General features: G+C 39.0%; 4 protein-coding genes across 9 annotated transcripts; all 4 read right to left on the reverse strand.

Annotated features, from left to right (window-relative positions):
* Positions 1–27,234: 27,234 nt before the first annotated feature.
* Positions 27,235–47,186, reverse strand: LOC104453207 (cyclin-dependent kinase inhibitor 7). 4 transcript variants are annotated; one of them, XR_005552789.1, is made up of 5 exons: positions 46,643–47,186; positions 46,452–46,498; positions 46,170–46,322; positions 28,872–29,513; positions 27,235–27,713 (listed from the first exon to the last, which is right to left on the reverse strand). XR_005552789.1 is itself a non-coding variant. In XM_010067731.3 (4 exons), the coding sequence occupies exons 1-4, from the start codon at positions 30,421–30,423 to the stop codon at positions 29,444–29,446; spliced, it is 591 nt and encodes a 196-aa protein (XP_010066033.2). In that variant the 5' UTR covers positions 30,424–30,532; the 3' UTR covers positions 27,235–29,443. The 4 variants fall into 4 exon arrangements, 3 of the variants coding, with proteins under 3 accessions (XP_010066033.2, XP_039172485.1, XP_018715404.2); XM_010067731.3 differs by lacking the exons at positions 46,170–46,322; positions 46,452–46,498; positions 46,643–47,186 and adding exons at positions 29,655–29,786; positions 29,896–29,948; positions 30,088–30,532 and having other exon boundaries at positions 27,235–29,513; XM_039316551.1 differs by lacking the exons at positions 27,235–27,713; positions 28,872–29,513 and adding an exon at positions 45,687–46,004 and having other exon boundaries at positions 46,170–46,319.
* On the reverse strand, positions 45,687–75,926 carry LOC104455372 (cyclin-dependent kinase inhibitor 7). 3 transcript variants are annotated; one of them, XR_005552790.1, is made up of 5 exons: positions 75,483–75,926; positions 75,286–75,338; positions 75,053–75,169; positions 74,759–74,882; positions 45,687–45,893 (listed from the first exon to the last, which is right to left on the reverse strand). XR_005552790.1 is itself a non-coding variant. In XM_039316553.1 (4 exons), exons 1-4 carry the CDS (start codon positions 75,831–75,833, stop codon positions 74,813–74,815), a joined length of 591 nt encoding a protein of 196 aa, XP_039172487.1. In that variant the 5' UTR covers positions 75,834–75,926; the 3' UTR covers positions 74,496–74,812. The 3 variants fall into 3 exon arrangements, 2 of the variants coding, with proteins under 2 accessions (XP_039172487.1, XP_010068474.2); XM_039316553.1 differs by lacking the exon at positions 45,687–45,893 and having other exon boundaries at positions 74,496–74,882; XM_010070172.3 differs by lacking the exon at positions 45,687–45,893 and having other exon boundaries at positions 74,496–74,882; positions 75,286–75,332; positions 75,483–75,925.
* Positions 75,927–81,024: 5,098 nt separating this feature from the next.
* Positions 81,025–92,020, reverse strand: LOC104453208 (presequence protease 2, chloroplastic/mitochondrial). The gene is given in 20 exon segments (XM_010067732.3): positions 81,025–81,402; positions 81,829–81,900; positions 82,266–82,446; positions 82,528–82,690; positions 82,771–83,035; positions 83,945–84,042; positions 84,128–84,211; positions 85,625–85,814; positions 86,113–86,240; positions 86,325–86,543; positions 86,618–86,782; positions 86,890–87,410; positions 87,825–87,915; positions 88,177–88,260; positions 89,321–89,391; positions 89,504–89,636; positions 89,718–89,892; positions 91,237–91,420; positions 91,607–91,709; positions 91,711–92,020. Coding segments are annotated over 20 exon segments (3,261 nt in total). The 5' UTR covers positions 91,903–92,020; the 3' UTR covers positions 81,025–81,260.
* Positions 92,021–112,426: 20,406 nt separating this feature from the next.
* On the reverse strand, positions 112,427–114,149 carry LOC104455373 (inorganic phosphate transporter 1-4). The gene is made up of 2 exons (XM_010070173.2): positions 113,738–114,149; positions 112,427–113,616 (listed from the first exon to the last, which is right to left on the reverse strand). Exons 1-2 carry the CDS (start codon positions 114,147–114,149, stop codon positions 112,427–112,429), a joined length of 1,602 nt encoding a protein of 533 aa, XP_010068475.2.
* Positions 114,150–118,143: the final 3,994 nt, after the last annotated feature.

Consider the following 118,143-nt stretch of genomic DNA (forward strand, 5'->3'; position numbering starts at 1 on the left):
GAGAGAGAGAGAGGGAGGGAGGGAGGCGACAATGGTCATGGCTTGGTGACTGGGTTGTGCGCGGCCGTAGAGGCAAGGTTGAGTGATGGCTTGTGGATGATGGATTTGAGGGTTGGCTCTTTGATTCTTGGAGTGGGTTCGCTCTGTGAGTCTCTGGAAACTCATTCGCTCGTACGATTTGAACCTAGGATAATCTGCACTTGTAGCATTTTTATTGTGGTGATTTGGTCGAATTTGCTGTTCCGTTGTCGCATGTGGACCTAGAAGTGAACAATATCAATCTAACATTGTTTATTGCTTGCATACTTGACCCTTGACGTAAATGGGAGTATGTGAAATGGATGATTAATTAAGTTTATGAAAGCAAATACGTGGAAACCTTATGAGATAGAGTGACAACATCTTTGATGTTATTATTCAAGTAATATTGCATCGGTATATGCCTCCAAAGCAACTTGACATTATTGGGTATAAGAACAATGAGCGTGTTAGTGTCTCCTGTGGTGGGTGTGGACATCATGACTGCGATGTATTTTAGCTTAACGGAACAAGAATATTTAGAAAAAAAATCTGAATTAGATAAGCATTTGGAAAAAGGATGTAAATGGTATAGCTTCAACTTTGATATCTTAAATCAATGGAAAGTCAATTCTACGAGATATCTTATCTTCTCTTCCATTGATTGAAATATTTTGGCAGTGGCCATCTCAACTATATCATCATAGGTTGCATTTAGCATAGGAGATCGTGTACTTAATGTGTTTCGTAGGTCCTTGACACTAAGCATGGTGGAGGCTCTTATATGTGCTCAAGATGGCTACGATTTGCACCACTTTCATGGTTGATCAAGGAGGAGTTAGAAGAACTTGAAAATTTTGAGTCAGGTGAGAAAACCTTATCGTGAAATATTTCAATATTACAATAGATATTTCAAAACTCATGTTCATTGTGAATTTAATGTAGAGTTATCAACTGCGAGAATGGAGCTGAACTCAATATTAATTTCTCTTGATGATTGACCAACTTAGAGTTAGGTAGAATGTTTTTTGAAAGGGGTTTGGTGTTTGCCGAGTGAAATTTATAAAGAACATATATGGGTTTTAGTTTTATTTGGAACAAGGTTATAAGTATTGAAGGAAAAGTTGGTGTCAAATATGTTGTGCTAATCAAGTCCTAAAATATGTTTCCCTAAGAACGATGTTGTCATGATCATGTTTTGACATGAGAACTTGGTTAATTTGATAAGAACAATATTATTATTGAACATCAAAGTAAGTTGTCTTACACCTTTGAGCAGCAGTAGTTTCACTACTATATACTTTCTATGTGCACCATACTGTCCCATAATAGTAATTGCACTCTAGTTTGACATCATGACAAGTTCGAGTGGCAGTGCATGCCCTAAGACTACTTAACAAAGTAACTTAGTACAAAGTTCTATTGATTTGAATTGGCTTCTATACGTCTTGAATTTCGGTGACGGTGTCCTTATCAGTTAGAGAAGAGAAAAATTTGTCCAAACTATGAGTCTTTTTCTTTTTTCCTTTTTCTTTCTTACTTTCTAGTCTGGTTATGTAACGTGATGGTTACTCCAAAATAAATATCTGTTGTGTTTCTTTAAATTCTCAAATATTTTACATGGTTTTGGATGCATTTTTATTGAAGTAGTACTTGATGTTCGGTCGTTGGGATTAGGCATTCTTGAGAGAAAGAAAATGATGCTGGTGGAATTGGGGAGGAGTAACAAACGATACTTTCTTGTCTTCTTGGTAGTTAGTTAGCTGAAATTGCAATGATGTCTTATTTTGTCCGGTGCCTTTTGTTGGGGGTAATTTTAGAGTTTTAGGGTGCGATTGGTAACGATTTTATTTTTGAAAATAATTTTTTATTAGAAATAATTTTTTTATTCTATTCCTGGAATCAATTTTTAAGAAAAAGGTCGTCTTGATAATTGTCCAAAATTTATATTTCCAATTATAAATAGCCGAATAGAAGTCATTGTAAAAGGACGGAACAATTTGACAAGAACCCAATCCACTCATTTTCTATGGCTATCATTCTTCAGTTATTATCATCTTGCATTTATTTTAAGCTGCGTTAGATTTGTCTTGTATTGTAGAATTCGTAGTTCCCTTCCGTAATAACACAAGACCCGATAAATAAAAAGTCAAAGAGCCAACCGAAAGATAATTTGATCAAGAATATCTCGGCGAAGCCGATTGGTTGAAAGCGGAGTTTTGGCCATCGTTTGAAAACAAATTGTTCGAATTTGTGCCGATCTAAGCTCGTCTGCTCGCATGTGCAGGAGGGAGGGAGGGCCCTTGTTAGGGAAAGGAAAGCTTGTGTAAGTTTCCGGCGATGTTCCCATGGGAAACATCATGCCGGATATGAAATTTTGGAGTTCAATTCATTAGGCGATCTTCTTCGTTTTTGTGCTATGTTCTCATATTTATACGTGGGTGTTTCGCCATAATCTATAATGTTACGAAATATCTTTCATCGAGAGTAGTTCTTTGGCTTTTATTTAAAGAAAACCGGGGTCCTACATTGATTGCGGACATGAGATATCTAGGGGAATGAGGAAATCAAGGACTTTATATTGAATAGGACTGTACGGACGCAAATTATGCCGAAATTCGATTGACACAACCCGGAGAATATAGACTCAATAAAGCAACCGAATCTAAATAAGCTATATTGGAATTTAATCACGACATCATTTGAGAACATGAAATACACTATATCAAAATTTAATTGATAGCCCGACATTAAAGATAGAGATTACACGCCATAATTTAATTGATGACGTAAAGTAGCAAGCTAAACTATGAAAAGTAAAGTGCAACATATAGGAAAGTAAAAGTATTGAAAGATAGTAAATTTATTTGATTTGTGTTAACACTTGAATTTTATCTTTTTATTCACGAGTTAATTGTATGGAAAATCAGGATTAGTTTCTTAAAAAAAGTAAAATAAATAATTTTCATTAAAATGCATGGTGTATGTTTTTGTTAAAATGCATTGCACATATATACTAGGAGCATTTACGTGACTATCACTACTTATATAAATCTTAAAAAAGCAATAAAAAATCAAAAAAAAAAAAAAAAAAAAAAAAAAAGGAGGAAAGGATCGGGCTAGGCCTAGTTCTTTTCTGTCCTCCTGTCCTCTCTCTCTTTTCGCCTGGGCCTTATTTCCCTTTCTCTAGGCCTAGCCCACGTGCTAGTCTCCTTCCTCCTCACGCTGGTCACGCCTCCGCAAGAAAAGAGGGGTACAAGTCAGAGAGAGGAAGAGGATCGGGAGTGGTAGATTGCAACGTGATCTGCAGGTCGGGGCCAGGCCGGCCAGCAATCTGGCGTTAGTTGGTGGCCCTCAAAAGGGAGAGAGGGTGAACGAGAGAGAGCCGGAGAGGGAGACCGAGAAAGAGGGACAAGAGAGAGCTTGGGTGGGCTCGTTCTTGAAGAGAGAGAGAGAGAGAGAGAGAGAGAGAGAGAGAGGTGTCTATGTTCTCAAGATATCTGGCGGTGGTAGCGTTTCAGCGGTGAAGGAGGAGACGCTCGAGGTTCTGGGAAGAGATTGGCTCAAAAGTTTTTGGGGGTTCTCTACAAGCTCTCCTCAGACAGAGAGGTGAGGGGGTCTTCAACGAGAGACAGAAAGGGAGAGACACAGCGTGAAGAGAAGGCCGTTGGCCATAGAGAGGAAGGCGGGAAACAAAGACGACTCCTCCCGTTCTCCGTGAGTAACGGAGAACCCAGTCGCCGAAAGCTCGCCGGATTCCAAAACTCCGGTCAAGGGCTGACCTTTGCTCATTCGGAGGACTTCCCACAGCCGAGGAAGAGCCCAGCTCGTTGCGTTCTATCCTCGACCGATCGAGGCCTCGACTCGCATGACAAACCAAGTACGATCCTCCTCGAGACTCCTGCTTCGCCCACGTTTTTTCTCGGCCAGAGGGCAACTCGCCTAGGTGGATGAATTTTCTTTTTTATTTGATGAAATCTTGTCAAACCAAAGTAAGTTCAAGTCGATTCATAATGTTTTGAAAGTAATGCATCATGTGTAGGCTGAGGAACGCTTTCGATTTGAATCCAGGACCCGAGTTCATAAACGCATACCAATTGTTTGATGTTTTGCCTGATTGAAATATGTGTAAAATTACTAAAGAGGAGGAGAGATGAGGTTGAAACTTCATATTTCGTTTAGAATCTCAAGTTTTTTTACAAACAGAAATATATAACGTAAAAACACCATTAAAATAAGACCCATAACTACTCATATTCTACATAAAACACTTACTCCACTAACACCTAACACCTAAAAACTAGGACAACTAACATACAAATTGGCTAAACGTGACTCCACTAACTCCTAAAGACTAGAATAACTGAAAAATCAAATCAGCAAAACGTGCAGAAAGAAACAATTATTATTTCAACAATTCCTCCCTTAAACTGATGTTTACTAACATTCAGTTTAAAGATTTAATTGTTTTCAACGTGCAAACACTTAGGCACTGTTTGGTAACCATCCAAACAGTGCCTGATTTTGATTTTTTATTCTTGGGATCAGTTTTGGAACATAATTGCGTTAGGTAAAATTTTTGTTTCTAAGAACAGATTTAGAATAGAATCAAGAAAAAAAAAAAATTTGATTCTTGTTTCGAGAACAAAAAAAAGAATAAAAAAAGTAGAACCCTTCTCTCCCCTCATCTATTGCTTTTTTGCCACTGTCCGTCACTCCTTGTTGTCGCCGTTTGCTGCCATCCACCGTCATCTGCCATCGCCATCTAACCGGTCAGAGCTTGCCGGAGGCAAGTCCAGCCACTAGTGAGGCTTGGTGGTGGCTAGGCGGGCCTCGCCCAGCCTCGCCGGTGGCCAGGCAGGCCTCGCCCAGCCTCGGCGAGGCCCGCCTGACCATCGGCGAGGCTCGGCCTTGCTAGATCTAGCGAGGCCGAGCCTCGGCGGGGCTGGGTGAAGGCTGGGCGAGCCTCGCCCAACTGTTGGCGAGGGCCGGCGACACTCCGGTGAGGTTGTTGGCCCTCGTCCGCGCAATATTGCGACCGGCCCAAGAAGAAGAAGAATAAGAGAAAAAAAAAAAAAAAAAAAAAGGAAAAAAAAGAACAAAGTATAAAAATTATTTAAAAATTAAAAGAAATTGATTTGGAACAAAATCAATGAATATGGTACCAAACACAATTTTTATTCTAGAATAAGAAATTTTGGACAGTTAGGCCTTATTTGGTAACCATCCAAACATAGCCAAATTCTGATTTTTTGTTTCCAAAATTAGTTTGGGCCCATAATCGCGTTTGGTAAAATTTTGTTCTCGGGAACAAATTTGTTCTGGAAACAGATTGGGAGTAGAATAAAAAAAAAAAAAAAATGATTCTTGTTCCGTCAGAATTGAGAATCAAAACACTTATTATTCTCTCTTTTCTTATTTATTGACTCGCCATCCCGTGATCACCGCTTGCCGCCGCTTGCTGCTGCCCGTCATCGCCGGTCGCCGCCCGCCGCCGCCGGTCCATTTGCTATCCGGCGAGCTTGCTCCAAGCAAGCCCATCCGATGAGGCTCGCCTAGCCTTGGTGAGGCTCACCCAGCCTTGTCGGTGGCCAAGCGGGCCTCACCCAACCTCGGCGAGGCTTGCCTAGCCATCGGTGAGGCTCGCCCAACCCCGGCGAGGTTGGCCTAGTCACCGGCGAGGCTTGGCCTCGCCAAGCTGCCGTTGAGGCTCGGCCGATGAGAGCTGGTCTCGCCGAGAGCTAGCAACGCTCTGGTGAGGTCGCCGGCTTGAAGAAGAAGAAGAATATGAGAAAAAAGAAAAAAAGAAAAGAAAAAAAGGAAAAAAGGAAAAAAAAAAAAAAAAGGAAAAAACTATAAAAATTATTCAAAAATTAAAAGAAATTGATTTAGAACATAATCAATGAACACGGTACTAAATGCAACTCTATTCTAAAATCAGAAATTTTGTATAGTTAACAAAAGCGTTCTTTTACTCAGAATCAGTTTCTGGGAACAAAATAAAAAATAATCATTTCTGATCAGAATTTGTTTCTGTGAACATAATTGTTACCAAACGCGCTCTTACTAAACGGTTTAAAATGCTTAGAATCTGTTCTTAGGAATAGAATAAAAAAGAATCATTTTTTGATCAGATTATACTCTTGGAAACAGAATCTTACCAAACGCACCTTAGTAACCTTCTAAGCTTCACAAATGACTCCATCTTGAGGGCCTTGGTGAATATATTAGCAAGTTGATCTTCGCTCATACAATAGATTAGATCAATTGTTCCATCATTGCTAGGATCTCTCAAGAAATAAAACTTCACATCAATGTGCTTGTTTCTTCTATGTAGCATAGGATTCTTGGAGAGTTTGATTACTGAGTTGTGATAAAGCTAGTATGAACACCTAGAGGGGAGTGAATATGTGTTAAAGAAGTTTTTGTAAGACTTAACAACTTAATTTGATTTTTATGAAAACAGTAGACTAAAGATGTAAAAGACTATAAATAGTTATATAAGACTGCGAATTAAAGTAAAGAGTTTAGGGAAAGAGAATTGAAACACAAGGTTTATAGTGGTTCGACTTAGACCAAGCCTACGTCTACTCTCCCGCACTGACAGTCCACTGGTTAGATTCCACTAAGAATCAAAAGAGATTTTACAATCTCACGTCCTTGATTCCACAGTGTAGAGATTCTACTACACTTCCTTAAGGTCTCACAAGTATTTGATCTCTCTTTTGAATACAGTTTAAGCTCGACAAATTGAAACAACAAAGAATTAAGAGCTTCAGACTTTGGAAATTTTCTTTTACACACACACTCGAATAACTTGAGCGTCCTCCTTATATCTTCCTCTATGCCATTATAACCGTTGGCACTTTTTAAAGGAGTTCTTCCAATCTACCCGTTGGACATAATTAATTAGGAATGTCTCTAGTTATTTAAGAAATGTGATGATAGCTCACCAATCTTGCTTGCCCATACAATCGGGATCTAGGTTTCCATAAGTAGAATCTTCCTAGTATACTTCGCTAATCAACGGATTTAATTATTTAAATTGGTTTCAATAAGAATAATTGATCACGAAATGCTATCTCTAGCCATGAGATCTTTTTCAACCGTACGAACCAAATCCTTAAAGATATACTGGCATCTGGATAAGTCTTCTTCATTGGATAATCTTTTCTTCGTCGGTCTGGAAACTATCAGTGAGGGTAGACTTTAAATCTTGAATCTAGAAGTCTTCAGACTTTGACAATAGAGTCTGCAAGTCTTCAGACTAGATTGATGGAAATGTTTTGTCAGCTTCAAAACAGATAAATAAGTTTTCTCCAACAAGTTGTTGTCACCAAAATTTTTAGTAGCTCTTAGTTGCTTGAGTTGCAACTTTTCAAGTATTCTCCTTAGCTAAATAACTTGACAAGCACTAGCTATTGTAGCAACAAATTTAGCTTTTGTATTTGACAATGTGACAATTGGTTGCTTCTTGGATAACCACAAAATAACACATGTCCCAAACATAAAAGCATAACCCGAAGTGCCCCTCCTATCATCTTGATCTCCTGCGTAGTCACTATCAGTAAATCCCAACAAATTGGACTTTTCACACTTCTTGTAAAATAGCCCAAAGTCTCTAGTTCATTGCAAGTAACGGAGGATTTTCTTGGCAGCTAACAAATGCATTTTTGTTGGATTCTCCATATATTTACTAATTAAACTCACAGAATACATTATGTCTGGTCTTGTTGTAGTTAGATACATCAAACTGCCTACAATTTGTTTGTAAAGTGTGCTGTCAAACTTCCTCCCTTCATGATCTTTGTATAGCTTTAAGCAAAACTCAACTGTAGTATTTACATGATTACAATGCTTCATCTGAAGTCTATCCAAAATTTCTCCCACATATTTCTTTTAAAAATAAAGATCCCATCACTTGATTGTACCATTTTTATGCCAAGAAAGTAATGCATCATACCAAGATCAGACATATCAAACTCATCTATCATGGATTACTTAAATTTTTCAAACATGGCATCACAATTTCTAATAAATATAAGATCGTCAACATACAAGTAGACAATAAGCATTTTCCTTTTATCTCTAATCTTGACAAAAAGTGTATGCTCATAAGGATATTTTGACAAACCAACTTTAAGAAAATAAGTTTCAATACGACTATACCAAGCTTGAGGGGCTTGTTTTAGCCCATAAAGAGCTTTCTTCAATCTATAAACTTTATGTTTATTTCCAATCTTGACATAACCAGGGGGTTGCTCAACAAATACCTGTTCCTCCAAGTACCCATGCAAGAATGCCGATTTGACATCTAGCTAGAAAATAAGCCAAGAATTCTATGCTGCCAATGCAACCACTAATTTGATTGTGTCATGTCTTGCAACTGGAGAAAAAAACTTATATATAGTCGATCCCATATTGGTACTTGTATCCCTTGGCTACCAAATGTGCTTTGTATTTGTCAACTTCACCATTTTCTTTCAATTTTGTTTTAAAGACCTACTTTACACCAATGGTTTTTTGTTCATTCGAAAGACCGAATAGCTCTCGAGTATCATTTCTTTCAATGGCATTAATTTCATTATCCATCGCTTTTCACTATTTTTCTTCTTTGATAGCCTCTCAAAAGTTGTAGGGTTATAGTATGAAAATAAGGTAAAGTGAGTAATTGAATCCCCAATTCTAGTTACCTCATAATCTTCCATCCAAGCAGGCATTTTTCTAACGCGGCGAAGAGATTGAGCTTCTTCTTCATTGACTTCAGTGATTGTTGGTGCAATTCTAGTAGCTATAGTGATAATGCTAGTATGAACACCTAGAAGGGGGAGTGAATAGGTGTTAAAGAAGTTTTTTAAAGACTTAACAACTTAATTCGACTTATATGAAAATAATAGATTGAAGATATAAAAGACTGTAAACTGATATATAAGACTGTGAATTAAGTAAAGAGATTAGGGAAAGAGAATTGAAACACAAGGTTTATAGTGGTTTGGCTTAGACCAAGCCTACGTTCACTCTCCCGTACTAATAGCCCACTAGTTGGATTCCACTAAGAATCAAAAGAGATTTTACAGTGTCACGTCATTGATTCCACAGTGTAGAGATTTTGCTACACTTCCTCAAGGTCTCACAAGAATTTGATCTCTCTTTTGAGTACATTTTAAGTTCGACAAATTGTAACAGCAAAGAACTAAAAGATTCAGACTTTGGAATTTTTTTTTTCACGCACACACTCGAATAACTTGAGTGTCCTCTTTATATACTCCTCGATGCCATCATAATCGTTGGCACCTTCCAAAAGAGTTCTTTTAATTTATCCGTTGGACAGAATCAATTAGAAAGATCTCGAGTTATTTAAGGAATGTGATGATAGCCCACCAATCCTGCTCGCCCATACAATCAGGATCTAGGTTTCCATAAGTAGAATCTTCAAAGTATACTTCGCCAATCAACAAATCTAATTATTCTAGTTGATTTCAATAAGAATAATTGATCATGAGATGCTATCTCCAATCGTGAGATCTCCTTCAACTGTATGAACCAAATCCTTTAAAATATATTTGCATCTGGATAAGTCTTCTTCATCGGATGAAATTTTTCTTCGTCGGTTTGGAAACTATCGGTGAGGGCAGACTTTAAATTTTGAGTTTGGAGGTCTTCAAACTTTGACAATAGAGTCTGCAAGTCTTCAGACTAGACTGATGGAAATGTTTTGTCAACTTCAAAACAAATAAGGAAGTTTTTCCCAACATGTAGAAGTTGTATTTGATGAATTTTTGGACATACAAGATGCTGAAATCTGCTTCTGTTTAGCATCATTGTCATAAAGGACTTGGGTAGGTTGCTGCCTATTCCAATCTCAAGTGTTCTCTTCATAAAAAAAACATCCTTTTTAGTCACAATCTTCTTTGTGAGTAGATTGAATAATTTATATGATTTAGATGTTTCACTTACGCCAAGAAAGACACATTTTTCAGCATTGGCATCATGTTTCTTCATTTTCTCATCCGGGACATGGGTATATACAATGCATCCAAAGATTCTGAAGTGATCTACAGCCGGTCTTCTCCCACTCCAAGCCTTCTTCTGGTGTCATATTTTGAACAACAAAAATTGGATTTCTGTTCAAAACATGAATACTCCAATTTATTGCTTTTGGCCATAAAGTCTTTGGAACTCCTCCTATTGCCAATAAGCTTCTCACCATGTTGAGAATAGTTCTATTTTTCTTCTCAGATACACCATTTTATTGTGGTGTATATGAGGCTGTAAGCTCTCTTTGAATGCCATGCTTTGCACAAAAATCTTCAAATTCTTTTGAATAATATTCACCACCACAATTTGTTCAAGGATCTTAATGGTTTTTGTTGCTTCATTTTCCACATGAGCTTTGAAGCTTTTAAATGTGGAGAAAGCTTCTGATTTTTCTTGTAAAAAACAAACCCAGGTTTTTTTTTTTTTTTTTTTTTTTGAAAAATCATCAATGAAGGCAATTAAGTATCTTTTACCTCCATTAGAAGATAGGTTTGTAGGACCACAAATGTCCGAATGTACTAGCTGCAAAACATCCTTTGCTCTCCATGACTTTTCTTTTGAAAATTAAGAACGATGTTGTTTGCTAACAACATATTCTTCGTAGACTTGGAAATGAGTAGTAATTTGAGGAAGACTTGTCACCATGCTTTTTTGTTGGAAGGTCTTCAATCCACAAAAACTCAAATAACCATAGCGAAAATGCCACAACCATGAGGGATCTTTCTTTTCAGCCATCAAACGAGATTGAATATTTTCAATCTTTAATGGAAACAATTTATTTGAACTCATAGGAACAATTACAATAGCACCTCTAACAGAATCATAAATTTCATAAGCGCCCCTCTTAATGGTGATAACATAACCATTTCCTTGTAATTGACTAGCATTCAATGGGTTACTTTTTAGGTCAGGAACATACAACACATTAGAGATCGTTTCCACAAAACCATTCTTGGTTCTTATCTTAATATCACATTTTCCCATCACTTTCACAGTAGAATGATCCTCAAAACTCATAGTGAAATGAAAATCTTCATTTAGATAAGAAAAAGAAGACTTCTACTCATGTGATTATTGCAGCCTATATCCACACACCAAATATCTGACTCGGGTTTCTTTCATCTTGAATAGCCATCAACAACGTTTTTGCTATCTCTTACTTTCACAAAAAAAAAAAAAAAACAATGTTTTTGCTTTCTTTTGTTCAACAAATTTGAACTCTTTGCATTTTCTTTATTATTAGGCAGCCTAGTATAACATTTAAATGTATAATGACCAAATTTATGACATCTAAAACATTATATCTTGGATTTGTTAGAATCCCATCCTCTGCTTTTGCCTTGAAATTGGTTATTATTGGTTTTGAAATTTCTGTTAACATCTCTATTTCCTTGATCTCTCATTTCTTTACCTCTACCTCTACCCATTCCTTTGAAATTGTTGGAATGAGTATTGGTAGAAGCTTTCAACACTTGCTCCTCTACTGTTGAACTTCTGTTTATCTTCTGTTTATAGACCAATAAGGAGCTTTGCAATTCATCAAGAGAGAGCGCATCTATGTCTTTCGACTCTTCGATTGAGCAGACAACATAATTAAACTTTGGTGTCAGGAAATGTAAAATCTTCTCCAACATGGTGACGTCGTCTATCTTCTCGCCATGGAATCGCATCTTGTTGCTAATCTCCATCGTTCTGGCACAATAGCTGGTAACAGATTCTCCATCCTTCATCGCCAATGTCTCAAAATCTATTCTCAAGGCTTGAAGCTGTGCACGCTTCACCCTAATAAAGCCTTGATATTTCTTCTTCATAGAATCCCAAATATCCTTGGAAGTTTCTTTGCAAAGAAGATTCTCCAAGATGGGACGATCAATAGCCTCAAAGAGATAATTTTTTGCCTTTAGGTCTATAACTTTCTAGCTTCCAATTATGCTTTCTGAGGATCTATCAAAGCCATGCTTGCTAGTGGCTCTTGAATTCCATATTCGACGACTGACCAATACTTCTTTGTTCATAAAAAATTCTCCATCAGCATGCTCCAATTGATCATAGTGACCATCAAAGCGTGGAATTGCAGATACCACTGTAAAATTGTTGGTAAAACAAAATTGTCAGTGGCCATTGGAAATATTGCTGCTGCAATTATCTCACGGAAGTATCTCACACTTCTAAACCTTCTTAATCTTTTTAAAAAACTCTCTCACTCTTCTCACAGGAAATTGCTAAAGGGGAAGACAGATGAGGTTGAAACTTCATCTTTCGTTTAGAACCTTGAAGTCTTTTACAAAGACAAATACATAATGTAAAAATACCACTAAAATATGATCCATAACTACCCATATTCTTCATAAAGCACTTACTCTACTAACACCTAAAACTAGGACAACCAACACAAAATTAACTAAACATGACTCCACTAACACATAAGGACTAGAATAACTGAAAAAGCAAATTGGCAAAACATACAGAAAGAAACAACTATTATTTCAACAATATGGAACACTTAAGAGCACCGAACTTGAGTGCGAGATTTCGAATGAATCGCCACAAACTGAGACAATTTGGCACAAAATATGTTGATTCGGACTTCCATACATCATTTTGCTTCTAAAATCACTCTAAATCTTGCTTTGGAACGCATCATTTAATCTACATATTATGTGCTTGATAGAATGCCGGAGAGAAGGCCAAAATGTCTATGCATGTTAGAGCTCAAGATCAATTCATATTTTGTCCTGTGTTGGTTGGATTTGGTCTAATGTGAGTACTTTCTCTATGTTTCCACACACTTGATGGAAAAATCTCGCTTGAGGCAGTCGCATATGCATTTTCTGTGCTAGAAAGCTCCCAGTCGGAAACCCATCCTTCACGGTGTGCTTGCGGTGCGAGGCCGCGCGTTAGTTAGGCCGTTCTTCCCTATTATGATGTCTTCATGCATGTTGTACATTGGATTGCTCATTTTAAAATTTTGTTTTGGTCTAGGTTGTTGTGAAATTTTGAGGCCATCATAGTAGGTGGCTAGCGGTGGTCGGCGATGGTTGAAATGGGCGACCGGCAGGAGGTTGTGCTTCTGTGGCTGTGATGGACGGTGGCCGGAGATATGTTATCTTGAGGTTTCCTTAGTTGCAAGTGAGGTTAAAGTTCGTATGGGAAGAAGGCGCAAGGAAGAAGGTGCAAGGGAAGAAGACAAACCCGGTCCGAGCCCATTCCCCAAATATAATAATTAATAAATAAATTTTAAAATTTTAAAAATTCGAAAAAATACTTTAAAAATTATTAAAAATTTAGAAAATGGAAAAAATATTGGGAAATAATAAAAAAATTAGAAAATTCGAAAATCAATGAAAAATTATAAACTTTAATCATTAAAAAATTAGAAAATTCGAAAAAACATTAAAAATTTTAAAAATGGAAAGTCCATAAATTTTTTATTTTAGAAAATTCAGAAAAATATAAAAATTCTTAAAAATTCAATAAAATTTTCAAAAATCTTAATTTCTTGGAAATAGCTTAAAAAGTCTTTTTAGGGAATGTTCTCATTAAATGTATGAAAATTCTTGGTAAAAATCGTGTTCAAAATTAAACAAACCTTTAAGGCTTTACCGTAGGATTTTGATTATCCTTAAAAATGAATGTCCTTGATTGTGCACTTTCATTATATTGACTATGGTGTTCCTTTAGCTTAGTTAGAGTTGGCATGCTCCCTATTTGATAATGTTAAATCTTTGTTTTTCCATGCAATTTATATAATGTTTTTCTTGACCGCGATTGTTATTTTAATGGTTGCACATCCACATAATTACTTCACGTATTAGTAGATTGGTGTAAACTTAATCTAAACTACTTGACAAAAATCTTTTTTTTAAATGAATAAAATTAGGTACTGAAAAGACACTAATTGGTTAATTAATGTAATCAAGTCTTTAACCCTACATTCTTTGGTTGTGTAGGAAGGGAGGTACACCCACATGTCTCACTTGATTTCTAGCCGACCCCAATATGCTAGTGACAACTCCTTATTATAGAATTCTTGTGAACACCTTAATATTGCACGAGGTATGAGTTTAGGAGAGCTCATGCTTGATCATGAGTCGTAGGTCATTTTTTTAGGCGATACCTCTAAACCTATATTCCTCCCCGAGAGAGAGGTCAAGACAATTTGTGTAGGGGGGTTTTGCTAGTAAACGATTGGTGGTATTTATAATGATTTAGTGGTAACTTCTTTTAGGCGGTTGCCAATGGGTTTTTTTTTTGCACCTCTTAGCTTAGAAAATCTAGTGCTTGATACCATTCTTTAATGGTTATTTTTGCACTGACTATTTCATGATCCTATAATTGTCCCATGCACTTGTTCTTGAGTGATGATTGGTAACTGCTAATTAGTAACTATCCCACAATCTTGCCACTCCATGTTCTCGTCTTCCATGTCATGACATGTCCTGTGATCTTATATTCAAATGGTAATTGTTACCTCCGAACATGCACGCCCATTCCTTTTCAAATCCAACTGCTCTGTTTCATGGTTGTGTGTTTATGCTCTTTAAGTGAATCCTTGCCAATTATTCAAATGTTTCCCAATTACTTCATCTTTGTTGATTGTTGTCGGTGGATTGTCATCATGTATTGATAAATGAATACGTGCCACTAACGTGTATCAATACCGATCAAACTATCAACCTTTATGGTCGTCGACAATGTGTGCATGGGTAGTACTCACATGTTACTCATTTGGCTACCTATGCTCACGTGTCAAGCACATGCTTGCTCATGTTGACGACTAGATGATTTTTTTAATGTAAACAGTGAGAAAAATTAAGTCTATATAAAAATTAGCTTCTAATTTTGTAGTTGTAACATATGTTTTCCAGAATTGCCATTTGCATATTGCAACAAAATTATGACGACTTAAAGGGGAGAGAGATAGAGTGAGCAAGAGAGACTAAAGTGCAATCAATCTAATCCAAGCAAATAAATCACAACTCAGAAGCCAAGCCAACATATCAAGCTCAGTATTGATATATGTTTGGGAAAATTCCAAAATCTCGATGGAGGAGGATTTCTTCTCAAAGTACATATGACTTTGTCTTAAGTAGCTATGAACTTGAGACCTTTGTATCGATGGTTCCCTTGAGCTAAACATCAGTGAAGAAAATTGCGATCAATGATCATGTACTTGTCACAAACTATTATATTTCGATGGTACGTCTATGATGGGGTGCGATTAAGACTCACCGATTCATCTTGATATGATATAATGGAGACATTTTTTGAAAGGGTGTGAGGAAAGTTATATAAATAATTTCTAGAGATAACCACAATAATTTATTGGCTGAAGGAACGTTCTAATAAACGGTTCTCTCTTTTTCTCCTCTCTTCCTCAATGAACAAGGGTAATTCCATTACTACTTTGATAAGACAATCGACATTAACTCTGTGGAATGTGAATACTATTTTTGTGATTGTATTTGGACCATCATGAAATTGTTCAGTTCATTGTTTGCTGGTGATTCGATGTACATTCTTGGGTAATTTGTTTGTTATGCATCGGAGAGGTTAGTCATTTTTTTTTGCCGACACTCTTCCAACATCAGAGCCTGTGTTATGATCTCTGCCTTGTTTTTTTTGTCGAATTTTCTCGCTTGCTGTTTGATATGGGGATCACAAGGTTGAACTTCATATCATCTGGATGTTCATTGCTCGGAAACTGTAACATTAATTGTCAAAAACAAACCAAAGTGAAGAATGGGTTTGAAGGTTGCAGACGATCATTCTGTTTTGGCCATTTTTTAGCAAATTTTTTTGGTCAAAATCAATTTTTGAATATACAAGGTCAAAGTACTCATCAAGATGATCAAAATGGCGGGTGACATGCTGCTGGATGCGCCCACACTCATGGCCAGAAGCCATGGTGCATGAACGCCACACGCCTAACACTCGCATCGATGAACCGATGCGTACTGACATTAGCAAACAGTCAGTAACTGACCAGCTGACGTCATTCGTCGATCATTCACCTATTGGCGAGTTGACTTGACGACTCAACCCGGTTGCTTGGTCAACTGATTGGATCGAGTTGATCGAGCCGTCGGTTGGATCGGTCAGATTGGCCAAGTAAAGCCTTTTTGGCTTGGCGTGTCAAGCAATGCGAGTGGGCACATGCGGGCTCTAATCGGAGCGTAGTTGGTAGCATTTAGTTTGTATAGATGTGCTATACATCGTTGTGTAGTTATCTTATATGTTTGAGTCTAGAGGTGTTAAATGGGTCATTGACCCATTTATGGACCCATTTATATTTAAATGGGTCGTTAATGGGTCAAGCCTTATTTTCTAAAGTACCCATAATGGGTTTTAAAATTAAAGAGAGTGAGATATAAGGGTTTTAAATGGGTCATCTTTGCACCCATTTAAGAACCATTTATCAACCCATTCATTTCACCCAAAGCCAAAACCTCACAATCTCTCTATTATCTTTTTAACTTTACAATTTTTTTAAAAATCGAAATTTTATTTTTTTTTTTTTTTTAATTTTTTTCTTTTCTTTTTCCTCCGGTCACTAGCACAGTGATGGCCAGCGACCGGCCAGGTGAGCCTCGAGCTTGCGTCGGAGCTGGCGATGCCGCCGATGCCCGGCGAGCTCATGAGCTTGTTGGTGTCGAGCCTCGAGCTCGCCGATCTGGGGGCGGAGGCCTAGCCCAGGCCGGCCAGCTCGAGCTCGCCGGATCCGGCGAGGCGGAGGCCTTGTTGATGTTCGGGAGGCTCGAGCCTCGCCGATTGCGCGAGACTCGAGCTTGCCGGTGTTGGGTGAGGCTCGAGCCTCGCCGTCGGGCGAGCTCAAGCTCGCCGGATCCGCGAGCCTCAAGAGCGAACTTGAGCTCGGCGTTGGTGAGCCGGGCGAGCTCGAGGCTTGCTTGTGGCCGGCCGTCGATCGTCGTCGTGGCCGGCGGCCGGCCAAAGAAGAAGAAGAAGAAAAAAGAAAAAGAAAAATTATATTTAAAAATAAAAATAAAAATAATTAAAAATTTATTTTTAAAAAATAAAAGATAATTAAAATTTTTTTTTAAAATAATTATTTCAAAAATTATAAAAATTATCCATTAAATTTTTGTTGTATAAAATTATTTTAGTAATACCATTTTTTTTAAATGTATATAATAATAAATTAAGTTTAGTTAAATGGATCGGGTATGGGTTGGGTATGGGTCAAAATTTTTGCATTGCAATAAACGGGTTAAATGGGTCGATTTTGGTTGGACCATTTATGACCCGATCCAAACCCGACCCGACCCACCCGTTTAACGGGTCTACTAAATACACATATTTTTGGGGTATAAATGTGTTGTTTATTCCCTCTAACTTATATTTCACTAATGTTTTGGAAATACAGAAGTTACCCTATATGTAAATGACCACGTGTTGTGTAGAGATTGATTCAATGATAGCATGTATATTGTTAACATGCTTGCAATTTCCTTGTTTCGAAAAATTCAAACAATGGTTGGAGATCCTTGATATTTTAATTACGTCTTGAATTTTGCTTTCGATTATAGTTGTTGCATGAATGTTCTATACTTTAGTTCACGTCATGCTATGCCTTTTTGGTATTAATAGAATTATTTGGAAATTACATGAGGTGATGTAATTATTTTTCTAGTAGGAGTTTGTAGGTTAATAGAATTTGAAGGGGTTCTCATCTAAAATTAAAAATTTACGCAAATTAAACTAGTTAATGATAGTAAAACAATTATACATAAAAGCTGATTGGAACATAGTGAACTTTTGTTTCGGTATCTTTTGTTAAATTATCATTAATTTAGTTTGTCTTTACTGCAAAAATGTGTTTTAATGTGTTTTAATGTGATAATATTGATTTTGATTTATTATGTCAATGTGGCTGTAGCAATTGATTATGACTTTGGCATCCAAGATCATTGTAGCTGATCTCAATAAGGGTGAGAAGCTAAAGGATGGCAATTATGATATTTTGCATCCAAAGGTTTAATACATTATTTAGGAGTAAGAGCTTTTGGAAACCTTCAACCATACCATGAATGAACTTGAGCATGAAGACTCAGCTCAGCACATAATAAATCAAGAAGCTTATCAAGCTTGGAAAAATTAAAATAGCATTGCTTGCATATATGCAAGATGATATCACATGTGAGTTTGAAGGTTAATGATAAAGCTCAAGCAATTTAAGCTACCTTAAAAGATAAGTTTGGGAGTTCGTCTACTACTAAGTTGAGGAGACTCATCATTAAATTTGACATATACTGAAAATGCCCAAATCTGACGATGAAGTAGCATCTTTGAGAGATGTCAAAAATGATATGTGAGCTGAAATCGGTAGGTTACAACCCTTATTGATGAACAATAAGTTCAGACTGTTATAATGTATATTTCTGATAATTAAGAGCATGTGAAAATGAACATGACATATAATGAGAATATCATCACTTTTGACAATGTAGCACATAATTTGAAATTAGAGGATGAGCACCTAGAGGTTGTGAGATCATCTACCCATGCTTATGTTATTAAAATGAGTTTGTATTAAGTTTTTGGCTGCAAGCACACGGGGAACCATAAATTCAACAATAAAAGAAAGGAGATTGATTAGACACTCAATAGAGCTGAGACCTTTTGACATAAGAAGCATGGTGGGAAGAAAGACAAGGCTAACATGAAATGTTATGATTGTGTTAAGTTGAGTCGCTTAGCTTGTGAATGCATTAATATGAAGAAAGTATCCTATTACTCTATTACTTAATGTAATGGTTTTATTTCTAGTATTGTAATGTTTGTTGAATCTCATTTTATGTGGACTGTAAACTTTGGAGCAACATACCACATAACTAGAGGTCGAGAGTATTTGTGAAGTATTGTTGAATACAGTTTGTAACAAGATGAATGTAAGTTGGAAATAACTCAATAGTTGAAGTAAAGGGTATCGGTACATGTAAATTGATTTTATGTGGTGGTCAAAATCTATTTTTACATAATGTCCACCATGCTCTAAATATTTGACGAGACTTGGTCTTTACATTTGTTCTTTTAACTTTACGTTATGTATGAAATTTTATGATTGTGTTGACATTTTGTTTAGAATAATTTATTATGTTTCTGGTTATATATAGATGGTTTTATTGTGTTAAACATTGATTATAATGTGTAAATTGTTAATGTTGATGGTTGTTTTTCTTTAATTACATATTCTAGTAATATGGGTATTGATGTAAGTACTTGACATGCTAGATTACATCATATTGTGATACAAAGAATACAAAGATTGGCTAGAGAAAACCTCTTAGGGTTGCTCGCTAAAATTAATTTACCCATTTATAAATATTGTCTAGTAGGAAAAACAATTAGAAAACCATTTGGTAAATGAACCAGCTGAGCTTCCATTATAGTTAATATATTTTGACATTTATGGTTCATTGAATGTGAGAGCGAGGCATGTAGTCTCATATTTTATCACTTTTATAAATGACTTCACATGTTTTGATTATGTTTTTCTAATCTCCTATAAGTTTGAAGCATTAAATTGCTTTAGACGATATATAACTTTGGTAGAGAATTAGTTAAATAAAACAATAAAGACATTAAAAAATGATTGTGAACGTGAATATCTATCTTAGCAATTCAAGACTCTTTGTGATGAAAAGAGAATTGTAAATGAAAAGGGAATTATAAGATAATTGACTATTTCTAGTATTTCACAACAAAATGAGATTCCTGAGATAAGAAATAGAACCCTTTTGGAAATGATTAGGTTTATGATAGCACAAACAAATCTATTTATCTCGTATTGGGAAGATGTGTTATTGATTGCTGTCTATATACTTAACCATGTACTTTCTAAGTCAATCACTTCCACCCTTTATGAATTGTGCATTGGTAGAAAACAAGACTTAAGTAACTTACCACTTTGAAGGTGTGTAGCTTATGCCTATGATTTTTTTCTATGAATATAGCAAATTAGGTAATGTGGACATCGAGCCATATCGAGGAGGAGGTGCTAGGGCCCCATTGTCTATTTTTACTAGTTTGATTACTCGAGTGTGGGCCAAGCAATTCAGGCAAGCTGTTGGTGTCATAGTTCGTGATCTTTGGCGTGGAGATTACCTTGGATCAAATTTTGAAGAATCTTGCAAATCTTGGCGTTATATTTGGTGTGGAGATGATCTTGAATCAAATCTTGAAAAATCTTGGAAATCTTGGCGCAATTTGATTATATGGTCACCAAATATATGACAAAGTCAAAAAAAAATTATTATCTTATTGTTTAGATATTTTCTAGAATATGACGTATTAGAATTCTAGGGCTGGTTTTAGGGTTTGTGTGGCAACTAGAAGGCTTATATTAAGGACTAGCCGACTTTCTTTGGGAGACATATATTTTTATTTTGAGGAAAAAAATAAAGAGATTCTCTTCTACTATTCTTTTGAGGACTTGACCTTATCAAGGTTCCCTTGTGACGGTTGGTTTGACTTATTGAGCGAGATAGCAAATTTTTTCGCTCGTGACATCTATAACGTTGATTGGTTGACACGCGTTCGTCAATAGGTCACATTCATATCGAGGTTGCCAATCACAGGTTTGATTAGAGGTTGATGTTCGCAATTCGCACCATCCAAGCCTTCATAGAATGATCTTTTCGCAACAATTCACATCATTAGGCTTTTAAATGGAAGAAATTTATCTTTATAACATATTCTGAACACTCAAAAGATACGTCTTCATATGTGATAAGCTGATAGAAGTGTGATTGAAATAGAGTCATAAATGTCACTTTTTTAGAGAACGATTTTCCTAGTAGAGGTGAAATTAATAATGACTTCCAATTATATGAGATGAGAAATCCTAATAACACACCCACTAATATTATTGAGGGAAATGAAGATTTACCTTAACATACAAAACTTAGTGAGAGTGTCGCATCACCTGGCAAGCTAAATTCAGAAGTTCAGTTATGTAAAAATAATAGTAAAATTATTTCTTGTTGTCGTTTTGAGATTTAATGGGAAGTATTTATAATTGCTCCACAAGATAATGTCGAGCTTAAGATTATCCAAGATGCTCTCTCATCCTCTGCCAAGGAATAATAGAGAAAAGTTTTCAAAGATGAAATGGATTAGTGAGGGCAAACCACATTTGAGATTTAGTTGATTTGTCATGCAATCGCAAGATTATTGGAAACAAATTAGTTTTTAAGACTAAGCAAATGGTAGATGGATCAATTGAAAAGTATAAGGCTTGCATTGTAGCAAAATGTTATACTCAATAAGAGACTATAGATTATGAGGAAACATTTTCATTAGTTGTAAAATTTGCCTCTATACGCCTTATTTTAGTTATTGTTGCACATTTGGACCTAAAATTACATCAAATGGATATAAGACAATATTTTTCAATGGAGAACTAGATAAGAAAATCTATATGAAGCAACCATTATGTTTTATAGTTGAAGATTAAGAATGTAAAGTTTGTAAACTTCATCTCTCAATATAAGACCTTTAGCAATTATCTAGACAGTGGTATTTTCATTTTCATTGAGAAATAATGTTTTTTGGATTTATGATGATTAAAGAAGATCGCTGTGTATATGTCAAATGGTCTGAAAATAAATTTGTGATTTTATCACTTTATATGAACGATATATAGATGATTGGGAATGACAAGGGTTTAATTATCACTATAAAAGAATGATTGTTATTTAATTTTGAAATGAAGAATAAGAGAAAAACTTCTTATATATTATGAGTTAAGATTGAAAGAGATCGATTAAGGAAACTTCTTACTTTGTCATAAGAGTATTATATAATGAAGATTCTTAAGTGTTTCAATATGCAATATTGTAATCCTATTGATATCTCAGTTATGTAAAGTGAATGCCTAAGTACTAAAATGTGTCCAAGAACCCCAAAAAGAAAATTAAGAAATTGAAATTGTTCCTTATGATAGTGCGGTTGGAAATTTGATGTATGCTATAATGTGTACTCGATCCGACATATGTCATGCCGTGGGGTTGGTGATTCGATTTAAATCAAATCATAATTAAGCACATTGGAAAGTAGTGAATAATATCCTAAGATATTTGAAAGGCACCATGGATTATCAATTTTATTATCAATGGCATGATTTACACTTATTAGGCTACTCAAATGCTGGTTGGAGAAGAGACCTAGATGAACGTAAATCTACTTTTGGGTACGTGTTCTTACTTAATAAAGGTGCAATTTTTTGGAATAATAAGAAACATGTATGCACGGCCTTATCTATGATGGATGTGGAATTTATTGCATGCTTTGCCACAGTACAGAAAGCTGTATGACTAAAACATTTTTTGGAAAATTTAGTCGTTATCACTGAGATTCCAAGACCAATTTATTGTGATAATCAAGTAGCTATTACTTGTGTGAAAAATCCCAAGTATTATGACCGGATGAAATACATTGACATAAAGAACAATTTCATCAGAGATATAATAGCGAATAAAGAAGTGATCTTACAATATATTTCAATTAAGAAAAGAATAGCCAAGTGCTAGAATTTGGCATAATAGAACACTTAAGTGCCAAAATTTAGGAAAATGATATTTAAGTGCTACTTTTTTTTTTTTTTTTTGAAAAATGGGACACTTGAAAGCCACCTTTGGTGAATCCTGTTGAAAATCTTATGTGACAACTTTTTATTAATTTTCTCACCCTACATGGCTCATCGGAGAGTTGACTCAATAAAGAAATGCAAAAATGACGTCGTTTTGGCGCATATTTGAATTTTAATATAAAAAATAATTAAATCAAATTTAAAACCATTTTTTTTTTTTTAAAAAAAAAAAAGAGGAAGGAAGGAAGAATATGAACATTTGGAAGTGGTTGAGGGCTCAACCCTTGCCATCGCCACTACCTCCTTACCGTCGCCGAGAAGGGTTGGCAACGGTGGGGGAAGGGTCGGCCAGGGTTGCCAAGCTTTAGCGAGGGCCTGGGGTCATTAGGCCCTCCTGATCGACCAACGATGAGGGCTTGTGAGCCCTCGCCCAGATCTAGGGTGAGGGTCCCGGCCCTTGGCTAGGGCTTGGTGACCTCGGCCGACCCTTCCCTCACTATTGCTAGCCTTTCCCGGCGACGGCAAAGTGGCGGCGGCGAGGGCTAAGCCATTGTTCATCCTCTATCTTTTTTTTTTTTTTTTTGCAAAATGATTTTAAATTTAATTTAATTAATTTTGATATTAATTATTTACCCATTTCAGCAACAAAATGACGTTGTTTTTGCACTTGTCTAGCCACATTAGCATGCAAAACGATGTCGTTTTGCACTTACCTCATCGGAAAATTGCCATGTCTGTATTTTAACAAGATTTTCTTGTTGTTGGCACTTAACTAATCCATTTTGCTTCGATCTTGGTACTTAAGTGTCACTTTTTTAATTTTTGGCATTTAAGTGTCTCCCCGTGCTAAGTTTTAGCACTCCAGGTGTCCTCTCCATTTCAATCAATAGAATGGTCGTTGATCCAATTTCAAAGGCTATTCCTAGAGATGTGTTTTTGATCCACATGATGTCTTTAGAGTTACGTAGAATATGATATATAATATTGTTAAAGATCACCGATTTATGTATATGAGAACATATGTTTTAACTTGTTTGTTTTTAGTGACTTGATGTTTTATCAATAAGTATAAATCTATTATGAGACTAACACAAGCGCGCACTCGCGCGCGCGCGCACACACACACACACACATATATATATATCGTTGAAAGGTATGTCGGCAGGCAATGATTTGCTCATTCACACGAGTAATTACCTCAAATGCTATAGTTAGCATGTTGAGCTAAGACATTATATATCTATAAATGTTGAAAAGCAAGTTTAGTACATAAAATAATTTTACGTTGCCTTGATTAAAGTTAAGATGGGGTCTATGATTTGTTTGTGATAAGACTGAACATAATATTCCCATAATCATGTACGCCTGAAGGATATCTGGATGCGAGTACTTATTTGGGCACTGTAGAAAGCAAGCTTATATAGTACTCGAGCTAAATATTAGTACTTGAGAAGCACGTGATTATGTTTAGATTAAGATTTATATCATGGATGTGTTTAATAAATAACATACGCTCTTATAGAAAGAAAAATCCACTATAGCATGTTATTCAAACTACATGTGCATTGTACGACCGACAAGGGAAGATGAGTGAAATAATCCATATTTAATCATCGTGTCAGCGCTTGAGGTAATTTATAATCTACCTCATTTTGTGCCCTATGTTACTCTTGACTATATTCTTGAAATGAGAGATCAATATTTCTACTTTAGTATGTTACTAGCGGTCATGAATAGATTTGGTTTTATGAGAGGCATATAGGAAAGTAAATGTTCTAAAATGGAGAGAGATATGAGTGCGAAGGAAGACTATTATTGTTTTACATCTGTCACATGTATTTATCAATTGACTAATTATATCGCATTCTATGGTTTTAAATATAATTGTAAATATATGGTGTTATGAGAATAGTTAAGTATAGCCCTTAAGGGATATGTATACTCGAATTGATGTAGCAAATATGTCTGGAGTATTGTGAGACATCAATTTTTCATTTCTTTTTGGGTTGTAGCCATTATGTCATTCTTAATAGGTACATAATTTGAGCTCCCAAGTGTAAGTGTACTCATTGATCACATGACTTTCTTGCCAGTATGAATTATTTTTAAAGTAGATGAATGTTGAATGTCTTATATTCTTGATAGGGAACTATTAACCCTATCATATCCAAGTGGGATAAGAGTAAGACGCGCTAGTTTTTCTTGATATGATATAATGGAGAGACAGCTTTTGAAAATTTGTGAGGGAACTTATATAAATAACTTCTTGAGATAATTGCGATAGCTAATTGTCAGAAAGAAAGTTTTAATAAACGGTTCTCTCTTCTTTTTCTCTCTCCATCAATGAACAAAGGCAATTCCATTACTACTTTAAGAAGACAATCGGCATTAACACTGTGGAACGTGAATACTATTGTCGTGATTGTATTTAGACTATCATGAAGTCATATTGTCCACGTTCGCTCATAATTCAACGTACATTCCTAGGTAATTTATTTGTTATGCATCAAAGATGTTAGTCGTTTCTTTCGCGGATATTCTTCCAACACACAAAAATACATGATTACAGAGAGAGAGAGAGAGAGAGAGAGAGAGAGAGAGAGAGAGAGAGAGAGAGAGAAGTGGAGGTGGGGTGGGTGAGGTCGAGCGCCTCTCGAGCATCGAGGGTCCATGTCCCATGATACGGTGACTCCCAAGGGCTATTTTTAACTTAAGATAGCTCAATTCCTTTAGGCCGAACATTGAGCATGGGGGCTTCGCCAATGGAGGAAGATAAAGAAAGAGAGGAAGAGTGGAGGGCTGCCGGAAAGGGTCCTACATCTCTCGACGGGGTCGAATGAATCGGGCCATAGCCGAACAATTGTCTACTCAAACAATTGCTAAAGCTGTACATTTTAAGCCTTTGCGATGCTTCATCCAAGCTCATAAATCCATCCTCGCTCCACCTTATGCGTGCAGCGATTTCTTTGAACCGGTCTCATCTCGAAATCTACACGTCGTGGGTTCTATCGCTGCCATTAGGGCAGGGTGGTGCGGATATTTGCTAAGACGAGTCAAATTGCTATTCCTAAATGGACATAAATGCTAATAAATGTCGCTCATTTCAATGTCTACAAAGTCGGTATAATTTATTCCTTAGTCTTTCATTTGGTAAACCTTAGGTCCTCTCTTTATCATGTTTGAACTTCTTTTCCTAGGTGGTGGCGTATAAAAAAAGAGCTTCTATGCGGTATTTGAGGCAGCGTCAACCGTCAGTTATCGTTGATGCAACTTCTACCTGTTTACTCATTATTTATATACCTTCCAGAATCTTTAAAAATTAAAGAAATAAGTTCACAAAAATTACAGGAAATTATATATGATATTGCATGTCGATATACTTTTGAAAGATTGAAATTGTTTCTTGTAATTTAGTTGTCAAACAATTAAACCGACAATCCTTGAAAAAAGGTTAAAAGGTATAATTTAAAAGGCTTTTTTATCAGGCCCACTGTAGGTGTAAAAGATAAGTTACGTATTCACCTTTGAATGGTTGACATATGAAAAAATTTTGACAAAAAATTAACTACTTACATACCACTTATCTGACAGTGAATAAAGATTTTTCTACATTAGTAACAAGACCAAGTAATAATCCAAATTCAAAAGCCAAATCATTTCAAAATAGGCTTGATCGAATGAGGATGATGGGGGCTCTAGAAGTGTCCTCCTCAAGCTTTTGATTGAACGTGATCGGCTAGAACATGTGCATTTGGTTATCAAGTAAGTTGATTATATACATATACATCATATCATATGATAAAGACTTTAATAGGACGTGAATGATCTTTGAACTAGCTTATTGGTCTAATTGATGGTTGATAGACGCTCGAATGGGCCTTGTGGGGTTGTCTTTTTATTCGATCAGTTGATTGGTCTAATTCCACCGACCCGGTAGTTCATGTGGACCATACCTAAAGACCATAATATAGGGATCTAATTGGACAGAGAGAAATAGGTTACGTGGAAAAAAAAAGAGTTCAATGAGGCATTTTTCTCTACTCAACCCCATTATTTTTGTCCTTGTATGCATTAAATCGACTAATTTAAATTCTATTAACATACAGGGCAAAATAATTGAGATCTTTTAAACTCGGGGGTTCATAAAGCTTAATATGAAATAAATATAAACATAACCCCTCTCTCCCTGACCCCTTTGTGCCCGAAATGGCCATCCCATCCATGAGCAGCAACACTAGGTTTGAGTTGTTTAAGGTTCAAAATCTCATACTTCAAGAACGCGTGTTGAAGGCAAAAATGTAAAAAATGAAAAGAAGAAAAGGAAAGGAAAAAGGAGAAAAATAAATCTAGGTCAAAGCACCCACCTCTCTATAACTTTAGAAGATCTCAATTTCACGAGGCAAGTTTTTGACCTGGGTTTTAAAAAATCAGTGCTGCTTGACAAAAAGGAAGGCCCTTTTAAATAAGTTCCTAATGAGCTCCTTCCCAATCAGCTTCGTGGAGAGAGGGAACGCGTGTGGAAGGCACAAATGTAAAAATGAAAAGAAGAAAAGGAAAGGTAAAAGAAGTGAAATAAATCTAGGCCGAAGCATCCATCCCTCTATAACTTTATGGAATCTCAATTTCACGAGGCAAGTTCTTTGACTTTGGTCCTCAAAATTTACAATAGGCATCCATCTGCCTAACGTTACTAAAGTAATTCCTGCTTGACAAAAAGGGAGTCCCTTTTAAAATAAGTCCCTAACGAGCTCCTCCACAATCAGCTTCGTGGAGCGTGAAAAAGAGAGGCACCAAGATCGAAACCCCATCTCCATTAATGAAAAGAAAGGCAACATTCTTTCCCCTCCCAACGCAGTCCCATCATCACTCCCCCAACTCAACTAAAGTGGCACCAGATCCAAAGCAAAAGCCCTTTGCTTGGAGAGACCCACCCCCGCTCCCCCACTACACGTGCACGACCTCCTGTTTCTTGAATATCATATGGAATTCCTCGTTCTGGCGAGATTTGTTAAGGTATCCAACGTCCTTCGCCTCCGGGATTTATCTACTTTATGTACGAGGCGCATCGACAATTATGAGTGGAATTCAAAGATTTACACAAAGAAAATGAGCGATATCATGTCAAAATATCCAACCAAGAAAGACTCGAGATTAAAGATCAAGAGCAAGCATATGTATGTGAAGAGCATATAGACTTTGTAAATAAGTGAAATTAAATGAACGATTTTTGATTTTGACAATTATATTTAACATATCTTTAGTAAATGAATGTTTCTATCTCGCGATTGTTCCTATGAGATCTGACTTTACACATATGGTATTTTTAAATAAAATTTGAATTTTCATGTCCAGAACAAAGATCTAGAACATGAGTTTCCATTTGATGCTCGTCAAGTGAATGGTCTGAATGGGGGAAGCAGTGTGAACATGAGTAAATTTAATTCAGAAAGCTCTGTCCATAAAGCACAGAACCAAAACACGCCCCCAAGATATAAAATTGCTTGCTTCTGGATCAGGCATGTGCCTGGTATAATCCCCACCTTCTTCACTGATTACAATGTTACAACTTTAATTATCTCCCTTTGTTATAAGACTTTACAAGTATCCAAAGCACTTGACATGTTAACTTACTAATAATAACATAAACATGCATAATTATACTATGGCAATTATATATACTTTGTGAAATATATTTAAGAAAACAACTTTGATATTGTGTCTGTTAAAGTATCCTACATCACTCATTTATAGAATTTGTCTGTTCTTTATATACAAGCGTCACCCTCCACTTATAAGTGTAAGTTTTTAGGGTCATACTTTCGACCACTCTAAAAAATGTTATGCTATGGTTTTAGCTACCACATGCGACTAGTGGAAAGCTCTTGGAGACAATTGAAGTATTTCATGTGGCTTGTGTAGGAAGTTCATGCCCCTTTGATATTTACATAGCCTCCCTCACCTATGGACCTAAAGCTTTTGAATTGAACATTCTAATATGATATAGGGGCTAGATTCCACTCCAATTCGATCTCCATTAGCCTCCCTCAACCCACCTCGCTCGCTTGCATGCGAGAGGGGGCATCAAGGTATCCCCACATCGCTTATCTACAAGATCTATGCCGTCTTTTATACACGTGTCGCGGTGTGTCGAGAGGCGTGTCTGCAAGAGGTGGGAGGGAAGAAAGAAGAAAGAAGTTATACGTACGTGTGTTTAACGCCGGGGACGAGTCAATGCACGAAGAACGGTCCCCCAGCCGAAAGACGTGCGCGCGCGGGGGGTCGTCCGTCGATATCAAAAAGAAAGAGACACGAGAGGATTTTTGCCTCACCGCCCCCCTGCAAGAAAAATATTAGCAATGACCACCCCCAAAAAGAAAAGAAAAAGAAAAAAAAAAGGAGAGTATATTCTCGCTTTTAGCCTCCATAATCAAGTACTCTTTTAGCAAGAATCTTCTCCCTCTTCATTCCCCTTTGATATATAGAATTTTAGGAGAGCGGGCCGAAGATCGTAATTTCATATAAATCCGAGGACAGAAACGGAAAAAAAGGACGCCTTTTTGCACCTTTTGTGTAAAAACAAAGAAATTACACATATTTCCGTGTTTATTTGTAATTTTCCGGCGGGGGATTTTTTTGGCATTTCCCGGCGAAAGCTGTACACGTCACTGAAAGTCAACAGTTCTCCTCTCTCTCTCTCTCTCGACGTCGCGACGAGCTGACCTCGGCGTCACCCTGGCGTCATCATCTCTGCTCCGTCGTCTCTCTCTCTCTTTCTGCTCACGGCTTCAAGCGGATCCACTCGTAGCGGCCTTCGAGGGGGGCGTCCATGGCGACGTCGTAGTTGTACCTGCGACGAAGAAGAAGAAGAAGAAGCAGGCGAATGGAGTTTGTCATCAGTCACTTAGGGTTTTGATTCTCTCTCTATCTCTCTCTACGAATGAAGAGAAGGGTTCTTGTTCGACGGAGCAGTTAAGAGAGAATCACTCACTTCTCCGTGAACCGTTGCCGCTCGCGCTCCTCTGCCTCCAAGAAGAACGATTCCAGCTCCGCTCGCGACGGCGGAGATGCCGGAGGGCTCCGTTCGCTCGTCGTCTCCGATTTCGATGGGGCGCTTTCTCCGCTACAATTGGAGACAATTGACAAAAACGAAACCAAAAAAAAAAAAAAAAAACTTCGCCGACGGAGGAATTTAAGAGGGATCGAAATTGAAGAAGGAATGTGGAGCGTACCTGAAATCGCTGTTGCATGTCGATGCTTCGGTTTCGAAACTCTCCGCCCGCGACTGCACCGTTAGAGATCTTCGGTTAATTTAGTAACCGAGGGTGGCGAAACGGCCAGAATTCTCTCTCGTGAACGCGCACGGACGATCGATTGCACAAGGAAACAGAAGAGAGAGAGAACGATTAAAGCTCGAAATTCACCTGTTGCTGTCGATCGTCGCCGACCATGTCGAACTTCTTTTCCTTCACGACGTCGACGGAGTCCTCGTCACTCCTCGCCGAGGAACGAGGCGGCTCTGACGGACCGGAGCTCGAGCTCGACGCGAAGTCTCCGGCCTCCGACGGAACGCTGATCTTCTCCGGCGAGTCCGAACGCCGAAGCACAAGCGGCGGTCCGCCCCCGCGCTCCTCCGACCGGAGCTCGAACGGCGCTTCTCCGACGAAGGCTGTCCTCCGTCGCTTCGGCGCCGCCGGAGCCGTCGGAGCTCCGGCGAGCTCGGCTCGCTTGAGGTGTCGCGTCGAGCGGGGGTCTTCCATCGCAGCGCGCTCTCTCTCTCTCTGCGGTGGCGATTTGGAGAAGAAACGGGGGAGAGCGCGGGGTGGAGATGGACGGCTGAGATGAGGGGTTATATATATCTCGGAGGGGAGGATGGTGTGGGTCCCAACAGGTGGGCTGTACATGTAGCTGCCGGCCGGGGCTAATCTGAGGTTGTGGGAGACTTATCTATTAGAACAGGTAGATTCCATGTTAGGGGAAGGCGGGCCCCACTTGGCACCGGTGCGACAATTGTCTTCTCCAGGTCGCCTCTCGCTCGTATCGTGAAGCACATTGTTGTGTCGTAGCTAGTTTGAGATTAGGCGAGACATATTTAGGATTCAATCTTTGCTTCGTAAGGCTCTAGTATCAATTGGACTTACAATATGTGTGTACTTTTTTTTTTTTTGGAGAGTCGAAAAAATGTTTAAAAAGTATTTATTAAACCACAACTCGGAAGGATGTTATTGTATTTAACAAGATGCATAGATAATTACTAATCAATAAACTAGCAATATATAGTTATCTACTCACTCTTAACACGATTGGAGATTCTCAATCTTGGTTGTTGCCTATGTCATCATCCTGTCATCGTCCCGCCGAATCTTAACCATTGATGTGTTAAAAGTCATTTTCCTCCTCCTCAAAATTTCTCAACCTATTGTATTTGACACCTCCTCCTCCTCCTCCTCCTCCTCCTCATCATCATCATCATCATCATCATCATCATCATCATCATCATCATCGTCAAGAAGAGGTATATAAGACAAATTTGGGATAGGAATCAACTAAAAAAATTGTCCAAAAAGTTCTCAATCTATTATATTTTTGTCAATTCAGTCATAAACATTTTAATCTCGTTAATTGAGTCATAAATATTTTCACATTTTGTTAATCAAGTCCATACACCAAAATAATGTGAATAATTTTTAATAATATTTTAATATTTTTCGAATTTATTTATTTATTTATCCTTTTTCCTTTCCCTTTATTTTTTTCTTCTCTTCCTCTTGCTCTAGTTGGTTGTCGAGCCTCAACGATCAACAAGAGACGAGAGCCGGTGAGGTATGGCGAGGTCGACCTCACCGCCTTTTAGCTAAGCTCACCCTTGCTAACTGTCCGCAAGGGTGAGCCTTGCGGACCTTGCATAGCCACTAATGATTCGCTAGAGCAATAAGTGGGTGCTAGCAAATATTTAGAATTAAATTGGTGAAAGTGTAATATGTTTAGGAATTTTGAACTAAATTAGCGAGATTAGCAAGTGGGCACCATTAGCTTTGATGGTTTTATAAATTGACACGGACCCACAAAGCAAAGAGAGAGAAATCAATGGCCCCCTCCTTCTCCTTCTAACAGGTTGGCAACATCCTTCCAAATTGGAAGGTTTGGGAAGGAAGGAAGGAAGGATCAGAAATGGGGCCTCTCCTTGAGTCAGACAACAAGGTCTTGCTCGAAGCTGGACAGTCTTCTTCTTCGGTTGTCGTTTTCTCTTGGTTTTTAGGGCCTGTGGTCCTAGGAACTCGCTTTCGATTCCGAGTAAGGTTTTCACTATAAAACGCTATGGACAAAAAGTCTTCTCCCCCTACAAAAGGCAACGCGTGAATGAGGCGACGTCGTTGTCGGGTTAAAAAAAGTTTCATGACATGCAGTCATCTTATTGTTCAGTAACTATAGAACGACGACGCGATAAACCATGAAAGGATTTTCATTCGCTTCTTTTCGGTTTTCTCGAGGTCGAAAGGGTGATCGAGAAAGTTAGAACTACCTAGTTGAGAGAACGTTAGAGCATTCCTAAGCCGTCCCCAATCTTATGCGTGGGGAATGTGGACCCTCGAGTTGACATGCCCTTGGGGTGAAAACCCGCAAAGCGTTAGGTGATCGGCCGGTTCGAACCGAGGTTGGAGTTGAGAATCCTCAGAGAGGATGTACGTATGAAATGTCTACCGATCAGTGTCTATTTGAAACAATCACCCTCTTAGACCCCCACATGGTACTACTTAAGGTATGTTTGGAACCATTATATTTTCTTAATAATTTCGGCTTAGAAATTGTTTTTTTATTTATTTATTTTGTTTTTTGGACTAGTTTCAAATCATTTGAAGGCATTTGATAACTTTGCAAAATTTCTATTCCCGAAATCGAAACATGTTGGTACGACTCTCACATTCTTTTGTGATTTAGAATTATTTTAAATTTTTAATAGTTTTATTATATTTTTCTCTCTTTTTCTCTCTTTTTTTCCTTTCCTTTTTCTTTTTCCTTTAGTTGGTCGCTAGCCTTGGCCATGGCCGGTGATCTCGTCGGTGGCTCGACGAGCCCAACCTTGCCTAGCCACGGTGAGGCTCAAGTCAATGAGGCTCGGCCTCATTGGGAGTTGACAAGGCTTGGCCTTAGCAATGCTCTAGTGACTGGCTAAAGGAAGAAGAAAAAAGAAAATGAAGAAAATGCTTGATTTTGGAGTTGTTCCAAGGAACAAAGAAGCAACTTTTTTTAACTTATTGATTCCGTTCCAAATCTATTTATATAACAAAATTTGTTCCGTAATTACCAAGCAGATTTCTATTTTTTTTTTTTTTTTGGAAAAAAAAAAAAAATCGAACATTGTTTGACACTGTATGTATCTGTAATACAATGTTTATTGATATAATTTGAAGATGTTCGTTTGAGAAGCACATGCACACCCTAAGTATAACCCAAATCATAAGTACAAAATGCTGCAAAAATGAAGTAACAGAGAGATAAATTCCCTCTTATCGAGCCGGTTCGCGTTAGTTTTCATAGAAAAGCACGAGTCAAGCGTTCGTTGAATTCAGCCGCGCTGGTTACGGAATGAGTTGGTAAAGACGTAACGCTGTCTGTTTTGATGTTTCACACATTAAACGAACCTGACAAGCGAACCACCCGGGGCCAACGATCCTGATGCGTGCTTAGGCAAAAACTGTCCGTTTTCATATTTCACACATGCAATGAACCTGAAGACCGTGATCCTGATGTCCCCGTGTTTACGCAAATGCGTACCGATTTCTGTCGCATTGGGATACACAGCTGGAGGTTGTACTTTGCACAGCGACAACGATTCTCACGTAAGAGATCGAACTCTTTGTATTCCAGCATCAATCATAAGCATTAACAAGTGATTCGATGCCTAGAGAAATACTTCATAGTAATTTGCCCCCCTGCAAGCCTGTCATCTCTCCCTTCTCCTACTATTCAAGTATGTCACGAGCATTTCTTTTATTGAAGTGAATGTCGATAAAATTATATATCTCTCTTCGCAAGTTCAACTTCTGCAAATCTCCCTTTCGGAATATCTAGGCCCGCCTTGCATATGTTCTTAAACTCAAAGATCACAATAATATCAGATAAAGCTGATAAAATTGGTAAGGAGAATTCGCAATCAGTTGTGTCAATGGCATAATACGCGTCTTTCCTTTCCTTTTCTTTCCTTTTATTTTCTTTCATTTCCCTGAGATATGAATACAAATTCACGTTGCATTGACTCTCCTCGTTGCATTCCCTCCTGTAACTTGATTTCAAAATGCAATAGAATCGCTGAAACAATCCTTCAAGCATTGCAAGTGTAACAATGGGGGTAAAAACATACCCTGTCCTTTCCTTCTTTGTCCCGCTTGTATCAATTAAAAGCACATTCTTGACTTGAAAGAAGTTCGGACGCTCCTTATTTGCAGCTTCAACATCATCAGGAGATGCCTCTGAGGCCACAACTCCCTTATCTTTGATCGATTCAATTACATCAGCAAAATCTCCGAAAGCCCTCAAGCTGCGAAACAAAAAGGGAAGGTTAAAAGGAAAATGAAGAGGTGAGATTACTCCTGCCAAGCACAGGATGGTAGCGAGAAAATCAGCATAGTTTGGCCTCCTACATTAATAAACCATATGATAATTTTATCCTAGTTACTCACTTATAAAAACGGCGATGGTTTTTCCCGCCAGCTGATTCTTCAATTGTTTAAGCTTTGTGGCTTTTGATTGTACTGAAACTATTATATGCAAGTGCATGTATAGACCTCCAAAACTCATGACTGCAAATGTTTTCATGAATAGAACACCCGATTAGAGGATCTCTTCTGAATGATAATGAAACACTGACTATGACTATGATCACTCTCCAGTCTGTAATGTTCCGCTCCATTGGTGGGAGATGGAAAAAAATCTTTACTGGTGAACAGCATTTCTTTAAACCGCCTTTGCCGCTCTTCCTCTGTAATTCCCAAGAGGGATCAATCACAAGTTACAACTATTATTGTTCACTTAATACCCAATTTCATGCATGAACCTCTGGGGATATGCCTATGTGACATCATAAGTATTCTGCTAACAAGATCCGATAAAAAGGGAGAAATGAAGGAAGCCAAATCGATGAAAGTAGTGAAATAGAAACTGGAGAAGGTGATATGCCTATGTGAGAATGCAAATAAGAGTTATTTACATGGTAGTAGTATCGCATATCAAATACTGATACAAACATAGATAATATCATATACCGAATAAGTTAACTTACTCTTTTCTCCCCTGCGTCTTGAATGAAAGCAAACAAATACAAAAGGAAGCAGAACGTGCCATCAGCATACCTGCTATAACCTCTGGAATCAGGTAACTGGTAAGAGTCTACATCTCCAGTGGTCCCAACAATTGCTTTGGTTAGAGTATCGCCATCCATTTCCAGCTCTCTTAGAAAAGCTCCAGTCACATCGTAAATGTCAAGTGTTTTTAACAAGAAGTTTGGATCTCGATAAGATAAAAAAGAAGACTCCTAGAAGCTAAACCATAAGTTCAATGTAAATCTCCAGCATAGATATATCTAATCGACAAGATAACAATGTAAAGCCTCACTTGAGTTAGTATCAAAGTTGAAGAAACCTTATTCTCTAGGTTCGCATCATATTACCCCTTTGGACCTCCTCTGCTTCGTACCACTGACCTTCTGGTGGATTATAAAGCACTTTCAGAGTCCGTTAATGATGTGATTGCACTGTATGACCAAACTTCCTAGCATCATTATCATGAAATTCTTCCCTCCATCAGGAAGGAAAGACTTAATGAGGATAGGAAGGAGGCACATAACTCACATAATAATCGAACTTTCCACTAGACTCTCTCAATGTGCCTATGGTAGGATCCCCTTCTTTGTGTCTCTATTTGAATGATTTATACGGCTTTCTACAAGGAGGAACATTCTCTTCATGAATAATTTCATCGTGGTCACAAGTCCCACAATATGGTGTGGAGGTTCTTGCACTTAAGTATTCGCTGAAAGTATGATCCTCCAGCAAGTCTTTTTCTTGGATATTGAAGATCTTTGTTTTCAATTATTTGTCTACAATGAGTTCAAATGTGTGGTGATATATACCTTTTGCCTCGAGATCTTATCGAAACCATACCGGTCATTATAGGGAAAGGGTCTATACCCACCTTTATCGGGGATTTCCCTTGTCATCAGCAAACTTTACTTTCCCTTGTCAAATTTCCTCTTGTATACTTTTCTTCAGGACTACACAATCTGAGATGTTATGGCTCCACAAGTGATGTCAATTGCAATACTTCTTTCCCACTAGTTCAACTTTAGTGGGTATATCCTATCATTCTGTTAACTTTATTTGGCGATCGGCCAACAACATGTCAAAGATTTCTTCAGTCCTATTAACATCGAAGGTGTAGTAGACCAACTATTTGGCTGTAGCCATAATACTTGATTTGTCCTTCATTTTAGCTTGTTTTTACGTTTGGCATGTATATGGCTTTTCAATGACCATCTTGGTGACAACTACTTCTGCTAGCTCCATTTGTTCCTCATCAAAGTCATTTATCTCAACAAAGCTTACATCTCCCTTCAACCATGCCTTTTGTCCTTTTTCCTAAGCAAACTTTAATGTTTAATTGTCATAGTAGACAAATGAAACAAGTTTGAATAGGGTTAGCCTACCATTCTTTCTTGAATTTCAAACTTCATGCCATTGAAGGCTAAATCTGCAAATGTTTTCTCAAGCAAATGGACTAAGCATTTGTTTCTTGCTCTTTTGTATCTTATTATAAATTGATCAACTGTTTCATTTCCCATTTGTCTCATAGTTGACAAGTTAGCGACTGATAAGTCCTGGAAGTCATTTCATTTGTTCTCATGAGAAAACTAAATTGGCTGGCTAAGTAGCATCGATACGGACACACGACATTGCACGACATGACACGATAGTAGGCACATTATTTCTTAAAAATAGAGGATTCCAACACGTTGGGATACGTTGTATATTAAATATATATTTTTATATTATGATTATTTCAATTAAATTTATTTGATTCAAATTCATATATAAATAAATTATAAAAAAAGAGCTCAAAATGAATTTATAGTTAAAATATAAATCTATCATTTGTTAATATAATTCTTTGTTTCAATTTCATAAATTTAATTACATTCTATTTCAACAATTTTCATTATTGGGAAATAATAAAGGAAGGGGATGCGCAGTGCCCACCTTGAGTATCCAAGTTGGCTTCCTCCCCCTCTTTGTCTCTCTCTATGGATAAGTGGGGGCGTGACGAATGAAACAATGGTTTAGCTACGTTGATTGATTTTCACCATAATAAATGAATTTTCTATGTCCCCTCTCCCCCTCAATCTCTCTCTCTCTCTCCCATTTGACCCCCACCCCTAATACCACCTCAAATCTTGATCTAGTCACCTCCTCATGTGTTTGCAATGTATCCCCCTAGTGGGCCCCCCATCCCCCATCACCCATTCCCCTTTTACCTTAATCTTTTTGTCCACCACCTTCTTCTTCCTCTTTCCATATTCTATCTTCTTTCTCCTTTGCATCTGCCATTGCTCCTCCTCCTTCTTGATGGGTGGTTCTTTGCTTCTTGTCCTTTGACTGGGTTGGTTCTCCTCAATTCTCTCAGCCCCCTTTTGCTTGTAGTGGATTCCCTAAGGTTTGGTCCCCTTCCTAAAGCTCAAGTGTTTTTTGGCTTGCCTACTATCGGAAGTGAAATCAACATGATCCTAGAGTTGTAGGTTATGATTTCGAGGCACATTAGTGTTATCATGCAACTCCTTCCTTGAGTTGCTCTTTTCATTTTCTTTTTTGGGTTTGGCGGGTTTGAAGCGGTTGGGGCATGTCGGAATCCCGTGTTGAAATTTGGACTCACATGTTGGTGTTGGAGCATGTCAGGGAGAGTTGACCACGTGTTGGATTTTCCGACGCTTATTGATCACGTATGGGACACGTGTTGGAGTGTCAAACACTACACAAAGATTCTTGGAAGTATTGATGCTTCTTAGTTGGCTGGTAGTACTGTGTACCATGTGAAAGCTGTCGTTGACAGTGAGAGTCAAAACAAACACAATTTCCAATGATCACCAAGAGTAGTATTGCCACACAGGGCTAAGAAGCGAGTAATGTGCTTGAAGGTCAAATGATCATCTTCTCAAGGTAAATAGTGAAAATTTTGGAATTTTAAAGCCCCTTGGATATGGAACCGTGTCCATCAAATTTAGGTAAGGTTTTCTATAGACATTGCCCATGTAGATAGCATCACCACCATAATTCCTTGTAATGGGTTCGATGGCCATCTGATTCTATCCTAGAATGGCTATAGGTAACCTTGCCATTTGTTGAGCACCATAATTAGATGCAACATTGGATTCACATTTTGTGGCGGGAATTGACGTGCTAGTTGCTTTGGAACTTGGTAAACTGGTTGTTATGGGGCTTGGTACATTAGCTATCGTGGAGGTTGATATAGCGATTACTGTGGAATTGTTGTGGAATTGGGGGAAATTGAGGAACATTCTAGATGACTACTGGATTTTTTGATTATGGGTTAAGATGTATGGGTCGAAAGTCTTGATGAGGAATTTGTGCATTACTATTTGGAATATTATTGGTTGAAAATGTTCATCCTACCCCTTGGTTGAAGGTAACTTTTCCTCCCCCAATTGGAGCTAACATCGTTCCTTGAGATCAATAGCTATGTGTGCAAGTGGTATGAGTGACACATTAGACTATATTGTGGACATAACATTGGGGACATTAGCGACATGCTGGGTGTTCTCATTAAAAGTGAGCATTGTATCTTGACAAGGCTGTTGTCTGACTATACCATTAAAATCGAAATGCCTTGGGGATTAAACCCATTAGCTTGGGTTGTCAAAATTGCTGCTCTCCTTTACAAAATCCTTATAGGTGCTAAGGGTGGTACATTGTGTCCTACAATGCCAAAACTATCGCAAGAGCTGATGGCAAAGGGGCCTACCTTATTGTTATGGGAACATTACCAATCTATGGCTAGGCTGATCCTACTAGAATTCCATATTGCCCTCAAGCACATTCATGATATGTGTTAATTATTAACGGCCTGATGACATCAGTCATTCGTCTCACCATATAATCAGCGAATTTGTTCTGAATTTTCTCAATGGTTTGTCTCATTGATGAAAGCATGATAGGATTAATTTCCGCTAATCTTCGTGGTTCCTTCACATGTTGCCTTACGACATTTGTGTTCTCACCTTGTATCTGATTTGGAATAAGTTGAGCAGATGACTACTTGGCACGTGAGATATCCTCTATTAAGGGCTTGTCTATGACACTATCTAGATTGTTGTAACTTCTTGTGCATGGCATAACATTCTCTCATATTAACATTGTAGTTCCACTAAGCATGCCAAAAAGATATTTCGTCGATTTTGTGTCTTGTAATGAAATATCTTTTAGCAAGTGTTATATTTTGATTTTTATAAAAGGATACTTTGGTTCTGTGGATAGAGAGGGTCAAATGCTAACGAAAACATATATTTTATGGTTTCAAATCTTATAAGTCTCTTAATACAAGATCAAAATCAATGATAACTAATGTCGAAGTCCAATCAACAATTTGATCCAATCTCATTTTGATGTACTAGTGAAAGTCTATTAAATTCAAAGTGGTTTGTATATTATGAAGCTGATTCGACAACACTGTATATGAACAATGGTACCCAAAAAGCATTGCTTGCAATTGAGTTCGAGGACACAATGTCTAAACCTAATCAACGACACTGGACAATGGAAATAACACCTAGTAGACACTGCTTCTAGATGGATATGAGTACACAACGTTGGAATCTAATTGATGACGATGAATGGCGGAAACAACATGTAGCTGACACTACTCTTAGATGGATACAATGATACAACATTGGAATTTGATCGATGATGCTAGACGGTGGAAACAACACCTAGTAGAGACTGCTTCTAGATGGATATGAGGACACAACGTTGAAATCTAATCGACGATGCTAGACAATAGGACAACACTGAAATCTAATCACCGCACTACGCAAGATATAGACACTTGCCAGAATTGAATCTACGACAAGAATTTGAAACTATAGCTAGGCTAAACTATGCTAAGATAACTAAAGGGTTAGAAACAAGTTTTGTGTGTTGTTTGGAGGGCTTCTTTGTTGGATTGCCTATAGTATTTATAGGTCAAATTGGTAACCGTTGATGATCACTTGCTTCCTTCTTAAAAGTAACTCTACGTTCTTTGTTGAGCCGCTTTATCCATATCTTGCTGCCTTTTGACTTGTTCAACGATGTTCACATAACTTGTTCAATAGGTATTAACCATTATTTTGATTTTTATGCCCTTTTAAGCACCAACTGTTCCTGCCCAAATTTTGCCGTCAATTCCATATGAATTATATGTCTTGAACAGTGTCTCTTGACTTAGACACATGGCGATCAACTACTTTATTGTCAAATCGTGTATTTTGCTTGTAGACCCATCGAAATCTAGCCCAATGGCTCTTAAAATCCTTGGCCATCCTTTGTTTTCATGACTAACATAGGCTAAGTTGATCTAAATCATAGCTCGTACATGGCAACAAGGAAGATTTCAAATGTTTTTCATCCCTTGTGACCAACACGTGATAGTAAGGGTAATTTTGGGTGTCAACAAGTGGTAATCACTTTTAGGTAGTTGCTAGTGGTTTTTAAGTGCCTCTTAGCTTAAAAATTCTAGCGCATGATATCATTCTTGAATGGTTAATTCTTTGCACTAACTATACCATGATCCTATAAATGTCCCATGCACGTGTTCTTGAGTGATGATTAGTAAATGTTCATTGGTAATTGTCTCACAATTTTGCTACTCCATGTTCTTGTTTGCCACATCATGACATGTCCATGATCTTTTTTCAAACGGTAAATGTTTCCTTCAAACATGCATGTCCATTTCTCTTCAAATCCAACTGCACTATTTTGTGGTTGCATTTCTACGCTCTTTGAGTGAATCCCTGTCGATTGGTCAAATGTTTCCCAATTGCTTCATCTCAAAATTGGTACTCATAACCCTACGCTTCTTGTGCTTTCAAATAGCTCATATGGCATTCTATTAATTACCCATTGCCAATATCCATGTTGATCATCATTGGCAGATTGTCATAATGTATTAGTAAATAAATACTTGCCATTGATGTATATTGATACAAACCAAAATATCAACCTTGTCGCGACCTAACCTCGGGTGCACCACTTAAGATTTAGCTAATGGATTATTAAGTTTTTGACTTAGGTTCAAGTTTATTTACTAATACATGATGACAATCCTATACTAATTTTTGACTTAGGTTCAAGTTTTTAGTCCCCACAAATCAGTTTATGGTAAGTTGATTATACACCTAAGTAAAATGGGAAAATTATTTTACTCTTATGAATAAGAGAATTTGGATACGGGATTTGGTAACACTAGATTTCTCTAATACTTTTTCAATAACTTTTTCATGAACAAATATTTTATTAGGCAGCTTGAATTCATTTTATTATTCCCTAACATATGAGTGTGACCATGTAGATATGCAATCCATCAATTTAACACCCAATAAAATAATAAATTGTAAGACTTATCTTATAGCAACAAAAACATTTACAATGTTAGCTTAGAATTTACATCAATAGTCCAAGATATACACAGGAACCGGATCGGGTATATCCAAGAACCGGACCGGCCCACTCGAAAAACAGAGTTGAGAACCGATTCTCGTTGAAACCGGTCCGGGAATCGGTTCCCAAAATCTTTTTTCCCCTTAAATTGGTCCCTCAATCACACGGCGTTTCGATTGATTACCCACCCAGGAACTAGTTCTCGGACCAATTTTGTAAGTATAGGTCAAAACCTTTTTTTTCCCCTTATTTTTATTCTTACTCCCTCAATCACATGGTGTTTTTCCTCTTGGCTCTCTCAAACAGACATGGCACTCCTCCTTCGTCGTTCCTCTTCCTCACTTGCTTCCCTCCCTCATCGGCTCCCTCTCACACTGTCCGATGGACGGATAGTGTTTGTCGCCATCAAATTCTTGTGTAATACATGGCTTGACTTGCCTAATTTCTCTTTTGTATGAGGAGTTAGGCTTGCATAATTAAGTAGTTTCATGTAGTAGTTATGGGAATAAAACTAATATTAGACCCATGTTTGTTGCTAATTCTTTGCCTTATGATTTTATTTATTATAATTAGCCCCGTGAATCCTTAAATTTTCGTTTAGTCAAAAAGTTCATGTATTTATTTATTACAAGTGCTTAATGTTTCAATACAAATTAGGAGGATTACGTTATTTTCTTGTATATTAATATAAAATTCGAAGTCGTATAGGATATCGGGAGATTGCAAAATAGGTTCTAGTGGAAATAAGGTTGACCTTGGAACTGGATTGGAAAAACAGGGTGGGTCAAGTACAGGGTCCAATACAAACAAAATCGAGATACAAGGTCCAGGTCTAAACCCTACCCACCCTAGACTTGATCACCCCTAGCTGGCTGGCTATCAACGATGCCCATAAAGGGTTGGGCGAGGGTCGCCCTCATCGACCGCAAGTGAGGGACAACTTGCCTAGGCAAGGCGACCCTTGCCCTGGGGGAGGTCACCTCTTGGCCAGCGATGGTTGGGTGACCTCGTTGGCCACTAGTAAGGGTAGGTGAGGCCACCCTCCCAAATCTGGCAAGGGTTGGCCTTGCCTACCCTAGACGAGGGCTCAAGAACCCTCGCCAAAGACTGATGAGGCCTCGCTTGCGGCTAGCAAGGGCTTGTAGGCCCTCACCGGCCCTTCCTAGTGGTCAATGAGGGTCACATGGTTGGTGAGGGTTCGAGCCCTCCATGAGCCTTTCCAGCGGTTGGTGAGGGTCGTTGAGCCCTCGCTAGCCCTTCCTAGCGGCCAACGCCAAAAAAGAAAAAAAAAAAAGAAAATTAAGATGAAAATGTCCTTGATCGGTCAAAAAATTTAGTTGGCTAGTGAATTGCGAGGTCAGACCCTTATTTAAAACAACCAAAGCCATTTTAGGTTTTTATTTGAAACAAACAATGCCACTTCAGTTTCTTATTTGAATCAGAGTCTACTTTGGACCATTATTTAAGACACTAAGGGCACTTTGGGTCCTTTTTTTTTTTGAAATTTTCTCTTATTTTTATGCTTGTATGTATTAAATCAATTGATTTAAGTTCTATTCACATTCACGGCAAAATAATTGAGATCTTTTAAGACGGGGTTCAAAAAGCTTAGTATGAAAGAAATCTAAACATACTTCCCCCCTCCTTCTGCCTCTGACACAATAGTGTTGCCAGCATTGCACTCAGCTCCGTTGAAGGCACGACTGTAAAAATGAAAAGAAGAAAAGGAAAGGAAAAAAGGGAAATAAATCTAGGCCGTTCTACACATATAGGGAAGCACCCATCTCTCTATAACTCTAGAAGATCTCAATTTCACGAGGAAAGTTCTTGACTTTGGTCCTAAAAATTTAGAATTAGGCATCCATCTGCCTAGCGTTACTAAAATAAGCCCTGCTTGACAAAAAGGAAGCCCATTTTGAATGAGTTCCTAATGAGCTCCTCCACAATCAGCTTCGTGAAGCGTGAAAAAGAGAGGCATCAAGATCGAAACCCCATCTTCATTAATAAAAAGAAAGGCAACATTCTTTCCCCTCCCAACGCACTCTCATCATCACTCCCCCCATCTCAACTAAAGTGGCACCAGATCCGAAGCAAAATTCTTGTTGAAGAGACCCATCGCTCCCCCACTACACGTGCACCACCTACTCTCTCTTGAATGTCATATGGAATTCCTCATTCTAGCGATATTTGTTAAGGTATCCAACGTCCTTCGCGTACGGGATTTATCTAAGGTATCCAACGTCCCTCGCCTCCGGGATTTATCTGCTTTTTGTACGAGGCGCATCGAGAATGATAAGTGGAATTCAAAGACGTATACAAAATAAATGAGAGTAGAACCCAACTTCGATATCACGTCAAAATATCCAATCGAGAAAGACTTGAGGTTCTAGGTTGAGACCGACTATATATATGTGAAGAGTATATAAATCTTTTGGATAAGCGAAATATTCAACCCAACAGCTTAAACATAGATGTTGAGGGAGATGATATATATGTGGATCTGTAGACTCTGTGATACCTCAACAGAGTTGATGATCATATGAGAGAGAAGGGAAGCCATTCATCAATATATTCAAACTTCTTGATTTATTCTCTATCTGTCCTTTGTGCAATTGGTGTATTGATCCTTACTTCACGTCGAAGTCGTGATTCGCCTAATTCATCGCCATGTTGATTAGCAAGAAATGCATGGCAAAGCACTTGCTTGTTCTGGGGCAGATTATTACCATTGCACTTTCCATCTAAAATATTTAGAAACTAAAATAAGTAATACTCTACATTATCTATATAATTCGAAAGTTCAGAGATATCTTGACTAAACAAAAGCTAAATTGCAAAAGCGACGAGAAAAAGATGCAAAAAAATAAATAACAAGGATCAATTTTTCCAATTTTTATTGGGTGCAACAACGGTGCAAAGGAATTTCTCACGGCCTGCGTGCGATTTTCGATTTCAACAATTGTCTTCGACATATCTTTAGTAGATGAATATTTCTATTTCACCATTGTTCATATGATATCTGATTTTACACACGTGGCATTTTTCAAATAAAAGTCGAATTTTGGTGTCTGGAAAAAAAAAAAATCTAGAACATGACATGAGTTGCCATTTGAAGCTCATCAAGTGAATGGTATGAATGGGGGATGCAGTGCCAACTCAAGTAAATTTAATTCGGAAAGCTCTGTCTAAAAAGCATAGAACAAAACCGTGCCCCTAATATATAAATTTGCTTGCTTCTGGGTCAGGCATGTGCCTGGTTTAATTCCTACCTTTTTCACTAATTACAATGTTACAGCTTTAATTATCTCCCTTTGTCATTAGCCTCTACAAGTATCCAAAGCGCTTGACATATAAACTTACTAATAATAACACAAACATGCATAATTATACTCGAGCAATTATATATGCTCACTCTACAGACTGAGACGACAACATTGACCATGCAAGATTTCCAATCTTGTAAAATATCCCACATCACCTGTACACGGGATATATAAGTTCTTTATATAAATGTGTCACCCTTCACTTATAAGTTCACGTTTTTGGATTAGACTTCACAACACTCTCAAAAATACAATGCTACTAACTGGGTCATAATTTTAGTTTTAGCTACAACACATGATCAGTGTAACTTCCCTTATTTTTCATTTTAGGTGCAGACAATTGAAGTATTTCACCATCGCTTGCTCTTTATATAAAAATAATCTCCCTCATCTATTGATCTAGAGCTTTTGGACTGAACATTCTTACCTGGCATCGAAGCTGAATCCTGGCTCCATTTCATTTTCGCCTGTGCGGCCTCCTCCCCCCATCCTCTGAACTCCAACGCACCGCTCCCCAATCCGGCTCATACGTGAGAGGGGGCATCAGAGTAGTATCCCCCCGTCACATATCTAGGAGATTTATGCCATCTTCGTACACGTATCGTCCGTCCGCGTGTCGGGAGGCGTGTGCAAGAGCGAGGGGAAGACGAAGGAGGAGGAGGAAATTACGTACGTGGGTTTGACGCTGGGGGGAAAAGTCAATTGCACAAAGGAACTGGTCCCCCAGCCGCGAGGCGCGCGCGCGGTTGTCTGTCGATATCGAGAGGAAAGAGAGACACGAGAGGAGCATACGCATTCATGATGGGTTTTTGCCTCAACGCCCCCCTGCAACAAAAATATTAGCAATGACCACCCAAAAAAAAAGGAGAGCATATTCTCGCTTTAAGCCTCCATAATCAAAAGTACTCTTTTAACAAGAATATTCCCCTTCCCCCTTTTGGCATTCAGAATTTTTGGAGAGCGGGCCGAAAATCGTAATTTCATATAAATCCGAGGACAGAAACAGGAAATTATGTTTTTATTTTTTATTTTTATTTTTGGCAGCTTGTAAAACCAAAGAAATTACAGATGTTTTTATGTTTATTTGTAATTTTCTGGCCGGGGATTTTTGCATTGCCCGGCGAAAGCTGTACACGTAACTGAAAGTCAACCGTCTTCGTTTCTCTTTCTCTCTGGGACGTCGCGACGAGCTGACCTGGCGTCACCCTGGCGTCATCATCTCTGCTCCGTCGTCTACCTCTTTCTGCTCAGGGCTTCAAGCGGATCCACTCGTAGCGGCCTTCGAGGGGGGTGTCCATGGCGACGTCGTAGTTGTACCTGCGACGACGAAGAAGAAGAAGAAGATGATGATGATGATGAAGAAGAAGCAGGCGAATGGAGTTTGTCATCCGTCATTTAGGGTTTCGATTCTCTCTCTATCTCTCTCTAAGAATGAAGAGAAGCGTTCTCGTTCGACGGAGCAGTTAAGAGGAAATCGCTTACTTCTCCGCGAACCGCCGCCGCTCGCGCTCCTCTGCCTCCAAGAAGAACGATTCCAGCTCCGCTCGCGACGGCGGAGATGCCGGAGGCCTCCGTTCGCTCGTCGTCGCCGGTGACGGCTTCATCGTCGCCGATTTCGACGGGGTGGTTTCTCTGCTGCAATTGGAGACAATTGACAAAAAAATCATCGGTGCAAAAGACGAAACCAAAAAAAAAAAAAAAAAAATCTTCGCCGACAGAGGAATTTAAGAGGGATCGAAATTGAAGAAGGAATGTGGACTGTACCTGAAATCGCGGTTACATGTGGATGCTTCGGTTTCGAAACTCTTCGCCTGCGACGGCACCGTTAGAGATCTTCAGTTAATTTAGTAACTGAGGGCGGCGAAACGGCCAGAATTCTCTCTCGTGAACGCCCTCAAACGATCAATTCCACAAGGAAACAGACAGAGAGAGAACGATCAAAGCTCGAAATTCACCTGTCGCGGTCGATCGCTGACGATGTCGAACTTCTCCTCCTTCGCTACGTCGACGGACTCCGCCTCACTCCTCGCCGAGGAACGAGGCGGTTCGAGCGAACCGGAGCTCAAGCTCGACGCGAGGTCGCCAGACGCGACTTCTCCGGACTCCGACGGGGCGCTGACCTTCTCCGGCGAGTCCGGATACGGAAGCAGAAGCGGCGGTGCGCCCTCGCGCTCCTCCGACCGCAGCTCCAACGGCGCTTCTCCGACGAAGGCTATCCTACGTCGCTTCGGCGCCGTCGGAGCCGTCGAAGCTCCGGCGAGCTCGGCTCGCTTGAGGTGTCGCGTCGAGCGGGGCTCTTCCATCGCAGCGCTCTCTCTCTCTCTCTCTCTCTCTCTCTGCGGTGGCGATTTGGAGTAGAAACGAGGGAGAGCGCGAGGCGGAGATGGACGGCTGAGATGAGGGGTTGTATATATCTCGGAGGATGGTGTGGGTCCCAATCTTTTGGGGCGCAGTACGGCCCTAAGCTAAAACTTAGCTCGCACCGACAGGGGGCGGTACATGCGGCCGCCGGCCGGGGCAAATTTGAGGTTATGCGAGATTTATATACCAGCACAAGTAGATCCATGTTAGGGAAGTATTTAGGATGCGATGGAAGGCAGGTGGGGCCCACCGGCACGACAAAGTATTGTGAAGTGGTTAGTTTGAGATTACGCGAGATTCATGCACCAACATAGATTAAGTGACGTTAGCTCAGAGATATATCTAAATAGCTCGTGTGCCAACGATAGTGGCTTTTGCGAGAGGTGGCCGCTAGGAGTGTCAACGGTAGTGGCTTTTGCAAGAGGCGGTCGCTAGGAGTGTAACGGTTTGGTTCGATTCGGTTTTTTGAAAAACCAAACCGAACCGAACTGTTAAAAAATCTTTCAAATCGAATCGAAACCGAAACCGGACAACCGAACCGAATTCGGTTCGGTTTTTTGGTTTTCAGTTTTTAACTTTTGGTTTTTTATTTTCTTCTTTTTTACGTTTTTTTCAAGAATCATCACCACCCCAGAGAAGCAAGAATCTCTAGATTTCTTTTCGTTTCGCCCTGCTGGGATCCGAAAGATGAGTGTTCTTGGGTACCCAGATGCGTTTAATGCATCGGAGCTTCAGTGTGGAACAACACCACCTTCAACAACGGCGAGTCCGAAGACTCCACCGCCGTCGCCGCTGCCGTCCAGGCGTCTTGGTCGTCCGTCAACCCCGTCTTCGTGAAGCTCTCCAACTCGCTCGAGTCCGACGACTTCAGCAAGGAAAACCAGAGCCCCGAGTGCGCCAATTCCCAGATTTCCCTCAAATCCTCCGTTCCTTCCAAGATCCAGTGGAAGCAGGGCGTGCTGGAGCCCCTGTCGGCCAAAGCCATAGATCAAGAAGGCAATGGCAGGACTATAGATGCGGAGATTGAGGAGGTAGAGAAGGAGATCATGCGCCTGTCGTCGAGGCTCGAGGCGCTTTGCCTTGAGAAGGCCAAAGCCGGGGACGAGAAGAAGCCCCACGGGAGAGTCGTCTCGGCCAAGTTCAAGGAGCCAAAGCAAGTGGTGGGGATCGGAAGAGATCCAGATGCCGCGAAGAGGATCAAGGAGACTCTATTGTCAAGCGCGAAGCTGAAATTGAATCGGAGAGGGCTCAGTCTGGGGTTGGCGGAGATGGCTTCAAGCGCCGGCAAATTGCGTCCCTCGATCAAGGGAGAGTTCACTCTCGGTTTGTCGATACAGAACCGGAGGAAATCGTGCTTTTGGAACCTGGAGGAGATTGAAAGTCACGAAGGAGAGGACATATATTATCGGTTTGTGGTTCGGTTCGGTTCGGTTAATGGTTCGGTTAACCGATAAAACCGAACCAATAAAAAAATATCGGTTTTTATTGAGAACCGAACCGAAAACCGAACTGAACCGAAAAAACCGAATTTTTCGGTTCGGTTCGGTTCGGTTCGGTTATTGACACCCCTAGTGGCCGCGACCACCTAGAGATCTAAAGCCAAAATCGCCCCATGACAACAGTCCCTTTTTATAAGAAAGAGAAAATATCGTTGTAATGACTAATTTTAAATTTTTTTTTTTTAAAAAAGTAGATGAATGGGTTTATTGGTATACAATAAATTGAAGTAGCTCACTTCAAATTTTCCTACTATTTCAAATGATGACCATTCAAGTGCATTCAATCACTGCTTGGTAAGGCTCTAGTAGCAATTGAGCTTAAAATATGTGTGTATTTTTTATTTTTTTTTAGAATCGAAAAAATGTTTAAAAAGTATTTATTAAACCAAAACTTGGAAGGATGCTATTGTACTTACCAAGATGCATAGATAATTACTAATCAATAAGCAAGCAAAATATAGTTATCTACTAACTCTTAACACGATTGGAGATTCTCAATCTTGCTCGTTGCCTCCTTCGTCGTCCTGCCGAATCTTAACCATTGATGTGTTAAAAGTCATTTTCCTCCTCCTCAAAAGTTCTCAACCTATTGTATTTGACACCTCCTCCTCCTCCTCCTCCTCCTCCTCCTCATCCACTCATCTAGAAGAAGTATTTTTGTTAATTCAATCATAAGCATTTTAATTTTTTTAATTGAGTCATAAATATTTTTACATTTTGTTAATTAAGTCCATAGGCCAAAATGATGTGAATAATTTTTAAAAAATTTCTTAATATTTTTCGAATTTATTTATTTATTTTTCCTTTTTCCTTTCAGTTTATTTTTTTTTCTTCTCTTCCTTTTGCTCTAGTTGGTTGCCAAGCCTCAACGATCAACAAGAAATGAGAGCCGGAGAGGTCCGGCAAGGTTGACCTCACCGCCCTTTAGCTAAGCTCACCCTTGCTAGCTATCTGCAAGGGTGAGCCTTGTAGACCTTGCCTAGCCACTGATGATTCGTTAGAGCAACAAGTGGGTGTTAGCAAATATTTAGGATTAAATTGGTAAAAGTGCAATAGGTTTAGGAATTTTGAACTAAATTAGCAAGATTAGCAAGTGGGCACCATTAGCTTTGATGGCTTTATAAATTGACACGGACCCACAAAGCAAAGAGACAGCAATCAATGGCCCCCTCCTTCTCCTTCTAACAGATTGGCAACATCCTTCCAAATTGGAAGGTTTGGGAAGGAAGGAAGGAAGGATCAGAAATGGGGCCTCTCCTTGAGTCAGACAACAAGGTCTTGCTCGAAGCTGGACAGTCTTCTTCTTCGGTTGTCGTTTTCTCTTGGTTTTTAGGGCCTGTGGTCCTAGGAACTCGCTTTCGATTCCGAGTAAGGTATTCATTGTACAACGCTATGAAGGACAAAGTCTTCTCCACCTTCGAAAGGCAACTCGTGAATGAGGCAACGTCGTTGTCGGGTTAAAAAAAGTTTCATGACATGCAGTCATCTGATTGTTCAGTAACTATAGAACGACCACGCGATAAACCATGAAAGGATTTTCATTCACTTCTTTTGGTTTTCTCGAGGTCGAAAGGGTGATCGAGAAAGTTAGAACAACCTAGTTGAGAGAACGTTAGAGCATTCCTAAGCCGTCCCCAATCTTATGCGTGGGGAATGTGGACCCTCGAGTTGACATGCCCTTGGTGTGAAAACTCGCAAAGTGTTAGGCGATCGGCCAGTTCGAACCGAGGTTGGAGTTGAGAATCCTCGAAGAGGATGTATGTATGAAATGTCTACCGATTGGTGTCTATTTGAAACAATCACCCTCTTAGACCCCCACAAGGTACCACTTAAGGTATGTTTGGTAACCATTATGTCTTCGGGAATAATTTTTGTTTATAAATTATTTATTTATTTATTTATTTATTTATTTTGTTTTTTGGATTATTTTCAAAGCATTTGAAGGCATTTGATAACTTTGTAGAATTTTTATTCCCGAAATAAAACACGTTGGTACGACTCTCACATTCTTTTGTAATTCAGAATTATTTTAATTTTTAAATAGTTTTATTATATCTTTCTCTCTTTTTTCCATTTTCTTTTTCCTTTAGTTGGTCACTAGGCTTAGCCATGGCCAGCGATCTCGTCGGTGGCTCGACGAGGCCAACCTGAAGAAGAAGAAGAAGAAAGAAGAAGAAGAAGAAGAAAATGCTTGATTTATTTTGGAGTTGTTTTGAAGAACAAAGAAGCAATTTTTTTTAACTTATTGATTCCGTTTCAAATCTATTTCTGGAATAAAATTTGTTCCAGAATTACCAAATAGAAGAAGAAGAAGAAGAAGAAGAAGAAGAAGAAGAAGAAGAAGAAAGAAGAAGAAGACTATATGTATCTGTAATACAATGTTTATTGATATAATCTGAAGATGTTCGTTTGAGAAGCACATGCACACCTTAAGTATAACCCAAATCATAAGTACAAAATGCTGCAAAAATGAAGTAACAGAGAGATAAATTCCATCTTATCGAGCCGGTTCACGTTAGTTTTCATATAAAAGCACGAGTCAAGCGTTCGTTGAATTCAGCTGCGTTGGTTATGGAATGAGTTGGTAAAGACGTATCGCTGTCTGTTTTGATGTTACACACATGAAACGAACCTGACAACCGAACCGCCTGGGGCCATGATCCTGATGCGTGCTTAGGCAAAAGCTATCTGTTTTCATGTTTCACACATGCGATGAACCTGAAGACCCTGATCCTGATGTCCGCATGTTTAGGCAAATGCGTACCAATTTCTGTCGCATTGGGATACACAGTTGGAGGTTGTACTTTGCACAGCGACAACGATTCTCAAGTAAGAGATCGAACTCTTTGTACTCCAGCATCAATCATAAGCATTAATAATGGCGTGTTTGGTAACGATTATGTTTTCGGTAACAGATTCTAATCAGAGATTATTCTTTTTTTATTCTCGTTCTCAAACAATTTCTAAGTATTCCAAAATTTTATTCTGAAATAAAATTGTTTTGGTACCGTGTTCATTGATTATGTTCCAAATCAATTTCTTTTAATTTTTAAATATTTTTTTCTTTTTTCTTTTTTCCTTTTATTTTTTTCCTTTCTCTCTAATGTTCTTCTTCTTTCAGTGGCTGGTGGCCGGTCCAGGGATCGGCCAGACGAGGGTCGACGACCTCACCGAATCATCGCCAGCCCTCGGCAAGGCAGGCCCTTGTCGGCCTTGCCGATAGGCGGGCGGGGCTCGCCCAACCTCGCCAAATCTGGCTAGGCCGAGCCTCACCGGTGGCTAGGCCGAGCCTCGCTGGTGGTCGGGTCGGCCTCGCCGGGCCTGTGTGAGGCTCGCCTAGCCATCGATGGGGCTGGGCGAGCCTCGCTAGTGGCCAAGCTAGCCTCGTCGGGGCTGGGCGAGGCTCGACTGGCCGCCGGTGGGGCTGGGCGAGGCCTAACTAGCCGCCGATGGGGCTAGGCGAGCCTTGCTAGATGGCTGGGCTTGTCTCTGACCAGCTTGTTGGACCGAGCGCCGGCAACCGGCGGCGGACAGCAACGGACGGCGGCGGACAACGGCCGTAGGATGGCTATCGATTGAAAAAAAGAAAAGAGAAGAAGCATAAGAGAAAATGGAAAAAAAAATAGTTGGTTTTGATTCTTAGATTTGCTCCCGGAACAAGAATAAATTTTTTTTTTATTATTATTCTTGATTCTGTTCCAAATTTACTTCCAGGAACAAAAAAATAGAAATTTGTTCCCGATAACAAAAATTTTACCAAATGCGATTATGTTCCCAAATTGATCCTGAGAATAAAAAATCAGAATCATTCCAAACAGTGCCTAAGTGATTCGATGGCTAGAGAAATATTTCATAGTTATTTGCCCCCAGCAAGCCTGTCATCTCTCCCTTCTCCTACTATTCAAGTATGTCATGAGCATTTCTTTTATTGAAGTGAATGGCGATAAAATTTTATATCTCTCTTCACAAGTTCAAATTTGGCAAATCTCCCTTTTGGAATATCTAGGCCCGCCTTGCATATGTTCATAAACTCAAAGATCACAATAATATCAGACAAAGCTGATAAAATCGGTAAGGCGAATTCGCAATCAGTTGTGTCAATGGTATGATATGCGTCTTTCCTTTCCTTTCCTTTCCTTTCCTTTCCTTGAGATATGAATACAAAGTCATGTTGTATTAACTCTCCTCGTTGCATTGCCTATTATAACTTAATTTCAAAATGTAATAGAATCGCTGAAAGCATTGCAAGTGTAACAATGGGGTAAAAACATACCCTGTCCTTTCTTTCTTTGTCCCGCTTGTATCAATTAAAAGCACATTCTTGACTTGAAAGAAGTTCGGACGCTCCTTATTTGCAGCTTCAACATCATCAGGAGATGCCTCTGAGGCCACAACTCCCTTATCTTTGACCCATTCAATTACATCGGCAAAATCTCTGAAAGCCCTCAAGCTGCGAAACAAAAAGGGAAGGTTAAAAGGAAAATATTGGAAGAGGTGAGATTACTCCTGCCGAGCATAGGATGGTAGCGAGAAAATCAGCATAGTTTGGTCTCTTACATTAATAAACTATATGATAATTTTATCCTAGTTACTCACTTATAAAAACGGCGATGGTTTTTCCTGCTAGCTGATTCTTCAATTGTTTAAGCTTTGTGGCTATTGATTGTACTGAAACTATTATATGCAAGTGCATGTATAGACCTCCAAAACTGATGACTGCAAATGTTTTCATGAATAGAACACCCGATTAGAGGATCTCTTCTGAATGATAATGAAGCACTGACTATGACTATGATCACTCTCCAGTCTGTAATGTTCGGCTCCATTGGTGGGAGATGGAAAAAATCTTTACTGGTGAACAGAATTTCTTTGCACTGCCTTTGCCGCTCTTCCTCTGTAATTCCCAAGAGGGGATCAATCACAAGTTACAACTATTATTGTTCACTTAATACCCAATTTCATGCATGAACCTCTGGGGATAATAGCAAGGTGACACCATAAGTATTCTGCTAACAAGATCCGCTAAAAAGGGAGAAATGAAGGAAGCCAAATCGTTGAAAGTAGTGAAATAGAAACTGGAGAAGGTGATATGCCTATGTGAGAATGCAAATAAGAGTTATTTCATGGTAGTAGTATCGCATATCAAATACTGATACAAACATAGATAATATCATATACCGAATAAGTTAACTTACTCTTTTCTCCCCTGCGTCTTGAATGAACACAAACAAATACAAAAGGAAGCAGAATGTGCCATCAGCATACCTGCTATAACCTCTGGCATCAGGTAACTGGTAAGAGTCTACATCTCCAGTGGTCCCAACAATTGCTTTGGTTAGAGTATCACCATCCATTTCCAGCTCTCTTAGAAAAGCTCCAGTCACATCGTAAATGTCAAGTGTTTTTAACAAGAAGTTTGGATCTCGATAAGATAAAAAGAAGACTCCTAGAAGCTAAACCATATGTTCAATGTAAATCTCCAGCATAGATATATCTAATCGACAAGATAACAATGTAAAGCCTCACTTGAGTTAGTATCAAAGTTGAAGAAACCATCTTCTCTAGGTTCGCATCATATTACCCCTTTGGACCTCCTCTGCTTCATACCACTGACCTTCTGGTGGATTATAAAGCACTTTCAGAGTCCGTTAATGATGTGATTGCACTGTATGACCAAACTTCCTAGCATCATTATCATGAAATTCTTCCCTCCATCGGGAAGGAAAGACCTTATGAGGATAGGAAGGAGGAGGCACATCACTCACATAATAGTCGAACTTTCCACTAGACTCTCTCAATGTGCCTATGGTAGGATCCCCTTCTTCATATCTCTATTTGAATGACTTATAGGGCTTTCTACAAGGAGGAACATTCTCTGCGTGAATAATTTCATCGTGGTCACAAGTCCCACAATATGGTGTGGAGGTTCTTGCACTTAAGTACTCGCTGAAAGTATGATCCTCCAGCAAGTATTCTTGTTCTCTTGGATATTGACGATCTTTGTTTTCAATTATTTGCCTACAATGAGTGCAAATGTGTGGTGATATATACCTTTTGCCTCGAGATCTTATCAAAACCATACTGGTTGTTATAGGGAAAGGGTCTATACCCACCTTTCTCGGGGATTTCCCTTTGTCATCAGCAAACTTTACTTTTCCTTGTCAAATTTCCTCTTGTATATTCTTCTTTAGGACTACGCAATTTGAGGTGTTATGACTTCACAAGTGATGTCATTTGCAGTACTTCTTTCCCACCAGTTCATCTGTAGTGGGTATATCCTATCATTCTATTAACTTTATTTGGCCATCGGCCAACAACATGTCAAAGATTTCTTCAGTCCTACTAACATCGAAGGAGCAGTAGACCGACTCTTTGGCTTTAGCCATAATACTTTCTTTTTCCTTCTTTTTAGCTTGTTTTTACATTTGGCATATATATGGCTTTTCAATGACCATCTTGGTGACAACTACTTCTACTAGCTCCATTTGTTCCTCATCAAAGTCATTTATCTCAACAAAGCTTACTTCTCCCTTTCAACCATGCCTTTTGTCATTTTCCCTAAGCAAACTTTCATTATTAATTGTCATAGTAGACAATTGAAACAAGTCTGAATAGGGTTAGCCTACCATTCTTTCTCGAATTTCAAACTTCATGCCATTGAAGGCTAAATCTGCAAATGTTTTCTCAAGCAAATGGACTAAGCATTTGTTTCTTGCTCTTTTGTATCTTATTATAAATTGATCAATTGTTTCATTTCCCTTTTGTCTCATAGTTGACAAGTCAGCGACTGATAAGCCCTGGAAGTTGTTTCATTTGTTCTCCTGAGAAAACTGAATTGCTTGGCTAAATAACATCGACACGGACACGCAACATGGCACAACACGACACGACAGCCGGCACATTGTTTCTAAAAAAATAGAGAATTTCAACACGTCGGGATAGTTGTATATTAAATATATATTTTTATATTATGATTATTTCAATCAAATTTATTTGATTCAAATTCATAAATAAATAAATTATTAAAAAAAGAGCTGAAAATGAATTTACAGTTAAAATATAAATCTATCATTTGTTAATATAATGCTTTGTTTCAATTTCATAAATTCAATTACATTCTATTTCAATAATTTTCATTATTGGGAAATGATAAAGGACGGGGATGTGCGGTGCCCACCTTGAGTATCCAAGTCGACTTCCTCCCCTTCTCTGTCTCTATCCCCCTCTCTATCTCTATCTCTGTCTCTCTCTATGGATAAGAGGGGGCGTGACGAACGAAACAATGGTTTAACTACGTTGATTGATTTTGACCATAATAAATGAATTTTCTATGTCCCCCTCCCCCTCCCCCTCTCTCTCTCTCCACATTCCCCACCCCATAGTACCACCTCAAATCTTGATCCAGTCACCTCCTCATGTGTTTGCAATGTATCCCCCTAGTGGGCCCCCATCCCCCTTTTACCTTAATCTTTTTGCCCACCACCTTCTTCTTCCTCATTCCATATTCTATCTTCTTTCTCCTTTGCATCTGCCATTGCTCCTCCTCCTCCTCCTCGATGGGTGCTTCTCACTTCTTGTCCTTTGACTAGGTTCTCCTCAATTCTCTTAGCCCCCTTTTGCTTGTAGTAGATCCCCCATGTTCCTTGCTTCCTCTGAGGTCTAACATTCTAGTGGGCTATTAGAATTTCCCCCTAAGGTTTGGTCCCCCTTCCTAAAGCTCAAGTTTTTTTGGCTCACCTGCTATTAGAAGTGAAATTGGACATGATCCTAGAGTTGCAGGTTACGATTTTGGGGCCCATTAGTGTTGTCATGCAACTCTTTCCTTGAGTTGCTCCTTTCATTTTCTTTTTTGGGTTTGGCAAATTTGAAGCGGTTGGAGCGTGTCGGAATCCCGTGTTGAAATTTGGACTCACATGTCAAAGCATGTCAGGCAGAGTTGACCACGTGTTGGATTTTTCGACCTTATTAACCATGTGTCGGACACATGTTGGAGTGTTAGACGTTACACAAAGGCTCTTGGAGAGTATCGATGTTTCTTAGTTGGCTGGTGAAAATGCTAGTACGAGTACCTAGAGGGGGGTGAATAGGTTTATGAAAATTTTCTTGCAGTTTGCGCAATACTTAGACAGATGAAGGATTAAAAAATCAATCGTAAGACTGAGTAAAGGAAAGAGAGAATTAAACACGAGGTTTATAGTGGTTCGGCTTGATTCAAGCCTACGTCCACTCTTCTGCACTGACAGCCGATTGGCTGGATTCCACTATGAACAAAGAGATGTTACAAAGTGTTGATCTTCCTTGATTTCTCGATGTAGATGATCTACTACACTCGCTCAAGGTATCACCAAGTACAAACACTCTCTGTGTATACAATTTCGCTCGAACCGTATCGACTAACAATCAAGGTTCTTCGACTACGGAATTTATCTATCGATCACACACTTAAAACAACTAGAACGTCTTCCTTTATACTCCTTTATGCCATCATAGCCGTTGGCACTTACCAAAGGAATTCCTCCAATCTACTCGTTGGACGGAATCAATTAAGAAGATCATCCGAGCTATTTAAGGAATCTGATGATAGCCCATCAATCTGTTCGCCCATACAATCGGATTTTGGTTTCAAGAATAGAACATTCCAAGAATGTTTCGTCGACCATCAGATCTTCAATTGATCTTAGATAAGAATCAAAGAATCCGAAATGATTATCCAACCAAGGGATCTATTCCGAGGATTGGATCAAATCCCCAACCATATACTTCGGCCGGATATCCTTCGCCACCGGATTAGAAAGACTCACGGTGAGAATAATCTTGAGTCTTGAGTCTTGAGTCTTGAGTCTTGAGTCTTGAGTCTTGAGATTACAAAGTCTTGAGACTTTAAACCACTGATATCCAGACTAGACTGATAGAAATGTTTTGTCAGCTTCAAAATATTCTGGAAAGATTTCTCCAACAATCTCCCCATTTTTGATGGTGACAAAACTTTCTTGTAGATTTGAACAACTTTGACCTGCAAAAACATTTCTCAAGCAATATGGCTAACTCATAAAGATTAATAAACAACCGGACTCGCATCCACAAGAAATTGGTTAGTCTTTCATGAGTAATACCATATAACAATACTTGATATAAATGCAACCAAGTCAAGCATCAAAATCTACAGCCAATTCAGTCTCACACCCAAGTTCAAGTTCTCAAGTCATACTCAAAAACATAACCACAAAAGTCAAAGTTTTAAAATAATGTTTGTTCAAATTGGTTCTCCCCCTTTTTGTCATCATTAAAAAGAGGGTGAGAAAGGAGTCATGTCTCGCTGGGAATGCGCACGATCTGGAATTCTCCCATTGACTGGACTACGCCTTCTAGCCTCTTCAAGTCCTCCCTTAGATGAGCTACCTCCTCTCCTTTGGCATTGGCTTGAATTTGCGAGCGAGGTCTTTCATCTTGTCCTCCAGTTTGCTTGAAAGATGCTTGTCCAGCATTCTTCATGACTTGAATTTCACATTCCGAGCATATATTTGGCCACGCATTTCCCGTAAGAATATCCATGATACGATGAAAATCTGCAGAATTGTCTCGTTCGTGTATTTGCATGAGCTTTTTCGATGGAGTAAATGTATACGATGGCGCTTCGTATAGTCTTGCAGATTTGGTGTTGATGTATCACCTTCTTCGTGCAATTGAGAAACCTGAAATTCTTCCTGGTCTTCCGGAGATTGTCTTGGACCTTCACTATCTCGCGGCATGAGGTGTAGACCTTTCATGCTCGCCAACTCCCCCTCGTCTCTAGTACATCCAAAGGGGAAGAGTGATGATCATGCTCTAGATTTCCCTTCTCTCCGCATTCAGCAGCAGACTTTTCTTTCTCTTCTTCAGCTTCTTTCTCCTTCTCTCTCTCGCTCTTCTTCTTCTTCTCTGCTCTTGGTTTGCTCTTCTTCTTCTCTCTGTTTCTTCTGAAATTCTGTAGGCTGAGACACAGAACGTCTTGTTCTTGTCAGAGCATGGATAGTAGGATCTTCAGCCTCTTCATCTTCATCCTCCAAGATGAGAGATCTTTTCTTCTTTTTCGATGGGGCTCCAATGGCCTCCTTTCCTTTTCTCTTTGAAGCGGCATCGAACAGAGATTTCACTCTGAATTTCTCCATTGCCTTGGAAAGTTCTTGCAGACGCATCTTCGTTAACATCTTCAAACCTACCACCATCTTATCACACGGTTGAACACAAAGTGTTTGAGGCGGTTCAATATTCATGTGTCTGAAGATCTTGGTCACTGCACCGAGGATAAGGCAATTGTCCTTTGTCTTTCGACATTGCTCTGTACATATGGAAGAGAATAGTGTGCGGGAGAGAGAACTTCCGTCCCGAGTTGATCGCGTACATCAACTTTGCTTCGAATGAGACACAGTAGTCTTTGACGTAGACTTTGGTCTAAGACAATTGATTACAATCTTATGAAGCACAATGTTGATGGCATTCATCCCGAATAGGTAACTTTCTTCTCTCGCGTCCCTATCTTTGACAAGTTCCGAGTAGTACGAGCAGTGAGACTTTGATTGGTAGATAACGTCCTTGTTCAACTCCAACTATGTCCGCCAACATATTCACATCTACCACGAAGACTTGGTCTCGTACATCGAATGAAATTCTATTCGCATCCGAAAGCTAAGATTTGAATAGAAATAAGCGGTCGATGAGCATACCCGTCCGTAGAGTCAGAGCAAAAATTCTCAAGTTGAAATAAATTCAACTTTTCTCTTAAGTTTATGTTGATGGCGTCCGTGAAGTCAAAATCGACACTTCTAGGGTTTATCACCCTCTTTTCAACAGCCCGGAATACACTTTTTCTTGATCCTTGGATTTGAACAAATCCATCCGATTTCCTTTCACCTTTGCTGCCACGCCCATTTTCGGTTGAAATTCAAGGAACATTCTGTCATCATTGTTCCCTTCAATTAAATTTTGTCTCGGCATACGAGGATCACTTGGAATGTTCGCAAGTGCTTCCTCTCGCTTTTCCTTTCGGGGCAATTCCCAATTCCTCCATTTTCTTCGAAAACGATACTCATTCCCATAATTTTTGTCCTTAAGGAAGTCATCTATATATTTCAATGGAGTACCTGTGCTTTTCAACCACGATAAAGTTTATACATAAAGGAGGGCTTTTGGACTCTTACTGGGTCAGCATCCTCGATTATCTCTTCTTCCAGAGGATGACTTGCACCTTGTGGGGCAGGAGGCGTTGAATGACGTGGATGAGAGCGAATCGGACTTTGTCGCTGACTTGTTAAGTCTTCTTCCTCAGTGAGATCGAAGTGAGTCGGTCCCTTCTCCATTCTTTGTGGTCCCCTGCTTGCGATTCTTGATGATTTCCTCGAAGAAGACATCTTTCTTTGTCGCTGGAAGATTCCTTCACTTGCTTTCCCAAGAAAAATGACCACTTTCTCGAAGATGAACAAGCGGTAGAGAAACAAGATCGGGAGGAGAGTGCCTTTTAGGGTTTTGAAGATTGGAGAAAAGAAAACTGTATATATATATATATAACTCAGTTTTGAAAAGGGAAGTTCAATCGGTGCAAGGAAAGTGAACGATCACTTATTTTCAAAATCAATAACTGCCAAAATTATTCCTTTAAGCAGATAAGACTTCAAATTTCATGCGGATTATAGAATAACTGAACGAAAGATCGTACCTTTTCGAGTTAAACGAAAATTCGTACCTCTTAGATGAAATACAACTTACAGTCTATAGCCACGAGTGTCTGAGTCTGAGGATTTAAAGTCTGAAAGATTAGAGTCTTAGAGTTGGTGAGTCTCTAGACTTTAACTTCTTCAGCTTCAAAATGTTGAGTCTTGAACGGATAAGGTTGAATTGATTTTCTCCAAAGGCTTTGTGAATATATCCGCTAGTTGACTCTTTGAATCAACAAATTGAATCGAGATTTCTCCATTTTGAATATGATCTCTAATGAAGTGATGTCGAATCTCAATATGCTTTGCTCTTGAATGAAGGATTGGATTTTTGGTGAGATTGATCGCACCGGGTGTTGTCACATCTGATTTCGTGCATGAGTCTTCAATCCCAAAGTCTTGTAGCTGTTGTTTTATCCGGAGAATTTGCGAACAAAGAGCTTCCAAGAGCTACATACTCGCTTCTTGTCGTTGAGAGAGATACAAGGTGCTTTGCTTCCTCGAAAACCAAGACACCGTCCCCGTTTCCAAGTATTTGACAAGTTCCGAGGTGCTTTTTCTATCGACTCGCAACCGGCCAGATCCGCATCCGAGTATCCTAGAAGATTAAAGTCTCCTTCTTGGGATACCGAGACCGATGCTTGAAGATGAGGCAACGTATTTGATAACACGTTTTACAGCACTTTGAGATGAGATTCTCTCGGGATCTGATTGAAACCTAGCACAAATGCAAACACTCAACAAAATATCGGTCTAGAAGCAGTAAGATAAAGAAGTGAGCCGATCATGCTCCTCTGCAGCTTTGATCTACTTTCTTCCTTCTTCATCCTTGTCTATCTTCTCGAGAACATGACATTGGTATGTCGGTCTTTTTGCACTTTTCCAATCCAAACCTTTTGACAAGGTCATTCGCATATTTTTCTTGATGAATAAAAGTTCCTTCCTTCATTTGTTTAACTTGGAGTCCAAGAAAGAATGTTAACTCTCCCATCATACTCATTTCAAACTCATCCTGCATAGACTTAGAAAATTTCTTGCATAGACTTTCATTAGATGATCCAAAATAATATCGTCCACATATATTTGAACAAGTAAAAAGCTTTTGCTTTCCTTTTTGATAAACAAAGTAGTATCTACTTTACCTTTGACAAAACCATTCTCCGTAATAAGAACTTACTTAGTCCGTCGTACCAAGCTCGAGGTGCTTGCTTTAAACCATACAAGGCCTTTTTCAGTCTGAAGACTGAGTCTGGCTTTTTGGGTCTTCAAACCCAGGTGGTTGTTCCACATAGACTTCCTCATGGATGAATCCATTTAGGAATGCACTTTTGACGTCCATTTGGAATAACCTGAAATTTTTATAACAAGCAAACGCAAGTAATAGACGAATAGCTTCTAACCTTGCTACCGGAGCGTAAGTCTCATCATAGTCTATTCCTTCTTCTTGCGTATATCCTTTGGCCACGAGTCTTGCTTTGTTTCGTACGACTTTTCCTTCTTCATTCATCTTGTTCCCGAATACCCATTTGGTTCCAATAACAGTTTTACCTTTTGGTTTAGATGTCAATTCCCGACATCATTGATGTTGAATTGTCTCGAGTTCTTCTTGCATAGCTTCGATCCAGCTTTCATCGATAAAGCTTCTTCTATGCTTTTTGGTTCGATTTCAGAAATGAGAGCCACAAAGACTAGATTCTTCATGGCTTTTTGATCTGGTGCGGATTCCTTCATTGATTTCGCCAATAATGAGATCTTTAGGATGACTGGATTTATGCTTCCGATTCTTGGTTGTTCCGCCTAGTTGATGATCTCTTTCTTTGTTTGAATCTTCATGTGCTTCCCGATGTTGGACTTCCGAGACCGAGATGCTTCTTGAGTTGTAAGCATTGGAAGGTCTCGGAGGTAGGTTCGACTCTTCATACCGAGTCCGGCCGGATTCATCTTGCATTGAGTCTTGGAATTTAACATTCGTTGATTCCTCCACCGACCGGCTTTTCTTGTTGTAGACTCGTAGGCTTTGCTTGATGTAGAATATCCAAGGAAGATGCCTTCATCTGATCTTTCTTCAAACTTACCAACTCTATCATTTGCATTTTTCAAAATAAAGCATTTGCAACCAAACACATGAAAGTATGAAACAATAGGCTCTTTACCTTTGAACAATTCATAGGGGGTTTTCTCCAAAATAGGTCTTAAAAAGACTCTATTTATAATATAGCATGCTTTGTTGAAACAGCTTCAGCCCAAAATCGTGAAGAAATTTTGCTTTCAATTAAAAGTGTTCTAGCCATTTCTTGAAGAGATCTATTCTTTCTTTCCACAACTCCGTTTTGCTCGGAGTATATGGAGAGGAAAACATATGATTAAAACCAGATTTATCACAAAATTTCGTAAAATCTTTATTTTCAAATTCACTTCCATGATCTGTTCTTATGCTTGAGATTGCACATCCTTTTTCATTTTGAACCTTTTTGGCAAATTTTTCAAAATACGAAAAGGTTTCGACTTACTTGAAAGAAAATATACCCAAGTAAAACGGGAGTAATCATCCACAATTACTAGGCAATATTTCTTACCTCCAATGCTGGGTTCTGGTTGGTCCGAAGAGATCCATATGAAGCAACCGTAGTACATGATTAGTAGAAACATGGTTTATTTGCTTAAATGAATTTCTTACCGCTTTCCCAGAATGCATGGAGTGCATGAATCGACTTTTGGTATGGCAATTTAGGTAGACCTCGAACAAGCTTCTTTGATGAGATTTTGGCTAATTGTTTCATGTTGACATGGCCAAGCTTTCGTGCCATAAGACTGCTTCATCTTGAATTGAGATTAGGCATTGTGCTTCATTTGGTTTTACATCAAGGAGGTAGATATTTCCATGCCTTCGACCCATGAAAGACCGAGTTGAGTCTTTGCTAATTCCGAACATGTGCCTTCTTGAAAGGAGATCTTGAAACCAAAAGATCACACAATTGGCTAATACTTAGAAGATTGTAGTTGAGTCCTTCCACTAGAGAGACATTGCTTATTGTGAGATTTCCAATTTTCACGCCCAAAACCCACAATGCATCCTTTGCTGTTTCCTCCAAATGAAACTTTTCCACCATTCACTTGAACAAGCTTTATGAAGCAATTTGAGTCTCCTGTCATGTGTCTTGAACATCCGCTGTCAAGATACCACTTAACTTTCTTTTTGACAGAGACCTGCATTCAAAGAAGAGTCTCAAGCTTTCTTTGGTACCCAAATTTTCTTGGGTCCTTTGGCGTTAGTAGAATAAGCATTACTAGGCCATACTTTCTTAACAGGCTTCCAAACCATAGGACACTCTTTTTCAAAATGATCCCGATCATTACACTTTGAACACCTTAGAGCACTTCGACCTACGACTTTACAAAGACTTTCTTGAAATGATTTTTGTAAGCCTCCTTTGTCGGTCTTTTCTTAATTCTTTCTTTTACTTTTGGAAAATCAATTAAAGGAATTGTTTCGCTGTCATACCCAAACCAGACTTGTTAAAGTAAGGTCTTTGACCGAAAGAACTTTTTCAAGTTTTTCAGACCCTATTGAAAATTTCTTTGAAATATTTGATAAGTCGGTTTTTAAGAAAGCATTTTCTTTTGAAAGTTTATCTTCATTCTCCTTAAGAGTAGAAAAATTCAAGTCTAAACTTTTCACTTTTTCTTCTAAAATATTTTCCTTTTGTTTTAAAACTGAGTTTTCCTTTTTAAGTTCGGAAATCCTTTTTAGAGAAGTCTTAAGACTAAAACATAGTTCATCAATGTATTTAGAGACTTTGACAGAGATTTTATAATCACTTACCTCAAATTCACTGTCAGAGTCTGATCCAGTCCGAGTCCGATTGTGCCATCGGACATAGGTTGGCATATTCCTCATCACTTTCTTCACACTCGTATCGCTCCAAGTTTCGGCTTTGAGAGCTTTTCGAGACTTTTCAGCTTTTCCTCTTTTCTTCTTCAGAGAGGACAATTTGGTCGATGTGTCCTTTTTCTTACATTCGAAGCAAACTACATCTTTGTTTGGTTCCTCATTATCAACAAACTTGGTTTGCTGTTTCAAGACTTTGTTTCCTTGAGTTGAACCTTCTTCCTTTTCTATTCAGCTTTCTCGAACCTTCTAATCATAAGAGCAAGCTCCTCATCGTCCGGATCTTCTTCGTAGTCTCGTATCATCGAATCATCGTTAGATTTTAATGCAATGGATTTCTTACCTCTTGGATCTTCGTCTTCATTAATTCGTTCCACTTCATAAGATCAAGAGTTCCAATCAGCTCGTCTACAGATAATGGCATAATTCTTTGCGTCTCTCTTATTGAAGTCTTTATATGATTCCAATCCTTGGAGAGTCCACGCAGTAGCTTGTTCACCTTCATAGGATCAGAAATTTTCTGTCCTTGATTCTCAAGGCCATTGACAATATCTCAAAACGGCTAAACATGTCGGTTATAGATTCTCCTTGTTTCATTTTGAAGGCTTCATATTGACCAAGGAGAATGTTAATTCTGGTCTCCTTCACTCGGTCTGTCCCTTCATAAGTGATATGTAATCTGTCCCGAGACTTCTTTTGCTGTATCACAAGAAGATATTCTGTTATATTCGGTTGGTGATAAAGCACAATATAAAGAGTAAATTGCTTTTGCATCGAGTGCTTGTCTCTTGTTTATCTCTTCTTGAGACATTCCGCCGGTTTCAACAGCTTTCTTTCCCTCTTTCGGATGCCGATGCGAGTAGTAGGAGTAATTCCTCTTTCCACCACATCCCATTCCAGAGGATCCTTTGATCGTAGAAAAGCTTTCATCTTGTTTTTCCAGATGTTGTAATCCTTTCCATCAAAGTAGGGTGGTCTGGTATTGCTTTGCCCTTCCACCAGCCCCGGTGCTAGCATACTAGCCATGGATCTTTTACTCAAGTAAAACACTTCAAATAAAGTAAGAACACAGCTCGATACCAATTGAAAATGCTAGTACGAGTACCTAGAGGGGGTGAATAGGTTTATGAAAATTTTCTTGCAGTTTGCGCAATACTTAGACAGATGAAGGATTAAAAATCAATCGTAAGACCGAGTAAAGGAAAGAGAGAATTAAACACGAGGTTTATAGTGGTTCGGCTTGATTCAAGCCTACGTCCACTCTTCGCACCGACAGTAGATTGGCTGGATTCCACTATGAACAAAGAGATGTTACAATGTTGATCTTCCTTGATTTCTCGATGTAGATGATCTACTACACTCGCTCAAGGTATCACCAAGTACAAACACTCTCTGTGTATACAATTTCGCTCGAACTCGTATCGACTAACAATCAAGGTTCTTCGGACTGGAATTTATCTATCGATCACACACTTAAAACAACTAGAACGTCTTCCTTTTATACTCCTTTATGCCATCATAGCCGTTGGAACTTACCAAAGGAATTCCTCCAATCTACCCGTTGGACGGAATCAATTAAGAAGATCATCCGAGCTATTTAAGGAATCTGATGATAGCCCATCAATCCTGTTCGCCCATACAATCAGGATTTTGGTTTCCAAGAATAGAACATTCCAAGAATGTTTCGTCGACCATCGGATCTTCAATTGATCTTAGATAAGAATCAAAGAATCCGAAATGATTATCCAACCAAGGGATCTATTCCAGAGGATTGGATCAAATCCCCAACCATATACTTCGGCTTCGGATATCCTTCGCCACTGGATTAGAAAGACTGTCAGTGAGAATAATCTTGAGTCTTGAGTCTTGAGTCTTGAGTCTTGAGTCTTGAGATTACAAAGTCTTGAGACTTTAAACCACTGATATCCAGACTAGACTGATAGAAATGTTTTGTCAGCTTCAAAATATTCTGGAAAGATTTCTCCAACAGCTGGTAGTACCGTGTACCATGTGAAAACTGTCGTCGACAGTGAGAGTGAGAACAAGCACAATTTCCAATGATCACCATGAGTAGTATCGCCACACAAGGCTAAGAAGCGGGTAATGTGCTTGAAGGTTGAATGATCATCTTCTCAAGGTAAATAGTGAAAATTCAAGCATTTTAAAGCCCCTTGGATATGGAACTGTGTCCATCAAATTTAGGTAAGATTTTCTATAGACATTGCCCATGTAGATGGCATCACCACCATAATTCCTTGTAATGGGTTCGACGGCCATCTGATTCTATCTAAGATGGCTATAGGTAACCTTGCCATTTGTTGAGCACCATAATTAGATGCAACATTGGATTCACATTTTGTTGTAACCTTGCCATTTGTTGAGCACCATAATTAGATGAAACATTGGATTCACATTTTGTTGCGGGAATTGACATGCTAGTTGTTGTGGAACCTGGTAAACTGGTTGTTGTGGGGCTTGGTACACTAGCTATTGTGGAGGTTGATATAGAGATTACTGCGTAATCTGATATACCGATTGTTGCAAAATTTGAGGAAATTGAGGATCATTCTAGATGACTAGTGGATTGTTTGATTGTGGGTTAAGATGTACGGGTCGAAAGTCTTGATGAGGAATTAGTGGATTGCTATTTGGAATGTTATTGGTTGAAAATACTCATCCTAGCCCTTGGTTGAAGGTAACTTTTTCTCCCCCTAGTTGGAGCTAACATTGTTCCTTGATGATCAATAGCTATGTGTGGTAGTGGTATGAGTGACACATTAGACTATATTGTGGCATAACATTGGGGACATTAGTGACATGTTGGGCATTCTCATTAAAAGTGAGCAGTGTATCTTGACAAGGCTGTTGCCCAACTATACCATTAAAATAAAAAACGCCTTGGGGATTAGACCCGTTAGCTTGGGTTGTCAAAATTGCTTCTCTCCTTTACAAAATCCTTATAGGTGCTAAGGGTGGTACATTGTGTCCTACAGTGCCAAAATTATCGCAAGAGCTGATGGCAAAGAGGTGTACCTTATTGTTATGGGAACATTCCCAATTTGTGGCTGGGCTGATCCTACTAGAATTCCATATTGCCCTTGAGCACATTCATGATATGTGTTAATTATTAACAGCATGATGACATCAGTCATTCGTCTCACCTATAATCAACGAATTCGTTCTAAATTTCCTCAATGGTCTATCTTATTGATGAAAGCATGATAGGAGTAATTTCCGCTGATCTTCGTGGTTCCTTCACATGTTGTCTTAGGACATTTGTGTTCTCACCTTATATCTAATTTGGAATAAGTTGAGAAGATGACGACTTGGCACGTGAGATATCCTCTATTAAGGGCTCGTCTATGAAACTATCTAGATTGTTGCAACTTCTTGTGCATGGCATAACATTTTCTTGTACTAACATTGTAGTTCCACTGGCATGCCAAAAAGATATTTTGTCGATTTTGTGTTTTGTAACGAAATATCTTTTGCCAAGTGTTATATTTTGATTTTTATAAAAGGATACTTTGGTTTTGTGCGAGTATTGGACAGAGAGGGTCAAACGCTAACAAAAACATATATTATATGGTTTCAAATCTTATAACTCTCTTAATACAAGATCAAAATCAACGATAACCAATGTCGAAGTCCAATCAACAATTTGATCCAATCTCATTTTTACATACTAGTGAAAGCCTATTAAAATCAAAGTGGTTTATATAATATGAAGCTGATTCGACAACACTGTATATTAACAACGGTACCCAAAAAGCACTGCTTGCAATTGAGTTTGAGAACACAATGTCGAAACCTAATTGACAACATTGGACAGTGGAAATAATACCTAGTAGACATTGCTTCTAGATGGATATGAGTACACAACGTCGGAATCTAATCGATGACGTTGAATGGTGGAAACAACATGAAGCCAACACTACTCTTAGATGGATACAAGGATAAAATGTTGGAATCTGATCAATGATGCTAGATGGTGGAAACAACACCTAGTAGACACTGCTCCAAGATGAATATGATGACACAACGTTGAAATCTAATTGATGATGCTAGATAGTAGGATAGCACTAAAATCTAATCAACCACACTACCCAATATATAGACACTTGCCAGAATTGAATCTACGATGGGAATTTGAAACTATAGCTAAGCTAAAATACGCTAAGATAACGAAAGGGTAAGAAACAAGTTTTGTGTGTTGTTTGGAGGGCTTCTCTGTTGGATTGCCTACAATATTTATAGGTCAATTTGGTAACTGTTGATGATCGCTTGCTTCCTTCTTAAAAGTCGCTCTACGTTCTTCCTTGAGCCACTTTATCCATATCTTGTTGCCTTCTGACCTGTTCAACGATGTTCACATAACTTGTTCAGCGGGTATTAACCATTCTTTTGATTTTTATGCCCTTTCAAGGACCAATTGTTCCTACCCCAATTTTGCCGTCAATTCCATATGAATTCTATGTCTTCAACAACGTTTCTTGACTTGGACACATGGCAATCAACTACTTTATTGTCAAATCGTGTATTTTGCTTGTAGAACCATCGAAATCTTGCCCAAGGGCTCTTAAAATCGTTGGCCATCATTTGTTTTTATGACTAACATAGGCTGGGTTGATCTAAATCACAGCCCATACATGGCAGCAATGAAGATTTCAAATGTTTTTCATCCCTTGTGACCAGCACGTGACAGTAGGGGTAATTTTGAGTATCAACAAGTGGTAATCGCTTTTAGGCAATTACTAGCAGTTTTTTAGTGCCTCTTAGCTTAAACATTCTAGTGCTTGATATCATTCTTGAACAATTAATTCTTTGCACTAACTATATCATGATCCTATAAATGTCGCATGCACTTGTTCTTGAGTGATGATTAGTAACTATTCATTGATAACTGTCTCACAATCTTGCCACTCCATGTTCTCGTCTGCCGCATCATGACATATCCCATGATCTTTTTTTCAAACGGTAATTATTCCCTTCAAACATTCACTTCCATTTCTCTTCAAATACAATTGCAATATTTTGTGGTTGCGTTTCTACGCTCTTTGAGTGAATCCCTGTCGATTGTTCAAATGTTTCCCAATTGCTTCATCTCAAAATTGGTACTCATAACCCTACGCTTCTCGTGCTTTCACAGAGCTCATATGGCATTCTATTAATTACCCACTGCCAATATGCATGTTGATCATCGTTGGCGGATTGTCATCGTGTATTATTCAGGGTCAAATGAATCTGGCCATGGCTGGACAATCATCTGCTCAAATAACTGCTAAAGCAGTACATTTTAAGCCTCGCGATGCTTCATCGAAGCTCATAAATCCATCGTCGCCCCACCTTATGCATGGGCCGATTTCTTTGAAACCATCCCCGTCTCGAAATCCAAATGTTGCAGGTTCTCTCACTCCCGTTAGGGGCAGGGCGGTGCGGATATTTGCTAGGGCGAGTCAAATGGCTATTCCTAAATGGACATAAATGCCAATAAATATTGCTCATTTCAATGTCTACAAAGTCGGTATACTTTAGTCTTGCATTTGATAAACCTTAGGTCCTCTCTTTTATCATGTTTGAACTTCATTTCCTAGGTGATGGCGTATAAAAAAAGAGCTTTTATGCGGTATTTGAGGCAGGGTCAACCGTCCATTATCGTTGATGCAACTTCTACCTGTTTACTCATTATATATTTAACTTCCAGAATCTTGACTTAAACAAATAAGTTCACAAAAATTATGGGAAATTATTATTGATATTGCATTCGATTTACTTTTGAAAAGATTTAGATCGTTTCTTGTAAATTAGTTGTCAAACTATGAAACCGATAGTCCTTGGAAAAAGGCTAAGATGTATCACTCAAAAGGGCTTTTATTAGGTCCGCTCTAGGTTAAGTCAAATATTTGTTAGGATTCAATGCACAAAGTAACTGGGAGAAAGAGAAATTGACACATAAGGTTAATTTTGATTTACCCTTAAACTAGGGCTATATCCAACAAATGATCATACTATAATTAGCATCTTGCACCCCTTTATTACAATCTTCAATGACGAGAAAGAAATTATGTATACCCAAGAGCGAAACCTCTATACCTTCTTGTTGATGGAGAGTATGAGACATACTCAAACAATATTTACAGCTGAATGGTCGACATATGAAAATTTTTTGGTAGAAAACTAACTACAAACACGCATATTACTTATTTGAATGTGAATAAGGATTTTCTACATTAGTAACCAGACCGAGCAATAATCCAAATTCAAAAGCAAAATCAGTCCAAGTAGGCTACATCGAAGTGCGAATGCTTGGCACACTACCATGAGGACGACGGGACTCTCGAAGTGTCCTCTTCAAGCATTTGATTGAACGTGATTGGCTAGAACATGGGCACTCGGTCATCGAGTAAGTTGATTATATACGTAGACATCGGATCATATGATAAAGACATTAACAGGACACGAAATGATCCTTGAAGTAGCTTATTGGTCAAATTGATGGCTGATAGAGGCCCGAGTGGCGTAATTGCTCTCCTTCCCCCTCTCGCTGGGCCAGTGGTTTTGTCTTTGGATTCAATAGGCAGATTGATCTAATTCCACCGACGTGGTAGTTCATGTGAACCATTCTTATGTATTTATATTGAAAGAAATGATATGAACTTAAAAGACCATAATATAGGGATCTAATTGGACAAACAGAAATAGATTGTGGAAAAAAAGTTCAATGAGGCAGTTTTCTCTGTTGAACCGCATTATTTTTGGGAGGAAATTCCAAAAATGGGCTCATAGTGCCTTCATTTTCTCAAATAAAGATCTTAAGTAGACCATATTTCAAATAAGGACTTGAAATGTCATCATTTTCTCAAATAATGACTTGAATTGGATTTTGTTTCAAATAAGAGTCTACTTTCTTCCGACGGTCAATGATATTTTCGTCATTTCTCATTTCCCCCTTTTTCTTTCTTTTTTATTTCTTTTTTATTTTATTATTATTATTATTATTATTATTATTATTATTATTATTATTATTATTATTATTATTAATTTTTTATTTATTTTCATGTGGTTCTCCTTCTTCCTCTTAGCTAGTGGCCGGCTAGCTACCGGCGATGCCCATAGAGGGCTGGGTGAGGGTTGCCCTCATCGGCAAGGGTCACCCTCGTTGACCACAGGTGAGGGATGGACTTGCTTGGGCGAGGCAACCCTTGCCCTAGAAGAGGTTGCCCCTTGACCGATGAGGGCTTGTTGTTGGTAAGGGCAGGTGAGGCCGTGAGCAAGGCCACCCTCGCCAGAGCTGAGGGTCAACCTTGCCTACCCCAAGTGAGGGCTCGATAACCCTCGCCTGTGGCCGGCGAGGCCTTGCTTGTGGCTAGTGAGGGCTTTTAGGCCCTCGCGCGCTTTTGAAGAGTGCTTGCAAGCCCTCGTCGGCCCTTCCTAATGGCTGGTTAGGGTCGGCCAGTGAGGCTCATGTGGTCAATGAGGGTCATCAAGCCCTTGCCAGCTCTTCCCAACGGCCAATGAGGGTTGATGCCAAAAAAGAAATAAGAAAAGAAGATAATTTTTTTTTTAGATGAAAACGCCCTTGAACGGTCAAAAATTTAGCTAGCCAGTGAATGGCGAGGTCAGACCCTTATTTGAAGCGGTCAAGGCCATTTTGGGGCCTTTATTTGAAACAATCAAGGTCACTTCAAGTCTTCATTTTAATATAGTCCACTTCGGGCTATTATTTAAGAAAATGAGGGTACTTTAGGTCCTTTTTTAAAATGTTCCCTTATTTTTATGTTTGTATGTATTAAATCAATTGATTTAAGTTCTATTCACGTTCACCGCAAAATAATTGAGATCTTTTAACACGGGATTCAAAAAGCTTAGTATGAAAGAAACATAAATCTAGGCCGTTCTACAAATATAGGGAAGCACCCATCTCTCTATAACTCTAGAAGATCTCAATATCACGAGGCAAGTTCTTGACTTTGGTCCTAAAAATTTAGAATTAGGCATCCCTCCGCCAAGCGTTACTAAAATAAGCCCTGCTTGACAAAAAGGAAGCCCTTTTTGAATGAGTTTCTAATAAGCTCCCCCACAATCAGCTTCGTGAAGCGTGAAAAAGAGAGGCATCAAGATCGAAACCCCAGTTTCATTAATAAAAATAAAGGTAACATTCTTTCCCCTCCCAACGCACTCTCATCATCACTCCCCCCATCTCAACTAAAGTGGCACCAGATCCGAAGCAAAATTCTTGCTTGAAGAGAACCACCGTTCCCCCACTACACGTGCACGACCTCATCTCTCTTGAATGTCATATGGAATTCCTCGTTCTAGCGAGATTTGTTAAGGTATCCAACGTCCTTCGCCTACGGGATTTATCTAAGGTATCAAACGTCCCTCGCCTACGGGATTTTTCTGCTTTTTGTACGAGGCGCACCGAGAATGATAAAGTGGAATTCAAAGACGTACACAAAATAAATGAGAGTAGAACCCGACTTCAATATCACGTCAAAATATCCAATCAAGAAAGACTCGAGGTTCTAGATCGAGAGTGACTATGTACATGTGAAGAGCATATAAATCTTGTGGATAGCGAAATATTCAACCCAACAGCTTAAACGTAGATGTGGAGGGAGATGATATATATAATGACTATATAGATCTGTAGACTCTGTAATACCTCAACAGAGTTGATGATCATATGAGAAAGAAGGGAAGCCATTCATTAATATATTCAAACTTCTTGATTTATTCTCTCTGTCCTTTGTGCAATTGGTGTATTGATCCTTACTTCATGTCAAAGTCGTGATTAGCCTAATTCATCGCAATGTTGATTAGCAAACAATGCATGGCAAAGCACTCGCTTGTTCTATGGCAGATTATTACCATTGCACTTTTTATCTAAAATATTTAGAAACAAAAAAAGTAGTACTTTACATTGTCTATATAATTCGAAAGTTCAGAGATATCTTGGCTAGACAACAGTTAAATTGCAAAAGCGACGAGAAAAAAGATGCAAAAAAATAAATAACAAGAGATTGATTTTTCTAACTTTTATTGGGTGCAACGACAGTGCAAAGGAATTTCTCACGGCCTGTGTGCGATTTTCAATTTCGACAATTGTATTCGACGTATCTTCAGTAGATGAATATTTCTATTTCACCATTGTTCATATTATATCTGATTTTATACACGTAGCATTTTTCAAATAAAAGTCGAATTTTGGTGTCCAGAAAAAAAGATCTAGAACATGACATGAGTTGCCATTTGATGCTCATCAAGTGAATGGTATGAATGGGGGAAGCAGGGCGAACTCAAGTAAATTTAATTCGGAAAGCTCTGTATAAAAAGCATAGAACAAAACCATGCCCCTAATATATAAATTCGCTTGCTTCTGGGTCAGGCATGTGACTGGTTTAAATCTTACCTTTTTCACTAATTACAATGTTACAGCTTTAATTATCTCCCTTTGTTGTTAGCCTCTACAAGTATCCAAAGCACTTGACATATTAACTCACTAATAATAACACAAACATGCATAATTATGCTCACTCTACAGAATATAATTGAGACAACAACATTGACCATGCAAGACTTCCAATCTTGTAAAATATCCCACATCACTTTTACAAGGGATATATCAGTTCTTTATATACATGTGTCACCCTTCACTTACAAGTTCAAGTTTTTGGGGTTAAATTTCTCAACACTCTCGAAAAAGCAATGCTGCTAACTGGGTCATAATGTTAGTTTTAGCTACCACACGTGATCCGCTTGCTCTTCATATAAAAACAATCTCCCTCATCTATTGACCTAGAGCTTTTGGACTGAACATTCTAGCCTGACATCAAAGCTGGATCCTGGCTCCATTTCATTTTCGCTCGCGCAGCCTCCTCCCCCCATCCTCTGAACTCCAACGCGCCGTTCCTCAATCCGGCTCATACGTGAGAGGGGGCATCAGAGTAGTATCCCCCCGTCACATATTTAGGAGATTTATGCCGTCTTCCTACATTTATCGTCTGTTCGTGGGTCGGGAGGCATGTGCAAGAGCGTCGGCGGGGGGGAAGAAGAAGAGCAACAACAAAGTTACGTACGTGGGTTTAACGCTGGGGGAAAAAGTCAATTGCGCAAAGGAACTGGTCCCCCAGCCGCGAGGCGCGCGCGCGGTTGTCTGTCGATATCGAGAGGAAAGAAAGAGAGAGACACGAGAGGAGCATACGCATTCGTGATGGATTTTTGCCTCACCGCCCCCCTGCAACAAAAATATTAGCAATGACCACCCTAAAAGAAGGGAAAAGAAAGAAAAAAAAAGGGGGGGGTGTGCATATTCTCTCTTTAAGCCTCCATAATCAAAGTTCTCTTTTTAGCAAGAATATTCCCCTTCCCCCTTTTGGCATACAGAATTTTTGGAGAGCGGGCCGAAAATCGTAATTTCATATAATTCCGAGGACAGATACAGGAATATATATATGATTATTTTTTTGGGACCTTGTAGAACAAAAGAAGTTACAGATGTTTTTGTGTTTATTTGTAATTTTCCGGCCGGGCATTTTTTGCATCTCCCGGCGAAAGCTGTACACGTAGCCGAAAGTCAACCGTCATCGTTTCTCTCTCTCTCTCTCTCTGTGGACGTCGCGACGAGCTGACCTGGCGTCACCCTGGCGTCATCACCTCTCCTCCGTCGTCTCTCTCTCTTTCTGCTCACGGCTTCAAGCGGATCCACTCGTAGCGGCCATCGAGGGGGGCGTCCATGGCGACGTCGTAGTTGTACCTGCAAGGAAGAAGAAGAAGAAGAAGAAGAAGAAGAAGAAGAAGAAGAAGAAGAAGGCGAATGGAGTTTGTCATCAGTCACTTAGGGTTTTGATTCTCTCTCTCTATCTCTCCCTACGAATGAAGAGAAGCGTTCTCGTTCGACGGAGCAGTTAAGAAGGAATCGCTTACTTCTCCGCGAACCGCTGCCGCTCGCACTCCTCCGCCGCCGAGAAGAACGATTCCAGCTCCCCTCGCGACGGCGTCTCCGCCGCGGAAGGCCTCCGCTCGCTCGGAGTGGTTTCTCTGCTACAATTGGAGACGATTGACAAAAAAATTATCGGTGCAAAAGAACAAAAAAGAAATCTCGTGCGCGAGGGAGGAATTTAAGAGGATCGATATTGAAAAATGAATGTGGAGTGTACCTGAAATCGCGGTTGCATGTCGATGCTTCGGTTTCGAAACTCTTCGCCTGCGATCGCACCGTTAGAGATCTTCAGTTAATTCAGTAACCGAGGGTGGCGAAACGACCAGAATTCTCTCTCGTGAACGCGCACGGACGATCGATTGCACAGGGAAACAGACAGAGAGAGCGAGAGAACGATCAAAGCTCGAAATTCACCTGTTGCTGTCGATCGTCGCCGACCATGTCGAACTTCTTTTCCTTCACGACGTCCACGGAGTCCTCGTCACTCCTCCCCGAGGAACGAGGCGGCTCTGATGGACCGGAGCTCGAGCTCGAGCTCGACACGAAGTCTCCGGCCTCCGACGGGGCGCTGACCTTCTCCGGCGAGTCCGGATACGGGAGCAGAAGCGGCGGTGCGACCTCGTGCTCCTCCGACCGCAGTTCCAACGGCGCTTCTCCGACGCAGGCTATCCTCCGTCGCTTCGGCGCCGTCGGAGCCGTCGGAGCCGTCGAAGCTCCGGCGACCTCGGCTCTCTTGAGGTGTCGCGTCGAGCGGGGCTCTTCCATCACAGCTCTCTCTCTCTCTCTCTCTCTCTCTCCCCCACGGCGGTGGCGATTTGGAGTAGAAACGAGGGAGAGCGCGAGGGGGCAGATGGACGGCTGAGATGCGGCGTTATATATATCTCGGAGGATGGTGTGGGTCCCAATCTTTTGGGGCGCAGTACGGCCCTAAGGCTAAAGCTTAGCTCGCAAGCGACGGGTGGGCGGCACACGTGGCCGCCGGCAAGAGCTACTAATTTGAGGTCGTGCGAGATTTATCTACCGGCAACAGGCACAGGTAGATCCATTTTCTTAGGGGACGCATTTAGGACGCCATGGAAGCGGGCCCCACTTGGTGCTGGCACGACAGTTGTCCGCTCCAGGTCGCTTCTCGCCAGTGGCACGAAGCACGTTGTCGTGCCGTGGCTGTTTGGAAGTTGCGCGAGACTCGCGTAGCAGCGGAGCAACCTATGATTAAGTGATGTCGGATCGGAGATGGATCTGAACAGCTCGCGACCCGACAGCGGTGGCCTCTGCAAGGGAGGGTCGGGATCATGAACAGGCACTTTTCATGAGATAGAGAAAGTACCGTCATAATGACTAATTTTACAAAGTATGTGGATCATTTTAAATCAAGAAAAAGATAAGACGGTGAATCGGTTTGATAGTTTATAAACACATGTATATTCTATGATAAACTAAAGTAGCTCACTTCAAATTTTGCCTACTATTTCAAATGGTGATCATTCAAGTATATTCAATCTCTGCTTGGTAAGGTTTTAGTATCAATTAAAGTTCAATGTGTGTGTTTTTTTTTCCCCTTAAGAATGGAAAAATGTGGAAAAGGTATTTATTAAACCACAAGTCAAATGCATAGATAATTACTAATTAGTAAATGAGCAAAATTGTAGTTATCTACTCACTCTTAACATGATTGGAGACTCTCAATCTTGTTCACTACCTCCACTGATGTCCCACCGAGTCTCAATCATCGATGTGTTGAAAGTTATTTTCAGAATAAACTCTCTCGTGTTGGATAAAAAATTTGAATTATCGTGACACATTTGAAAGTACTTATGAGGAATGGAGGACCCTCGTCCCTCTTATCGCCATGATGCCTCCAAGTTTTGAGCTTCCTAGCAAGAGTCTTAGAAGAAAAAAGATTTGATGTGTCAAAAGTCCTTCTATGCACTAATGCATATCCCCTAAGTTTATCATGCTCTCCTCCTCCTACTCTTCATCATCATCATCATCATCAATGGACAAATTTGGGATAGGAATTAGTTAGAAATATTATCCAAAAAGTTCTCAACCTATTACATTTTTATTAATTCATTTATAAATTTTTAAATTTTGTTAATTGAGTTCTAAATCTTTTCAAATGTCATTAAGTAAGTCCATCCAGCCAAATGACATGGACAAATTTTAATAGTATTTTAATATTTTTAATTAATTAACTTATTTTTCTTTTTTCCTTTCCTTTATTTATTTATTTATTTTCTTTCTCTTCCTCCTGCTCTAGTTGGTGGTCGAGCCTCGACGACCAACTAAAGATGAGAGTTGGCGAGGTCCGGTGAGGTTAACCTCGCCGACCTTTAGCTAAGCTCGCCGCTACTAGCTATTGGCGAGGGTAAGCCTTGCGGACCTTGCCTAGCCATTGATGATCCACTAGAGCAACAAGTAGGTATTAGAAAAAAATTATGGCTAAATTGATAAAAGTGTAATATGTTTAGAAATTTTGATCTAAATTAACGGCATTAGCAAGCGGGCATCATCAACTTTGATGGTTTTGTAAATTCACACAGACCCACAAAGCAAAGAGAGAGCAATCAATGGCCCCCTCCTCCTCCTCCCCCTAACGGATTGGTAAACATACTTCCAAACTGGAAATTCTGGGAAGGAAGGATCAGAAATGGGTCCTCTCCTTGAGTCAGACAACAAGGTCTTCCTCGAAGCTGGGCAATCTTCTTCTTCGGTTGGCGTTTTCATTTGACTTTTAGGGCCTGTGGTCCTAGGAACTCGCTTTCGATTCCGAGTAAGTTTTTCATGTACAACGCTATGAAGGACAAAAAGTCTTCTCCACCTACAAAAGGCAACTCGTGAATGAGGCAACGTCGTTATCGGGTGAAAAAGAGTTTTCAGTAACTATAGAACGACCACGCGATAAACCATGAAAGGATTTTCATTCGCTTCTTTTTGGTTTTCTTGGGGCCGAAAGGGTGATCAAGAAAGTTAGAACTACCGAGTTGAGAGAACATTAGAGGATTCCTAAGCCATCCTCGATTTTATGCATGGGGAATGTGGACCTTCGAGTTGACACGCCCTCGGCGTGAAAATCCACAAAGTGTTCAGTGGTCGGCGGGTTCAAACCGGGAGTTGAGAATCTTCAAAGAGGTTGTATGTAGGAAATGTCTACCGATTGATGCCTATTTGATACATTCACCTCTTGGACCCCTACATGGTACTGCTTAGGCCTAGTTTGGTACTAGCCAAATAGTGACTATTTCTATTCTTTTATATATATAAAAAGAGGAAATTCATTTGGTAATATTAGCTAATTTTTTTGTTCCTGAAAATAAATTTAGAACAGAATTAAAAGTGGAAAAAAATTGCTTCTCTATTCCCAGAAATAATTTAAAAATCAAGTAATTTTTTTCCTTCTTTTCCTTTTTGCTTCTTCTTCTTCCTCTAGCTGGTTGGCAACCTTGGTGATGGCCAACGACTGGCTAGACAAGAGCCAATGACCTCGTCTGCTCCCGGCAAAAGTTTGACCTCACTCAGCCATCACAAGACTAGCCTCACCTAGCTGCTGTGAGGCTCGGGCCAATGAGGCTCCCCCAATGTTGACGAGGTTGTTGGCTCTCGTATGGCTGGTCAAGGCTAGTGATTGGCTAGAGGAGGAGGAAGATAAAGAAAAGGAAAAAAAAAAAGAAGAGAAAATGTAATAAATTTATTAAGAAATTAAAATAAATTCTCAATAACAGAAAAAAAAATGGGGGTTGTATCAAACACATTTCAATTTTCGGTATAGAAATTTTATGCAATTATTTCATGTCTTCGAATGCTTAGAAACTCATTTGAAGAACACAAAATTAGAAAAACTATTTATGAGTAGAAAATATTTTCAGAAACAAAATTATGACCAATCAAGGCCTTAATTTCTGATATACAATGTCTATTGATACAATCTGAAGAAATTCGTACGAGAAATCACATGAACATCCTGAGCATGATCCAAATCATAGGTGCAAAACCCCACAAAGATGAAGAGAGACAATTTTCATCTTTTTAAGCCCGGTTCAAGTTAGTTTTCATAGAAAAGCACCGGTCAATCGTTCGTTGAATTCAGCTGCGCTGATTACGGAACGAGTTGGTTAAGACGTACCACTCTGTTTTGATGTTTCACAAATGCAATGAACTGACGACCGAACCAACCGGGCCGCGACCCTGAGGCGTGTTTAGGCAAAAGCTGTCTGTTTTCATGTTTCACACATGCAATGAACACCGAACCACCAGGGGCCATGATACACAGCTGGAAGTTGTACTTTGCACGGCGACAACGATTCTCATGTAAGAGGTCAAACTCCGAATTTCAGCACCAATCTTAGGCATTAAGTGATTCAGTGTGCAGAGGAGTATTTCATGGCAATTCCACAAACACCCACACAAACACCCCCACCGCGCGCCCACACCCAGGCAGCTCCCTTCTCTCCCCCTCTTACTATTCAACAAAGGTGTTAAACGGGTGGGTCGGGTCGGATCTGGGTCGAGTCATTAATTGATCGACCCTAATTGACCCATTAATCAATTTATAACCAATTTAAACTTAATATAAATATGACCAATTTAAACTTAATATAAATTTTTCAAGAAAGTTAACCCATAAATGATTTTTTTATTTTTCAAATGGCTTTTTAAAATTATTTTTATTCAAAATCTTTAAAAATTAGACCCATTTATTAATATTTAAAAATAAAACCAAATTTGGTGAAAACTTATTTTTTTTTTTATGTTTTTTAAAGATTATATTGCTAAAAAACTTATATATATTATTTTTTTTAAAATGATATTACTAAAATAGTTTTATACAACACAAATTTAATGAACAAAATTTTTATAATTTTTAAAATAATTATTTTAAAAAATCGAAATTATAATTATTTTTTATTTTCATAATATAATTTTCTTTTTCTTTTTTTTTCTTTTTGGTTATTCTTCTTCTTTGGCAGGCCGCCACACGACGACGGGCGCGGCCGACCACAGGCAAGCCTCGAGCTCATCCGATATTGGTAAGCTCTAGGCTCGCCAGATTGGTGAGGCTGGAGCCTCGCCTGACGTTGGCAAGCTTGAGTCTCGCTAAATCGGCGAGGCTTGAGCCTCGCCGAGATTTGACAAGCTTAAGGCTCGCGAGGCATTGGGCAAGCGCGAGCTCACTCCTCGTCGATTCAACGAGGCTCAAGCCTCGCCAAATGTTAGTGAGGCCTTTGCTTCACCAAATCGGCGAGCTCGAGGCTCGGCGACGTTAGGCGAGCTCGAGCTCGCCCTCACCGGATCCGGCGAGACTTGCCGACATTGGGCGAGCTCAAGTTCGCACCTCGTCGAATCTGGCAAGGCTCAAGCCTCACCCGACGTCGGCGAGTTCAAGTCTCGCTAGATCGGCAAGATTCGAGCCTCGTCGGGTGTCAATGAGGCCTCTGCCTCGCTAGATCTAGCAAGCTCAAGCTCGCCCGATGCCGGCGAGCTCGAGGCTTGCTTGGCCAGCTGCCAACCATTGCCATGCCAGCGACCAGAGGAAGAAGAAAGAAAAAAAATTAAAAAAAAAATTATAATTTCGATATTTATAAAAAATATTTTTGTAAAGTTAAAAAGAAAAGAGAGAGACTCACTCTTAAGACCCACTTAAAACCAAACCCATTTAAGATCCACTTAAGACCCACTTAAAACCCACCTATCAAAGTAAACCCATTTAACTACTTTTTGTCAAAAACAAGTGACCCATTTATGATTTAAATGGGTCATATATAGGTCTAAGACCCATTTTGACACTCCTTTTATTGAATTGAATGGTGACAAAGTGTTAATCTCTCTTTGCACGTCGAGTTCAGCTTCGTCTAATCTGCCTCTTGGAATATCTAGGCCCACCTTGCTCAAGTTCTTAAACTCAAAGATCACAACAATTATCAGGCAAAGCTGATAAAACCGGTAAGTAGAATTCGCGATCAGTTGTGTCAATGGCATAATACACGCCTTGCCTTTCCTTTCCTTTCCTTTCATTTCCTTTCCTTGAGATATGAATACAAAGTCACGTTACATTGACTCCTCGTTGCATTGCCTGTTATTACTTGATTTATAAATGCAATAGAATCGCTGAAACAATCCTACAAGCATTGCAAGTATAACCCTGGGGTAAATACATACACCCTTCCTTTCCGTCTTTGTCCCACTTGTATCCATTTAAAGCACATTCTTCACTTGAAAAAAGTTCGGACGCTCCTTATTTGCAGCTTCGACATCATCAGGAGATGCCACCGATGCCACAACTCCCTTACCTTTGACCGATTCAATTACATCAGCAAAATTTCTGAAATCCTTCAAGCTGCGAAACAAAAAGGGAAGGTTAAAAAGAGATATCGAAAGAGAGGTGAGAATTACTCGTGCCAAGCATTGGATGGTAGCGAGAAAATCAGCAGAGTTTGGCCTCCTACATTAATAATCTATAGATGGTTTTATCCTAGTTTTATCACTCATAGAAAAAGAACGATGGTTCTTCCTGTTAGCAAGTGATTGTACTGAAACTATTATATGCAAGTGCATGTATAGACCTTTAAACTTAAGAATGCAAAAGATTTTCATGAATAGAACACCATCCGATTAAGAGGATCTATACCAAATGATAATGACGCACTGAGTATGACTACGATCACTCTGCAGTCTGTTCATCTGAATCTTAAACAAGTATTGCCAGGACAGTAAATTAAAAATGTTCAGCTCAATTGGTGGGAGATGGAAAAAAAATCTTTACCTAGTGGACAGTATTTCTTCGCGCCGCCTTTGCCGCTCTTCCTCTGTAATTCCCAAGAGGTACCGTAACAAGCTGAAAGAAAGGATCAATCACAAGTTACAACTATTATTTTTCACTTAATACCCAAGTTCATGCATATGCCTCTTGGGGTAATAGCAAGGTGACATCATAAGTATTCTGCTAACAAGATCAATAAAAAAGGAGAAATGAAGGAAGCCAAATCTATGAAAGTAGTGAAATAGAAACTGGAGAAGGTGATATGCCTATGTGAGAATGCAAATAAAAGTTATTTACATGGTCTTAGTATCACATATCAAATACCGATACAAACATAGATAGTATCATATACTGAATAAGTTAAACTTACTCTTTTCTCCCCTTCGTCTTGAATGAAAGCAAACAAATACAAAAGGAAGCAGAATGTGCCATCAGCATACCTGCTATAACCTTTGGCATCAGGTAACTGGTAAGAGTCTACATCTCCAATGGTCCCAATAATTGCTTTGGTTAGAGCATCATCATCCATTTCCAGCTCTCTTAGAAAAGCTCCAGTTGCATCGTAAATGTCAAGTGTTTTCAACAAGTTTGGATCACGATAAGATAAAAAGGAGAAGACTCCTGGGAAGGAAAACCATAAATTCAATGAAAATCTCCAGCAAAGATATATGTAGCCAACAAGATAACAACGTAAAGCCTCACCTGAGTGAGTATCAAAGTCGCAGAAACCTCCGTAAGCCCCACCACTGACACGCACACGGTCCCACAACCATGTATTACTGATGTATTTTGAGATGACATAGGCACTACCATCAAGTTGATATCCCGTTTCATAGACGTTAGCTGCTTTTCCAACATAATTAACCTGCAGAGTGCCAGGCCATACGTTGGTGAATCAGAAAAGAAGCCAAGGCCAACAGAGTTACTCAAAGGAGTGATTTTAACCTGAGTGGGTATCACAATAGCTTCATTTTCCCGAGAAAGGCATGCCCTCCAGGTATTGGCCCCAACATTTGAATTGCTGGGAAGCATATCAAGAAATTTGCTGACAAACTTCTCTGAATTTTCCATGTTCCTCCCGTCAGCAGTCATATTTATCAAACAACCATCCCTGGAAAGCAATGACTTGCGAATCTCCTCAAGAGATGAAGAAATTCCATCCCAGTTCTGATCAACTCTCTCTTCGAGATCTCGTAGAAATTCCAGGTAGCTACACGTATAATAAGAATGCCATAACTACCATTAGATAATAGCTTTAACATCAAATTTCCTAGCAGCAGTTGTGGCAACTACAAGATCCTCGATGCAGAAGGGTAGGAAAAAGAGTGTATTTGCAACTCGTGCATGCTTACTCCTTTTCTTTTTTCCCCCCTTCTTTGGGGACATCTTGGCAAAAAAGCGAAGGACACTTCCAACACAATAGCAAATTAAAAGTTATAGATGATGCACACACAATCAATAGCTGCGTGTCCATCCATGTTCAAGCAAAGAAACAAAAAAAACAAAAAAAAGTTCAACAGTCAAGGCATATCTAGAATGGTAGCCACTTGTCAATAATCTAGAGAAGGCACAGATGATTCACATATAAGTTACGCTGCAGTCATGGGATTTTTGTGGTTCAGAAAGTCAAGAGGAGGGGCAATATACTGGTAGATTTGCAGCCAAAGCTTGATCTCCCATCCAAGGCCATGGAAGGGCTTATACCTAGCCTCCAGCCTCACAGGAAAGGACTGTAGGTCCTCAACTTTTATGAGCTAAGGCTCAAAGAAATGCAATCAGTGATCAGTCAGGATTTTGGCAAATGTGCACTAAACTCAACAAATGGAGTCTCTATCTGCATCAAACTCCTCAAAGTTAATTTACCTCTTATCCTTATGTTACTGCTCAATCCGTCATAGGATCATAATACCTTGCTTTGTATGAAATCATACAATTTCTTCTGTAAAAGGTGTTTTCTTATTGACTCAATTGCAGTTCTTAGATTGCTTTGTCTGTTCTATTATATATGTTCTCATCAACACTCCTCAATGTAGATTAATGAAATGGAAGAAACACAGCCGAATAAGAAGACAGCACTGTGGGATGGAAGTAAGTTAAAGAAAACTCCAAGTTGCACCACCTGACACCACCCATTTGCTCAGAAATCCACCCAGCAACATTCAGCTTTGCATCCATCCTAGCAGCTGCAATTCCATGGCCACTGCCTCTCAGTCGATTCTGTGCATAAAAATTACCTCTGAGCAAACTCACAAATGGAGATATGTGTTGTCCATCAGGAAAAAAAAAAAAAAAACAAAATTACCTCCATTCTTGCTTTGCTCTGGGACACAAACTGCTTGAACCTCTGCTGATCCGTAAATTGAACTTCTTGAAGAATGCAATTAACCTTAAAGGTAAATGGAAATATAAGCGATTTATCAAGATTACATACTAAACTGAAATGATAAAATTCTGTTTAGCAAAAGTCAAAGCCCAAGCAGGAATGAGCATTAGAATAATAAAGTAAAATCACATAAACTAATTCCATTCTTATCACATAAACAGGAAAACATTGAGGTTTCTTACTTAAGTTTTTAAGATAACAAGGCTTCCTCAGCATAAGTATAATCAAGTCCAGTCAATTGTAAATGTTAGAATCAAATGTCAAATGAAACAGACAACTTGTCATATATCCAGATTCAGAAAAGAGGGATAGATGGACAGATCTACTTCCCTGTCCATAAATAAATAAATAAAAGGATTATTCTTGCATTTCTTGCATAGCCAGAAGCCTCTTCAAGAAACCTACTGAACTAAAGACTCTCCAATCCCCTTAGGCAACAGGGTCCCCTCAGTGTTACTTCTATGATCTTAGGAGCAATCCCAAACCCAACTCTGATAGCTTGACCCTATGATATCCTCTGGAGGATGGAGAATCGATATTAGAAAATCTGTATCCAGCATTAAGTGTTTATATGCCATTAGTTTGGTCCTTTTGAAAAACTATCCTTTTTCCTTTTAGGCACTCCCTCCACTCTTCCCTCATACAGCTATGAGTAAGAGAAAGGAGAAGGCGCATCACAAATTCACAATTGACTCCTTTTGTCCACTTGGTAGCATCAACGTCTACTATCATCTTTTCTGTTTGTCTTTATAGGTAAAGAGAAATCCCTCTAGGACATGAACAAGCTGCAAACCCATATGAAGAAGAGCTAAATTACAGGAGGAAGCATCCGCATTGTCAACCAATGAATGTACATCTACGATAATTTTCCACTACACTGAGAGTAAGGCTCTGACTCTTGTTCCAAAATTACAAACACAGAAGAATCCTCTCAAATGAACCACATACTGTTGTCTAATTTAATAAGTACAAAATCATTTAAATTTCTGACCTCTTCATCAATTATCCTCCTCTTAGACCTCACCCAAAAAGAGCTCTTGTAAGTAACGAGAAAATGCATAGCTGTTAGATAATACAAACTGGCTAAAAGCCATAAAAATTTAAGAACTCTCCTCATGAGTCTCTGTATGCTGCATATTTTGTAACTTTAGGACAACTCCTTTTTTTTATGCCATATTTAGCCTTTCATATATTTGGGGGGGCTCTTGCTATCACTGTGACCTTATTAATCAGGTAACCACACATCTTTCAACACCCAGAATACCTCATGGTGCAAGACCTTTCTAAGCAAAAACTAGACAAGCATTCAAAGCAACTATAAGCCAACCAAAAAGAGTACTTCAACCAGTAAAAATTATCTATTGCATGGAAGCAAAGCATATTGTCACAAAAAATAAAGAATGAGAACCAATATACCAGATTGAAAAGGTCTTCGGTGCGTCCAGCCATGGCTTTGCCACGGACAATGATATGGCTACAAGGATCCTCCTTGCCACGAACTGATGATGTGAATGGATAAACAGATATGCCTCCAGTTTTCCTTCCAATTAACTGATTAAGTTGCACAAAACTCAAGTCCTTTGTCCCCATCTCCAGCAACGACTGACTGTAAGAGTGTTAAGTAAAGTAAAAGAATCAAATTTAAATCCCACTGACAAAGAAAGCACTTCAAAGAGAAATTGACGTGTATAATAGAGTGATACTGCAGCCACCAAGATCAGCAGCATAGCAGAAAAATATTTTCTGTATTTGTGCTTCCAAGGCATATCTGACAAATAATGATATCAGATTAGATGGAACCTTATCAAGCCTGAACACCTAACCTGAGTCTTGGCAGCTGTGTCCACTTTTACTATCTTTATGAAGTGAAGAGAATGATATGCAATCTCTTTAATAAAACTTACCAGAAAAGAGGTACCAATTGAAGAAGTTCTTGCTTCAGAGAACTCATATTGAACACAACCTCAGTGTAAAGAACATCATTTGTGAAGAGATCGTGTCGCAGAACTTTCACACCATTAATATCTCCAACCTGCATTACCATGCGAATGTTAAGAAGCCTGGCACTCTGATACATAGCTTGGCATCACAAAGTTAACATGTTAAATAGGTTGACCTCTGTAGGTACACGTATAGGCTCTTTAGGAATGTCATGCAGAGAAAGGCTTGGGACAGTTCTCAAAGCTTCTGGTGGATCTGGAGTTTCCTGCTTCAAACGTAGTTCCTGTGTGGCACGTGCTAACTCTGCTAAATCTTCTTCTGTCATACTTCGTCTGACTTTATCTAGGACTTCTTTCTCAGCAGCTTCATCACGGGAATCTTTCTCTGGATCAGGCTGAAATAAATGATGCTTGTCACAATCTGACATGTCAAACACTGAAGCATTATGGCCTCTGTAAAGTTGCATACCTGCATTTCAACAGTAACAAGATGTGGATTGTTCAAGATGAACTTCTCTATCAGCGGAGAGAAAACAGCCTTGGAGCCTTCCTTGGCTATTCTTGCTTTCAAGGCCATCAAGGGCTCCTCATATTTTAGTGGCTCAAAAGGATCCATGTCGTATATCCATTTGCCCTATAAATATGGAAACAGGTTAAGTAATTGAAACAAGGAAAATAATGACTAAACATAATTGCAAGAAATGGAAAGTTGGAAGAGAATTAAAAAGCCTTCCTGCTTACCATGGACCGAAGCATCAAAGACAAGCCACGGGGAAATGATCCGGTGTTGTTCTCTCTGAGAGAAAACTCAATGGTATTCATAGATGCCTCTACAGCATCTGTATCAAAACCTTCCTCTGCTAACTTTTTCAGAGTACTCATAATCAATTCTTCTACCTTTGGAATGTCATCTTCGGAAACACCCTTTAAACCAATGCTGAACTGAGGCTGAAGGAGCTCATCCTCAATCCCACCTCCAACAATAGCATCCCCCAGACCACTTTCTAACAAAATTTTCCTCAGCGGAGAAGCAGGAAATCCCAGCATGAGATGATCCAAAAATCCAAGTGTAAGTTCAGTCTCCAAGTCTAAGGGTTTATCTGAGAGCAACCAATTAAGGCATACCATGTGCTTCTTCTTCAACTCACCACCTTCGCCAGCAGGGTATTTTTCAACAATCCTAACTGGCTTGGAAAATAATTTTTGGGTTTGCACTTTCGATTCATTTGCAGCAGGACTTGCATCAAACGTGTCGAGGTACTCTGCAATAAAGAGTTGTGAGATTCTCTGCTCATCATCATCACTTTAAATAGACTAGCTAAGCATTATCATTTCTAGAAATGACCTACATAGACAAAAGTCGGCACAATTTACTGAACAAATAACTGAAAGCACATACAAACAGAAACCACACACCAGATCTTTTTGTCAACAATAGACAAGATTAATCTATTTAGTATGCATAACCTTTGCCTCACACCATTTTAAAACCAAATTCAGTTTCCATGACATATGCCAATGAGGTCAATGCTACTAAGTAATCTTCGCAAACTTCTACTACCACATCATTCAGCAACAAAGAACTATTCTACTTATAGGATAGGAGATAGAAAAGAACTATTCTACTTATATACATCACACAAGCAGTAATAGCATGACTAAAATTGCCAAATTACCACTAAGGATGCGTAGACGCTCATTTGGATCATCATTACCATAAAACCATATCCTAGCGTTGCTGGGATGGTAATACTTGCGATGGAACTCCTGTACAGTTCAAGAAAGAAATAGTGAATTTAGGGACCAACCGAAGAAATCCTTCAGAAGTATCATCATCAGAGCAATCACTACTGTGGTTATTTTCATTTATTTTCCACTTTTGGAGGTTGCACTATATTATGATGCTGACTCTCGTGAAATAGTTAAATGTTTGTCACTAAAGAAGCTTACAAGCAGCAGCATTATGATTCCATTTGTAAAAACAATAACCAGGTTGGAACAGATTCCATAGGAAACAAACAAACGAACCTTGAATTCCTCAAATGTCAGTTTAGGAATATCTTGTGGATCACCTCCGCTGTCAACACCATAGGTATTGTCTGGAAAAAGAGCCTGCCATATATAATGGTAAGGTAATAAATGTGGGGTTAGATTTAGATGCAAAACTGTTAGGGAAGTTGGATCCACAATCAAGTGCCTTCAAACCAAGTAGATATTTAGCATGCTAGTGGCATCATATACATAGCCAAAATATGATGGTCTCAAAAGCAATACTATGAATAACAGGATGAGGCAGTTTACAGAAGGAAGGATATCTATAGACATAGAATAAAGGATCATGCCAGATTCAGGAAATTGACTGGACTGAAAAAGTTGTCATCTACTCTCCATAAGCAGGTCAAGCAGATTTTATTTTAGGGAAAAGAAATTGCGTCAATGGAACTTGGTGGATGTTGATGTCAATATAATGATGTGTTGAGTTGAGGACTTAAATGTCTTCTAGCCCAAAAACCAAACTAAGGAGAGTGCTAAAATTAACATCAGACACCAGGGATACATTAAGAAAAGAAATGACACAAATATCAGGAAAAAAAGTTAACTAAATTCATTCAAATATCTCAAAGGATATACTGATTATTTTTTTATTAATTTTCACAGAGGTCTTACAAATTAATAAGCTCTATACTACAGCCATACTCTTGGAAAAAGAAAAACTCAAGTTATATCAGAAAATTCTAATATAATGGGGAAAAGAAGCCATCTCTGTAGAAAATCCTAGTATGTATAGAATCTGCCAGGCTATTTAAATCATGAATTACATTCCATAAAAGTCAAAAACCATTCTTTAGTTTTGCTCTATCTCTAAGCACAGGAAAATGAGTCTGAACTCAAAACAGTCAAACGAGTGCATCTCTGGTCATCTTAAAATGAAAGTGGATAAAAAATGAATAATGGAAGGAGAGACTACACACTGGTCTGTTAGAATGAATATGTTTGTTAGATGTTTCATTTTCTAATCAGACTTGGAGAACCTGGCAGAAAAATGAAAAGACAGTAGGATATGCAAAACTCAAACCAAAATACCAGCGTGTACCAAGACGTTCTATGCCTCAGATTGAAGATTGAATAGTCTACTGAATTTACAGGTATACAATGCACGAAATAAACTTGCCTGCTGTGAAGCTCGACCCAAAATACTATCAGGCTGGGAATAGACACCTTTCATCTCATTGAAGACGACACCTGATATTCAGCATACCATCAATCAGTTACCAAGAAGGCGCATTAGTAAATACCTTTACTATCTGTAAGAATATATTCAAATGAGTTTCACTAGCACATCATGTATAGATACCTTTATAAGAAATTTCTTCTGAAGGATTGTTGAGTTCATAATGCCAGCCCTCCTGTTGAAACGTTTGAATGTCGTCTATGCATTTAGGGAAGAAGACAGCATCTAAGTACACATCAACCAAGTTATAGAAATCCTGTTTCAATCACATCAGTCAAGTATCAGAATCAACACTAGGTTCATTTGAATAGATCTCAAGTTTCAACCTACTCTTCACCTTCGTATTAGTAGAAGCAACGGGGTAGCAGGTCCTATCAGGATATGTAAATGCATTCAGGAAAGTGTTTAAGCTGCCTTTCAGCAACTCAACAAATGGCTCCTTCAAAGGATACTTCCGGGACCCACATAGGACACTGTGTTCAAGAATATGTGGAATACCAGTGGAATTGTTTCTGTAGAAAGAATTCAGTAAAGCAAAGGCTATAAGAGATTGAGCACTGTTAGAGGATAAAGGAAAAGACAATCTACATATGACAATCATCCAGAACCTTGAACTTAAAGAATATATTAGATCTCAACTGAAATGATTCAAAAACAGAAAAAGAACTTATTTCTCTTCTTTAGTAGAGCTTCCCAATAAAATAAAGAAAAATGGTACCCTTGGTTAAGCCTCAATTGAAAGATATGGCATATTAAAACCGTTTTCTTCATTATCCACTACATCTTTCCACCAATGGCTTATGGCCCAGAGAAGTATCTACTTCTATAAGCTTCTTTCTAGATTTTCTTACGCCATACCATGTCTAGCAAGGTCAGAATCTCAGCAAATCGAAAAAAGGCACCACAAAATGGGCAAATAAAGGGGATTCTATCGCGAAGTAGTAACCTAAGAGAATCTTGACAAGAAGCCTTCCGTAGCATTATATGAGAAAAATGTAGTTTAGCTCATGCCATCCTCCCTTAGCTAATTAAAAATAGTTTTGTGACAAATCTTAAAAATAGTTAAATATCATCAAGCAATACTCCCTTCTGGTTGGAAACACCATAAAACTAAGAAAAAATATGTTCAAAGGCAACCCCTGGTCCAAACATGACAGCAGAGGAGATTTTGACAAGTATGATCTCAACAACAGGACATCTCAACCAGTCACTATACTCCCCTACCTATATCCTGTAGCATTATCCAGGAGGTGCTGGAATAGGACTGACAGTATGAAAATGAGTGATCCATCAATATACCATAATTTTGATACACTAACCAAGACTTCAGCCAAAAAAAAAAAAAAAAAAAAAAAACAACACTCTTTCTGGGTGATATTTGAAGAAGAAAGCACAGAGAGACAAATACACATTAACTAATAATCCAGTTCACCAGGTAACCTGACAAGTTTGTATCTGCTAACATTTATATTACACAATTTCATGCAAGCATAAATCAAGAAAATGTAAAGGAGTCCATCTAGAGTTTATGCCTAATTTATATGTAAAACATCATCCTTTACATATCCACCTTTTCATGTATCAAGCTATTCTTGTCTACAACATAAGTAAGGCATGTGATGATGAAAAGAGGTGGATGAAATAATAGCCAGATATGAGAAAATGCACATAAATTAGAAGGCAACCACTCCACGCAACTCAAAAAGAAAGGCGAAGAAGGTCGCAGAATCATCAAGGCAATCTTCTCAGATTAAGTCCATAAAACAACTCAACCAATGGAGTAAAACGGCTACCCACTCTGAAGCACCACCTGCCCCCGCAAATGCCAAATATTACTCGACATAAAGAGTACTCACGGCGGAGTCCGGAAAACGATCCCGAAGACTTTGTTCTCGTCGTCGTTCGACACGGACATCACTTCGGCACCAGTCTTCTTATGTCTGAAGAGAGTCGCTCTGGATTTACACTCCTTAATGAATTCCTCCGACACCTTTTCGAACCCGTACTTCTCGGCAACCCCATCCTGAACACCAAAAACCTCTGCAATCCCCAAAACGCCAATCAGAATCTAAAAACAAATCAAACCACGTCCCAATCGCCGATACACGAAACGGCAAATTCCAAATGCCAATCCAAAACACAGATTAAGCACACGAGGTCGCTACAGCAGCTCGCGAAGCAAGAGTGACCAGCTCGAGAGGAGCGGGCGCAGCGAAGCGGAGTCACCTGGAGAAGGCTGAGTCGGAGGAGTCGCGATGGCGCGAGGAGCGAGCGACGAAGAGAAGTTCCGGCCGAACCTGAGCGAGGAAGAAGAAGAAGAAGAAGAGGACGACGACCGGCGGGAGCAGCCTGGAGCGGCGGAGGTGCAGGGGACGCCGGGAGGCGCCGTTGGCCGGTCGGCCGCCGCAAGGGCGGAGGAGGCGGCGGGGGTGAGAGGAGGAGGAGGAGCGGGAGAAGAAGAGTCGGGTGGTGCAGGCGAGGGAGGAGCAGGAGAGGGAGCGGAGGAGAGCCGCTCGCTCCATCGACGGCGGAGGCCTTCTCGCGAGGGAGGAATGGAGTTGCAGAGGAGCGGGAGTAGTGACGAGGAGGACGGAGGATAGAAACCTAAAATATCAGCGGAGGCATTCTCGCCGTTGCGTGTTGGAATCGGACGTTGGATTGGAAATGCGCGAGAGAACTGGTGGCTTGGCTTGGGAGTTGGTTCAGCCGCGTAGCTTGATTTTTGCCCAGAAAAAAACTGAGGAAAAATCTGGATAAAAGGAAATTGGTGTATTTTTGGAAAAAAATAAATGAAAGGGTTAATATTATGAAAATTTTCAAATTGATATGTCCATGATACATTAATTATAAATTGATAGATTCGTGATAAATCTATCATTCATTAGTTTTTATTAAATTTTACTTTGTCGAATTCTTGAATTAGATGATACATAATAGTTAATAGGTATACTAATTTTGGATTTTTACTCTCCATTTGTCACTGGTTTATAGTTTTTCGTGGTATTAATATAATTTAACGGAAATTAATGGAAGATAAATTTGTCACAAATATATCCATTTGTGAGTTTTTTGTAATTAAAAATTTAGTTTTGAAAGTAAATTTATCACAAGTATACTAATTTGGACATTTTTCCAATCGAAAAATTAGTTTTGCGTAAATTTATCACATATACACTAATTTTGGATTTTTCGTAGTATTAAACCTAAATAAAATTTGTATATTTTGATTTTTTTAGCAAATTAAGGACAAAGAAAAAGATGACCCTTGTAAATTTTTTTACTAAGGTGCCTCTATTGACCATTTTGCCGAGTCTTCAAAATATGTCGGAGACCATCCTTGATATTAGGGTTAGTGGTTCTAGATTCCGGTTCGGTTCTGTTGGAACTTGGAACCTACTCTCGAGTATAGGTTCCTTATTTTTTGGAACATGGATCTACCCATCAGAATCAAGAACCTGTAATCTGTTCTAGGATTAATTTTAAAATTCCAACAGGATTTTTTTTTTTTTATTTTTTTTATTTTCAGATTTGAACTATAACATACGCGCATACTCTACGGTAACTTTCACGTCTTAACAAACATACCAATGCCAAGAATCTTGACATACATAATCAAAAACCAAGTTTGATGAAGCTTTAGAATGTCATTCTAGACTGACTAGACACTTTGATGAGCACCAAACAGAAAGATCAACTACTTTTGACAAATAACTGTGCCAAACCATTGGAAAATTCAATCGTGCCGTTACCAATTTTTTGTGCGTAATGATGATTGGGCCTTTATAGAGTCTTGTCTATCAAAAACAGATCTTTTTTGAGTACTGAGACCAACCTGAACATTTCGGTATATCCCACACAGCTATGGATGAGGACGTACACTTTGGTTGACATAGCTCTTTGTTATTCTCATGGTGGACATTCATTGCAGGCATCCATGCACCAATTGTGACGTCCTCATTGCTGAACATCTGAACACTGTCATTCAAACAGAATAAACATCTGATAAAATGACTAATTGAGAGAAGTGTTGGCTCACTTGATTGCATTGTCCTTTCATAACTCGGGTTAAATCACACAAAGAACAGTCTAGGAGCAAAAGATATGACTGGTCCAGCATTCAATGACAAATGTAAATTATTAGGCTTTTTGATGACCTAAAACAAAGTGTTGAAGTTGTGCAAGTGCTTGAGCATTGCATTAGACTCAATCGACTTCTCAACAATGAATTAGACATGGAAGGTTCAAAGCAATATACACAACAATAAATTAAGGGTGTGTTTGTTTTGTGAAAAACAATTTCTGGGAAAACGTTTTCCTCATTTTCCAGCATTTGATTTATTTAGGAAAATGAGTCAACGGAAAATATTTTCCTTCAACGGAAAATGTTTTCTTTCCAAAGCTTAAATTTAGGAAAATGATTTTCCTTTTGAAAAAAAAAAAATTAGGAAAACGTTTTCCAAAATATTTTAAGGTCCTTACTTGATGAAAAATTTATTATTAAAAAGAATTTCTAATTAAAAATTTTGAATTTGTTATTATTATATCTTTTCTTTTCTTTCTTCTTTTTTTCTTATTTTATCTTTTCTTTTTTTGCCTGTGAATATAAACCCTAACTCCTCCTCTCCTCTCTCCTTCTCCTTCGCCCCCTCCTTTTCGTCACGCCGCCTCCTTCAACCCTAGCCCCTCCTGCGCTCCCGTTGGCTTCGCTCCCTCCTCTTCCTCTTTGTCGGCGTCTTCTACACCTTCAATCATTTTTCAAATGCAATGCAAATATCATAAAATATTTTTAGTCGCGTATCACCAAACAAAGAAAAACTAACCGTTTTCCTGGAAAATAGTTTTCCGGAAAACATTTTCCAAAAATGTTACGTTTTCTGTTAAACAAACACACCCTAAGCCTCATGCCACTAGCCAGGTCCAGCTATATGAATTCTTTTAGACCATTGCGCCAAATTTTGTATCAAGTCTTCTATAAGGTCTAAATGCTCTACATCTCACCTTAATTTGCATGTAATTATATAATATACTCTATTTTAATAAATGTATAGCTCTTTAAGCAAAGGTCTCAGTCAAGGCCACCTAAGGAGCAAGATATCATTGGCTGAATCTACCACGAGAGCATGATTTTTCACCCCAAGTATCTATCTTATGATGAAATGAACACGAGCACATGCCACACTGCGTGAGTGCAGCAGCCATTACGGGTCAAATTGCTGAATGTGAATGTTGGCTATTGACGAGGAATCCATATATGCAGAACGCAATTTGCTTAGCTAGTTTCTTCTTTCTTCTTAAATTAGGAACTGCATGATTAAGCAATATAAGAACTAAAGCATAATTTGGTGTAGCTAAGCAAATTAGATTGATCCAACTAAAATCAGATCTTTGTAATCATGAGTTCCAGTAGAAGTCTGATGTGACAAAGGATAAGCACTCACAGCATTGGGAAAAAGTTGGAAACTTCCTTAATGACATGAAATAGCCATATGCCGATATATCTATAAGGCTATTTAAGCTAGTCAGAAGACATTGATCAGAAAACATGCCTGTTGTTTCTGAGAGCCACCAAACTTGCAACTACTTCTTCTGAAAGGGCATAGATTGGACCATAAGCATGGAAGAAGTATTCTTTCCCTAGCAAATAGGCTAATGGCTCATACCTGCACATGGAGAATGGTCCAACCACATATAAACAAAAAGAAAGACAAAATATGAGAAGGGCCACTGAATACTGGTCATAACCAAGCGCCCTCAAACATCTCTACCTGAGCTTCTTCCCAACTTTTTTGAGTAATTTTCTGCCAAACTACATGACCACTCCATCAGTTTCGCTCTAGAGAGAAAACTCGTGAAGGTTTCGGCTCAAAGATGAAGTTATCCATATAGATCGAACTTCAAAGGAAGCTTAAGAAACTTGTGTAGCGTGGCCTGCGGCATCCGGCAGCGGCGTCAAGGGCGAGCGGTGTTGGCAATGGGCAGAGGTAGAACACGGGAGAGACTCAGAGATTTGGGGCAGTGACTGGTGTCGAGCAGTGAGGGTTCGGGCATGCGGCGTCGGCGACTAGCGTCCAGCGGCGTTCGGTGGCGGCAGCCTTGAGGGAGAGCGGCATCCGGCGGCGTGAAAGTTCCAGGTCTGAATGAAAGGAAATTGTATTTGGGGCTCCTTTTGGAGCCCTAACCGGTTCCCGGAAAAAAGGAACCGGGAACCGAAACCGCTCCTTTAAAAATCAGGAACCAAACCGGAACCTCCAGTTCCCGCTTCTACCCGGAAACCACGCTCACCCCTACCTGATATCACCAAAAAAATCACGTTATAGAATGCCCAGGCCACCTCTATTGGCCTTTTTACCATAGTTATACCATTAAAGTTTTCAGTAACGTGTCTGAGAATAAGTGCAATATCATGGAAAAATCCCCATATTGGGATCTTTGTTGTTCTTCAAATTATAATTTCGTCCCATAACACGTTATAAGATTAGGGTTCATTTTAAGAACACACGAGAATTTTTTGGATTTATTTGTAGAATTTAAGATGTTAAAATTGGTTTTGAGTTTGCTGTACACATAGTGTAGAGAGATAGGGATTTACATGTGTATGTTCATGTCAAAATGGCATTAAAGCCCAAATCAAGAAAAAGGGCGTAGAAGTTTTCTCCGCAATCGTTCATGTCAATTTGCTTGTTTTGAGAATTCCTTTGGTTTTATAATTTTCCATCATTGTATACTTAAGATCTCGCTTCTTTCAAAAAGAAAATTAAGACCTCTCCTTTTTATTTTTTCCTTTTTATTTTTCCATTTCTTTGCTTTTTCTTGAAGAATAAGCCAGAGAGAGGATAACAAAAGCATGTTCCATTGTAATTGGTTCATTTGGTAATAAGAAGTTGACTGGCGACTTGTTGGCCCAGTTGATATTTTAATAATTTTTCACTAAAATAATTATTATACCGCTCATCCTGATGATAGATCACGAAAATGCTTACATACTATTATAACTTACCAACAACGTAATTATGTTAGCCCCTATGAAGTCCATTATTAGATTGTTACCCATATTTTCATATATTAATTTCCTGATATATTTGTCAGCAACATAGTAACAAATTAATGAAATATACCAGGTTTAAATACCTCGTAAATTAAGGATAGTAGCTCAACTTCATTAGTAGTTGCATTTATTAATTAGTAACTTATTAGATGATACGATGAAATTACTACTATGAAAGTATTATCAATTATTTTTTAGTTTTAACGGTTTCAAAGTTATCAAAGATATAATGAATCATGTTACTAACTGTCTCTAAGTTTAATAGAGAAAATTCTAAATAATGATATGAAGTGAGGTTATTTTTTATTTTGTCGAATAAATGACTAAAGTAAACCAGTCTCAAATAAGGGTATGAACTCGTCGGTTGATCAAATCCTTGCCAGCTAACAAGTATGTGACTTTTAAAGCAATCTGAACAAGGATATTTACATCCAATAAAATTTTGAATAAAAAGAATAGCCAAATTTGTTAAGGTAAAAACACAAATTTACTTCTCTCTTTCTCCCAACACACTTAAAAAAAAAAAAAAAAAAAAAAAACCGAAGGCTAAGAACTGAACAATTGAGTGATCGACAGTGTACAACCAACGGTGGTGTTCGATCGGACGGCGTTGATGGGAGAGTAAACAAACAAGAAAAGCTCAAACAATATTCATGGACCTTTGCTGATGGGAGTGTGAAATGAGCTTGAGAACTCTTGAGGTAGTGCGCAATCGTGTGTGGTGTGTGATCAGTGACATGTGACTAGATGGCAGTTTGCGACTGGTAGCAACGGCGGCGGTGTGCGAAGGTGAGGGATTTTGAACGAAATCAGCATTTCCTTTGCAGCCCTTATTTCCAAATTGGAGCTTTGATTCACGGCCCCAATTTTTCTAAATTTTCTTATTTCTCTCGTTTTCATGGATGTTAGATTCCTAATTTGATTTAACTTACATTTCCTTTGCTCAAGAGGAGCAATTGCACTTGTTGGAGTAATATGTTGACAAGGCTTGGGCATGTGATGGAATACCACAAGAATGTTAGTGATGGTAGTGAGTTGATTATTTATTATGCATTATCTAATTGTGGAGCAAGGGCCCGTTTGGTTTGGCTTTGGGGGAATACCCTAGAGGAAATGCAAATCCCTTTAGCCTAGATGGATTTGGCAAAATGCAAATATTATTTGGCAAAATGTAATTGAAAAGTGTCTTGAGATGCAACTTTGGAGGAAATGCTATCTGATAAATATACATTTAAAAAGTCATTTTGTGTGTCAATTTAAAGTTTTTAAATTTAATTTATTTAAAAATGAAAAATAATGATGATGACTTTTTTATTTTTGCATTGGGAGTGATGTAAAAGAAACATATTAAGAAATTTACAAATAAATGGATCTTTCTCAATTAAGAAGAGAGTAATTTCATTCTAATAAACATAATCACATACATCGCGAAGAAAGGAATAAGTTATCCGTAAATATTGCAATCTTCTTTAACTATTTCTCAAACTCATGGCTATTTGATCCAGAGATGTATTTTCATTTGAAGCACTCACCCCACATTGAGAGGTATTCATTCCCCTCCATTTCTCTATTGAAGATTGACCCTCCAAAGAAAAAGGGATGTGGAGGAATGGGGCATCAGAATCAAAATAAAGAAGATGAATCAAGAAGATGAACGACTTGCCATTGTGCAGATTGTGATTGCAAGATGGGAGATAAGATCTGAATTTGCGCGAGCAAAAAGAACTGGATTTGAATCCATGTCAAGAAAAATCTCACCATCACTTATATATGTCAAGATTTTTCTTGTGATCAGATTTGCCTCCTCACACTCAACTCCTTTTTAATACAAAAGAAGTTGGACGAACAAAACAAGAATTGGATGAAAAAGTATGGCTCTATTAAGATCAATTACATTTATTGGTAGATAAAATTGGCTCCCAACATATCAACAGATGGACATTGCAATCCCAACACTTTCACCCAGACACCAGAGGACACCACCATGTCTATAGATCGATCAGATTTCTAATTCAATGAAGGGTTCTTCTAAATTCCTAAGCTGGTCACAGAGAGATCAAAATGAATAAATCATCAACAACCCTCATCTTAGCTACCAAAAGCAAAAGAAAAACAAACGAAATCGAAAAAACATGAAAAATTTCACATCTTCAGACAAAACTCATCCTCCCTTTCCCTATCTCCATTGCGAGGACCCACCATCTGAGACCTCCCCATTACTAGCGGAGATAACCGCGACGAATTCGCGGAAGCCATCAAGACCAGACCTCTCGCTTCATGCCCTTCCGAATGGATACGACACTCTTGTTCTTCGCCATGGGACAAGAGCAGTTGCTCTTGGATTTCTTGTGAAGCGTACATCCGCAGCTCTAATGGTACGGCCGCCTCTCGATCCCCAAGTCGCACCCCGAGATGCAACCCTATTAGACATAGCGGAGGAGGCACTTTGATGCAGCCCGCATTGAAGACCAGCTCTCTCGACCAAGAAGATCGGCTTTGAAGCAAGTATCGTAACCCTTGTAGAGTTCATTCCTTTGAAAACCTAGAAAAGTTTTCACTCCGTTCTTTGAAGAGTCGGAGCAGATACAACTGTTCTCCTGAACTTGCGCAGTGCTGAAATTTCTGTTTGTCTTGTTTTCTCATGTGCGAGTCACTCTCCCGATCCTACTGTTTGAGAAAGCCTACCCTTGGCTTGCATCATTTTTTGTAGTGCTAGTGGTCATGGTGTTTCGTGACGTAGTTTCTTTGAGGGAGGCTAGGGCTCAAGTGGAGTTCAATCGAGACGAATAAGCAGTTGGCAAGAGCTGTACAAGCAATTATCATGAGAAAGAGAGTTTGAGGGAGAGAGGAGCGCAAGGAGCATAGACCTGGTGAGTAGAGGCGAGTGAAAGACAGGAGTCGCTTTCTTATCTTAAGGTTTTTTCTTTTCTTTTCTTTTTTTCGTTTATAAAGGGGCAAAATTGGAATTATGTTTGATAAATGAGGATGGGATGGGAAACTGACATATTGTCATCAAACCAATTAAGCAGTATCCTGAAAATACTATTTCCTAAGGCATTTCAAACCCTCCATTCCCTTAAAGGCTGTTGGGCCCTCCAAAATATGTACCAAATACCATTTGTATTTGGTTAAACTCCTTTAGAGCCACAAAGCCCTTTCTAAATGTTAAACTAACGGGGCCTAAGTCATGGTCTTTTCATGTCCTTTGTAATCCATGCTTTTCAATTTTTTTTTACCATTTACATATTTTGTAGGCAAAAGTACACTTGAAGTACCAAAATTTAATACGATGAAATACTTAAGTGCCAAAAGTTACGAAAATTACACTTAAGTGTCACTTTTTTTTTTTTTTTCCAAAATGAGACACTTGAGTGTTAAGTCCGGCAAAGTTGACCGGAAATTCCACGTAACAACTTTTTAATATTATAACTCACCTATGTGGCATGCCAGAAAGTTGAGTTAACGATAAAGAATCAAAACGATATCATTTAGTCTTTTTTTTTTTGAATTTTAATACATTAAATAAAATTATTTGTATTTAAATAATAATTTAATATATATTTAATTATTTAAAAAAAAAAAGGAGGAAGAAGATGAGACAAAATGCACGGCCCTCTCCCCACTGTCATTGGCCCTTCCTAGCGATGGCGAGGAGTCGCGGCAATGGCTCAACCTTCGCCTTCTGTCTCTTTCTCTTCTTTTTTTTTTTTTTTTTTTGAAAAAATAAATAAATTTAGTTTTAAATTTAATTTAATTAATTTTGATATTAATTATCTACCAATGTTAGCAAGCAAAACGACATAGTTTTTGCATTTGTCTAGCCATGTTAGGGTGTTTGGCCAGATTTTTTCTCTGTTGGCACTTAAATGATCCATTTTGCTTTGTTTTTAGTACTTAAGTATCACTTTCTTAACTTTTGACACCCAAGTATTCTTCCCTGCCAAGTTTTGGCACTCTAGAGTCTGGCACTCATTTTGTGTGTGTATGTTTTGTTGTTAACAATTAATCCATTAACTCATGTTTTGTTGTTTATTGCATAAACCCCATTTTTAATTGTAGAATTAGACTAAAGATTTTTTATACTAGATTTCATGCAAACCCAATCCTTAAATTTTGCAAGACTTTGTTTCGTTGCTTCTAAATTTTACATTCTTGATTTTAAGTTTTCAATCAAAGAGTAATCAAATTTAAAGTTTTCAATCAAAGTCGTTTCAAAATGTTGCAAATGACAACAATTTTCTTTCTTACCTTACTTCATATAAGGCTTTTGTCTATGCACTACAAGTTCTTTTCAATTAAATTGTTATTGGAACCTCTCCAAATATAATATATTGTAGTTGTAACTTGTGTTTCTTCTTGTGTAGGTTTGTTTTATTCAAGAAATATATTGACTTTTTTTTTTTTTTTTTGCTTCCATTTTGCATTAGGTGAGGAATGTGAAGAAGTAAACTATACCATGTTTGATGGTAGGTGTAATGAGGGTATTGAAGAAGATAGGTTTGCTATTATATATCTTGATGAGTTATACAAAAAAGAAATATATGATGTCTAGAGATTGAAAGTTCAATAGAGTGGTATGGAAGAACTAGTTTGCATGGAGATACCTTATGTGATAATGTAGATCTCCCAAACATCAATAGTCAAGTTGGGTATACACATCCCAAGTTCATTGTGGAGGTTGATATGGAGAATCATGTTTTTAAGTTGGGGATGTGCTTTAGCAATGCTAGATGGTTTAAGGAAGTGGCTAGAAATTATGAGATAAAAAAGGGAGATGGGTAAAGTTCACTAAAAATGCACTGAATAAGTTAAAATTAGTGTGTTATGACGGTTATGATTGGCCCATATATGTTTCCGAAGTGCAAAAGGAGCACATTTTACAAGTTAAAACCTTTAACATGGTACATACATATAATAGAGCTCTACATATTTCTCAAGTAAACTTTATATGGGTGGCAAATAAGTATTTTGATAGGTTGATGAATAATCCAACATGCCCAAGTGCTTCATTAAAGAAAACAATTGAGAGTGAGAATGTTTTGAAGCTATCCAAAACAATAGTCTTCAAAGTTAGGGCTCTAGTGATGAGTATGATTACAGGGAATGAAGATGAGCAATTTTGGATGCTCAGAAGTTATTGATAAGTATTTCTTGATTCTAACCCAAGATCCACTTGTGAAGTAAAGAGTGAGCGATGTCAAGATTAACTCAAGTTTAGAGGAGTTTACATATGTCTAGATGTGTTGAGGAGGGGTTTTCTATAAGGATGTGGGAACTTTGTGCGGTTTGATGGTTGTCACTTGTCATCAGGCTACAAGGGTATACTTCTATCAGCCATAGCCACATATGAAAATGATTAAATGTATCCATTTACATGGGCAATCGTAGTATAAGAAACATACAAGATATGGTAGCGATTTTATTAGTATGATTGCTAAAGATTTGGGAATTACAAACCTTGCAAATTTAATATACTAGACTTTTTTGTGTAACAAGTAAAAAGGATTATTGCAAGCACTAGCAAATCTAACGCGTAAAATAGAACATAGATTTTGCTTAATGCATTTTTACGAGAACTTTGCATCACAAAGGACTAGAACTTAAAATTTTGGTTTGAAAGGTTGTTATGGTAATTAGAGTATGTACTTTTGATTTGGCAATGGAAGAGTTTAAAGCAGTTGATAGAAAAGCTTATAATTGGTAGTCCCAAACGCTACCGGTGCAATGAAGGAAGTCTCATTTCAAGACAAGTTCAAAATGCAATGCTTCCTTGAATAAGTAGTGTGAAAGTTCAACAAGAGCATAACTGATACTAAGGAAAATCCTATAATCACATTGTTTGAAACTATAAGAGTGCAACTCATGGAGATGATTCATAAGTGAACGGATTGCTTGGCTAAGTACATTGATGCAATTTGCCCTAAGATCCAAGAGATATTGAGTCTTCAAAAAGAGCATTCAATGTTATGGATTCCTGAATGGGCAAGTAGGCCATATGGAGACAAGAGGGTTGTTGACATCAAACATAGAACTTGTAGTTGTAGAAGATGGGACATTAGTGGAATCCCTTACTGTCATACTATGACAACTCCTTTATGCTTGAGGGAACAACCTAAAACATAGGCTGACATGTGTTTCAATATTGAAATATTCAGGCAAACTTATAGTCATGTTGTGCATACTATAGACTCCAAGGACACATGGCCTACTACAGAGCATTTATTCCCACTAGATATACCAAAGCAAGTTAGTAGAAAGAAGAAACAAAGAATAAAATTAGTGAATGAAATTGTCGATAACAATTCAAAGATAAAGAAGTAGAAAGTCATGCAAAAGCCTATGGGAACAAGGTTGAAGAGACCAAATCACAATCACTTGTGGAAAAAGTGGTGAGTTAGACCATAGTAGATATTATTACAAGAATTCATCGGTAGTATTAACAACAACAATAGCAGTGTCAGCCTTAACGATTTCCACATTTGTCTCATGATTACAATATGTGATAAACATCACTCCTTTAACTCCAATTTCATAAATTTAGATAGTGGAATTGTGTCATTTTTTAGCAACCTTTGAAGCTCAATGTCGTACATGGGAATAAATGCTCAGTGACTAAATAGTGGAATTGTGTCATTTTTAGTGAAGATTCAAGTATCCATCTATGCTTAACTTTGTCATAAAATTCTTCTTACTTGTGTGATTTTGTTGTGACTAAATATTTATTTTTTGATTCAATTTTAGGTAAAGGGGAGGATGTAGAGACCTAAACATGAAAATGGTCGAAGACAAGCAATTTTTTGGAGATATGCAAAACCAACAAGATCAACACTACAAACTCTTTTTTGTTTTATTGTTAGTTGATATGGATAGGTCTTTCTAAGTATGTTTTGGAAGTATCTTAAAGTAAAAGTACGTATAGATCTATTTTGTTGAGAAGATGTATTGTGTTCATGTGTTTCTATTTTCCATCAAACAATATGGATCGGTTCAAGTTTAACTAATGCTATTTAATTTATTTTGCTTTCTTTTGAGTTGTGATTATTGTTGAGAAGGGTTACTTTTTCTTTTAATTTATTCTTATGGTCTTTTATATGTTTTCTTTCAAGCTATGCCTATCGCTCGCTTGTGTTGTTGGCAATAGATCCACCACAGTCATCATTAAGCTCGATACAACAATCATCATCAAGCAAGTATCATGATGATCGTCAATAACTCATCATTATAAACTTGAATTCACTGAACTTTAATATATTTTTATTACAAAAGATGTGTGCACAACATGCACAACAGATGAGTTTACAACATCAACATGTGTGCACACTAAGCAAAACACTTAATAGAAAGCTCCACTGATCATAGTCCATCCTATTATGATAATCATAGCTTTCTCACATATTTTAAAAGGTAGTACATTATCACCCATAAAATTATCTTAACGAGCAATAGAATTTTTTTTTTCCTTTTGCTTTGTTGAAGGTGGGTTTTAGTTGATCTTGTTCTTCACAAGAGCCTAGAGATAATTTGGTGGGGATAAGTACACTATTAGTACCATAAGTTGTGTACGGCACTCACTTTGGTGCCAAAAGTTTCTGTCGGATCACTTAAGTACCAAAAAGTCTAAAAAACGTTTACTTTGATGCCAACTCGATTTGGTTGGTCGGAAATCCAACGTGGCACTTTTTTATTAATTTTTGAAGCCAATGTGGCTTGTCAAAGAGTATAGTCAGCATCCTAACACCAAAATGACGCCGTTTGGTGTCTCCCCCAATTCAAAACCCTAAATCTCCAATCAGTCGCCGTCCTCGACGGCCCCTGCGCTTGGCGGCCGTGGCTCCGACCCCAACCTTGACCTTGACCTCGACGATGGCCACTCGGCGGCCGCAGCTCCGATCTCGACCCGACCCCAACCCCGACGCAACAATGGCCACTCGGTGGCCATGGCTCCAACCCCGACCCCACCCTAACGATGGCCACTTGGCGGCCGTAGCTCCGACCCCGATCCCAACCCCGACCCCAACCTTGACGATGGCCACTTGGTGGCCAAGTCGAAGACCGTGATCTAGCCGGTGCTCGGGGAGGCCGCCGACGAGTGCGCCGCCATTGATGTCTCCCTCTCCATCTCCGATCTCCTCGATGAGTGCCTGGCCTGCGTCTTCCAGTACCTAGGCTTTGGTGACCGGGGCTAGTGCTCCCTCGTGTGCCGTCGAGGGCGTCAGAACAACACTAAGCAATGGTGGCTAAGCGAGCAACGGCGGCCCGGCGACGGCAGAGGCCAAGCGATGACAGCCGAGCAAGCTAAGTCGGAAAAACCCTAATTTCAATCCCCAAATAAATAAATAAAAATCCCCAAATGAGTTAAATTGCGTCATTTTTGTGAGGCCATCCATGTAGGACGGTAAAACGACATCGTTTTCTCAAGGAGGACAAAAAATGACATTGTTTAAAGGCCTTGTCGATTTTTTTTTTAAATCCACATAATCATTTTGATCGGAATCTTTTGCCGGTGACACCAAAGTGATCATTTTTCCTCCGATTTAGCACTTAAGTGATCTAACGGAAACTTTTGGCACCAAAGTGAGCGTCGTACACAACTTATAGCACTGATAGTGTACTTCTCCCTAATTTGGTGGCTTGGATACAGGCTCCTAATCTAGTCTATAACTATTAGTAAATGCCAGAGGATTAGACAAGCGTGTTAATGTCTACAATATTAAATTGTGCTTCAACTAGGAAATGCACAAGTTGTGTATCTTGATTTGCAATGATAATAATTTACCTTTATGTAGATGTCACTTGAGTCATCATGCAAAGTAGGCAAGAATGTGTTTCCACAACAACAATTGTCATGCTCCGAACCTCGAGCGCACGCACATCCCTCGGTGGTCGATGAAATTACAACGTCCTAGGATGCATCGCCGACCCATTCATTTTATTGCACATGCAAAAGTGAATAAACTAAAGGGCTAATAATAACACCTAGAGGGGGTGAATAGGTGTAATGAAAGTTCTCGCAAGATTCAGAAGCAATAATTGCTTGTAAAAATTCACAGACAAATTCAGACTTTTAACAGTTTTAAACTTAAACAGAATTGCTTGTAAAAATTCACGAGACAAATTCAGACTTTTAAGCTTCAAAGCCCCTTGGGAAAAATATAAGTTTTAAACTTAAAAAATTTTATTAAAAGTCAGATAAACAAAGCTACTAATCAAAGTAAAAGAGTTGAGGGAAGAGAATAAAAACACAAGATTTATAGTGGTTTGGCTTAGGTCAAGTCCCCGCGCCATTTAAGCCACCATCATCCTGGAAGTACTAGTGATAGAGTGGAAGCTTCCGGAATAGCAAGACCCGGTGAAATTGTTTCGACTACTGATAAAACTATTCCTGTCAATGCAAATTCTATTGCCGGGCTAGTTCCCACCAGGCCATGGGAGCAACAATCCTATGGCGTCCACTCTTTGCAGGATATAGTTCATTGGTGAGGGTTTGGGTGGTCGAAGACTCCGCTAACAACCTATTGGCTGGATTTTACTAAGAATTCAAAAGAGATTTTATAGTCTTGCGATCTCGAATATTCAACGAAACATCACTTATGGAACAATCTATTTCATTGAGAGTCTTCACCTTTTTTTTTTTGCTATATCATTTTTATTTTTTGACAATCAATAGCCCAACTTTTATTAATATACTAGAATGATCATTAATAAACGAAAAAAAATCCTTAGAGTCTCTTTTACATTACTCTCAACATGAAAATGTCTCTCAATTTTAAAAATACAAAACTAAAAATTTAATTTGGTCACACCAAAGTCTCACTAGGAGTCTTTCTCTTTTGTATACAACTTTGAGCTCTGTAAGTGAAATAACAAGGAACCAGGAAGCTTTATACTTTGAAATTTTTCTTTCACGCACACTATCGAACAACTAGAGAATCAGCCTTAAATACTTCTTCATGCATTCACAACCGTTGACACTTTCCAAATGAATTATTCAAATCTACCCATTGGACAGAATCAATCAAGGAGATCTCGAGTCGTTTGAAGATTGAGGTGAAAGCCCATCAATCATGTTTGCCTATACAATCAGCATCTTGATTTCCATAAGTAGAACTTTCCAAGTTTGCTTGCCTTCCAAAAGATTTGATTATCGGAATTAATTCCAATAAAGATAGTTAATCATATAGGTGATATATCCAACCATAAAGGTCATCCGTAAGCCATACGAAAAAAAATCCTTGAAGAAATAAAGATAATCTCACATCTGGATAAGTTTTAATTTTTCAATCTAGAAACAGTTAGTGCGGGTAGATTTTGAACCTAAAGTCTAGCGGTCTTCAGACTTTGATGCTAGAATTAGGAAGTCTTCAGACGAGACTTCTGGAAATGTTTTGTCAACTTTAAAATAGTAAATGAGTTTTCTCCAACAATTTCCTCATTTTTTTATGGTGACAAAACTTTCTTGCAGATTTAAAAACCTCTGACATGTAAAACAACTCTTAGGCAATACATAATATCTTATAAAATTAAGTTAATTATGTCCTGGACATCATCAATTCTGCAACCACAGAAAACATGTTAATCATGAAAGGATAAAACAATTAACTATTCAACCACAAACAATATTACCAAAGTAAGTTACTGCAGATGTCAAAAAGTTCAACAAATCCAACAAAGTTCAACAGTAAAAAAAAAAAAAAAAAAAAAGTCAAATAAAGTCAAATTTGCACTCACTCTCCCCCTTTTTGTCAATAGCAAAAAGTGGAGAAGAATAAAAAGAGTTTGATGAAATTAGGGATTTTTGGGGATGCGAACAAGTTGGAAATCTCCCATCGACTGAATTGTGTTTCCAGCTTTCGCAAGGATTCCTGCACCTCCTTAACTTCTTCAGATTTGGCAGTCTCTTGAACTGTCTTTTGAATTTGAAGCTTAAGGTCTTGTACCTGATCATGAAAAGAGATGGAGGAAGCTTTCGATGCAGATTGAAGGTTCTGAATCTCACACTCCATGCCATATTGCTGAGCCTTTATCTCCACAAGAAGCTCGAGTAGTCTTTTAAAGTATGCTATAGTGTATGTTTGAGTACTAGCTTCAACATGTTCAGTTTGAGGAGTGTCTAGAGATGAGGGAACCTTAGCTTGTCAAGTATCAAGACTTGGAGAGGATGCTTCAATCTCAGCTTCAAGGAAATGAGAGGCATACACATCCTTTGGATCTGTTGGAGATCGGCTTACATCATCACTTGTAAAAACATGTGAAGAAGATGTACCTATGTTTGTAGCAGCTCCCCCTGTCTTTGTGGTTACAAGTGGAGAAGAAAAATCTTCTTGTTCTTGCTCAGCTAGGCAAGTGATGTGCTTTTTCTCTTGCATCTCTTGCAGTTCCACTCCGAGTCTTCTTAGAATCCTCTAACAAGGATACTGCAGATGTTGGCTCAAAAGAGTCATCTTGACCATTTTCTTCTTTTGCTTCTCCCTCTTCTTCTCTTTCTTCTCTTTCTTATTCTCTTCTTGCTCTTCTTTCTTCACTTCCTTCTATTCTCTCTTCTCTTCTTTCACTTCCCTGCTCTGTCTCTTCTCGTTCTCTTTCCTCTTTGTTCTGTGGCTGCTCAAAACTAACAAAGCTCTGTAGATTTTTCAAGGCATATGCGGAGAGTGTGAGATCATCCTCATCTTCTTCATCCTATAAGATAAATGCTCTCCTTTTCTTGATAGGTGCAGTCATAGGCTCTTTGCTTTTCCTTTTCTTCACGGTAGAGTCTTGTTTTGTTTTGGTTGTGGACTTCTCCTTCAAGCGCTTTAATGCTTTATTCAGCTCCTTCAATCTCATTTTCGAAACCATCTTCAACCCTATCACCATAAGGGCAATAGTTCTAACACAAAGAGATGCTAGAGACTGAATTTGAAAGTGTCGAAACAATTTGGTAACCGGCGCAGAGTAAGGAAGTTGTCCTTTATCCTTCATAACAGTCCTATACATGTGCATCAAGATTGTGTGTGGCAGCGAGAACTTCATCTGATTGTTAATAGCAAACATCAGCTTTGCCTCAGAGTGAGATACATCTATCTTGGAGGTTGACTTTGGTCGGATGCAGTTGATTACAACCTTATGCGGCAATATGTTGGAGGCAGACATTCTGGAGTATGAAATTCCTCCTTCAACAAGTTTGTCCCAAACAAGAGACAATGTTGCATGATCAACAAACACATTTATTAGTTGGAAACTCCATCTTTTCACACCAATGACATACACCAATGTGTCCACATCCACCACAAAGTCTTTCTCCCTTACCGTAAAACAAAATCTATTCGCGTCTAGAAAAGATAGGTTTGAATATAAGTAAGTAGTTAATTCAAGGTAAGCAACAGAAGTTTCAGAACATAATCTTTCAAGTTAAAGGAGAGCAAACTTCTCCCTCAGATTCACCTTCAAGGAATCTAGGAAATCAAAATCAACAGTTCGAGGGTTCATCACCCCTCTCTTCAACAAATTCGAATAAGTCTTTTTGTAGTCGTTAGAACGAAACAAATTTGTTCCCTCACCACGTACACTAGCTGCAACGCCCATCCTAGGCTGAAAATTCTCATACATTCTCTCATTGTCATCTTTCACCTCAGGCTGATTAACAGAACCAAACCGTGGATCACTTGGAAAGTTAGCAAAATTTCTATCTATCAGACCTTCAGGCGCAATGCCTAATCTTTCCATGTGTTGAAGAAACGGAGTCTCATTTTTATAACCTTTTTCCCGCAGAAATTCATTAATGAAAGTCACGGCATTACCACCTTGCTTCGACTGATTGTAGAGTTTAAAGATAAATTGGCGTTTAAGCGTTTTTACAAGTTCGACATCTTCCACAATTTCTTTTCCGCTTGTTGGTGCGGAGGATATTAAGTCGCACGCCGACGCTGTTGAGAATGTTTTTTTTTTTTGCTATTGAGGAGAGTCTTCTTCTTTAGTTAAGTCAAAGTGAGTAAAACCCTCTGGCATGTGTTGTGGTCCCCTATTAATGATCCGGGATGATTTCCTCTAGGAAGACATTTTTGCAGTCAAGGAAGATTTCTCGAACTCGTTTGATTAAAAAGGTGAAAACTTTGTAGAGTAAACTTGAGAGAAAAAAAGGGAGAGAGTAGGAATTCTGTATTCTAGGGTTTTGAAAATGTAAATGGAGAAGAAGAACTTCGACAGTATATAAAGCAAGTGAAACGGGGGATACAAACAGTTACAAAGGAAAAAAAACTGCTTTTTTCGAAAATGAAAAATTGCCAAAAATTTCAAAAATTCAAAAATAATTTCTAAAAATAAATTAGGTAAGTCACGATTCAAAAATCAACCTACCTTTTCAGGTTTTTCATGCCAAAGTTAATTACCTGTATTGAAAAGAATTTAACTTACAGATGTAGTCTTTGAACATTCTGAGTCTGATCACCTTAAGACTTTAATCAGTAGAAGATATAATATTCAGTCTTATGCGAATAGACTCAAATAGACTTTTTTCCAGTGGCTTTGTAAATATATCTGCCGGCTGATTCTTTGAGTCAATGAACTGAATCATGATTTCTCAATTCTAAACATGATCTCTTATAAAATAATGTTGAATCTCTATATGTTTTGCCATTGAATGAAGAATTGGATTCTTCGTGAGGTTAATGGCACTGGTGTTGTCACATTTGATCTTGGTGCACGATTCTTCAATTCCAAAGTCTCTTAGTTGTTGCCTTATCCACAAAATTTGAGAGCAACAACTTCCAAGAGCCACATACTCTGCTTCTATTGTTGATAAAACTACAATACTCTGCTTGTTCTCACTTGCTTGTTGCCCAGCAATTGATAGGTACCAGAAGTACTCTTTCTATCAACTCTACAACCGGCTAAATTTGCGTTTGAATATCCAAGGAGAGTAAAGTCTCATTCTTTGGAATACCACATACTAAGCTTTAGAGTAGTTGTCTTAACCAAAAAAAAAGCTTTAGAGTAGTTGCAACGTATTTGATGATCTATTTTGTAGCACTTAAATGTGATTCTTTGGGATTTTATTGGAATCTAGCACAAAAGTAAACACTAAATAAAATATCAGGTCTAGATGCAGTAAGGTAAAGAAGCGAATCAATAATACTTCTGTAAAGCTTCTGGTCTACATTCTTTCCTCATTCATCTTTATTCAGCTTCAAAGAACTTGACATTGGTATCTCTGTCTTTTTGCAATTCTCCAATCCGAACTTCTTAATGAGATCTTTTGCATACTTTTCTTGATGAATAAAGATACCTTTATTTGATTGTCTAACTTGCAATTTCAGAAAGAATGTTAATTCACCCATCATACTCATCTCGAATTCATCTTGCATAGATCTAGAGAATTTCTTACATATATTTTCATTAGGAGATTCAAAAATAATATCATCAATATAAATTTGAAGCAATAGAAAATCTTTATCCTCTCTTTTGATGAATAAAGTAGGTTCTTAGTTCAAGATCAAGCACTGATCATCCCTCTTTGGTGAGATATAGTTAGAACAATGCTAGCCAGGCATCCCATTGAACAATGGATATAGTAAATTGATACCACAAATTCTTAGTAGTTATCAAGTATGACTCACTTGCACTTAGCCAAATCGCTTGGTTAGCTACTTATGTATGGCGGTCATAACATACCTAGTATTACTCTTTTTAACAGTTTTTGTATGGTTGTCACAATGTGCCTAGTATTGTTCTTTTTAACCGAGAGTTAGTCTTCATTGACTAACTATTTATCTAAGTCAATCACTAGATACTTGGATTTGTGATTTTCCTTCTCTTATGAGCAAATAGGATGGGAAGGGACAACCAATTAAGCTATCCTTCTTGGATGTTAGGATACGACTCACACATCAACAACTTCATATTCAGTTTGAGTCATTATAACTCGGTCCCCTGTAGGTTTTACATGCTCATCACAACTTTATGAACATGCCATAAATTAGAAAGTCTTTTCACATAAGGGAGTGGATGTCCATGGCGCGAGGTAGCAAAGGTTTACTCACAAAATTACTTGAACTAAGACAGTGCGGTATCACTAAGTTATCATGCTCGGCAATAGCTTTTATGAAATTAGTTGTTCGCTTTCAATATAATTATTCTTTTCACATTGTGTCTAAATGGATTGAACACAACACAAGCGCTCCTATTTAGAAATCATATTAATTTTTTTTTTCATTTGGAGACGTAATTAGGTTTAAAGCAATTTAAGAGTTCTCACCAAGTTAGAACATAGGGGACATCGAGAACCCACGCTTTAAAAACAAAAAGGGTACAAAGGTTTTAGATTTGGATCAATATTAATGCATTCTCTCAAGAATAATCATGAAAGAAAATATAGTCGCTCATAAAAGCTTTAGTCATAGCTCAATAAAGATAAATCCATCTGATATTGAACTATTCGAGAACAAATCCATGGTCGATTGGGTCAATGTATGTAATGAGAAATTCACCAAAATGACCACATTCTGCCTAATTGAAAATTTTAAAAACATGAAATTTCACTGTAGTTTCTTTGATTTTCCATGAGTTCAATGTTGATGACAGATAACATCAGAATTTTTTTAAATTTGAATATTCTCTGAATATCCATAGATGCGAGAAATATCAATGGATTTGATTTCGTAATTAGTATCTAATTTTCTTTCTGATGCAGTTAGCGTTTAGCTAACCGTTAACCAATCCTCAAAATCGGACCTACTTTTCCGTCCCCACAAGTATCTCTCAACATGCAACTATGGTGGTGGACTGAAAAAAATTAAAATTATAAAGATAACTATTAGTAAATATACTTCTAAGTAATAAACATATGAAATAAACTCCAAAACGGAAAACGAACTTGGTCATGCAGCAAAACTCAGTTGGCAACATTAGGCCAAAAAAATCCAAAAACAAAGAAGAGAGATGTTTAAAACTGAAAGGCAGACCTGATGATCAATGCCAAATTTACAGAATTATATCTAAGGAGATTAATGTAAATTATTCTCGTTGCTCTAGACGATTGCAGGACCGTTCTTGGCTTGATTCTCAGCCTCTTCACAATTCTCCTGCGACATTTCCTCGAGTGATTTTCCTTTGGATTCAGGCACGAGAAGAGTCAAGAACAAACCCAGCAGATTGATCACCGCGAGCACGATCAATGAGTTCCTCATCCCGATCCCAGCGGGGAACCCCGGGTCGGCCTTGGCCTTGTCCTGGTTCTGCGATGCGTACAGGAACCCGAAGGCGCCCACGATGGCGCCGGCCTTCCCTGAGGCTGCTGAGATCCCATGGCACGTCGACCTGAACCGGGCTGGGAAGATCTCGGCAGGGACGACAAAGGTCGTGCTGTTGGGCCCGAAGTTGGCGAAGAAGAAGGTCAGCCCGTACATGACCACGAACCCGATGTTGTTCTCCTTGAGGGTCCAGTGGTGGTACGGTATGGCTAGGGCGAACATGAACACCGACATGAAGAGGAACCCGATGGACTGGATGGTGAACCGGCCGATGCGATCGATGAGGAAGACCGTGAACCAGTAGCCTGGGACGGTGCCGCAGAGCGCGATTAGGGTTTGGGCCCGGGCGATCTTGTAGAGCTCGCCAAGGGCGCTCATGGATTTTGCCGCGGGGAGCCATCCGACCGCGCTGAATATGTCCTTCTGGAAGAGGTTTTGGCTGTAGTAGGCAATGTCCAGCAAGAACCAGGTGCTTGTCGTGCCCAGCAGGTGCAAGCCATGCCTACGGAGGAACTCTTTGGAAAAGAGCCCGAAACCGGCGGTTTCAACCCGGTCTTGGCTCTCGATGGTTTGCTTCTCGACCGGGATATCGACTTGCAAGACCTTCGACATGTCCGCACAGGTCTTCTCGGCGTTCTTCGCCACCAGGGCAGTGTAGCGCGGCGTCTCCGGCATCTTCATCCGCCAGTAGTAGGTGAGGGCCGCTGGCAGGGCACCGAACATCAGGATTATCCTCCACACGTAGTCTGCCTGGGGAACGGTGGATCCCACGTGATCATGGGCGAACGGCGGCGCGGGGTACAGAGCGCGGAAGATGGAGGAGACGATGATGGCGACTGTCCCGCCTGCGAGGATCCCGAACCCTTGCATCGCGAACACCGCCGCGATGAAACTGCCCCGGGTCTTCTTGTTGGAGTACTCTGCCATGATCGTCGCGGACAATGGATAGTCCCCTCCGATGCCGAAACCTAGCCAATCAGCACAACGGTGAACCTCCGCATAATGTACTAGTTCATGCCAATTTAAGTCGAATCCATAATATTTTTTGGTTCAAATTCTACTTTCAATCAACATTATAGCGAAACTCACCTAGCCAGAATCTGAAGAAGCAAAGGGTCGCCATGACAGCCCGTGGCGAGCTCCCGAAGGAGAGCCCAGAGGCGACGGAACACCCCACCATGAGCATAAGGGTGATGCCGTAGACGCGCTTGCGGCCTAACTTGTCCCCGAGCCACCCGAAGAAGAGCTGCCCGGCCAGGGTCCCACACAAGGCGACCCCGTTCACGGCAGCCGCTGCGTTTGGTGGCAAACTACCGGGCTTTGAGGATCCGGGCACGTAGTAATAGATCCGGCCAAGGAGCTTGGTCACCAGGGAGATGCAGAAGAGGTCGTACGCGTCGGTGAAGAAGCCCATCCCGGCGATCACCACCACGGTGAAGTGGTAGAGCTGAGTTTTGGCCTGGTCCAACACGTTGAGGACCTCCAGCTGATCTTTCGCCATGGCGGGTCGCGCCTCTCTCTCTCTCTCTCTCTCTCTCCTGAACGATGAAGCTATCAGGGCGTATGAAGGGTTCGACGCCAATGCGGTCGATATAAATACGGTTTGATTTCAGGGAATTGCTGGGAATATTCTCTTCACGATATTAGAAGGAAATACTTGTCCGAGTAGTAGTAGGGATAGGAGGAGAAAAGATTAATTTTGTTGCGTTTTAAAAATTTTGCCTCAACCTAAATTGTTAGGTCTTCCATGTATATGTAGTCTTAGATGAACAGGAAACTTCCACTTTCAGTATGAAATTCAATGTGTCATGACAAACGAGTTAAAAATTTATCTCGATTGATTTTTTTTACATGCTTTATTTTTTAAAGAAAAATTATCAAAAAAGTCATAAATCGATTATATGGCAATCGAGTAAATTCTAAAATTTTAAATTATGTCAATTTAATCATAAATCTTTCAATTATATTAATTTAGTCCAAAACTTTTTAACGATTTGCCAAAATAGTTTTAAACACTTTAACAAATTGTTAATCCAATCACTCCAGCTAGTTTTTGTAGGATATCGCTGGCGTTACGATTTAGTCAATGTCAACTGTCTTACATGAAGTAGTTGACACTAATATTGTCCTAAGCGAAGTGACCAATGCTAATGTGGATAATTTTTTACTTTTTTAAAAATGAATATTTTATTTTTTATTTTATGTTTTCTTTTTTCCTCCTCTTCTTACTTGGGGTCAGTTTGGGCTTGGTCAACCCTCATTGGATTTGGCAAGGGCTGTGACCCTCACCTAAGGGCTCATGGGGCAACGACCCTTGCTTAGTTGTTGGTGAAGGTTGTTGGCCTTGTGTAAAAAGAGGAAAAAAACTAAAAAGAAAATTTTGAAAAATTGATTTTTTTTTTAAATTTAAAATTATTTGCATCAGCATAGGCCACATTACAGTAGGTGGTGGACATTGACTACACTACAATATCAACAATATTCGATCTAAATTAGCTAGAATGATTAATTTGACAATTTATCAAAATGTTTATGATTAGTTTGGCATGTCGTTAAAACATCTAGGATTAAATTTGTATAATTAAAACGTTTATAAATGAATTGGCGAGTTATCAAAAGGTTTGTGATTGAATTTTCACAATTAAAAATTTTAGAATTGAATTGATTACTATATAATATGTTTACGTTTTTTTTTAAAAAACAATTTTCCCTTATTTTGAATAATCACTCGTCAAAATTTGTGAAATTTCCTTTGTATTCATCATCTTCATGACCTATTAAAAAAATTTAACATCCAGTCAAACTTATTAATTGCGTTTCATCTTAAACTACTTTACAATAAGATATAAATGTATTGTTATTTCTCGTGATTTTGAGCTTCTCAAATCTTAGTACCACCAATATTTTTGCACGAAGCAAAATTTCCGAAGCTACACTTTATAATCTGTCTCCCCTAATCTTTAATTACATTAGTTTAAAACCTCCCCTATATCTAATCCGGTAAAATCGGCCCCTATTTCTTTAAGTTTTCAAATAAAATTTCAAGGCACTCTTTATGAAAAAAAATCGAATAATTTGAAAGATATTATTTTAGAAATAATTATTTATATCGCTTACGATATGAAGAAGAAAATATTTTCATAGACTAGGAAAATATTTTTATTGATAAATTATTTGAAAAATATAAGCGATCTTTTTATTTATTTTTTCGCGAAATAATTATACCCTAAATCATTTCATATACTTTTGCTCGGATATTTTGGTACATTTCGATAATTGGAATTTGGAAAAGTTCTCAAAAGCATTTTTGGCATGCGTTGCACCATGGCTAGTAAAGAAAGTTCATGTGAAGGGCATGTGCAAGTACAAGGAGCAGAAGGTCTAGAGACAAGTGTTGCTTCGTGTTGCTCGCAAGTCACGTTTTATCCATCTGAAAGTAAGTTGAAAATGATTTATTAATTTTGGAACTTGAAATTACTTTGCATAAATGAAATTTAAAACTTACTCGTGTCTTTTTTTTTTTTGGTCGGTCCTATTCTAATCCTACTATAATACTCACGTTCGAGGCTTTTGCCCCGCCTCCTCTGCGGGAGGTGGGAGTCGAAACCTACACTTGAAATAAAATCGTCCCCACCCCAATCCCCTTTGAGAATGTGGGGATTTGAACCCCCCTCACCTCATCCTTCCAAGTTGGAAGGGTGGCCACTAAGCGAACCCCCGGTGGTTACTTACTCATGTCAATTGGTTCCAATTGATCAATTTTTTTTATTTTGTTTTTAGTTAATCAAAATGATTATTTGTCAAAAGCAATAATTCATAAAAAGTAAGCACATACACTAAAATAAATAATAAAAAGTTCAAAATATATAATTATATTTTATTGATTTGTTATTCTGGATCTAATTTTCCAATTCTCGCTTTGATTCTTACTCAGAATCTGAGAATTGAATTGATAAAAATAGGAACTTGAAACCAATTCCTATAGCTGGTTCAATCTTGTTCCCAGTTTTACCTCTAATATAAGGGATTAACTTCTAGTATGAGCATCAATTAAGGGCCCAAACAGAAATAACAACAAAAAAAAAAGAAAAAAAGAAAAGAAAAGAAGAGCATCAATATTAAAATGGGCAGCTCCCACATTTACAATCAGTACTGGTTCCAATGCGAAATGACACGATTGCCCTCAGCAAGAAATGATCGGGAAATTCGTTGATGTGAAAAGATCAGGTCGGCGCCCTGCGGGGAAACGCAAACGCCACAACGGGGACAAAAGAGTAAAATCACACGCCCCACACCCGACGCCCCACGCGCCTCTCCTCTCGTACGTAGAGAAAATATTCAGTGGTTAGCAATCACCACGTCATTGTCCTACGTGGCACGCGCAAGCCTAGGTGGATCCAATAACAAGTCGACATGTGTCCTTGGACTTGGACCAGCTGGAAAATAGGAAAGTAAAAAGTCGAAGGGCCTCTTTTTCTCTCTCTCCCCTGACAGCCGACTGAAAAGGGCCTCTGCAGAAGCAATAGTTCTGTTGCCGCTCAAAATCTCTCTCCTCGTTTCAATTTTCAAGCAAGCCTTCTCCTTCGTCGGGTCGAGAGGAAAAAAAGAAGCCATCTTCTCTCATCTTTCTCGGCACGCCCGACCGCCTCCCTCTCCCCCTCCGCCTCCCCGCCCCTTCCCCAATGCCCCCGTCGGTCACAAATGCTACTTAGATCTGCCCTCTGGCACGTTGCTTCCCCAAAGACCCCCACTCGTTCGCAGCTGCTAGGTCTCGAGCTCCTTCGCCTCCGTCACTTTCGGAGCCTCATCGGCGGCTACGATTCATCAACCGACTCCTCTCTCTCCCCCCACCCACGCTCGCGTCGGTCTCTTGGGAACCCTAGTGGCGTCCACTATGGCGGAAAGAGAAAAAACGCTACCGAGCCCGCCGCTCCTTTATCCCCCTCCCCCTTCTCTCTGCGCAGCATCTCGCCATTTCCAGTAGTCGGAACATCAACAGCGTCTTCTTATTCGATGCACATCTAAATCCGCCTACACCTCCATGGCCTTCACTTCCTCCATCTCTCTCGCCTGTCGGATTCATTGTTTGACGGCATCTACAGTTGACGCTGCGGGCAAGCGGTTGGAACCATGGACCAGAGCTCGGGTTCAACTTCGGCGTCGTCGCCGTCTTCGCCTTTCCAGCGTCGGCTCTAAAAACCGTGACTTGACTCGGTTGTGATTTTGGGTTGAAGCCGAAGCGGAAAAAGCTTGCGACTACTAGGTCCCGAGCCTCTCTGCCCTCACATGCCGCTCGCTTCGTTTGTCGCCGTCGTCGCTTTTCCAGCGCCGACGATAGAAACCGCGCGAGGCTCGGTTTTGATTTCGGGATTGGGCGCATCGCCACTGAAGCCGAAGAAGTTTGCAACTGCTGGGTCCCGAGCCCTCTCGGCCTTCACACGCCGCTCGCTTCGTTCGTCGCCGTCTTCGCCTTTCCGGCGTTGGTTCTATGCATT

The sequence above is a fragment of the Eucalyptus grandis genome, chromosome 7 (assembly GCF_016545825.1).
Source record: "Eucalyptus grandis isolate ANBG69807.140 chromosome 7, ASM1654582v1, whole genome shotgun sequence".
In the NCBI taxonomy this organism is placed as follows: Eukaryota; Viridiplantae; Streptophyta; class Magnoliopsida; order Myrtales; family Myrtaceae; genus Eucalyptus; species Eucalyptus grandis.

What these genes read in the sequence shown, in the direction of transcription:
- LOC104455373 (XM_010070173.2), bottom strand. Translation starts at nt 114,149, where the DNA reads ATGGCGAAAGATCAGCTGGAGGTCCTCAACGTGTTGGACCAGGCCAAA. An exon ending in CTTCTTCAGATTCTGGCTAG is followed by an intron (nt 113,617 to 113,737) that starts GTGAGTTTCGCT and finishes CTGATTGGCTAG; the next exon opens with GTTTCGGCATCGGAGGGGAC.
- LOC104453207 (XM_018859859.2), bottom strand. Translation starts at nt 46,990, where the DNA reads ATGGAAGAGCCCCGCTCGACGCGACACCTCAAGCGAGCCGAGCTCGCC. An exon ending in TCAGCGATCGACCGCGACAG is followed by an intron (nt 46,499 to 46,642) that starts GTGAATTTCGAG and finishes GTGCCGTCGCAG; the next exon opens with GCGAAGAGTTTCGAAACCGA. An exon ending in CGGCGGCGGTTCGCGGAGAA is followed by an intron (nt 46,005 to 46,169) that starts GTAAGCGATTTC and finishes TCGTCGTCGCAG; the next exon opens with GTACAACTACGACGTCGCCA.
- LOC104455372 (XM_039316553.1), bottom strand. Translation starts at nt 75,833, where the DNA reads ATGGAAGAGCCCCGCTCGACGCGACACCTCAAGAGAGCCGAGGTCGCC. An exon ending in GCGACGATCGACAGCAACAG is followed by an intron (nt 75,339 to 75,482) that starts GTGAATTTCGAG and finishes CTAACGGTGCGA; the next exon opens with TCGCAGGCGAAGAGTTTCGA. An exon ending in CGGCAGCGGTTCGCGGAGAA is followed by an intron (nt 74,883 to 75,052) that starts GTAAGCGATTCC and finishes TCTTCCTTGCAG; the next exon opens with GTACAACTACGACGTCGCCA.